Here is a 144,179-nt window from a genome sequence, read left to right as displayed (position 1 = left end):
AAGCTTATTATACTTAGATGGAACATCCCTCCCCCCCTGTTTTCATCAGACAGGGTCAATAATTCCTTCACCATTTAGCATGAATATATCTAAATTAGTTTGGTTATAAGGAGTACTTTTTGGTTTGAGATGTGCAGAGCTGTATGGACAACAAGCAAGTTTAACTCTTTGAATTCTGTATCAGAACACGTATCTATTACCTTTAAAAACTGATTTCTTAATGGTTTCCTTATCACTGCTGATAAGGAGTGAAGAAAGGACCTTCTCTTTTATGGAGCCCAAACTCATTGTGAATGCCATTTGATTTGTTCTCCTCCCCTCCACCTCCCACCATGCCCCCAGCTCTTTGGTGCTTTTTGCTTCCTTTCTCCAAATATTCTTCATTTCTTGCTCTCTACAAACCTAGTGTCTCCAATGAACCTCCTTCTCCATCCCACATTCTCTAATGATACTCTTTATACCACACATATTCTAAATGAGGATTTTGAGCCAATGCTGGTTGTACTTCTACTATTAACAGGGCTCCCACCATGGCCTCATGCCACTCTCTGCATTCGGTGTCCTGTTTACTCCTATGGAACCGTCTTTCAGTCCTGCTACAGTAAGGCTCATAATAGAGCAGAAAGTGAGAAGGGTTCAAACACACCAAGGATAGAAAGGAATGACTGAGGGATGAACAGAGGGTGAGTGTGAAGGGTGGGGTGGAATTGGGAGAACTAGTCATTTAGACTGGTATAGGGAAAAGCTTCCAGACTGAGTTAGGTCTGCTAAGTGGGGAAGGGAGAGGGAGAGACTAGATAACCTTACCTGGGATTTATGAAAAGGGTACATCACCCTCCCACCTTATAAACCATGTTAAAATCACAAGGCAGCACACTTACAGTCTCCCAAAGAGTATCCTGGAATGTTAGCCAGCCCAAGCCTGTTCATGGCTGCAGCCAGCTCGCACCTTTCATAGATCTTCCCATGAGCGGCCAGGGGCAGGAAAAAAAACTCCAGAAAAATCAGAGCCTTCATGTTAACAGTGTCATACACCCAAGCTCCAAGTGGTAAGACTGTCAGCTCACCAGCATCTGTCTCTTCTTTTAATATCTTCTGCCCTTCTCCAATCTGGAGCTACGTAGATATTGACCACCAAAATATTCTGGGTATTTCCCAAAACACGTGGGAAGTCTTGCCAGTCTGCAGCCCCTCATTTCCCCACCCCGCTTCAAACCCCTCCCCACTCTTTGCTTTCAAACAGCTTTCAACCCTCACCCAAATCATCATTAGAAGCAAACTCCCCACTGAACAACAAAAAACGAAAGAGGAACCCTGCCTAAACAGCAAGTGCTGTGGGTGAGGATGAAATGGATAATTTGTGCAATATGTTGTGATCTGATTTTGCAACATATCTCTACTCTGACTACTGTATACACCACAATCAGAATCCATGGATATTATATGCGATGACTACAGAATGAGATATATCTCATCCAATGCACTAAATGCCTTCATGGAAACTATGTGGGTAAAACTAAACAGCCACTACACTCCAGAATGAACTCTCAGAGAATAATGATAAAGGACAAAAACTAGCACAATAACCAGTAGGAGAGCAACAGAGGGGGAGTTTGTTTGCTTGGCCGGTCATGGCAGGAGGGAGCCAAGGATTAGGAGGCTCTGTATATGTTTGCATGTGGGTGCACAGGTGTGTCCGTTTGTGTGTGTCAGGGTGAACTGGAAGGGGGGCAGGAGAAGAGGGGTCTCCCTCTTTTCTTCTTTTTCTTTCTTCAGTTTTTAACAGCCTAGGCATTGTCCAGGGATTAAAGAAGGCATAAAAGGACACTGAGTCAGCAGGTCTAACCTGTGCGAGAAGTCCCATGTTCATGTTCCAACCAGAGGCTCAAGACTATTTCATCTGTATTAAGTATAAATTGGCATCTATCTTGGAGGAACAGAATGAAGGGTTGGAAGTGCAGGTATCAATGCCACAGGCTACCAAGGACAATGAAGGCTTCTTGAATAGGTGTCATGAGACATTACCACTGGAGTGGCCAAAGGGAAAAGGAGACATGTGGCAACATGTGACTGCTAGAAGAAGAATTCCCAGAATTCAAAAAGAGCAGGTTCAAGTCAGCAAGTGCTATTAAGCACTCTGGTATGGAACAGATAAGGAAAGCACAGAGCTGAGGACATCAGCAGCAAGATGCAGAGGACTAAGCAGTCTAGAGAGCAGACAGTACAGGACCCCAGGCATGGGGATCTAAGAACACTGCACCAAGAAGAAACAGAAAAGTGGTGGTGATTGAAAAAGGGGGCACAGGGCAAGACCAAAAGCATGAGGTTTTTTTCTGGATGTGGGGTCTTGGGACATGTACCTGAAACCTGTATTGAGGAAGTTACAGAAGGACTGCCAGAGCTCCTCCATCCCTCTGATCACTACCCCTTCCTGCTTGTCCATGTAGGCACCAATGATACTGCCAGGAACAGCAGTGAACAGATCAGAGGAGGCTGGATGTGAGGTCATGGACTAAAAAATCATGGACGAAATATAGACATTGGATTTTTGACACATTACAATGAGAGTAGGACAGAAGCAGAGTCCTGCAGTTAGGATAGACCAGTCCATGCACAAATACAGACTGAGAATGACTGGCTAGTCTGCCAAGGTTCTTTGGGTGAATCTGATATCTTTCATTAGACCAACTAAATAGTTGGAAAACATTTTCTTAGCAAGCTTTCAGATTTAAAAACCCTCTGTCAGGCTGAGGAAGCATCTGCAGTTGATGTGTGCTCTTCCTGGATAGAATGAATAGTAAAGAAGCCAGAGGCTCTCCCCTACCCTGGGAGTCTTCAAGAGGAGGTTAGATAGGCATCTAGCTGGGGTCATCTAAACCCAGCACTCTTTCCTGCCTATGCAGGGGGTCGGACTCGATGATCTATTGAGGTCCCTTCCAACCCTAACATCTATGAATCTATGAATCTGTTGGGCCCCTCCTGTGGCCCTCACCAGGGTAGTGGCCAGCCAATTACCCGACTGGGTCTAAGCACACTCGGGCCCCTTGCAAGGTAACACTCAGGGTCTGTATGTGTACTGCGCTCTCAGCCCTCTAGTTCTTTTCCCCCTCTATTTGGGGCTCCACAGCGCCCCCTCTACTCGGGGTCTCAGGGCTTCCCTCATCAGGTGGGCTCAGGCAGCCATACCCATGCCTGGCCCCCTCTACCTCCATTGTTACCTGACCCACCCAAAGGTGGGAGCTGGGGTTAAGGCACCCTGAACCTCCTTTCACCGGGTTGGTAACTGGCCTGGCATTTCCTGGGGGTTCCCGCACCACTGAGACCCCCACCAGGCCACCCACTTCCAGCAGGGTGCAGTTTTAGGTCATGCCCAGGTCCAGGAGCCTTCTAAACCATCCCCTACAGCTCCTCCCTTACCTCCAGATGATACCAGCAGCCATCTGGCCAGGCGATGTTGTTGCCTGGACTTCTAACAGCGAAATGTCCTGTTTATATGGGTAGCCCTGAATCCAAAATGGCTGCCCTCATCAGACACCTGCCAGCTGCTGGCTTCAGGCCCTTAAAGGGGCAGGCACAAACAGTGCCCTGCAACAGTCTTCTTTCCTCTTCCTGTAGTATACCTGAAGCCAACCTCACTTCCATTGTAATGCAGTCCTCAACTGGGAGGTTTGTTTTCTTGTACATGAGTAGGTTCCTGGTCTTCCACAGGGTGTTCCTGAAGCAGGAGGTGAACTTGTTGAATCAGGCTGTTGGGGTCCCTTGCTGCTTGGTCAGGTGTCCAAACAGCACTGCCACTCTGGTCAAGGTCTTGATCCCTGTCACCATCCTGATGAATGCGACTGCTCTCCTCCACATCTCTGTGGTATCCAGCATCCCCAAAGAAGGTGGTCAATTGTATCCTCCTTCCGTGTGCTTCTTTGTCTGGGGCAAGCTGGTGATCCTCTCTGCCCCTCTCTGTGTTTCAGTGCTTGCAGGCCAAGGTCCCTGCACTTGTGGAGAGATACAAAAAATGCCGCATATCGCCAAGGAGTGTCCCCTCTACAAACTAAGAGGTGGATTAATAGCTTTGAACTCAGCTAATGAGGAATCTATTGCTTGGTTTTCTGGATTTCCATTCACTAAATAAATAAATAAGTGCCTGCAGAGTGTGTGGGGGGGGGGGGGGGGAGGGGTACCTGCTGGGCTACCTGTCAGTTCAAGTCCCTGTGTTTGTTCTGCAGGTCCTTGTGGAAAATACATTCCCACATGGTCTGGCAGCTGTCACCAGGTAGTACATCCCTGGATGACAGTCTATGCCTTGCCCTAATCACCTGCCTGCATCTTATGGTGGTTTTTCAGGGTTGCTAGGTTCTCATTATGTAACTTGTACTTGTTCCAGAAGTTCTCCAAGACTTTGTAACATGGGTGTGAGTTGGGAGGTATGTACACCCCCAGCATTACAGTAGATGCCCTGCAAAATATCGCAGAAAGCCAGCCATTTTGGATTCTGCTCTGGCTACAAGTTTGTTAATCTGGCTCATGTACATGACCCAAAACAACAGCAGGATGGGCAGCATACCTCAGCCCCTGGTATGTTCCATCTTGTACAGTATGGTCATCACAACTTTCTTCCATTTGGAGCCCCAGAAAAAGATGCACATGGTCCTCTGCACTCTATGGGTGATTTGCTCTGAGTGGGGGAAGACCAGCATGGTGTACAGAAGGATTGGCAGCAACAACACCTTCATGAGTGCTGCATATCCCCCACATTGACAGGTGGCTCATGTTCCATAGTCCCAAGTCTCTGTTTGACCTTGGTCTTCCCTTACACTTTCTGGCCTCTTAGCTCTGGGCTGAACTCTGCCCCAAGGATCTTTACCCACTTACAGGGGATGGGGACCTGCAAGGTACACAGGTCCCTGAGCTAGCCCAGTGCTAGGCAGCAGGCCTGTGCAAAGCGGCTAGTATTCGCTTTGAATTCGGCTGATTCAAGGGACAGTGATTCAATTTGGTGATTTGAATCACTGTCTTGAATAGATTCAGCTGAATCTGATTCGGAGATTTGGCTGCTACCGAACTGGCTGAATCTCTGAATTGGACAGGTCCCATCCCCTGCCCACTCTCTCAGCTTCATCAATGGCTGCCCCACCTGGCCCTAGCTCCTGGCTCTTTAAAAAAAAGCCCAGCACTCACCGGCTCCTGCCAGGAGGGGGGAAGCAGTCCCCATTTCCCTCACCTGCCCCACGCTGCATGGGGGGCTCTGTCACAAGCCCCCAGAAGCCCCAATGGCCACTGCAGCATTCAGTGAGTGCTGGGTTCTTTTTCTGTGGAGCTGTGGAGTCTTGGTGGTCTCTACCAGTGTCCACTCCTCCATCAGTTTCTGGCCCTCATATCTCCCCTGGAGGATCCAGATGAGTTCTGGCAAGCAGTCCTGTATGGTCCGTGGGTCTTCTGGGTATATTGTGTACTGTTCTCTGTAGAAAGTTGCTGCCATATCCAGTATCTCTTTATTTGACCGGTGGCTCACCCTGGCTATGACCACCAAGCTGGTCATGGCCTCCCTCCTGGTCTTCTTTACCCGGACAAAGTAAGCTGATTAGTCCTCCCCCTGATCCACTCAGGGGGCCCTGGCCCAGAAGTTATAGTACAAACTTTTTGTGTGTGTGTGTGTTTCTCAGGCCAAATCATCCAAATCAGTTCCAAATTCTATCGACTGAGCCGAGCTCAATTGTTCAAGTCTGTGTGGTGCTACCACTGGCAAATATCCTACCTCTAAGACTCTTCAGCCTGGGGCTTCAGATACTCCCAAATTCATGGCAGGTATCCTATGTGCAAGCCACCAAACTGGAGGCCTTGAAACTCAGATGCACCCTAGTCTCAGTTGCTCCTATCCAAAAAGTCAAAGGAGGAAGTCAGAGGGGAAGCCTGAGAGCTATGCATGATATTAATCCAAAGCCAAAAGGCCCTTGATTTAACATGTGGTTCATTGGGCTGGGCCCCAGCAGTCAACAGCATTTCAAGCCACAATGACCCCACAACTCAGGCCTGCTCAGTATACATAGGTGATGCGTAGGAGGGGTACACGCCCCCCCTGACAGAGTCCCAGCGGTCCCCCAGTGGCAGTTCCAGTTTCAGCAATCAGCTGCCGGGCCCCCCCAGCCCAGTGATCGGGTGCCCCACCAGACCTAGGAGGCACCAGTCACCCATATCAGTATATGTGTGTATTCCAGATACCCCTCTATAAAGGATTAATGTGCTAAATAGCCCTCGCATTCATGAATGGAACCAGGTGTTCTTGTCATGAGTTCTGGGATGCTCTAAAAATTTGTATGCAGCTGAAGCATAGGCTCAATGTGGTCCAGCTTCCCCTCATGGAGTGTGAGGCTGCACTAGCCATATGCAACAGGCTGAGAGAGAGGTTGACAGAGGGATTTTGGGTGGCTTTTTTGAACTTTTTGGTGATGCTTGCCAGATATTTCAGGCTGATGAAGAAACAGGAATCAATGGAGATAAAAAAGAAAAGTGCAGCTCAGCTGTGGGAGTGAAGAGGAAGTTGAAATTATTTCTGTGTAGTGGCGTTGAGGGGCAGTGCCGAGAGGGACTGAACTTAATGAGCACTATCTTATATCTTGTTCAGATGGATAGCAGAAATCTATTTCTTGTGGTAGGTTCCCATCAGCACATTTGTCCAATATGAACCATGTGTTTAATAGTCATGCTCACTGTTGGCAGCATTTAATCAAATCAACTTCATAGTTGGTTTCCATTCTGAGCACATGCTGCTTTTGTCTATCATTAAAATGCTGCCAATGTATTTAATGAGGTTTCCTCATATGCACATGTATGATGAGGGGCTTTTTCCTCCCATGATGACTGGGGGAAAAAAACCTAGTCTTGTAGCTGAGTATATACAGTATTAAACATAGAAAACAAATGAAGAGTAAAAGTTGGGACAGTGTTCTGAGCCACTTGGCACAGCAAAGAAGAGGAGTGGGGCATCTAATAATGCAGCCCCCCTACTTTTCTTGCCTCTTGTGTCCTTGCTCGACTAGGAAGTTAATCTGTGCCAAGTGCTAACAAACCCCAGTAGTACCATTCAGAAATTGAGTGCAATGCAGTTGTCTGCTTCCCCACTGACTTCAGTGGAACTACTCACATGATAAGTACTTTGTGAAATAAGGACTAATGCAGGGGTTTTCAGCCTTTTTGGATCAGTGTATCCCTGGCGGCCAGATGCAGGTGGTGGCATATGGCCAAACACAGAGCGGCGGCATCCACCTTCCCCCGCATCTAGCTGGGTGGGTGGTGCCTGCATGGCAGCGTGGGATGGTGCATGGTAGCGCTCCATCCCCACCTGCCTGCGTGTATCCCCTAGGGCCTTCTCAAGTACCCCCTGGACTAGTGTATACATGTCTTATGCAGGCAGTATAAGGCATATGAAGTCTGTTAATTCCCTGGCTTTTAAATATGTGGGTTTTATAAACAGTGTGAGAAATTATATTAAAATATTTACTTTATAGTCATAACTTTTAACGTCCCTCAAATTGTGCTTTTGTGATATTTATAAATGAGTGTACAATTGCCAACCAAAGCTAGATAGAAGTGTCAGATGCTCAAGAAAGACAGCATCTAGGGCTCACTAATGAAGTTTTGTTCTTGCACTCTTTTTTATGTTGTGCTATCTCGGTATCTCTTCAATCTCTTGTACATAGTTACCAGTAAGTCACAAAGCCATATGCAAATTGAGCAATTTTATTGATTAATGAATTTAGGCCTTCAAACAAGATGACATAGCATATTAGTATTGATTAGCAAAACAGAACTGAAGCAGAACTTCACTGAAATATGATGCATACAGATGATAGAGAGAATCAGAGTGTTAGTAGGGGGTTGAACACAAAATAGGTCTCTTCAGCCAGTCATGGGGAAATATCCAGAGTCTTGCCAGCAGAGAGTAAAGTACTTGTATTCTACCAATCAGTCCTTTCTTATGAGTTTGTTTATATTTTTCTTATTTATTATAGAAAGTGTAGCAAGTGAGAAGGACAGTTTATGTGAAAAGCTGGCTTTTTTAAAAGGAACTGAGCTCAGTTATGCCGCCAACTCTTTTTTACAGTTTGCAGCCCTTGAGGTACTGGGAGACATCTTTTCCTTTGCAGTGCCTTGTCCAGGCCACCCTGTGGAAGGGAAAATCATGCTAAACAATAATGGCAAACTCAACACTTAGTCAAAACCCCACAGGGGAGAAAAACTCAATACTCTTTTAATTTTTGCAAGTCCTTTATACAGAGGGTAAGCTAATAGAACAAGTCATTTGCCACCAGTCAAATCCTGGCTTTTTAGGTCTCTATGGCACACAGACTGTTTAAATCACAAGCCAGATGGACTCTGGAGCTGTGTATGTCAACTACAGGTTGAGATTGTCAACCCCTCCTAAGAGGCTGCCCCATAAAAGTCCAACGTCGCCCTGCTACCAGATCAGCAACTGATCCTACTAAAGATGATTGAGTTCTTTGTATCACTACTCTCTACTAGATGGAATAAAAACTGGTTTTTGCTTTAAGTTCTCTTCTGTTAAAAAGTAGTAATGACTGCTCACTTCTAGCTTAAGAAATCAAACTAAATGTCTATGGAACAAGTATTTTTGTTCTATTCCCAGTGCCACTGTGAAGTATGAAGGGACTCTGGCATGTAGGATCACCACAGTCTTGAAATTCTTGGTGATTATAGATTTGTTGCATTGGGATTTGGACTGCAGGTATCTCAGCTGCTCCAAAATTAGAGTTATCCAAATAGAAGTGTGTGTGCCAGATGCAGTGAACTCGTGCTGCACTGAACCTGGGCGGAAAGGAGTCAACCGACTGTCCTGGAGATAGCAGCTTAAGTTGATCCTAAAACACTTGTCTCCAATAAAAAGTCAGGAGGGAATTATAAGAGAAGATGATAGTTTCAGAGTTATCCTAATGAAGAAAGCTTGGATTAGAGGAAGAGAGCACCTAGGGGTTGGGATGATCTAGGAACTGTCAGAAGAGCTAAATTGGAAGAGCAGTCTTGGATTGGACTGAACTGGACTGGACATTGTGCTGTCTGACTCTTAATTTGTCAATGAAGTCAAAGCCAGTAAGCGCATGGCTTTTGAGCCTACACAAAGCACAGGGACTGATGTTTAAAGCTGGTGGTAAAGACTCATCACAGTATCACTACTCTGCGTGTAACAGAATTAAAACTGGACTGCATATAAAAATGTACCTGAGGCCTTATACTGGTAGTGAGTAAGAGAGATTTTTCTTCAGTTCAAGGGCAAGGGATTTGTGGAGCAGAAAGATGAGTTTTTGTCTACCCTGCTAAAGTTTCAAATGGTCTTGATGCATTTTGTAGTTATAACTGTGACCATTTACATGTCCATTAATTTATCGCAGTAAATTACTCAGTAACTCCTAGTAACTAAGTAAGTTCTGTAAGTTCTGAATTCACATATTAATATACAAGCACAATCTTTGAAATCTCCATGTTGCTTCTCTAGTAATTTACCTCTAACAGGACTGCATTCTTTTTCTTTAATTAGTAACCCCCCAGTATACAAAGACAATTACTGTAAGCAACACTTGTTCTTGCAAAAGTTGAAAAGCAATGTTTGAAAACATAGCATGCATTCATGCCCTGTGGATCTCTGACAATCCTCTTTGCACAATTAATAGCTGCCGTAATATCTGGCTTCAGGAACTCTAAGAAAATGAATAAATAAAGTAAGAAAAGTGGCAGGAGGAATATAAAATCAACGTTTCCCCCTTCATTTTTGATTCAGTAATCTTAAAAATGATCCTCAAATTAGCTCATATTTATGAATTATATTCATTTTAGTAATGTCTGAGAACAAACTGAACATTGAGCCCTGTTTGCTACATACCATCCAGGAAGAGTAGCAGACAGTTTCTGCCCTGAAGGGTGTGTACTTTAAGCAGACTAGAAAGACACTGAGTGGAGGAAAATGGCGCTTCTATGACAACCATTTTACTGCACAGTAGACTAATCTACAGTGCAGTAAAATATCATTGTCTACACGTGCACAGCATTTACTGCACAGTAAATTAGTCTGCTGCGCAGTTGGCTACTACCCATAGATACAGATAACAGATTAACCATGCAGTAGCTGCTGCACTGTAGCGTATGTGTAGACAGTTGACCGAGAACAAATTGTTCCAGGTCAGTCCAGGCAGCTGGGGACAATCAACCCAACAGGGCACAGGTCTGGGAAACTGTCCCCCCTTCCAAGCAGCTGCTTCCTAACCCCACACCCTGATTGGCTTATCTGGTACAGTTATTGGGTAACTGTCTTCTTCCCTGAACAGCTGCTTCCCAGACCTACACCCCTATCAGCCTGACTGCTGTAGGGGGCAGAGCAGGGCAAGAGTAGCCCTGCACAGAACTGCTAACATTGGGAGCAAATATGCTCCTAAAGGGCAAACGTAGATATGTTCCCGGGGAAAGCTTACTGTGCCTTTGTTTCCTGTACAGTAAGCTTACAGCAGATTAATAGCATGTGTAGATGTGCCCCCAGAGAACAAATAATGGTAGCAAAAGTCATCTTTGTTGCATGATCTAGTCCTCACTCAAAAATCATCTTCAGTTCATGGGTTGTCAGGTAGTTACTGGGGAGAGAGGTGTGTCTTCACACCTGACAGCTGTTCGCCGGTCTTTTTCCCCCTGCATAGCTGGCTCAGGATGACTCTCCCTCTCTCTCTCTCTCTCTCTCTCTCTCCCTTATTCCCGCCTGCCATGACTTTTTTTGTTTTCTGGTTCTTGACGATGTAAAGGAAAGGGGAGAGAGGGAGGACTGATGCCACTGCCCGATGCCACCGGTTACTGGTTCTCACTATGATCTCCACGCTGGCGAAAAAGAAAGGCATCAAATGAACTGAGGAACTGAAAAGAAAATTTATTGGACCAGCAGGGTCCCTTTTCAAGTTTGTCGGGGTCCACCCAACTCCTTTTATTTGGTCTATGTTCCCACAGATGGCTGAGCCTTCCCCTGTTGGGACAGATCGGGTCTCTTCTTTACTTATATTGCTGCCATGCCCGGCTTGTTTCTGGAGGCAGTCAATCAGGGCAAGGCATACCTTGAGGGGAAGCATCCGCTTCTTCCTCTTTCTTGCTAGTAAATCCTTGCCACGCTCAGTGCTGATAAGATGCTGGAGGAGAGCAACTTGATATTCCCTAAGGGAGAGAGAAAACAAAACCAGAGGGAACCGGGCTGGGACAGTAACAAACCCCACGGCTCCTGTTCTTCTATCTTGATTGCCAGCATATCTGGCTTGATTAGAAAGCACCGGTGATTAATTAATGAAACAAAATGTTAAGCCGAGGGAGAGAGTGCCTGCATTCTTCTTTTATTCTCTCCATTGCTTAGATGAGGGCTCCTCCGAGCCCTCAAGCCTGCTGGTCTTTTCCTTGTTCCTGAAGTTTCAGTCTCAGGCAGGACGTGGCTGTCTTTCATTCTGCCTGCTGGCTTCCAATTTCGCTCTCCCTGCCCGGCCCCGGATATTGCTCTGGCCGGTACGATTCCCCAATCCGCTTCACCTGGCAAGGTGTTAAAGCAGATCGGGTGTGCGCTGGAAGCTCCTGCTGTAGCATGGAGACTTTATTTTGGGAGACCTCGAGCTCGTAGCTGGGAGGATGCGTTGTGTGAGTATCCCCTGTTCTCTCACAGGTCAATTATTCCATAGCTGACTACTGCAAGATTTTTTGCATATGCCTTTGAAACATGGTACCAAACACTTACTGGTGAAAGGGTACTGGATCAATAGATTGTTCCAGTGCGATAATTTTGAAGTTCCTCTCTGTCTAGTTTTTGAGCAAAAACACAGATCTAGTATAGCAAGGCCTGCTTTTACTCTCAGTTTTGAATTTGTTTGTTGATTGTTAGATAATTATCTTATTTCAAAGCAGTTGTTATCCAGTATTATAAAAAGACAGCATTCCCTTAACTTAAAAAGGCATGCTTGTCTGAAACTTGTAGTGCTAGTTGGCTGAACCATGACATCTAAGATTCACTATAAACGAAAGAAATGAGAGGAAAAACGTTCTCTTTTTCCCCACCTTATGCTTTTGGCAGCTTTTTGGCTGGAAGAGGTATTGAATGAGTCCAAGTAAAAGGTATTAAAAGAGACCAGAAGCACAGCTGGATTAACCACTTAGTGGGCCCTAGGCAAACAAAGTTGTGGGCCCCTACTTAAAATATATATTACACACACACACACATCTCCACAAATGTACGTGTGCAGACTCAGGGAGGAGTTGGATCGAGCCAGGTGCTGACTCCAAGCTGGGGCAGCCCCTGGGTTGCTATCTGCCCGCCCGGGGGGCGCCTTTGCTGCAGAGGGAAGGACTGGGGGCCCCTGTAGCTTAGGGCCCTAGGCATATGCTTAGTTTGCCTATTCATTAATCTGTCCCTGACCCAAAGCTCTGGACTGGTCTTGTGAACAAGGGGTGACCTCCCCCTCTTGTGAACTGTTGGGGTTGGAAAGAGAGTCAGCTATTTTCCTGTGTTGCTTGCGTAAGTCTTTCACATGGAAACACAGGAAAGAAGATATAAAAAACATCACTGGAAAACTACAAGAGTAGATAGGAACACTAAGGGATGGCTGAAATACCACTAACTCCTTTCAACTGTTTTTTTAAATGAACTTGATTCCAAATGGACAGTATTGATTTATAAAAGTAACATTAGTCATCTGTAAAATGCCACAAGGTTAGGTCAGGACATTATACTACTACTGTCATCTAGAGTGGTCTTATGCACATGGGTGAATTTCATGCTCTTGAGAGCAAAGTTAACTCTGCTCAAGAGGGGGGGTATCTGGTAAGTAAACTCTGCTGCTCTAGAAGGAAGACAGAAGTGTCTAAAAAAGAAAGAAACCCTAAAAAAACCCCAACACAAATCCTGACAGAAAATGTCCTTTAGGCATGTTACTTTTTATGCCCCAGTGCATGACCATAAATTGCTACCCCTGCTTTTTGACTGAAGAATAAGGCTTTTACTTTTGTCTTTAAGGAAGGGTTGCTAATTCCCCACAACTGTCCCTCAGATATACATTTGCAATCCTGGGAGCCCACCCCAGTATAGAAGAGAGGAATAAGCCCTTCGTAGCGTCACCTGAGCACTGGATTCTGCATGCATTCTTGGCTCTTGGAGTCTTGCCATCTTTGCACCACCAGTGGCTGTTGATTTGCAAAATCCCATAATCCGTGCTTCCATCACCGGAGTTATAGTTTATGGCATTTGTGTTAAAGTTGCTCTCATATTTTGCTGTACACACCCCTGGCAAGGTTCCATTTGAAAGAAAAATGAGTACAGAGACTGCTACATTTACCTGATTAAACCTCCTCTCACTTTATAGGCTGATCCCTGGATAAAAATACCTGTCTCCCTTCTGTATATTATGCAAATAATTGATACAGAATGTGTACATGTTGTTTGTTTTCTCCTCTGAGCAAATTCATAATTTTATTAAATAGGAATGTAACAAAACACACTTTCAATGTATAATTTGGACATCCAAATATTTGGATGTCATATGAAGAGTGTGGGACCTATATCACTGAAACTATATTCAGGATCTATCTGTGTTGTCTTAATGGGCACAAAGCTTATTATAGTCAGGTGGAGCATTCCCCCCTGTTTTTACCAGACAGGGTCAATAGTGGGGAATCCCAGTGCTCCAGGGCATTCCAGCGTTCCAGGTCGAAACACCAGTGTTCAGCTTTGCTTCTAGGGATGGACTCCCATGTCTCAATACTCCCATGTCAACAAAAGCCAAGAGACCTCCTCTTATTCCTGTACCACTGCCACAGGTACGAAGGTATACTCTGAAGGAGACTGTCTACACAAATCTGTCTTTTCAATAATAAAGTATATTTTGTGTAGTTTAAAGAGTATCATTAGAGAAAGTGGGATGGACAAGAAGCCTCACTGGAGAAAACAAGGTGGCAGAGCACAAGGAGTGGACAAGATTTGGGGTAAGGAAGCAAATTGGATGAAAGTATAATTGCACATCACTGATTGAGATATATGGTGAGAAATCTTTATGGGGAACTTAGCTCCTCTTTACTGTTGGTTAACTTTCCTATTTCTTATCCATTTTGCATGAATAAATCTGAATTAGTTTGGTTATAGGAAGGGATTTATTGGGTTTGAGATGTGTGGAGCTGCATGGGCAAGCAGCAGATTTGACTTTTCTGTATAAGAACACATGTATATCACCCTTAAAAACTGGTTTCTTAATGGTTTCCTCATCACTACTGATAATCAGTGAAGAAAGGCCTTTCTCTTCCCTGGAGTACAAACACATTGCATTGTAATTTGTTCTTCTCTCCCCACCCCCTGGCTCCCAGTTCTTTCATTCTTTTTGCTTCCTTTCTCCAAGTCTTCTTCACTTGTTGCTCTCTACCACCCTAGTGTCTCCAATGATGCTCCTTTTCCATCCCATTCTCTAAGGATACTCTCTATACCACATACATCCTAAATTAGGGTTTCGAGTCACTGCTGGTTGTATTTCTACTGTTAACAGGGCTCCCACCATGGCCTCATGCCACACTCTGCATTCTGTGTCCTCATTACTCCTATGGAACCATCTATCAGTCCTGCTACAGTAAGGCTCATAATAGAACAGAAAGAGAGAAGGGTTCAGACATACCAAGCATAGAAAGGAATGACTGAGCAGAGCAGAGAGTGGGGTGGAATTGGGAGAACTAGTATTTTAGACTGGTACAAGGAAAAGCTTCCAGACTGAGTTAGGTCTGCTAAGTGGGAAAGGGAGAGGGAGAGACTAGATAACCTTACCTGGGATTTATGAAAAGGGTACATCGCCCTCCCACCCATAAACCATGTTAAAATCACAAGGCAGCACACTTACAGTCTCCTAAAGTGTATCCTCGAATGTTAGCCAACCCAAGCCTGTTCATGGCTGCAGCCAGCTCGCACCTTTCATAGATCTTCCCATGAGCAGTCAGGAGCAGGAGAAAAAGCTCCAGAAAAATCAGAGCCTTCATGTTAACAGTGTCACACACCCAAGCTCCAAGTGCTGAGACTGTCGGCTCACCAGCATCTGTCTCTTCTTTTAATATCTTCTGCCCTCCCCCAGTCTGGAGCTACTCAGACACTGCCAAGGCAAACATCTGCAAATTTGCTAAGTGTCACTTTTTAACACACCTAATTCATTATTAAAAACCTGTAATTGTGTAACAAGTAACTTCAGAAAAGGAACTAGAATCTGGGAATAAGAAACAATGAACCAGGAACCAGGAACCAGAGGTGGATTAACACAAGGGAGACTCCATCCTGAGGGGGACTGAGGGGGTAATTTACCTCCCCGACCCCTTAGCCTGGGAAATTTGCTGATTCCTGGGAGCCAGAATCTGAGACATTGCGGAGAAGATCCCTAAGCTCCTCCAGCCCACTGACCACTACCCTATGCTCCTTATCCATGTGGGCACCAATGACACAGCTTGGAGTGCTCCCAGCTGGGTCATGAAGCGCTACAGGGATTTGGGAGCAGGGCTAAAGGGTCTGGGGGTGCAGCTGGTGTTCTCATAGATCCTCCCAGTCTCGGGCCACGGGCTGAGAAGGGAGAGGAAGATCCAGGTAGTAAAGAAAAGACTGCGGTGCTGGTGTCATCGGGAAGCTTTGGCTTCCATGACCACAGTCCACTCTTTGGTGAGAGATGCAGTGAGCTGCTGGGAAGGGACGGCCTCCACCTCTCTCTGCTGGGGAGGAGGCTCTTCTCAGCTAGACTGGCTGATCTGCTCCACCAGACTTTAAATTAAGCCCGTTGGGGGACGGGGGGACTACCGCCACTGCTGGCCTGCTGAGCAACTCTTGCAAAGCCAGCTGCTTAAGAGAGCCCACCCCTGCCCCAGCCCTGGAGTGAGCTGCAGGCAAGGCAAGGGCCCCCAAAGGGACACTTGCCTGCCTGTACACAAATGCCAGGAGCTTGAGGAATAAACAGGAGAAACTTGTCCTCCTGCTCAACACAAATAATTATGATGTCATAGGGATAACGGAGACCTGGTGGGACTCCACCCATGACTGAACCACAGGTATAGATGGCTATACCCTGTACAGGAGAGATCGAGTAGACAAAAGGGGCGGTGGTGTAGCTCTCTCTGTCAAGGAAAGCTACGCATCCCTGCAAGCTGACATTGGTGTTCAGGGTAGATGACTGGAGTCCCTCTGGGTTAAAATCCATGGGGAACATGGCGCAGGGAACACAATAGTGGGAGTCTACCACAGACCTCCCACCCAGAATCAAGAGCTTGACCAGGAGTTCACCAGGGAATTGGCTGAGGCCGCACACTCCCAGCGCATGGTTGTCATGGGAGACTTCAACTACCCAGACATCTCATGGGAAGAGCGCTCGGCCAAATCCGAGTGGTCACAAAGCTCTCTCTCATGCGTGGATGACCTCTATCTGATGCAAGAAGTCTACAGACCGATGAGAGGTAAAGTGCTGCTCCACCTGGTTCTGGCAACGGGGGGACGACCTAATCAGCAACATAATGATCGAAGGGAAGCTGGGTGACAGCAACCACAAACTGATCACCTTCACCATCCACTGTAAAGCTGGCAAGTCAGTCAGCAATACGGAAGTCCTCGACTTCAGGAAAGCTGACTTTGATAAGCTCAGGAGGCTCATGAGAGAGGCCCTAAAGGGCCACAACCCAAAGGGAGGGGAGTTCACGACGAGTGGCTGCTCCTCAAAGAAGCGCTCCTGGATGCACAAGCAAAATCTATCTCATCTTGGAGAAAAGGCAGCAAAAGGGCATAGCAACCCCCTTGGCTCTCCAGGGAACTAGCAGACCTCCTGCGTCTACAAAGACAAACCTACAAAGGATGGAAGACTGGAGTATTCCAAGGAGGAATACTCTGCGCTGGTCCGGACCTGCAGGAAACAAACCAGGAAAACCAAGGCTGCGTTGGAACTCCAGCTAGCTACAAATATCAAGAACAACAAAAAGTCCTTTTTTAGATATGTGGGGAGCCAGAGGAAAAGCAAGGGCAACATTGGACCCCTGCAAAACCAGATGGGACAACTGACAACTGATGCCCAGGAAAAAGTCAACTTGCTAAATGGGTACTTTGCATCCATCTTTCATCAGTCCCATGGGACGCCCCTGCTCACTATGGGGCAGAGAGGCCTGGGTGAGGGAGACTCCTTACCCTCCATCAATGCTGACCTTGTGAAGGAACACCTTGACAGGCTGGACACCTTCAAGTCAGCCGGCCCTGACAGTTTATACCCCAGGGTACTCAAGGAGTTGGCTAGCATCATAGCCCAGCCCCTGGCACGGATCTTTGAGAACTCCTGGTGCTCTGGTGAAGTGCCCAATGATTGGAAGGCCAATGTGGTGCCTATCTTCAAGAAAGGGAGGAATGTGGATCCAGCAAACTATAGGTCCATCAACCTGACCTCTATCCCAGGGAAGGTCTTAGAAAAGATTATCAAAGAGGCCATTCTTAACAGACTGGCTGATGGCAACATCCTGAGGGATACCCAGCATGGGTTTGTTGCAGGTAGGTCTTGCTTGACCAATCTCATTTCCTTCTACGACCAGGTGACCTATCACCTGGACAAAGGAGAAGAGATTGATGTTGTATATCTTGACTTTAAAAAATCCTTTGATCTGGTATCCCATGATCACCTCTTAGTAAAACTGGCTAACTGCAGCCTCGGCCACACCACGATCTGCTGGCTGGGCAATTGGCTCCGTGGCAGGACCCAGAGGGTGGTGGTTGATGGAAGTCAATCGTCATGGTGCCCTGTGACCAGTGGGGTCCCCCAGGTCTCTGTCCTTGGCCCTATACTATTTAACATCTTCATTAATGATATGGACATTGGTATCAGAAGCGGACTGGCCAAGTTTGCTGATGACACCAAACTCTGGGGTAAAGCATCCACACCAGAAGACAGGAGGGTAATCCAGGCTGACCTGGACAGGCTCAGCAAATGGGCGGACGAGAACCTGATGGTGTTTAACACTGAAAAATGCAAGGTTTTCCACCTTGGGAAGAAAAACCTGCAACATCCTTATAGGCTCGGCAGTGCTATGCTGGCTAGCACTATGGATGAAAGGGACTTGGGGGTCATGATTGACCACAAGATGAATATGAGCCTGCAATGTGATACTGCTGCTAGTAAAGCAAGCAAATTGCTTGCTTGCATCCACAGATGCTTCTCAAGTAAATCCTAGGACGTCATCCTCCCGTCGTACTTGGCCTTCGTGAGGCCGCAGCTGGAGTACTGTGTCCAGCTTTGGGCTCCACAATTTAAAAAGGATGTAGAGAAGCTTGAGAGGGTGCAGAGGAGAGCCACGTGCATGATCAGAGGTCAGGAAAGCAGACCTTATGAAGAGAGGCTGAAAGCCATGGGACTTTTCCGTCTGGAAAAGTGCAGGATCAGGGATGATCTGGTGGCCACCTATAAGTTCATCAGGGGTGCTTACCAGGATCTGGGGGAACGTCTGTACACCAGAGTGCCCCAAGGGATGACAAGGCTGAATGGTCACAAACTCCACCATGACCATTTCAAGCTGGACACAAGAAAGATCTTCTTTACTGTCCGAGCCCCCAAGGATTAGAATAGACTGCCGCCGGAGGTGGTTCAAGCACCTACTCTGAACGCCTTCAAAAGACATCTGGATGTTTATCTTGCTGGGATCCTATGATCCCTGCTGACTTCCTGCCTCTGGGGCAGGGGGCTGGACTCAATGATCTTCCGAGGTCCCTTCCAGCCCTAATGTCTATGAAATCCAAATCTATGAAATCTATGGCTCATGGGGCATGAGCCCAGGGGCCCCTGATCAGCTCCTGACCAGGAACAAGACGCAGAAGGCACTGCATGCATGTGCACAGCTGCATGCATGCATGGGGCCAGGAAAACAGACAGGCAGCATGGAGAGCAGCTCCCTGCAGATAGGTATATGGAGGGAAAAGGGGGCGGGGGGGGGGCAGATCAAGGCCGTCATGGTGAGGGAGGGAGTGGAGCAGGGACTGGGGCTGGGAATGCTGCCCAGCCAGGGTGGTGCATGGGACCTGGGGGCAGGGAATGGGACAGAGTCATGGGCGGCCCATCCAGGGGCCTGGGGGGGGAGCAGCTCCCTGCCACTGCGCACAGGGGCTGCATGTGACCCTCCAGTTTTGTGTGCAGGGTGGATGCAGGCTTCTTGCTGTGGGCTTGGGGCTCTCCTCTTTACTGCCTTTCCCTTGGGAGCTCCGTGCCAGCTGAGCACCCCCTGCCTGCCTGGCAGCAGTGGGGGCAGCAAGTTGTACCTCGCCACTGCTGGGCTGGCAGAGGGCGCAGGGCTACCGGGGCAAAGGCAGCAGGGTAGAGAGCCCCAAGCCTACAGAAGGCAGCCCGCATCTGCCCTCTCTCTGCTCAGCTTTGCTCCAGCCATGGCAGGAGACAGGGGGAGGATGGGGGGCAGGTAGGAGAGGCAGGCATGTACCACCTCACCCCCAGCCCAGCTGGGTCCATTCAGCCTCCCCCATAAAGCAGAGAGGCCAGCCTCACCCTTGGCAGCAGTAGCACCAGGAGGGGAAGAGGTCCCTAACCCCACTGGAGTCCAGCTCCCAGACCTGGGGCCTGGCTACAGAGGAAGACTGCCAAGAACCAGGAAGAAGGAACTAACTTCAGCCTGATGCAAAGTGAGAACCATGAGGTGCCTCCCTCTCATCTGCTGTGCCTGGCTTGTTCTGGAGGGATGAATGGAGGGTGTGTGGTTTAGGGCTAACTGTCCCTAAGTTAATGGACAGCCCATAAATAACACAACTAAAAATGGAGGGGTCTGTAAAAACACTAAGCAACCTTTCTTGAAGGTCTGTGAACAAGGTTTCATGTTGAAGCAGCCAACTGGTGCTCAAGCAGGAGTGCAGCACCCTGCATAGAGCTATTCCAGGGCTTTGTTGCCCATGAGTCTTCATAGACAGCTCTTCCTCCAAGCCACATGGGGCTGCTGTTACATCTGGTCCCAGCTTGTAACTACTGAGTTCAACCTGCACAGGGGTGCACAGTCTTGGGGTGAATGGGAAGGGGGTGTTGCAGCTGTAACAGAGCTGTGGGGTGGTGATGGGTATCTATGCCAAGGCATGGCAGGAAGGCTGTGAGGTGGGGAGGGGCAGCACGGTAGGAGGATATAGGAGTGAGTTAGGGGTATCAGGGTGTAGGTGTGGGCAGGGGACCCCTGGGGTGGGGGCAACAGAGTGTCAAACTTGCAATCTCCACAGTTTCTACTGACAGCCAATTTTTTAAAATTATTATTATGGTTGGCATTGAATCCCTAATTTTGAACCCAGCACTTTTCCAGGTTCTGGCAGAGGGTTACACTCATGCTAGGTAAAACATATATTAGTTAAAAAGTTTGCAAACTATCAGTAAAACAACAAATGGGGGGGATGGCAACTCTGTTTGGGGTCCAGGTATGCTCTCCACCTCTCCCACCCCCCACCTGGAAGATGCTGTTGAAGTGCAATGGAAATGGGGCAGATACATGACAGCCCAGAAATTAGGGAAAAGAAAAGTTTACCTTTTTCACTTGGACTAAAGGAAAGATTATTTGTATATGTGCAGGTATACATAAGAACAGGTAATGAAGGAGCAGAAAATGAAAAACAAAGGAAAATGTTTGCAGGACCTTGGGGAAAAGGACATATAAAAATAAAAATTATAAGGTAGAAAGTTAAGGAACTAACATTCATTTTAGTTCACCTAATGTGAAAAAATGTCCAAATACACACTGTTAAAGCTATCTAATAAAATACCTCTAGTAAATGCTTCCTTAAATGAACTGCGTTAAAATAGCCTTGAGAGATTTATGGCAATAATGTTTGCTGTCTAATTGAAAACCAGCCTGTAACAGACAACAGATATTTATATCCCACTGAGATCACTTACACTAGGTTTAACGATTTTTGCTGGAAGTACATCCTCTTTTACACAATTCTGAAAGAGATAACTGGGAAATATTGTCTATACACTAAAAAGAAGGTGCTCAGGATAACCATCCAAACAAGCTAAAGTACTTTTGTTAGAGAAATACTCCAAAGTTTATCCTGCAAAAAATCACAGCAGGCTGGGCCTGTTCTCCTTCATCTGAAATAGCTGAGAGTGATACAAGTTCTGCACTAAATAAAGGAGTGAAAACTACTATCATCATTGCATGATTTGCAATGTTGATATCATATTCAAAAAAGTAGGAATAAAAAATACCACCTAAGCCTAATATAAAATATGTATGAAGTCAAGAAGATCTATCAATTCAAAATGAGCATCAATTTGCAATTAAGTAAGTGCTTAAATAGCTTAATATCTAAATATATTTTCTTGATTTTGCGGCAATTTAGACATTTAGATTAATTTCCCTGCATTATAACACAATTTAGTAACACAAGGTGCTTAGCAAAATGCTGCAATGTTTCAACTGTAGTTTTTCTTTATGGCTCTTGAACAATCCTGTCAAATTTTCCATAATGTTATTAAAATAAGCATAGTATTAAATGTGAATAGAGTGTTTTATTTATATATTATAATCTGAGAAATAAAAATTTAAAGATAAATAGTTGAAAGACAAGGATTTTTTAGGGTGACATCTTTATTTATTTTAAATATCTTAGTTGGATGATGCTGATATTTTCTGCTCAATTCTTAATTACTGATGCTTTATCTTTCCAGTTTTCCAGGAAAACGAACACACAGCAGACAATCCTGAATTAAAGCCATTTCTATTGCATTGTAACTATTTCACACACATTTAAGGTCAAGCTTTGTCCCACTAATGCCACTATAAAACTAGCTCAGCTGATGTCAGCAAGTCAGTGAAGTTAATTAAGATTTGTATTGTCAATAATGACTCCAAGATCCCTTTCCGCCTCTGTGCTTTCAAGAAGGGAACTCCCCAGGCTGTATGTATGCTGTGGATTCCTTCTCCCAAGATGCAGCACCCGGCATTTGTCTATGTTGAACCCCATCCTATTCTCATCTGCCCACTTTTGTAGTCTGTCTAAATCTATTTGCAGCTTCTCCCTTCAAGTGTCCCCCATTTCTTGAGGTCCCTTCCAGCCTTGCTTCTCTATGAAATGCCATATATGACAGCATCTTGTTGCACACATTTTGGTCTCACCACAAAGTCAGCTTTCATAATGTTTATAAATCAAATACATGATGCAATACTTTACCTTTGCAATTCAGCCACCTGAACAACAGTGCCAACAAGGCAATTATATTTACTCCATCTCCAGAAAAAGCCAACTGAAACTATCTTACCACTTGGTTTTTCTTGCTGCTGCTAAGAAACCTTTTTCTTGGCTTTTTGCATTAAAGTAACTTCCCTTTCTTTCACACAGTTCAATGCTACTGTTGTAAATGAGAAATGTTAGTTTGTTAAATTATTTCTCTAATAATAGAACAAGATCTGAATCAGGAAATTTCTAATATTTCACAGGCTCCTTCCTAATGATTTTTTAATATCTGTGTGGAGTGAGAAAGAGCAAACAAAAACCCGGAGGTGCCTTACATGCTGGGCAGGGGAGGTCAGGAGAAGAAAAGCAGCTGGCAGCAACAGGCGGAGAGAGTGGGGGGCCGGCAGGGCTGCAGCTGGAGACTGGAAGGGAAGAGAAACACTCACTACACTTCTGGAGCAGCATCTTTCTCAGGATTGGAGGGGGTCAGTTCCCTGCTAGCCGTAGAGAGAGGAGTGGATGAGCGTCCTGGTGGGCAAGGGTTGGGAAACTTGCGAGAGGAACACTGCAGGAGTGACCCTGAGCAGGAGGCAGGCGGAGGCCTGCACACACACGGCTGGTGATAATCTCCAGAGCAGCGTGTCAGCTGAGGATACGGAGGAGAGGCCAGAGGAAACTGCTGTTCCAGGTTAGAGCCTTGCTGCGCACGGGAAAGATCTCATTGGGACTCTGAATGTTCACAAGGAAGCCGGGCAGGCCTATGCAGAACAGCAACTGGATGAATTGATTTGTTTCACTGTTGTGATTGGGATATAAGAACCTGATCCCAGGTGAAGGAGACTGAGAACAGTCACAGGTTTTTGGGGGTTTTTTTGGTTTTTTCCCTTTTTCTATTTTGATACATGCAGGCCAAGGCCAGCCCTGGAAGGGGTGCACCTAACCAAAGCCAAAGGTCACCCTGGTGGTAGAGGGCAGAATAACAGACTAACAGGCAGTACTGAGACCTGACTGCAGAAGATTTCGAGCACCATCTGGAGAGGCTAGGCTGGAGTAAAGGGGAGGTTTGGAGCCCCAAGGAAGAAAACGGGGATTGAGACTGGGTAGGATCACCTTGGGCATTGCCTCCTAGAATATAATTTCATCAAAGTCATAGCAGGAGAGAAAACACAAAATCAACTTCCTGGCAGACCAGGTGATCTGAAGCCAAGGTCCACCCTGTCACTGCCTGTAGGAAAACAAACTCAGGGCAGTGGTAGCAAGCCCTACGAGACCTACAGCTGTCACAATCTGCCACTGAACTTTACATAGCAGAGGAGGGAAGAAACAAAGAAAATAAGATTCTGTGCATGTGGTGGGAGAAACCTCCCTAAGGTCCGTTGTCTAGCTGTAATTTGATTGACAGACAACGCGGGTAAAGAAAGACAGCTGTTTATTTGCTCGAGCAAAGACCATAAAGCCAGCAAAAGGCAAAATGGCCCCCCCTCAAGGGTGAGGCGATCTTTTATACTTTTTACAACAAAGCAAGACTCTATGGTTAACAAAAAGCAATACTTGGGGCAGTGCTCTACAAATCTTTGTAACAGCATATTTTTATTAAGCTGAACTAGCACTTTTAAAAGCTAAAAGTTAAGTAACAGTAACATTATGTTAGCAAAACCTTACACAGTAGAAGATACTTCTCAAGGACACAACCAGTAAGCTCAAACAATGGTTTCTCTGTCTTATCTTATTTTTTACTGTAGCTGATTTTTTTTTTTTAGCACACAGACACAGATTCACTTTTTAACTCAGAAAATGTTTGGTGGAGTTAAAATGATTACTTGACACAAGCAAAGGCCTAGCTATCATTCTGCCTTGTGGTCAGCTACATTGCTAGGCCACAGGTCATGCCTTGTATCCAGCTGTAAAGCTAATATTTTTTAATAATCCAAATTATTGTAAACCTAACAGTATGCTTTCAGAAAACTATTCTATTTCAGGGTAATAACAAATCTGCGCACTACAGCAGAAATGTATCAGCTAATAAGGTCAGCAGGGTTTTAATTCAGTAACATCGGGTAGGAGATAGCAACCTACAGCCTGTCAACATGGGGGGCTTCTCTTACTATGTGCCATGCCCTGGAAGTGGGGAGCTTCATCCATGCCATGGTTGGGTGCTAGTGCTTACCTACCTTGGACCCAAGCCAGATCATTCTAGCGTGCTACCACAAAACCGTTATCATCAATCACCAACATAGAACATTCATAGAGTGGAAAATCATGTGTATAATAATGAAATAAATACAACGTAAAACACAAAATGGTTTCTTGTCATCAAAGCAAGATTTTGAAAAGTGTATTAGTGACACCGTGGGTGCATCTACACATGGAACTAAGTGCAACTAAATTCACTGTATGTTAACCTAACATGCAGTAGTACTAGAAATAGTTGGCAGGTTTTGTGTTTTGAGCTGTAGGAAATTGGCTTCAGTTCTGGTGACAGGGTTAGGTGCTTGTTTGAATGCACAAACCACTTTTCAGAGCTGGGCCTATGAACTGCACTTTATCAGCCTCCTAGGTAGTAGGTACAGAAACTCACGGACTCAACATACACAGTGGAGTTCTGGCACACTGTGACTGGCCGGACATCTGACTCCCCAGGTACCTCTGCACTTTTACCTGCGCTGCTACATCCCGCTGTCCTCACCCCCACCCCAGCCTGTCCCTCACCCCCTGATGCCTCCATTTCCATTTTCACTGACTGGCTTTCTTGCCTGCATTGCATGCCAGGCCAGCCTCTGGCTTCTTTACTATTCCTTCCATCCAGGACAAGGAGACACACCAACTGCAGGTATTTCGTCAGCCTGACAAAGGGTTTTTCAGCTTGAAAGATTCCTAAGATATATTTCTCTAAATATTCTGTTTTTTTTCATAATAAATATAAAAACACAAGATAAGCCATCCCGCACCATGACAGTTCAGTTTTGCTACCTTAGATGCTACTGGTGCTGACTGCTGAGTCACCTACATTATTTTTACCTGCTGCCATTTACAATGGTGGAGTGGTCAAGGCTATAGGGGAGGAGGAGACCTCAGTGGGGCACACTGCTGTGTAGTGCAGAAGGCCCAGCACCAGGAAGGGCATACCTGAACACAAGTACACACACACATACACATAGAGTCGCACAGTGAGGGTGCATCAAACAGACTGCTGCAGTGGGTAAAGGGTGCAAGAAACTCTCAGGGCTGCTTCAAGGGTCCAGTTGGCACAAGGGGTAGTGTCCCCAGGTACCAATTGGCTGGGCCCCAGAAGCTCCTGAGAGCTAGTAGCCCTGAGCTACTTGCCAGGGTGGCTTTCTATACTGCTGGGGACAGCACAGGTGCTGGCCCTGGGCTCTAGCTTCCCCTGGCTGCAGATCTGGGAGGAGCCAGGCAGGGTTATTTTGCCCCAAGTGGCACAATTTGCTCATCAACAAAGTGCATGTCCGAGCATGTGCGCTGAGGAAAAAGTCCTGGCTCAAATTTGCACTGCTTCTATTTGAGCTGCTGCAAGCACATGTGCTTGCATATGTGGATGTGTCCAGAAGGGTCTACCATTCCTACAAGTTTAATCCAAATCAGGCCAGAAATGACAAAGTTATAGGCTGTTTTGAGCTTCCCCGTTATAGCCTATGGGCAAAACGTCAAAACAGGGTCAAAACAGCAAAACTGTTTCGACAAAACAAAACGGAACAGCGGTTTTGAGTTGAAATGAAATTGAAAACAAAACGCAGTTCGTTGAAATGGTGAAATGCAAGTCAAAGCGGAACGGTGCCATTTCGAATAGCCTTATTGAATAAGTGTCAGTGGGACAGCCAGTCAAATGCCTTCTCCACGCTGAGGTTCAGCATGGCAACGTCCACATCCCTCTCCTGTTGGTAGCACAGTACCTATCATATTTGCAACAAGGCTCTGTAGATTTGCCACCCTGGCACTATGCCAGGGTGGCAAATCAATCAATTCCACAAGGATCAATCATGGAATCAATCAATTCCATGATTGATCCTTGTGGAACACCGCCCCTACGACAGACTTAAAGTGCTTGGCCAAGACTTTGGCCATCAGTTTATAATCAAAGCTCAGAAGAGTTATGGGTCTTCAGTTCTTCAGCTCTGCCCTCCTTCCCTTCTTGTACAGAAGGGTTATGAAGCCCTAATCCATCCCAGCCCGCAGGTGGCCGTCCTGCAGCTGCACGCCCAGAAGATATAGGCCCATCTGGTCCCAGAAAGTGATGTAGAACTCCTTGAGCAGACCTACCTCCACAGGAGTCTTACTATTTCATAGAGTTCATAGATTTCATAGACATTAGGGCTGGAAGGGACCTCGGAAGATCATCGAGTCCAGCCCCCTGCCCAAAGGGCAGGAAGTCAGCTAGAGTCATAGGATCCCAGCAAGATAAGCATCCAGTTTGCTCTTGAAGGTGTTCAATGTAGGCGCTTGAACCACCTCCGGTGGCAGGCTGTTCCAGACCTTGGGGGCTTGGACAGTAAAGAAATTCTTCCTTATGTCCAGCCTGAAACGGTCTTGTAGTAGTTTATGACCATTCGACCTAGTTGTCATCCCTTGGGGCGCTCTGGTGAACAAACGTTCCCCCAGATACTGGTGGTCACCCCTGATAAACTTATAGGTGGCCATCAGATCACCCCTGAGCCTGCGCTTTTCCAGGCTAAAGAGCCCCAGGGCTCTCAGCCTGTCATCGTAGGGTCTGCTTCCCTGACTTCTGATCATGCGCGTGGCTCTTCTCTGGACTCTCTCAAGCTTCTCCACATCCTTTTTGAATTGTGGAGCCCAAAACTGGATGCAGTACTCAAGAATACTTCAAGTATTCTTGAAGCCGTGTAGAGTCTTGGCAGATATAATTTAGTTTGCAATGTTGCAAATTGCAATGATGCAGCTGTCTGCTTGCCCCTTGGCTGCAGGAGAGGCACGCAGGCTCTGCAGAAAAAAATAATTGGGTCTCTCACCACTTCTGCCTTCAGCAGACTCCTGTGACTGGCAGGACACCTGGGGCTGGCCAGAAATGGACTGTCTTGCCCCTGGGGCAGCACAGGAAGGTGGCAGGAGGGTGGCTGGGTTTGCTGACAGCTGAAGAAGGCAGCGGGAACAGTGCACAGAGCTCTGGAAGCCTGGGAAGGCTGCTAGCTGCCTGGGTGCTGCCCCAGCTTGGAGGCACCCAATTCAATGCTTCCCCAAGCCCACCCAGGCTTCCAGTGCCCTGTGGACTGTCCCTAACATGTTCTCCGGCCACCAACAAACCCTGCTGCCCTCCTACACTGCTCCAGGGGCAAGCCAGCCCATTCCTGAGCAGCCCCAGCTGTTCTGCCAGCTGCAGGAGCCTGCTTTTAAGCAGAAGCAGCAAGGGACCCAAACTTTGCTGTTGCAGTTCCTCCCCATCCCCTTCACAGCTGGAGGGTGAGCTGCTGGCAGGCCAAGTAGCCCTTGAGCTGCAGGGGGCTCCAGTCTTTCCTTCCACAGTGGTGGCACCCCTTGGGGCTACTTGGGCAGAATTCCAGTGGGCCAGATGCTGCCCCACTTTAGAGGCAGCACCCAGCTCAATCCAACTGTTCCCTGAGCCCACCAGCTGGAAGCCTCCTGGGGGTGCTGCTACCCAGGCAGGCTCAGGGAAGAGTTGGAGTCAGTCCAGTGCTGCCTGTGAGCTGGGGCAGCACCCAGCCAGCTAGCAGTCCACTCGGGTGGTGCCAGGGGGTGCCACCACCGCAGAGGGAAGGACCAGAGCACCCTGCAGCTCAGGAGTTGCTCAGCCCACCAGCAGCTCACCCCCCAGCTGTGGGGGGGGGAAGGGCCGGGGCGGGGGCGGGCAGGCTCCACCAGAAGCAGGGTTGGGCCCCTCACCGTTTGTGCTTCAAGAAGCTTACTGCAGCCAGCAGGATGCCTGACACCACCTAGGAACAGTGGCTGGGGGCGCTGGTGGTAGCAGAAGGTGGTGAGAGTGGCGTGCAAGGCACTGGGAGCCTGGGTGGGTTCATGGGGAAGTTGGATTGTGCCCCTGTGAGCTGGGGCACCACCCACCCAGCTAGCAGCCCTTTCGGCTGGCCCCGGGGAGTACAGCCACTGAGGAGGGAAGGACTGGGCTCCTCTGCAGCTCAGGTGCTGCCTGGCTCACCAGCAGCTCGCTCCCCAGCAACAGGCAGGATCCAGCTATGACAAAAAAAAACAACAGATCAGTCCCCTCACCATAACGTGATGGAAAAATTCAAATGGTTTAGTCCTCAGGGTTTTATTCTATGCCCCATCATTTCAATTTAGGGGGCACAAAATAAAACGGTAGGGCGCTTGTCCATGTTACACCTCTGCTGTTACCATGTTATACTTTTCCTGTGTCCATGTGATAAAAATTGCCATTAAGCTAGCTAAATTGCATCTGTGTATCCACATTATCAGCTGATTTTATCATTTTAGATTTTTTTCTTTGGGGTAATTTAAAATGCCGCTGACATGTTTTATTTTTTTTTATGCTGTTATTTCATAGAGAAGCAAGGCTCCTAAATTTCTTCCATGGGGGTTATTTTTATCATTTTAAATTTGTAATGTGGATCTGACTTATGCCTGAAAACGTGATTTTCCCTGCTTTGCAACTATTGCACCCCCAGATGCTGCTTGGGTTCACTTGTAAATCCACCAAAATCCATGGAAGTTCATCTAATTTCTCCTGCACTGACTCAACTGGATGCCAGGTAGAAATCTTGCAAATTTCTACTGATTATTTTATTGCTTATATTCAACTAATGAAAAATGAGATTTCCAAAAAAAATGTTCTGCCTTTTCGCACACACCTTGCTTCTGGTTGTTCTTATCAGCCTTAGCCACATTCCACTCAGACCCCAAACTTTTTTTCCCTTGCTCCTTCCCGGAGTTGTGGGAGGCACCCCTGCCCCCATGTTCCCCCCAACAGTGCTGCTATCCCTATCCACCCACCCCTGCTGTGCTGCCTGCCACTTATCACAGCGAGCCAGATGGGCAAGCCAGCCTCAGCCTCTTTCCAGCCCAAACTTTTTTTCCTCTACTCCTGCCCAGAGCGGGGGGGCACCCCCGCACTGTGTTCCCCTATTTTCTTGCTCCTCTTCCACCCCCTTTGCATTTCCCTCAGTTCCAGCAAGCACACAGAAGGCTGTATAGTATTAAAAAATTAATAACCTAAGTTAACTTAAATATTAACAAACAAATACTTTAATTTAATCACATAATTTAACTTTTACAAAGAAGGAAAGAAAGAAAGAAAAATTTTCTTCTTCCTTTGTCATCATGCTCTTCTGCCAGGTTTCACTCCTACCAAAAAATATTTGACATTTATATTGTACAATGTGTAGTGTCTCCAGTTGCTAAACATGAGAATCCAAGTACTTGGACTTACTTATCACAGGACATAACTGTATTTAACAATTCTTGCCATTATCTAAGTGTCACAGGGAGGAACAGAAGGGAGGACCCCAAGAGGCCAGGGGGGAACCCCGGGGTCAGGAAACCTTAGAGGGAAATGAAGGAAAAAGAAAAGAAAAAGAGAAATATTAACCTACAGCGGGACCTGCAGCAAAGCCAGAGATGGAGGAGGAACCCACGTGGCTTGTTAGCCACGCCTTTATACAGTTGTGGCCGGCAGATGACGTCAGCCGCAATTGCCAGCTGGCGGAAATAAAGCAGGCTGCCGGCATGGAGAAAGAGAGGAGACTGACGCTGATGAAAGCACCGGTACGAGATGCCTTCCCAGAGCTCCTGTGGAGGCAAAAGGAGCTGGAAGCTGCTTCTCCCAGTGGGGGAGGATGCTACAGAGCCCGCAGCGGGACAGATGCTGCTGGCTGCAGAGAAGGGAGCCACAAGTCGGAGGCGGCTCCTTGAGGCCGGGAACCCGAACAGAAGACCAGAGGGGATCCAGAAGATCCCAGCACCAACAGCCACAACAGAAGAGCAGGAGAGACCAGCACATCTCCAGACACCCGACCAGGTGGGACCGTTGAGGGCCCTGGGAGAGCTGACGAGGCACACCAGGAAGGAGCTGGGAGTAAAGAGCAGCAAGAGGGGCTGTAAAGCATGGCCCTCTGGGGCATCAAGCCATCCCCATGGGTAGTGCTGGGAAAAACGCCAGCCGGAGGATCACAGATGATCCAGTGAAACCAAAGGCTGGGTGACGAGGGAGAAGGAGAGGGGAATAGCCCACATGCTACTATGGCCACATATACTGCCAATCATAGACCACTAGTATACAAAGGCGGGCACTAGTGATAAGGCTCAGGGAGCCAGGAAAGAGAGGTGGCTGGGCTCCTTTAGAGTGTTTCAGTGATTTTTGTTTATATTTTACATTTCCAACTGTTGGAGGGGTTGAAGGATAAGGCTTGGGGAGTCCGATTGGTGTTTAAGTCTCAAGGTGGTTGGTAGCCTTAGGGAAAAGAAGGTGGCCTCGGGGCATGGACAGGATATGGCGGGCTGGTAATATGTAGGCTGAGAGGCCCGTCCTGACAAACATAGCCAGGGGCTCAATGGTCAGGGATCTGGCCAGGAAGATATATGTGACCCGTCAAGGCTGGGTGTAAGGGCAAGGTAGAGGGGAGGAGGAGCCTCACAGAAGACCACCAGACAGATGTCCTGCCGTCAAGGGATCCCCCAGTGGTCAGACCCTCCACTAAATCAAGATTCAAAGTCGTGGCAGGCGAGATTGGGGAAGACTACACAGGAGGATAATACCGACTTGCCAGAACATCAGGGACGGACGGATGAACACCACTGAACATCTGGGCCAGAGCGGCACAAGACTGGATGTTCGAGGCCAGACGGACACACTAAGTAATGAATCTGTATCCCATTGATACCAGTCCTCCTCTGTCTGTGTTGCTGTATCTCTGCTGTCAGACCTTTGAAGAGCTGTCAGGGGATATGACATTGAGCAGTTACCCCATTCCAAAAATTCAACTCCAAATCACTGTCCTTTTGCATGCTACCCCACCATCCACCAACTTACCACTGTCCTGGACTCTCCTTTGTCCCCAAAGCACAGGTGTCCGCAGCATTCCCACTGGCATTCCCACTGATCCCATGCTGGGAAGGTGGTTGTACCGCAGCATGTACACAGTAGTGTGCACTACAATTTGGAGGGGTACGGGGGGGATTATCCATATTACACGTGGAGTGGGTAGGGATGTACCGCAAGTGGCTGCCCATACCTGATGAAAAGGTTGGCACACTGGGCAGCACACAGGCATCTTTCAGCTGTCTGTCATCCTGCTGTGCCCCGTAACTAATTTATGCTACATTATGTAGGGGGTTTCCCCTAGTGCCTTTGTAAAGGCCTAATGGCTGGTGATCTACTTGATAAGTGCCCTCAACCACAAGACACTAACCTTGGTCATGCTAGCCCCAAGCTGGCTGTCACCAACTTTGGGTTTCATATTATCAGGTGCCTCCCTGTATCACCCCACCCAGCGTGACAAAAGATTTTCACCCAGCCTCTTGTATGGAAAATAAAAATACAGGACACTTTTCAAAGTCCTTTTGTGGTACTTTATTTCTATGAGAGATTTTGAAAAAATTCCTAAAGTAGGTAGAGAGAAAAGAGTCACAGAGACCCCACGCAGCCCCTGGTACATTGAGGTGCAATCTGCTTTGCAAATACTGGGTTGAGAGCACATGAGGGAGGGAGAAGCACACCAATCCCAGGGGGTCATAGAAAACTCTAGTCATGAGAACCTGCTTCTCCATGAGATTCCCCTCTCCTGCACCTTCTCCAGGTTATGTCAGCATCCTCTTCCTCCTCATCAACATCCCTGAAGAGCCTTGGGGTTCTCCTCTTACAGCTACAAGAGCCACAGCTCTCCTTTGCAAAAGATTGGAGAGTTTTTTTGGGTGGGTTACTCTCTCAGTACACCGGCGTTCATGAAACTGTTACAAACTGCTATCTGAACCTTTGATTCTCCCTCAAAATGAGATCAACCTTCTGATTTAATTCCTTAAAACATTGTACCATGTCATTACTAGTGCATTTCATAACCTTCAAATTGGTTTGCTCACTATGCTTTAACACATCCAACACATCTTTCAATTTGGATGTCATTTCTGCACTGGGCGTAGCCATGCTTTCAGACACATCTGTCAGTAGAAGAATACTTTTCTTAGCTTCTTGTTGATTTTTTCAATAATTATGTTGATGTTGAGAGTTAACAACTGCTCTTGAAGATGAAGATGAAGGAGTGCCTGTCCACGACAAAAAGAAAGCTCTCATCAGTTCTTGAACACTTGTAAAGAACAGTGAGTCATTTTTAAATTATTTTAACAGGACTGACACTTCAAGAGTTACTTACCAGTGACAGCCCACTATCTCTCACCCAACCATCTTCTTAAGGCTGTACTCCAAAAATATTTATCCCAGCACCGCAGCATACACCCTGCTTCCCAGGCTGCACGTTGAACCAAGATCCCCACACCAAAAATCAGCTACCTCTGCAGGTGGCTAGGGCAGCCAGCCCCTACTGCAGCAGCTACATCAGGGGTGAGAGCCTGGAGCTCCACTTCCTCTGGAAGTGGCTACAGCCCCGTGGGCACATGCAGAGTGCCCAGGTGCAGCATCCACCACAGGGAGTGCCACTGTGTTCTCCCTCTGCTCCCCAATCCCAAATTTATATGAGTGTAAATCTGTAAAAATGAAAATTCAGAATACTACTAATACCAGTATTGTTACTTACAAATCACCCTTCACGAGGATAGCAGAGTCTCCGACTCAGGACTCTGTTGTTGCCTCCCTGACACAGTACTCCCTTTGGAATCTGACAAGTCCTGAGACACAGCGACAGTTGAGTCAGAGTCCTCTTCCTCATCACGGACAGGAGTTATTTCTTTCAAGCATCTGTTGAGTCTCCTGGGTGTCTGGTACCAACATGTGTGGGTTCACTAGAGTAGAGGGAGAGCACATTTCTGGCTGTGTGCTGAAGAGCAGTCCCAAATGAGGTTGTTGCTCTATGACTGATTCTGTTCTTGAGGAAGAGGCTGATTGCATAGAACTTGCAAAGTAGCTGTGGTTGGAGAAGTACTTTGGCATTGGGGAGTTTCTGGTTTCTCATGATGCATACCTCTTGTCCCAAACTCGGTCATGCAAGCCTCTGAAGGATCTCTTTTAAGGATGATAGAGAGCTTGTCATAAAATGGAATCATTCTACATGAGGCACCAGACGGAGAATTATTGTCCTTTATGTGATGGAGGTCACACTTTACGACCTTTATCTTACTGTGACACTGTTCCCAGTCACGTTTGATGCCAAGTTGCTCTAATTAATCAGAAATAGAGATGTAAACAGGTTTATTCCTGCAGTTTCCCAGTTGTAGCATGATGTTCCCTTCACTCCAAATGTCAATCAGTGCCTCAACTTCTGCATAAGTCCAGTTTGGTCCCCATCCTTGCAAAGGATCCATCAAGTCTTCCAAAATTTGACTTTTTTTGATCCTGTCCATGTTCAATAAAATGTAAAGCAGAGCAGATGATACACATTACATCCTGTGCCTGCTATTAGGACCTGTTCTGGAACCTGTTCTGGGACATGTGAAACTTTTATGAAGAGAGGCATAAAAGAAGTGTGATTTGTCCAGTCTCCAGACATTTGAAGCAATTCTTCACTTTTGATAGTCTAGCCCATGGCATTCAGAAGCCTACTCACACTACTATTGTGCTGGAAATTCTTGAAAATGTTGGGTGATCACTAGGGGTGTATGAAGGGGGCCCTATTTGTTTTGGATTCAAATTCGACCTGAATCAGGGACATCCGCTGGGGCGCATGGAGCATCCCACAGGAGTGCAGGGAAGCCTCTGCGTGCTTAGCAGCAAACCCAGAAGTGGACTGGAAGTACTTCCAGTCCACTTCCGGCTCCACTGGGGAGCATGCTGGGGCCCCCTCCCATGGGGCCCCAGCAATCAGCCACAGGGGGACCCCAGGTGTCCCTCCCAGACCCAGGAGGCACCAGTAGCTGAGCTTCTGGTCCACTTCCAGGTCTGCTGCTGAGCGCGCTGGGGAGCCCCCCACGCTTCTGTGGGACACTCCATGTGCTCCAGCATAGCAGCATTCATGAACCACCTGCTACCTAGAGGTATGTAAAAAAACATTTAAAGCTGTGTCCACGTCTGAATCTTTCCAAATCTCTCCGAATCAATTCAGAGGATATTGATTTGATTCAGAGAGATTAAAGGGTTCTCTGATTCGATTTGGATATTCAGCCACCGAATTTGGCCGAATCTCTGCCAAATCGAATCAGGGACCGAAGCTTTGCACAGCCCTAGTGATCACTTCAGGCGAGAAACCGTGAAACTGTTCAAATGGCTCAATGACACTCACTTTCTTTAAATGTGCAAACCAAAACAAATCCTTTCGGTAACAGGGTCCCTGACTGGAGCCCTGTTACTTGGGGAAAATCCCAGCAGCTGTCCATCACGATGCCCAGGCAGGGGTGGTGGGAGGGAGACTCCCAGCGCCACCGGTAAGCCAATGGGACCCGGCTTCTAGGAATAAAGGAAGGACAAGGCCCTGGACAAGATGCCTTTGGGCATCGGGAGAGAGAAGAGAGGGGTTGCCCGAGGCCCCGGAGAAAGATGGCCATGAGACGCGGAGCTGAGACCCAGAGAGACACGGAGAAGGGACCATACAGCCGCCAGATCAGTAGAGACACCTGGTACCTGTGACAGAACTCCAGCCGCCGTGGTGAGTTAGAGGCGAAAGAAGCCAGAGGCTTGGGCAGCGACGGGGCAAGGTGTCCCAGAATAGAGAGGTGGTCCCTGATTGGGACCCGAAAGGGGAAGCTGACAACGATCCTGGAGCAAAGGGGGAGACCATCCCAGATCCTAGGCGCTGACTCTGGCAGCGAGGGAGCTCCCAGAGCCGAGCCAGCACAAACCGCGGGGAGGCAGTGAGAGACATGGTGAGCCTCCACCACTAATGAGGCAATTAGCAGGCAATAAGCTGAGCTACCAGCAGGAGTGGCTTGCATCCAGAGGGACTGGGTCAAGACTGCAAGTTACCATTACCCACAGAGAGGGAATGGCCGGGACTGCTCCTTAGCAGTAATTGGTGAAGAAGAAAAGGCACAGTTCACGCAAGCTGCTAATGAGGTAATTAGCACTGCGGGACACTGGCCGGTACTTACCTTTAGGACTGTGAAGCCGGTGATCCTCTCCAGAACACGAGGGTGACTGAGGGGGCAAGTGGGACGGGCTGCCTCTTGTGGTCCAGGCCACTGTAAAAGAAAGACAAGAGAATAAAGCACCTGGAATCACGTGACAGGTCAAGCGTCATTACTCCGCGAGTACCTATTAACACTCCATCTCTTACCTCCCTTAATAAGATCAAAGTCATGGCAGGCAAGAACTAGAGGAATGGGCGGTATCCCACAGACCCAATAACACTTTCTGAGCATTTTCCACAAGGGTGATCAGGGCTCGCTCTTACAGTGTGTGTATGTGCGTGTGGGAGGGGGATGGGAGTGGTAGTCCTGAAGAGCTCTTTCATGTATGGGATACGTATGGTTTGTTCAAGAGCTTTCAAGCAAATAGGCTACCATTTTTGGTATGTGGTAACATCTCAGCTCTTTTCAAGAAATAGAGGCAACCTTCACTTACAGGGAGCACATGGTTTCAGTAGCTATTGACATGTAAATGACAGGGGTGGTTTCATGCTAATCTAGGAGAGTGACTTTTTGCAGACATTTGAGACAGAGGTCACTCCACAGGCCAAAATCTTGCTAAAGATAATGTCTTCTTTGAATCCTGAGGACTAAGGAGAAAGTAGAGGTTAATCTTGAAGGTGGTCAACCATTCACATCTCAGACATATAGTTCTACTGGTGTGATTCAGCAACTTGATGTACCTCTGGTCTGGTATTTTACAACTCATGAAGAGTCAACTTCAGAGGTTTGCCATGAGGAGGATGCTGTTATTTGAAGTGGGGAAGCTGCTTTCACGTTGCAACAAACAGAAAGTGTGGTTGCCAAAGACTATAGCTGCTTCCTGGCCATACATCCAAGGCAAGCCTTATGAGATATGGGCACACAAAAGTAGCTTGGACTGGTGGGAAAGAATAGTCGTGTCAATGTGGAATGATGACCAGTGGCTGGAAACATTCAGAATGAGCAAAGAGATGTTCTTCCACATCGTTAGCTTGCTGAACCTGTACATCCAGCATCAGAGGACTGTCATATGGAAGCCCATTAGCCCAGAGAAGCATGTTGCCATGGCCATCATGAAACTGGCCACTCCAACAAGCCTGCACCACATTGTGAATCAGTTCAGTGTGGCTCCCTGCACTGCTAGGAGGGCCATCAGTGAAGTTTGCCAACTGCTACAGGACCTGGCAGCAAACAAATTCATATGTCTAAGTAATTCCCATGAAGTGGTGGAGGGATACCACAAGATGGGCTTCCCTAACTGCATGGGAGCACTTGACAGCACACACATTCCCATCCTAAACCAGTTCCAGGACAAGTGTTTATTCATAAACAGAAAGGGGTTTCCTTCTGTGATTCTGCAAGTTGTCTTGGACCACAGAGGCAGATTTACAAACATTTACATGGGTTGGGCAAGAAGCACACACAATGCTCATGTGTTTCAAAACTTGCCACTGCCTGAGGTGATGGACAAGGCCAATATACCCCAGGACTGGAGGAGGTTGTCATCCAGGGTGTTTAAGTGCCCTCCTGATACTAGTTGATGCGGCCTACCCACTCCCTCCCTCGCTCATGAAGCCATATGCAAGGCAAGTGAGTGACCCACAGAAATTGCTGTTCAACAAGCAGCTAAGCAAGTGCCACATGACCATAGACTGTGCATTTGGGTGCTTGAAAGCCCACTGGAGATCACTAAACTACAGGCTGGAAGTCGATGCTGATAACATTACTCCTTACATAGTGGCAGCAAGCGTCCTGCATAATATCTGTGAAACCCGGGGCGAGGTCTTCAGTGACGCTTGGAGAGATCAGTTAAGAGAACTTACACAAGCCACGACCTTCACTAGCAGAGAAACAGTTGAACGTGGGGGGCTAGAGATACAGGCAAATAGTGGGAGGGGTGCTGTGATCAGAAATTGTCTGGTGGCACACATAGGTGCTGCTCTGCAGGGCAAATGTGCTCTGTAATTGTGTGAATTGATGCCTTTTTATCATTAATGTTCCATTTCATATTAATTTCTCATTGAATAAAGTCCATCTTATAAAAAAGTTGTCTTGTATAATGGGTTCATAACAGGGTCTCATGGAGGTCTGTGTGGAGTGCAGGATGGAGGGGAGGGGGTGTGTTGAGTGGGTGGCAGTGGGGATGGGTTTGTGGTGGCAGGAAACTTGAGAAGAGAAGCAGATCTAAAACTGGTTTGGGGACATGACTGCAAACTGTAATAGGAGTCACATGCAAATAGACTAATTGATTCGACAATAGCCTGGTAACCACTATGCCCTTTTCCCGCAGTGCAGCCTCTCAATTCTGGCCATGGTATATGGTGATTGGCAGGGGAGGGGAGGAAATTAATTGCGCCTGGGCAGTTTTTTCTTTCTTTGCCTCAGTGTTAGGTCATGCTGGCCATTTGTGTTGATCACAGGGGAGAGGGGGAGTTGGGGTAGGCTGATCACGGCCCCCCAACACTGCTTGGGGACAGCTGTCGTGGGCAAGGGGATCTCCAGTAACCAAGGAATCTTGATGATCCTCGATAACAACCACTGCAAAAATTCCTTACAGTTTGACATAATACAAATGAGAAGACACAGGATTCTTTCTGTTTTACATACAAATGTATGTAGTACTGTTTCCATTGAGGCTTTAGATAAACCATGAGTTACATTTTTGCATTACATTTTTATAAGTCCAAGCATTAACAATTATGTTTTTTACATACATGGGGGAAGCAGCAGGGGGAAGAGGCTAGGAGGGCTAGTCCAGGGAGGGGAGGGCATGTAGGCCAGCACCAACCAGGGATGCTGAGAGAGAGTCCCCCAGCCATGGGGGAAGCAGCTGTTGGTATTCAAGTGGTGAAGCTAGCTGAAAACCTTTTTTATTTGCAAAGAGAATAATATTATATCACAAAGCTGTTATATTATATTATATCACAAAAAACCCCAGAGGAGGGATTTTTTCCCCAGGCAGAGCCAGGAGGCAAGAGACAGGGAGAGAGCTTGCCAACTGCCGACTGCTCCCAGGAATGTTAATGCACTATAATCCGGAGAAGTTGAGTCAGAACAAGCTGCCCAGCTTGAACTCCTACATCAACAGGACTGGCTGAGTGTGGGTGGGTGGGTGTGTGGGTGCTTGGTTGTATGAGAAGGCCCACCATGGAATAAGGAAGCTGGGATGCCCTTGGTTGTGAAAGACTGGCTGAAGATTTTTTTTTTTTTGGTGATTTTTCAGGAGGAAGACATAAGTAATATTTTGATTACAGCAGAAAGTATGCTAGACACAATGAAAAATGAAATCATAAATGTTGTAATGCTAAAGCCTAAAGCCCCTAGTCATGGGGCAGGGAAGGTGAGGGAAAGACTATTTTGCTCCAGAAACCCCCCAGCCATGAGGGAAGGTGTATGGAAGGACTATTTTGCCCCAGAACCCCCCCCCAGACATAGGGGAAGGTAGGGGAAAGACTATTTTCCCCAAGAAGCCCCCCAGCCATGGGAGAAGGTATGTGGAAAGACTAGTTTGCCTCAGAACCCCCCCAGATATTGGGGAAGGTGTGTGGAAAGAGTATTTTCCCCAAGAAGTCGCAGCTGTGGGGCAGTGAAGGTGTGTGGAAACACTGTTTTGCCTGAAAAGCCCCAGCAGGGCAGAATTTTACCACAGTCAATAAGCTGCCCAGCTTGAACTCCTACATCAATGCGACTGGCTGGTTTTATCAAGACTTGTGCAAAAAACTGTGGGTTCTATCTAAAAAGCCACCATGCCACAGGAAAGACTCAGGGAGAGAGAGGGGGTGGGCGGGAGTGTATGTGGATGGAGAGTACACAAGTAAGGTAAAAAAAAATTGGGGCAACATGAACAAAGACAAAGGGTAGTGTGTGCGTGTGTGTGTGTGTGCATGTGCACAAGCTGGGATGCCATTGGTCTACAAATAGTGAAGCATAGGCAAGAGGGAGGGAGGCTATTAAACATTAGGCATCTATTCTATTCCCACCCACCACACTGGCAGGCAGCAGACACCTTTTCATCCTGGACATTGACACTGACTCCAGGACTATAGTTCAGTTCAGCGTGCATGCGTGCGGGCGCACGGATGCAATGCCCTTGGTAGTGAAAAGCTGGCTGGCAAACTTTTTTTTGTGTGAAAAAAATAATGTTATATCACAAAGTTTACTTTCAACCAACACTGTTCAAACCTGCACATAGTCTTGGCCTTAATTTTTAGAGAAACCCCTTTTTTTCATGTTACCCAAGAAAACAAAAAGAAAGCTGCTCTCTGCGGTGAAAGAACTGAGCATTTTCTAGCACCCATTTTTTGCCAGCACGAAGCAGGGTACTCTGTGTGTGTGTGTGTGTGTGTCTGTGTGTGTGTGTGTTTGTGTGTGTGTGTGTGTGTGTGTGTGTGTGTGTGTGTGCGCATACAGCTGGAGGAAGAGGGAGTGAGAAGTGAGGTCCTTTCCTGGCAGAGATTTACCAGGTTTCAGACCTGAGGAAAGCATTTCTTGCAGTGCAAGAAAGTGTGTGTGTGTGTGTAAGCTGGGATGCCGTTGGTCTAAGTGGCAAAGCATAGGCAAGAGGGAGGGAGGGAGGGAGGGAGGGAGGGAGGGAGTTGTTGGAAAAACTGCACTGTAGCAGTAGTGAGAGAAGAGGGCACGCTGGCCAGCACCAACCAGGAGTGCTGAGAGGGAGTCACCAGCCATGGGGAAGCATAATTACTCGGGATAATTACCTGGGCTACATGAAAAGACAAACAAAGAAAAAGGAACATTACATACATGATCCTTGAAATGAGCTAATGAAGCATATTTCAGTAAGTAGCTTCTTGAAATAGCTTGACCATTTGTAAGTTTTAGCATTTTTAAATCTTGCACATTGCACTGCAGACTGGGACACATAGACTCAGCAGGAGGAAGGAGGGAAGGCTGGAAGCAGGGCAAAAAAAAGGACAAAAAAGATATTCATTGGTAAATACTGGTATATTCATATATGAAACAAATATGTTAATTTTTAATATATGAAGGGATTATTTAAAATGCAAGCTTGGTTGCTCATGTCTGCACGAGGACTTGTCTACAGCAAGGCAGAGAGGCTAATGGTGAATTCCCATAGGCTTTTTTTGGAGTCTAAAAGAATATTAAGAGTATCGAATAGGCACCTGGCAGTGACATTGCCATCCTTTTTTCTGGAGACAGAAGTGGTATCAGGCGACTTTCCCAGGCTTGTGTTCCTCTCTTCTGCCTGCTGTGCCCGACATTAGTAGCATAATATAAAGCATAGCATTCGGGAACTCGAAATAGGAGGGAGGGAGAAGTTAAGAGCATAAAAATTTGTACTGTAAAACCACCATGCAGTCATTCCAGCCCTGAAATGGGGGTAGCCCTCCTGTAGCAAGTGGGGGGGGGGGGCAGGGAGAGGTAGAGAAAGGCAGCTGAGGGGCGAGGAAGGGTAGTGAGGAGGTTACCCCCCCCCACCCCTCGAAAATTGTCCTGCAATTGCGGATACCTAGCAACTTCATTCACGGCAATTAAACCCTATTTACATGAAAGAAAAAGTAAACAATGCAAGCTGCCCTCCCTCCCCCAGGGCACAGCCAAGTGTTTGTTCTCACTTACCTATGTGTAAATGTCCCATTTGGTTGTGAAATAGATCGGGGTGTCCTCTTTCAAGTGTTGCAAAAAGCTGCCTCATCCTGCACTGAAAGGTAATACTGCACCTGACATGAGCAGCAAGCAGCAGGCTGCACTCTTATGGAAAAAGTGCTGTGCTACCCAAGAGCAAGCGTCCCGCAGGGCTGAGTCCTTGTGCCCCTGGTGAGCTGCCATCTCTCATCTACCTCAAAAGACTACAGTGTACGCACCCCAGTCAGTCACTGCTCCACAAATTTATAGGCACTCAAGGGGTCAGACACCCCCCCACCCCCTGACACTCCTCGTTCTGGTGTAAAAAAAACCCAGACAGTCTGGCACTGGCCTGGTAAGCACACAAAAATTTTGTGCCAAAACATGCAGGGTTTTGCATGGAAAAGGTTTGGGTCCCCAAAAAATGGCCAAGTGCCCCATTCAACTTGTACCCAGGGAAAGCAAGGGGCACTGGGTTAGGGCAGGGGGTGATGCCCTTTGGGACCCCAAAGCCAGGGGAGAGGCAATGCTTTGAGCACACTTGCGGGTAGCCCAAAAGGTACCCCACACCCAGTGCCCTGTGAAAACAGTGTGCCACCTGAAGGGTGCCCCCCCCTTCACCCAGCCTTGGGAGATGCTTGTGTACATTTGGGGAGCCCTGCAGGGCTTTGCATGGAAAGGTTTGGTGCCAAAAGAAAAGCGCCTGAGTGCCCCGTGCTTGGGGGTTAGCTTAACACGGAAAGATCTCGCACCTCAGCCCCAGGAGTGCCCCATGCAACTTCCACTCAGGAAAAGAGAGTGGCAGAAGTGCTATGACTGGGCATTTCTTGTCCTAAAGTGCCACCTGGCAGTAAGGTAGGACAGAAGGGGCATGAGGGTAAAATTATTCTGACATGCCTTCTAGCGCTTTTTAGTAGTCATAACATAATAAGCCCTTTATGGTAAATCATGTCCACGTTACTTATTTAGCTGTTTTAAACGAAGAAAGAAAAATTAAACCGGGAACATTTTTAGCAACTAAATGCTGAGTATGTGTACAAGGGCCCTTAGGGATTAAACCCCCATCACATATATAAGTGCCTCAAAAGTGCAATGAAGTCTAGTTTGCTCCCTCATTGACTTCAGTGAAACTACTCACATGATAAGTATTTTGTGAAATAAGGACTAATGCATACATGTATTATGTAGGCAGGATAAAACATATGAAGTCTGTTCATTCTCTAGCTTTTAAATGAATGGGTTTCATAAATGGCGAGAGAAATAATATTAATGTATTTACTTCATGGTCATAACTTGTAACTCCCCTCAAATTGTGTTTTTCTGATATTTCTAACTGAGTGTACAACTGTCTACCAAAGTTAGATAAAACTGCCAGATGCTCCGGAAAGACGGCATCTAAGACTCACTAATGAAGTGCTGTTCTTGAGCTCTTTATTATATTGTGCTGTCTCAGAATCTCTTCAATCTCTTGTGCGTATTTACCAATAAGTCACAAAGCCATATGCAAATTAAGCAATTTTATTGATTAATGAATTTATACAATTGTGGCAAAAATGTCTCATGATCCCTTATTCTCACTATACAGGGCCTCACAGCTGAACTGTGAGCTGTTTCTTTTTTTTCTTCCTGCAGTAGATAAGCAGTGTCATAATAAAAAACAGTCCAGGCAACGCTTGCTTTGTGATAAAACTCAAGGCTTCTTGTTAGAACACATAGATTAATACTCTGCACATAAATTTTATAACCATCATACTTGCTCATTGCCCTAGATTTATACCAAGAGACAAGGTTACTAAGGGGCCCACAGTTCAGAACTGCACATGCGGCAGGCCTTTTGCCGCAGTTCCGTTTTAGGACTACCCATGTACTAAACTTTGCAGAAAAATATAACCAATCACACATTGCCACGTTGGAATCTATTTTTCATGTTAGCTATAAAAATGAAACCTTGGGCACGGCTCGGGGTCGACTTTGCTTTGAGCATTGAGCTCCACTGTCGATCTGTTTGCACAAACAATAAACTCGAGTTGGACCCAGCCTGGGTGTGTGACTCTCTCCTTGAGATAAATTGGACAAGCCTCCAGGGACACAAAACTAGCAGTTTATACAACACTATCAAACCAGATGACATATCATACTGGTAGTGATTAGCAAAACAGAATTGCAGCAGAACTTCACTGCCAAAATGATGCACGCAAATAGCAGAGGAAATCAGTGTTCAAAGGGGGTTGAACACAAAATAGGTCTGTTCAGTCGGTCATGTGGAAATATCCAGTCTTACCAGCAGAGAGTAAAGTACTTGCATTCTGCCAATTAGTCCATAAGCCTTTCTTATGAATTTATTTTTATTTTACTTATTTATTTTATTATTTTGTTATAGAAAGGGAAACAAGTGAGAGGGAGCATTTTGCTTTATGTGAAAAACTGCTTTTTGAAAAGGAGCTGAGCTCAGTTATGCCCCCAACTCTTTTTTTACAGTTTGCAGCCTTTGATCCACTTGGAGACATCTTTTCCTTTGCAGTATTTCTTCCAGGCCACCCTGTGGAAGGGAAAATCATGCTAAATGATAATGGCAAACTCAACACTTAGTCAAAAGACCCAATAACCTTAATTTATGTAGGTGCTTTTCTGCAAAGGGCTAAACATATAGAACAAGTCATTTGCCACCACTCAATTCCTGGCTTTTTAGGTCTTTATGGCACACAGCCTGCTTAAATCACCACAAGCCAGCTGGACTTTGTAGCTGTGTATGTCAAATACAGGTTGAGATTATCAACACCTCCAAAAAGGCTGCCACACAGTTCCAAGGTTGCCCTGCTCATTGACCAGCAGCTGTTGCTACTAAAGAAGTTTGGGTTCTTCGCCTGATGTTTAAAGCAGGTGGTAAAAACTCATCACAGTATCACAACCCTATTTGCAACAGAATTAAAATTGGACTGCATATAAAAATGTGCCTGAGGCTGTATGCTGCTATGGCACTTTTAAACATGCTCTGGGGTGTGGGAGAGGCGGCACTTTAACTACAGTGCCTCTGAGAGCCATTCTAATTAAGGTGCCGCAGCGTCTTGTGTATCAGCATCCTCGCACTTCAAAATGGTGGCAGGGGGAGCTTGAACTAAAGCTTGTTTAGTAAAGCATCCCTGCTGCCATTTTCAAATGCAGGGATGCCAATACATGAGACTCGGGACACTGCTGGAGCGCAGTAATTACCATGTTCCAGTAGACTTGATTAATTGAGCCTGCTCCAATGCACTGTAATTACAACATGTCAGAGCAGGCTGTGCACTTGTGTACAGGCACCCCTAGTGACAAATAGAGATTTTTCTTCAGTGCAAGAGTTAAGAGATTTTTGGAGCAGAAAATTAGTTTTTCTCTATCCTGCTAAAGTTTCAAGTGGTCTTGATGTATTTTATAGTTACAACTGTGACTGCTTACACATCCATTAATTTATAGCTATATTGACTCAAATATAGAGCACTTGGGTGCACTGCTCCTAAGAAGGGAGAAAACTGCTAGGGAAAGAGCCCTAGCAGTGAGTGACGAGTCCAGCTGCTGGTTGCCAGGGCAACCAGAGGAGGTCAGCTGACCAGAAGGGGCAGGGCCTGGCTCCCATATAAAGTCCAGGGGCTGAGGCCAGGCTAGGAGTTCCCTGCCAGCAGTCAAGGGGGAAGGAGCTCTCTCTCAGGGAAGAGAGGAGAAGCCTGAATGCAGGAGCAGCATCTGACACTGCTGTGGGATGAAGTATCCCCGGTAGGCTTGAACAGGGATATAGCTGGGCAGTGTCCATTTATGTTATAGCCAAGGGGCTTGCGTTTTGTTTGCTATTTGTTACCGGTGGTTTGGGTGAGGCTATAAAGGGTTAGAGGAAGCCTCATTGGGGACCCCAGCGCCAGCAAGGGCACAGCATTCAGGGTGCACTGACCCCAGCCCCAGCAAGGAGGCAGTTGAGAGGCCCCAAAGAGAGGGGCATGGATGAGAAGCCCCAGTGTGGGTGTGGAGAGCCCCAGAGAAGGGAGCAGCGCTTTGGAGAAGCCCCAGAGAAGGGGGCAAAGGGTGAGACTGAACAACGTCAATTCCATCTGCGAGGCTTGGGGCATGGTAAAGGGGTGGTTGGAGCCACGCAGAGTCCATAAGGCTGGGGTGCCCCTGAAGCACCCATTGCACAGCGGGACCCACAAGGGGTCCGGGAGTCCATGGGGTCAGATATTGCAACAGACGGTGTCGAAGAGGACATAAGGCAGCCTCCCATATATTTATACTCCATCAAAGACGTGGCGGGTGAGAAGTGAGGGTGCCCTTTGGGCCAACTTGGCATGGGAAGGGGGCCTTAGGGAGATCACGGCCATTCCGCAGGACCCTGCGCCGTGACAGTAGCTAAGAATTTAAGTTCTGAATTCAAATGTTAACATATAAGCACTGAGATCTTTAAAATCTGTATGTTGCTTCTCTACCAACTTACCCCTAACCAGTTCTTATTCTTTTTCCTTTAATTAGCACCCCCCTGCATTGTACAAAGACTATTACTGTAAGCAACTGTTGTTCTTGCAACAATTGAAACCATACCATGCGTTCATGCCCTGTGGATCTTTGACAATCCTCTTCGCACATTTAACAGTTGCAGTAATGTCTGGTTTCATTAACTCTAAAAAATGGATAAATAAGAAGAGCAGTAGGAAGAAAAAAAAATATCAACATTTTCCCCTTCATTTTCAATTCAGTAATCTTTAGACTATCCTCAAATTAGCTAAGATTTATTAATTATGTTTGTTATAGTAGTGAGGGAAGACAAACTGAACATTGAGCCCTGTTATACCTTAGAGTGTACAGTGATTAGCAGACAGTTTCTTCCCTGAAGGGTTTGTAATTTAAACAGACCAGATAGACACTGAGGATAGGGTATAACACACACTGGGTGTGTCTACATGTTAATTAATGTGCTATAGTTACTGCACATTTCATTTACTACTTGCTTAATGAAGTACTAACTAAATGCGCAGTAACTAGAGTTACTACACAGTAGCACAGACACATGGCTATTTTGTGATGTTTACTTCACAATAGCCTAATAATGCTACACAGTAGGTGTCGCAGAGCACTAAGGTGCCCTGCTCCTTGAAGGGCTCAAACTGCTAGGGAGACAGCCCTAGCAGTCAGTTGGGAGCCCCAGCTGCTGGTTACCAGGGCAGCCAGAATGAGAGGATTGGCCCACACCTGCCAACGATCAGCTGACCAGAAGGGGCAGGGCCTGGCACAAATATAAAGCCCAGGGCTGGGGCCAGGAAGGCAGTTCTCTGCCAGTGGTCAAGGGCGAAGGAGCCCTCCTAGAGCAAGCAAAGGGGAAAAAGCCTGACTGTAAGTTCTGCTCCTGGTAATTTTAAGGGATGCAGCACACACTGTGCGGCTTGAGTTATGGTGTAGCCTAGGGGCTTGCATTTTTTAATTTTTGCTTATAACACTGGTGGTTTGGGCTGAGGCTACTGGGGAAGAAGGAGGCCTCATTGGGGGCCCACTACAGCATGGGGACCCCAGTGCCAGAGAGGGTGCAGTGTTTGGGGGGGGTGAACAGGCCCCGGTGCCAGCCCAGTGCCAGTGCAGGTGCAGAGAGAGACAGGGCCGCGGCGAGCCCTGTGATGACCCGAGGGCTGAGTGAAACCAAGGCCTCAGAGGGATGCTATGTCAATACCATCTGCGAGGCTTGGGGCATGGTAAAGGGACGGTTTGGAGCCACGCATAGCCCATAAGGCTGGGGGTGTTTCCGAAACATCCATTTTGAAACAGGACCCATAAGGGGTCCAGGAACCCATGGGGTTCAGTGGGGTCTATAGGGATTGTGTCCAACTAGACTTGAAGGCAGCCTCCCTATTTTATTATAAATACATCAAGACATGGCGGGCAAGAAAAGAGGGTGCCCATCATGCCAAATTAACATGGACGAGGGGCCCTAGGGTATCACGGCCATTCTTGGGGACCCCATCCCGTGACAGTAGGTTTTTAGCATGGATTTTGACCGCCACGCTACTGTACAGTGTTATTAGGCTAATGTGCAGTAAACAACTAATGTAGACGTGCCCACAGAGAACAAATAATGGCAGATGTCATTTTTGTTGCACAATCTAGTCTTAATTCCAAAATCCTCTTCAGCTCATGGGTCAATTATTCCATAACTAACTCCTTCAATTTCTTCTTTTTTTGCTTATGCCTTTGAAACATGTGGTACCAGGCACACTTACTGCTAGAAGGATATTAGATTAGACGGACCAATAGATTGATCTAGTGCAATAATTTTGAAGTTCCTTTCTTTCTAGCTTCTGAGAAAAAATACAAATCTAGCATAGGAAAACCTGCTCTTACTGTCATTTTAAAAATGTGTGTGTTGATTGCTAGACAGTTATTATAAAGCAGTTGTTATCCAGTATTATAAAAGAATGGCATGCCATTAACTAATCTGACATGCTTGTCTGACACTTGTAGGGCTAGTTGGCAGAACACTAACTTCTGAAATCCAGTATAAACAAACAAAAAAAAAAGAATCTATTTTCTATTTTTTGGCAGCAGTTTGGGTAGAAAAGGTACTGAATGAGTCCAAGTAAAAGCTATTAAGAGACCAGAAGCTCTGGGCTGGCTTTGTGAGTGAGGGGTGACCTCCCTCTTATAAACTGTTGGTGATGGGAAGTCACTGTCAGCCATTTTCCTGTGTTGCTTGCGTAAGTCTTTCACAGAAACACAGGAAAGAAGACATAAAAATATTGATAAACTACAGCAAAAATAGACAGGATCTACAAATGGATGACTGAAATACCTCTAAATCTTTCTTTAAATGAACTAAATTTCAAGTGCACAGTGGCCGTGTGGCAGAAACCATGATGTGATGATACTGTGTTGCAAGGAAGCCATTCATCAGCACGACTGTGCAGTAACTCAGGTTAGCGTTCAGTCATTTAGTGCTTATATAAAAACACAAGTAATAACTGACTGCACTGTAATGACATGGCCAATATCTCCTTAAAGCAGAAACATTATTTGTAAAATTTCACAAGATTGGGTCAGAAACTGCCGTTTGAATTGGTCTTATGCCCGGGGTGAATTTCACCCTCTTGAGAGCAGTTAAATCTGCTCAAGTCTGGGCTACCTGGTAAGTAAAACCCTACTCCTCTGGAAGAGAAGCAGAAGTGTTTTTTACTAAAGAAACCTAAAAAAATAACGAACACAAATCCTTGTGTTGTTTAAGAGAAAATGATAGAAAATGTCCTTTAGGAGTGTTTCCATTTATGTCACAGGACATGGCCATAAGTTGCTATCCCCCGCTTTTGAATGAAGAATAAGGGTTTTAGTTTTGTCTTTAAAGTACAGCTGTGAGGTCCCCAACTGTCTAGCCCTCAGTTATGCATTTGCAACCCTGAGAGCCCACCCCAGTATAAAAGAGAGGAATATGCCCTTCATAGTGTCACCTGTGCACTGGATTCTGCATGCATTCTTGGCTCCTGGAGTCTTTCCATCATTGCACCACCAGCGGCTGTTGATTTGCAAAATCCCATAATCCGTGCTTCCATCAGAGTTATGGTTTATGGCATTTGTGTTAAAGTTGCTCTCATATCTTGCTGTACACACCCCTGGCAAGGTTCCATTTGAAAGAAAAATGAGTACAGAGGCTGCCACATTTACTTGATTATAGCTCCTCCCACTTTAAAGGCTGACTATTGGATAAAAATATGTCTCATCTTTCCATATTGTGCAAATAATTGATACAGAATATATACATGTCTTGTTTGCTCTCTACTCAGATCAAATGTATAATCTTATTAAATAGGAATGCAAAAAAATGCTTTCAACATATAGGGCCCACACTCCTCATATGGCATCCAAATATTTTGTGTGTCTAAAACTACATTTGAGACCTATATTTTTGTCTTAATGAGCACAAAAGTCATAACAGTCAGACGGAGCATTCCCCTCTGTTTTCACCAGACGGGGTCAATAGTAGGGAATTCTAATGCATTCCAAGTTTAAACACCAATGTTCAGCTTTTCTTCCAGGGATGGATGTGCAATGATAGGAAACTGCTAAATACTCCCATGTCAACAAAGCCAAAGAGACCTCCTCTTACTAGTGCACCATGACCACAGGCAAGAAGGTGCACTCTGAAGGAGATGGTTTCACATACCTGTCTCTTGAATCATAAAATACAGTTTGTGTAGTTTAGAGAGTATAATTAGGGAAAGTGGGTTGGACAAGAAGGCTCACTGGAGACACTCAGGTAGTAGAGAGCTAAGGAGTGGAGAAGATTTGGAGAAAGCAAAAAGGGCGAAAGTATGCCTGCACATCATTGATTAAAATATTTGGTGAGAAACCTTTATGGAGAACTTAGTTCTTATTTATGCTTAACTTTCCTATTCCTTCTCCATTTAACATGAATATATCTAAATTACTTTGGTTAGAGGAAGGGATTTCTGGTTTGAGATTGCAGAGCTGCATGGACAGCAAGCAGGTTAAACTTTTTAGATTCTGTATCAGAACACATGTCCATCACCCTTTAAAACTGGTTTATTAACGGTTTCCTTATTACTACTGATAATCAGTGAAGAAAGGCCTTTTTCTTTTACGGAGTCCAAACTCATTAGAAATGCCCTTTGATTTTGTTCTCCTCTTCCGCACCCCACCCCTTTCCCCTGCCACCCTCCACTCCCTGTTCTTTGGTCTTTTTTTGCTTGCTTTCTTCATATCTTCCCCACTTGTTGCTCTCTGCCACTCTAGTGTCTCCAGTGGACCTCTTTCTCCATCTCACATTCTTTAATGATTACTCTCTAAACCACACACAACCTAAATGAGGGTTTCGAGCCACTGCTGGTTGTACTTCTACTGTTAACAGGGCTCCCACCACGGCCTCATGCCACACTCTACATTTGGTGTCCTGTTTACATCTATGGAAGCATCTTTCAGTCCTCCTACAGTAAGACTCACAGAGCAGAAAGCGAGAAGGGTGCAGACACCAAGCATAGACAGAAATAACTGAGGGTTGAACAGAGCGTCAGAGTGTGAACAGTGGGGTAGAATTGGGAGAACTAATAATTTAGACTGGTACAAGGAAAAGCTTCCAGACTGAGTTAGGCCAGTTAAGTGGGGAAGGGAGAGGGACAGACTAGATAACCTTACCTGGGATTTACGAAAAGGGAACAAAGAGTATCCTGGAATGTTAGCCAGCCCAAGCTTTTTCATGGCTGCAGCCAGCTCACACCTTTCATAGACCTTCTCATGAGCAGCCAGAGGCAGGAGGAAAAAACCCAGAAAAATCAGAGCTTTCATTTTTAGCAGCATCACACACCCAAGCTCCAAGCACTGAGACTGTCAGCTCACCAGCATGTGTCTCTCCTTTTAATATTCTCTGACCTCCCCCATCCTGAAGTTACATAGACACAGACAACACAAACATCCTGGGCATTTCCCAATACAAATGGGGTCAATGCCTACACATTAAAATGATTTTGCTATGGAAGGAATTTGCTGGTTCAGCCATATGACAACTGGACATTTTATTCCTGGATCCTTCAAATCTGATTCAGAACCTACAGCCCAGAAGTCATGACTATCTCAGGGCTTTGATTGTGTTCATATCTGCACAAACCCCACCACAAACAGTAGTCTAGTTCCTTTGCATCCCCAATATAAGACATGCACCTTGTTTTTAGAAGGCAGAAAAGTAGAAAAAAAGGTTTTTGGAGTCGTGACTGAGTAAGTAACATGGATTAAGTCCTCCTGCAAATGCAGAGTGCTCAGGAAGTGTGGCATCTCAGAAGACAACCTGTGTGAAGCAGCAGGAACTTCCAGGGGTGGCAAGACAGCAACAAGGCTAGGCCCCATATTTTTGCAAAGACAGTAGCAAGATTATTGCTTCTTTACTATAAATAGTTCATATGAGTTCCTGTGAATAATGCATTGTTGTTTCCATACTACAAGCTTCATCACAATACTCCAGGCTGCATGCAGCAGCTCACTTGCCCTGTGCCAGCTCATCTGGTGCTTCAGGCACAAACTATAGTGTTCAGTCAAAGGCTACCGCAAATTCTTTAATGCTGGACCTCACCCCTGCTGCTTGCTGAGCCAGAAAGCAGTGGCAGCCATTTTGGCAGCTAGAGCACAGCATCTCCCTGCTCCTAATCCAGCAAAGAAAAATCAGTTTCCCCACTTAGGATATACTGCTCCAATTTTGGAGGTTTGATTCTTGGTGGAAAGGTATGTTTGGTTTGTGAGAAAATACAGTACCCTGTACAAAATAAAAAAAATAACTCTCACTGACCTCATACCTCAGTGCTCCCACCACTTCCAATACAGAGGAAAAGTTAGAGGAAAGATCACTAGAATCACAACTCCTAAGATCTTTTCGGAGGTCTTTCTCCCCTTACTGAACCAAAGGTCTTAGACCAAGGTGGAGCCGTAGCCAGCCAGGGCTGTTATTTAGAGTGATGTTTCTGTTGTTTTGTTCTGCATATAATTTTGGTGCCCCTCAAATTTTGGTACCCTAGGCAACTGCCTAGTTTGCCTAATGGTTGGATTGGCCCTAATTACAAAATGAGATACAGCTCACCCAATGCATCAAATGCCATTATGGAAGCTATGCGGGTCAAATTAAACAGCACCACACTCCATAATGAACTCTCAGGCCATGTGTAGACTAAACCAGGGGCATGTGTACATGACACTTTAAAGTGGGCTAAATGTTTTTGCACTGCTTTAATGGTGTCAGTGTTTGCAAGCGTCAGCAGCATATTGTGCATTAATTACAGCTACTGTAGCAAATTCGGTGGCATAATGTGCCTTAAATGACTTGGGTCGCAGCAAACTAAAATTCTTTGGAGGAGTTTTAGTTTGCTGCCCCTACAGCTGCAGAGCAAAGCACTGGGCTCCATGCAGCTCAGGGGCTCTGCAGGAAGCCCTGCAAGCAGCCTGACAGCAACTCAGGAAAGTAGGCTCCACCCAAGAAAAGCAGCAACTCTGATCTTTTTTTCCTCCTAGGTGTTCTCTTGGGAGTACATGAGGCATAAAGGGAGACTAAATAGGCTAGGGGAGCAGCATGGTGCATAGTGCAGTTGGGGATATCCAGGTGTGAGTGAGTGGGTGACCAGTGGGGTGGGAGCAACAGGGTGTCAAACTTGCATTCTGTAGACTTCTTACTGAGTGATAACCAATTTTTCTTTACATTATGGTTGGTATTGAATCCATAAATTGGAAACCAGCCCGTCTCTAGGTCCTGGCAGAAGGGTTCCATTTATCTTAGACAAAACATATCCTAGTAAAAAAGCTTGCACACTATCAATAAAAAGGAAAAAAATTGTGTTTGGCAACTCTGTTTGGGGTCTGTCTATACTCTTCACTTCTCACAACCCCCATCTGGAAGATGCTATTGAAATGCAATGAAACCTGAGTAGATACACAATAGCCCATAACTTGGGGCAAGGAAAAGTTTAGCATCTTCACTTGGACTAAAAGAAAATGTGTTGATGTGCATGTGTGTGTATGCAGGGGAAGTAGGAATGAAGGAGCAGATTTTAAAAAATGAAGATAGTTGTTTGCGTGATCAGAAAAGGTCATATACCTTTACTTTATATGTTTGCTTTTATAAAGTGAGCTGAAGGGAGTATTAGCTCCCTAACTAAAAAAAAAAAAAAAAAAAGGAAAGCAGGCTGGGCCTGGTCTCCATCATCTGAAATAGCTGAGAGTGATACCAGCTGTGCTCTAAATGAAGAAGTGAAACCTATTATCATCACTGCATGATTTGCAATTTTGATATTATAACTGAAAAAGTAGGAATCAAACATACCACCTAAACCACATATGAAATATGTATCATGTACTGTCTGCCTGGAACCTGTATTCAGAATGGTACAGAAAGACTGTCAGAACTCATCCATCCCTTTGACCACTACCCCTTCCTGCCTGTCCAGGTGGGTACCAATAATACTACCAGGAACAACACTGAACAGATCAGATGAGTCTATGAGACTCTCAGAACCAGGATTAAGTTGCCTGCAGCACAAATTGCATTATCAATCCTGTCACTGAAAGGCAAAGGTAGAGGCAGGCACATCATATCATAGAAGTAAAAGAACGGCTGAGAGTGGTGTCGATGTGAAGGCTTTTGATTCCTTGATATCTGATGGATGTTCTGGGAAGGAGTGCTGCTATCAACAGATGGAGTCTGTCTAACCAGAACTGGGAACAGCAACTTTGGGCCTCATCTGGCCAATCTAGGAAGGAGGGCTTTCAACTATGTTCCACGGGGGATGGTGAACAAAGCCCTCCAGCAACAGAGCAAACAACACAGAAGGGAAAGGACTGGAAGCAGGGAAAGGGCCAGGGAGCCACAGGACAGCAAAAAATGATGCAAAAGAGAAACAAGTAGGTGGGAATGCAAAATACGTCCAATGTGAGAAGGGTGGGGAAGACATGGTGAGCTAGAAGTCGCAGCCTGTGAAAAGCATTGTGAATGGATTGGTATCATAGAGACCTGGTGGGACAACTCTGCTGGCTGGAATGTCAATATTGAGGGCTCCACTGAGTTTCAGAAGCACAGAGTTGGGGGAAAAGGTGGTGGTTTTGCCAATTATTACAACGCAATGTGCTTTTGGCTTTTTTGGAACAAGAGCGTACTGTTGGCTTCTATTCAGCTTATAACCCACTTACCCCCAGTTTCTTATCTGAAGTACTGCAGACTAGCCAGTCATTCCTGGTCTGCATTTGTGCATGGATTGGTCTACCCTAATTGCAGGACCCTGAATCTGTCCTTCCTTCCACTCAGTTGATTTTGGACCATGTCCCCACCTTATCCAGGTCATTCTGAAACCAGGCCAGAGCATTTACAGAGCATCTCCCGAGCATTTACAACATCACTCAGCTATATTTCAACTTGAAATCTGCCAAGTCTGATGAAATTCTCACCCTTCACCACGCCTAATTAATTACTAGCAACCTTTAATTATGTGAAGAACATTAAAAAGGAACTCAAATCCAAGAACAAAAAACCAGGAATGAGGAACTTATTTCAGCCTCATGAGGTGCCTCCCTCTCAGCTGCTGAGCCTGGCTTGTTCTGCTCAGACCTGATGAAGCAATGTTTGGCATTCAAAGGCTTGTCTAACTCTATCCAACTCTATCTAACAGGTCCAATAAAATCTATCATCCAAAGAATCCCTGCTTCCTTCTCTCATCTAGCATTTTTCCTAAAGACACACAACAAATACACATCTTGTACCCTGAACAGAAAGACTGCAAGCAGGGAAGGGACAACCGCACTTCTGGTCATACAGCTGACTGAGGAGTGAGGTGAACTATTGCTACGGTCAACCTGCAGGATATTTTCTTTTTAGATCTGTAGGGATGAATGGAGAGTATGTGGTTTACAACTGTCCCTAAGTTTACAGACTGTCCATAAATAATAAGGCTGTTTGAAGCTTTGGTCCCTGATTCAATTTGGTGGAGATTCACCCCGATTCGGTGGCTGAATCTCCAAATCAAATCAGAGGACCATTTAATCTCTTTGAATCTATTCGGAAGCCTCCATATAGATTCGGAGAGATTCAGAAAGATTCGGAGATTCAGACATAGAGACAGCTTTAAATGTTTTTTCTACATACCTCCAGGTAGCAGGCGCTCATGAGTGCTGAGATGCTGGGGCTCATGGCATGTCCCACAAAAGCATGGGGAGCTCCCCAGCATGCTCAGCAGCAGACCCAGCAGTGGACCAGAAGTACTTCCAGTCCACTTCTGGGCTTGCTCCTGTGCAGGTGGAGGGCTCCCACATTCCTGTGGGATGGTCCATGTGCCCCAGCATCACAGCGATCTTGAGCCGCGCCTGGTACCTCAAGGTACGTAGAAAAAACTTTTAAAGCTGTGTCTATGTCCGAATTGCTGATTCTCCGAATCAGCATTGAATCTTCAGATTTAGATTTAGCCAAATTGAATTGGGAACAGTGATCCAAATCAACAAATCAAATCATTGTCCCTGATTTGGAATTGAATCTGAATCAAATTCAATATGCTTCGCACACCCCTAATAAATAATAAGCCTAAGGATGGCTGTCCATAAAGTCTGTTAAAAATTAGAGCTGTATGGTAAAACACTAAGCAATCTTGCTTGAAGGCTTGTGAACAAGGCTCGAGGTTGAAGCAGCCAACTGGTGTTCAAATGGGACTGCAGCACCTTGCGTGGAGCTTTTTCAGGGCTTTGTTGCCCATGTGTGCTTGTACACATGACGGGTTTAGTCATCAGGGTTGCATTCTATGCCCCCTAAATAGAAATGGTGAGTTTTTAATTGAAACAGTGGGTTTTATTTTTCCATCACTGTATATACGTCATTGTCCTGGTGGCTCCAGGCTCCTCTGAAGGCAGAAGTGGCAAGGGCCAGATTTTTTTTTTTCCAGTGGAGCCTGCCCATCTCTCCCACAGCCAGGGAGCCATTAATCTGTGCTCTTAATTTGTCAGTGTGCTCCAGGCCATGGGAGAGGTGGTCAGGGTCTGCTGAAAAAAAGGATTGGGCCCCTCAACCCTTGTGCCATCAGCAGGAGCCTGTGACCAGCAGGATGCATGGGGCCACTTGGGAATGGATTGGCTTGCTCCTGAGGCAGTGTGGGGTGGAGGGGAGGGTGGCAGGAGGGTGCTCTGGGGGTGAGAGAAGGTGGATGGTCTAGGGAGGAGTACAGCAATCAAGAGATAGGATCCATCTAACCAGAACTGGGAACAGCAACTTTGGGCCTCATCTGGCCAATCTAGGAAGGAGGGCTTTCAACTATGTTCCACAGGGGATGGTGAACAAAGTCCTCCAGCAACAGAGCAAACAATGCAGAGGGGAAAGGACTGGAAGCAGCAGGTCAACTCTGAGAAAGGGCCAAGAAGCCACAGGACAAGTGGCAAGTGATACGAAAGGGAAAGTAGTAGATGGGAATGCAAAATATGTCCAATGTATTTATACAAATGTGAGAAGGATTGGGAAGACACAGGGTGAGCTGGAAGTCACAGCCTGTGAAAAGCACTGTGAATCACAGAGACCTGGTGGAACGCCTGCTGGCTGGAATGTCAATATTGAGGGCTCTACTCAGTTTTGGAAGCACAGGGTTAGGAAAAAAATGGTGGTTTTGCCTATTAATATAACACAATGTGACATTGGCATTTTTTTGGAACAAGAGCTGGCTTATATTCAGCTTGTAGTCCACTTATCCCCAGTTCATCTTCTGACGTACTGCAGCCTAGCCAGTCATTCCTGGTCTGCATTTGTGCACAGATTGGTCTGCCCTAAGCGCAGGACTCTGCATCTGTCCTTCTTCCATTCAATTGATTTTGGACCATGTCCCCACCTTATCCATGTCATTCTGAATCCAAGCTCTACCTTCCAGAGCATCCGCAACTTTACCCAGCTAGATTTTATCTCCAAATTTGCTGAGTGTGATGAAACTCTCACTTTATCACGCCTGATTCATTACTAGCAACCTTTAATTATGTGAAGAACAACATTAAAAAAGGAACTGGGATCCCTGAACAAAGAACCAGGAACAAGGAACCTATTTCAGCAAAGCAGCAACCATGAGGTGCCTCCCTTTCACCATTGGGCCACAGGCACCTTTGGGCTTTGCTCTCTTATTTAGCATTTTTCCAAGAGACATACAGCAAATGCACATCTTGTACCCTGAACATGAACAGGAAGACTGCAAGCAGGAAAGGGACAGCCACACTTGCTGTCATACAGCTGACTGAGGAGTGAGGTGAGCTATCACTATGGTCAATCTCCAGGATATTTTATGTTTAGATCTGTAGGGATGAATAGAGAGTGCGTGGTTATGGTAGGGTTGCCAACTGTCCCTAAGTTTATAGACACTCCATAAATAATTAGCCTAAGGATGGCTGTCCATAAAGTCTGTTAAAAGTTGGAGCCATATGAAAAACACTAAGCAAACTTGCTTGAAGGTCTGTGAAAAAGACTTGAGGTTGAAACAGCCAACTGGTGTTCCAAGTGGGACTGCAGCATCCTGCATGGAGCTCTTTCAGGGCTTTGTTGCCCATAAGTCTCCAAAGATATCTCTTTCTCCAAGCCACTCATGGCTGCTATTACATCCAGTCCACAGCTAGTAACATTACTGGGTCACAGCTCCACAGGGTCATGCAGGCCAGGGCTGAATGGGAAGCAGGTGGTATGGCTGGGACAGAGCTGCAGGGTGGGTGTCTGGGCTACAGCAGGAAGAGTGGGGCTGGCAGAGGAAGGCTAGGGGATAGGCCGGTGGAGCAGCATGGTACAGAGTGCAGTTATGGGTATCTGGGTGTGGGAGTGAATAGGGGACCCCTGGGATGGGAGCAAAAGGGTGTCAAACTTCCAGTCTGCAAACTTTTTACTGACAACCAGACTTTTTTTTTTAAACTATGATTGGCATTAAATCCCTACATTTAAACCCAGCCCTTCTCCAGGTCTTGGCGGAAGGGATACATTCACATTAGATAATAGCTTGCAAACTATCATTAAAAATTTAAAAAATGCAGGGGGCATGGCCACTCTTTTGGGACTGTGAGTATACTCTCTACCTCTCCTACCACCCATCGAGAGATGCTGTTGGAGTGCAATGAACACTGGGCAGATACATGACAGCCCAGAATATGGATGTGCATGTGCGTGTATGCAGAGGAACTGGTAATGAAGGAGCAGAAATTGAAAAAGAAAGACAATTGTTTGTATGACCTTAAGGAAAAGATCATATTAAAGTGAAAATGATAAGGTAGAAAGTGAATTGAACCACTTACTTTTTCATGGTTAGTTAAGGAGCTAATACGTATGTATACACACTGTTAAAGTTGCTCTAAAAACACACCTCCAATAAATGCTTCTTTAGACCAACTGCATTAAAATATCCTCAAGATTTCTGAGACAATAATGTCTGCTCTCTAATTAATACTAACCTGTAAGAGGGTCCTTTTTTAAAAGAAATACTCCAAAGTATTTCTAAAAGAAAATCACAGCATACTGGGTCTGTTCCCCTTCAACTAATATAGCTGTGTGACATGGGCCACGTTCATGTTCCACTCAGAGGCTCAAGGCAAGCTCATCTGGATTAAGTATAAACTGGCATCTATCTTGGAGGAAAAGATGGAAGGGTTGGAAGTGCAGGTGTCCACGCTGCAGGCTACCAAGCAAAATGAAGACTTCTTGGACAGTAGTCATGAGAGGTTACCACTGGAGCAGCCAAAGGGAAAAAGGAAAGAAGTGGAAAGATATGACTGCAATAAGGAGAGTCCCCAGAATTCAAGAACAGACTGAAGTCAACAAGTGGAACAGATGAGGAAAATACAGAGGTGAGGACTCCAGCAAGCAAGATGGAGAGACTAAGTAATCTAGAGAGCAGGAAGCATAGTGCCCGAGGCACAGGAGCTGTATGACCACTGTATCAAGAAGGAAATAGAGTGGTTGTGACTGGAAGGGGGTGCAGGGCAGGAGTAAAAACACCAATTTTGTCTGGATGTGGTATCCTAGGACATGCGATGCTGGCTTGGAATTTGTACGCAGGATGGTACAGAAAGACTGCCAGAGCTGATCCATCCCTCTGACCGCTACCACTTTCTGCTCTTCCATGTAGGCACCAACAATGCTGCCAAGAACAATGCTGAGCAGATCAGAGGAGACTCTCAGTACCAGGATTAAGGAGCCTAAAGCACAAATTGTGTTCTCAGCAATCCTGCCAGTGGAAGGCAAAGGCCCAAAGGTGGGAATGCAAAATACATCCAGTATATTTATACAAATGTGAGAAGGATGGTGACACACAGGGTGAGCTGGAAGACAGCCTCTGAAAAGAACTGTGAATGGACTGGTATCACAGAGGCCTAGTGGTACGACTCTCCTGGCTGGAATGTCAGTGTTGAGGGCTCCACTCAGTTTTGGAAGCACGGGGTTGAAAAAAGGTGGTGGTTTTGCCTATCAACACAACACAGTTCTTTGCAAAGAGAGCAGGAAGACTGTTACCTTTTTACTGTAAATTCTTCTTATGAGTTCCTGTGAATAATAACATTTTTGTTCCCATACCACAGATTTCATCAAGATACTATAGACTGCATGCAGCAACTCAGTTGTTCTGTGCCAGCTCATCTGCCGCTTCAGGCATAAGCTACAGTGCTCAGCCAAACCCTACAGCAGATTCTTTAATGCTGGACCTCATCTCTGCTGCTTGCTGTGCCAGGTGTAGCAGCCATTCTGGCAGCTATTCGAGCACAATATCTCCACCAAAGAAAAATCAATTTCCCCACCTAGGACATGCCCCTCTAATTTTGGAGGTTTGAATTGCAGTACTCCCAATGGGAATTTTAAGTATGCAGCAGTTACATTATACTCCATACATGTCATGTAAAGTATAATTATGTCTGTGGTGGCTGGGAAACATGAGGGGAACTACACTAAAAGGAAAATAAGGTAAACAAAGAGATACAGCAATAGATTAAGAAATATAAAAGGATAGAACATTGGACAGTAAGGGAGGGAAAGTATGTTATACTGGGTGGACAAGTCACCAGGTGTTAGATAGGACAATCTCCACCCCAGAATTTTTAAAGCTCTGGCATATGGCATTGCAAGTTGTAGTAGAAGTATTTTTAACATATCTGGCTAATTGGGGTGCAATGATATGATTGAAGAATTACAAGTGCAGTTAGGAGTGGGACAAAGGTATCAAGGTAATTTTAGGTTGACTACTCTGACTTCAATAGTACAAAAGGCTTTGTAACAAAATTTGAAGGAAGACTAACTATGGACATGGTGATTAATTGAAAGGCTTTATGAGCTTATTTAAGACTTCATGCTCAACCTACTGATAACTTATTTTTCTAGTCAAAGAAAATGGGGTAGAGTTTATCTACCTGAACTACTGTAAAATATTGGAGAAGACAGCAATTGCTGGATGAGGAACCGGCTAAAGAGAAGTTGATAACAAGCAGCACTGAAAAGGTAAATGTGAATAGTGGAAAGCTACTAGCAATGCTTTCTAAGACTATCTTGCTTAATACAGCTGAAATATTGTTGTAGCCAGGATGGTCTAGGAAAAATACAAGGAAAATGATCTGTTTGATGATATCTTTAATTGGACCAACTTTATAGATGGTAGAAATTAGACAAACTTTTGGGTACAAATTGAAAGGGTTTTTTTGTGCCCAAAGGTTTGGCTAACTTCTCTCCCAACCATGAAGCTGGTACAGTAAAAGACATTAAAAAAATCATGCTTCCTGTTTAATACTTTCCTTAGTGACCCTGGCAAAAAAGTGGGGGTCTATTTACAAAAATCTGTGGATGACCTTAACTTAGGGGGCATCAAATAATTGGATTACCTTGAGGACTATAATATATAAATGGAATGCATTTCAATAGTACAAATTTAAGGATGCAAGGCAGAGGACAAATAACAATAATTCTTACCAGTTCAGACCAAGGGAAGTGACTCGAGTAGGAGAAAAGGCTAGGTGCACTAGCTAAACAAAGGATGACTGCAGGCTTCTTATGTGATGCAGCTGTGCAAAAGGCAAATGCAATTCTAGGATGTATCAGGTAAAGTATTTCCAATACAGTACATCATTGCACCAGGCACTGGTGAAACTTCATCTGGCACACTGCATGCATACAACATGGGTTAGCCATGTTTTATATAGACTGTTCGTACAGATTAATCATTCTGGAATTGGTACAGGAAAGGGCTTCTAGGATGATCAGTGGAACAGAATTATTTTATCAGAACAAACTAAGAGTTTAGATTATTCATGTCAGCAAAACAAAAGTTGCAAGGGAATATTACCTACCAAATGTGTCAGGAAAACATACTTCAGCAAAGGAGAAAAAAATAAACAAGTGAAGTATTGACACAAGAACCAATGGCCACCCACTGGACATGAGTAAATTTGTGCTGGAGACTAGGAGGTTTCTAATTATTAGATCAATGAGTTTCTGCAACAGGCTTCCAATAGGAGTAGAAGGCATAACACCAAACTGGTTTTAAGATAAAGTTTAAAAGGACATTTAAAAGTTTAAATAAAACATGTCTGCCTGCAACAGCTGGGGCTAGGATTCAGTGACCCAGGAGGTCCCTTCTATATCTTTGTTCGTATTTGAGGATTTTTCAGAGAACTGATGGAGGCTGGACATTCAAAGGACATGGTTGTCTTGGGTGACCTCAATTACCCTAACATCTGTTGGGAGGAACACTTGGCCAGATCTGGCCAGTCACATAGGTTTTTGACCTGCGTGGAAGAATGTTATTTAGTACAGGAGGTGAATGGGCTGACCGGGGGAAGGCTTTGCTGGATTTGGATCTAGCCAAAGGGAACAACCTGGTGGGAGACCTGAGGATTGAGGGTAATCTGGGAGATAGTGATCATGAGATGACAGAATTCACTATCCGTTGTAGGGCAAGTCAGTCAGCCAGTAGGGCAAAGGTGCTTGACTTCAGGATGACTGACTTCAACGAGCTTAGGAAAATAGTGGGAGAGACCCTATGGGAAGAAGGACTGGAGGGGAAGGGAGTTCAGGAAGGGTGGTCATTCCTCAAAGGAAAGATTTTCAGAGAACAGAAAAGGTCCATTTCTGTATGCAAGAAAGGTGGTAAAGGGGACAGGAAGCCCCCTTGTCTTAGCAGAGGAATCAAGGAGTACTTAAAAAGGAGGTTTACAGACAGTGGAAACAAGGGATAATCATCAAGGAGGAATACACAAATAAAGCCTGTATTTACAGGGTGAGGATAAGGAAAGCAGAGGCGGTGACTGAGATCAGGTTGGCAACCGAAATGAAGGAAAATAAGTCGTCCTTCTTTAGGTATATGGTGAGCAGGAGGAAAACCAAGGGAAGTGTGGGGCCCTTAGACAATGGAACAGGACAGCTGATAACAGATAGGAGAAAGCTGAACTCTTTAGTGAATACTTTGTGTTGGTGTTCCTGTCTGCAAATGGAGGTCACCCACCTGGACAGATGTGGGGGTGGGGACTGGGCGATTGCCAGTCAATGGTCAGTGTCAAACTGGTGAGGGAGCACTTAGAGCAGCTGAATGTCTTCAGGTTGGCAGGACTGAATGGACTACACCCAAGAGTGCTGAGGGAATTAGCCTGAGTCATTGCAGGAACATTGGCGAAGGTACTTGAAGACTCATGGTGCTCAGGATAGGTCCCAGAAGACTGGAAAAGAGACAATGTGGTGCCAATCTTTAAGAATGGGAGGAGGGAGAATTCAGAACATTATAGGTTGGTCAGTTTGACCTTGATACCAGGTAAAAATTTGGAAAAAAATATCAAGAAGTCCATTTGTGAGAGACTGGCAGAAGGCATGATGCTAAAGGATGGCCAATATGGCTTCATTGCAGGCAGGCTGTCTGACCAACCTCATCTCCTTCTACGATCAAGTAACCTGCTTAAATGTGGGAGACGCAGTTGATGCCATATACTTGGGTTTTAAAAAGGTCTTTGATATGGTCTCCCATGACACCATTATAAAAAAAAAAGTGGGGGGGTGGGATTGTGGGCCGACAAAGTCCACAGTTAGATGGGTTGGGAACTGGCTAGGGGGTCGAGCCCAAAGACTGTTAGTGGATGGGTCTGTACAGTCTTGGTGGGAGGTGGCCAGCAGTGTCCCACGGGGTTTGGTTCTTGGCCCCATACTGTTCAACATCATTATTAATGATTTATATGAGGATGCGGAAAGCATGCTAACCAAGTTTGTGGATGATGTTAAATTCTGGGGGAAAATGGTCATGCTAGGGCAGGGGTTGTCAACTGGGGGTATGCGTATTAATAATGCATTTAATGTTAATTAGTGTAGCCTGCCTTATCACATAATTGGCAACATTAAAAACGAGAAAAAATACAAAGGGGTACATGAGCTGAAACTTTGAGACAGAAGGGGTACACATGTTAAAAAAGGTTGAAAACCCCTGTGCTAGGGGATAGGATGCAGATCCAAGCAAACCTGGACAAGCTGGAAAGGGGGGCAGAGCTGAACCGGATGCAGTTCAATAAGGATAAATTCAGAGTGCTTCATTTGGGGAGAAGTAACCAGCGACATGAATATAGGTTAGGAGATGTCCTCACCAGCACGATGGCTGAAAGAGACTTCGGGGTTATGGTTGATCACAGGATGAACATAAGCCTCCACTGCAATGCTGTAGTGAACAGAACTAATAGCATACTGGGATGTATTAGCTGATGTATCATGAGCAGGGCTAAGGAAGTGATACTTCCTCTCTGCTCAGTGTTGGTGAGACCCTAGCTGGAGTACTGTGTCCAGTTCTGGGTGCTGCACTTCAAAAAAGATGAAGAGAATCTAGAAAGGGTCCAGAAAAAGACTACAAGAATGATTAAGGGCCTTGAGGACAAACCTTATGAGGAAAGACTAAGGGATCTGGGCCTGTTCAGTCTGGGGAAGAGAAGACTGAGAGGGGACTTGGTGGCCATCTGTAAGTATGTAAGGGGTGAACATCAGGAGCTGGGAGAAACTGTTCATGAGGGCACCCCAGGGGAGGACAAGAACCAACGGCCATAAACTGTTAGAGGATAGTTTCAGGTTGGATGTAAGGAAGAATTTCTTTATGGTAACGGTGACCAGAATCTGGAATAAACTTCGCAAGGAGGTGATGCAATCCCCAACCTTGGAAGTCTTCAAGAGGAGACTGGACAGATACCTTGCTGAAATCATTTGAACTCAGCTGTATTCCTGCCCAGAGCAGGAGGGTTGGACTTGATTTTTCAAGGTCCCTTCCAGCCCTTAATTTCTATGGTTCCATAGAATTGTGCTTGCTTTAAAGACATTGCTATGAATACAGGCTGCTTGAAGATCATAGAAAATTAGATTTGGAAGGGCCCTCAGGAGGTCATCTAGTCCAGCGATCCTCAATCTTTTCCACCTTGCGTCCCACCAACCATTGGTTCCCCAAACCCTGGTCCCACCCTGAAAAACAATAAGCAGGGGAGGGGAGGGAGGTCCCACATAGGCTGGTTGATGAGCAAACCTGGAAGCATCCGTGGCATACGGTGGCGGACGTGCCGGTAGCAAACCCGCTGCTAGACAGCCTTTGCATCCCACTGGTTGAGAAACTCGGATCTAGTCCAACACCCTGCTCAAAGCAGAACCATCCCCAACTAGATCATTCCAGCCAGGGCTTTGTTGAGCTAGGCCTTAAAAACCTCCAAAGATGGAAGTTCCACCATCTCTCTAGATAACCCATTTCAGTGCTTCATCATCCTCCTAGTGAGAAAGCTTTTCCTAATATCCAACCTAAACTTCCTTTGCTGCAATTTGAGGCTGCTGCTCCTTGTACTGGCATCTGGCACTCGTGAGAACCCTAGATCCATCCTCTTTCAAACCCCCCTTCAGGTACTTGAAGGCTGCTATTAAATCCCCTCTCAGTCTTCTCTTCTCCAGGCTAAATAAGCCCAGTTCTCTCAGACTCTCCTCAGAAGTCATGTCCCCCAACCCTCTCACCATTTTTGTTGCCCTCCACTGGACTCTCCAATTTGTCCACATCCTTTCTGTAGTGGGTGACCCAAAACTGGAAACAGTACTCCAGATGTGGCCTCACCAGTGCTGAATAGAGTGGAATAATTACATCCCTCAATCTGCTGGCAATACTCCTACCACTGCAGCCCAGTAAGCTGTTAGCCTTCTTGGCAACAAGGGCACACCATTGGCTAATATTCAGCTTATTGTCCACTGTAACCCCCAGGTCCTTTTCTGCAAAGCTGCTACCGATGGTCAGCCCCCAACCTGTACGGGTGCATGGGACTGTTCTATCCTAAGCGCAGAATTTTGCACTTGTTCTTGTTGAACCTCATGGGCACATCCACGCATGCAAGCATATGCACTTGCAGCAGCTCAAATAGAAGTGGTGCAAATTTGAGTCAGGGCTTTTTGCCTCAGCGCATGTGCCTGGACATGCACTTTGTTGTGGAGCAAACAGTGCCACTTGGGGCAAAATAACCCTGTCCAGCCAGGGGGAGCTAGAGCCGGGGGCCAGCACCTGTGCTGGGCCCAGCAGTATAAAAACCTGCCCTGGCCAGCAGCTCAGGGCTACTTGCCCTAAGGAGCTTCTGAGGCCTAGCCACTTGGTATCTGGGAACACTAGCCCCTTGTGTCAGCTAGACTGCTGAAGCGGCATCCCAAATTCATTTTTTAAAATACCCCAAAATCCACATTCTTTCACATTTAGAACAAAAGAGAGAGAGAGAGAGAAAGAGAGGGATTGATCAGATGGGCAACTTTTTATTGCTATATTTAGAAAGTTAAAGAAATTTGGATGCCTACCAGTGTCTCCAGCATCATAATAAAATAAATCCTAAATATATGTTTTAATGTTTGCTTTTGGTTTCCTTATCACATGGTGGGTGTGTGATGGGGGGATGTGGGGTTTGCAGGAAGGGGTGGGAAAGGGAGTCTGGGGATGTGGGTGGGTGTGGAGGAATGTGACAGTGTGTAGGTAGGTGTGAGGGGACCTGTGGGTGTGGGGGCTGCTTAGGAGGGGTGGGTTCCCTGCATGAATGCTGTGTGCACTCAGAGGCTGGGGGGCGCACAGTGGCGCTGGTGGCAGCGGTAAGCAAGGAGCTCCCTCAGATGCCACCGGCAGCGTAAGCAGCGGCCAGTGGCGATCACTGACTGCCTGTTTGTTTCCCTGCGCCCCCCCCCCATTCATTCCCCCAGCTCCCCATTTGCTCTCCCAGGCCCCCAACACTCACCGGCAGTAGCAGAGAATGAGCAGGAGACTGGAGACAGCCCCTGGAAATGAACTGGAGACTTCCTTTGCTCTCTCCAGCCTCCTACTCCTTCTCTGTTACTGCCGGTGAGTGGGGGGCAGGAGGGCTGGGACAGTGGGCAGGGAGCGGTGGGAACCAACCGGGGGCAGGGGAGATGAATAGGGGATGGGGGAACCCAACAGGGTTGTTGGGGAAAGGAATGGGGGATGGGGCCAGGCAAGGCCTCTGCCAAGGTGTCCCCCCCCCCGCCCCACCCTGCCCCCTACTTACCTGGTATGAAGCCGGTCCAGGTCCCTGCAGCTTGCACCACTGCCTGCCCCACATGGGCAGGCAGTGTGCTTCAGCACTGGGGAAACAGCCAACCAGAGAGAAGTTCTGGCAGGCTACCAGAGTGTCTCTGTGGATGACCAAGCCTCTTGTTTCCTCAGGGCAAGGTCTGGGACCATGTCCTGACCTGTTTTTTTCCTTCAGTGTATTGGGTTTTTTTTGTTCCCACACATGCCTCTTGCAGCATCTCAAAGGGGTTTGAGAGGCATGTGTGTGCTCATCTGGACATGCCCCATAAGATTTCTTTTAGCACAATCCTTCAATTTGTTTAAGTCACTCTGAATCCTAGCCCTACCCTCCAGCATACCTACTACACCGCCTCAGCTTGGTGTCATCTGCAAACTTGCTGAGGGCGCACTGTGCCATCTTCCAAGTTGCTGATAAAGATATTGAACAAAACTGGCCCCAGAACCAACCCTTCACTTGATACTGGCTGCCAAGTAGACATGGAGCCATTGATTACTATTCTTTGAGCTTGAAGCTCCAACCAGTTTTCTACCCACTTTACAGTCCATTTGTGCAACCGTTACTTCCTTAGCTTGCCTGCAAGTGTTGTGGGAGACGGTATCAAACCCTCACTAAAAATCAAGGTATATGATATCCATTTGTCTTCCCACATCCACAAAGTTAGTCAACTCATCATAGAAGGCAATCAGATTGGTCAGGCATGACTTGCCCTGGGTGAATCCATGCTGACTGTTCCTAATAATCTTCTACTCATCCAAGTGCTTCCTTGAGAACCTGCTCCATGATTTTTCAAGGGACTGAGGGGGGGCGGGGGGGGGGGGCAGACCAGTCTGTAATTCCTGGATCCTCCTTCTTTCTGTTCTTAAATATGGGCACTATGTTTGCCCTTTTTCAATCAGCTGGGACCTCTCTCCATCACCATGAGTTTTCAATGATGGCCAGTAACTCTGCAATCATATCAGCCAACTCCCTCAGCATCCTTGGGTACATACCATCTGGCCCCATGGACCTGTATATGTCCAGCTTTCCTAAATAGTTCCTAACCTGTTCTTTCACTGCCGTTGGCTTATCACCTCCTCCCTGCTGCTGCTGCCACCAGCTGTTGGGGCTGTGCAAAGGGAACAGCACACGTGGTAAAGGCGGGTAGCATATGTGGGAGGAGGCCCACACCCACCCACCCACACCTTCTCCACAAACCCCTACCTTCATAACCCCTCACACTTCCAAAGCCCCCGTATCCCCAATCACACCCCCCCACACAATATACAAGAGTAACTCTTTATTTTTAGCTCTATTTGAGACTTTATTTTCACCTCTATATACACAACACAAGCATGTAAATCAAGACAAAAATATGCTTAAAATAAAATTAAAATATGTATAGTAGATTTGGATTTTTAATACACAATTTGGCTGTTCAATAAATGCAGTAACAAACACAGCTGGTGCAGAGTGCAGTAACTCACTGTACAGCCTTGTACTCTCCAATTGCAGATGTCCCCTTTTGGAAGACAGATGAAAGAACTGGTCTTCCTTTATTTCAACTTTGGAACTTAGTCTTTTTAAGTTAACTAATATATTTTTGTTTTAATATCATTGATGATTTATTTTATTATTATCATTTTATTTATTTGACTTATTTTGTTGGTATTTTGACATGTATTGTACTGTGTGAACCACCTGCTATTACTGCACAACAATTTTGTTACATTGCACACAAGGACTATTAGTACTCCTCTGTTTAATTGATTTTGCTTTGAACTTGGACTTTGAAAAGAAATGAGTGTCTAATTTACTGAAAAAGAAAAAAAAAAAGTGATTTTGCTGAAAATTAGAAAATCTAATCTCAGTATAACAAGTCCTAACAGTTTTACTCAGTTTTAAAAATCACACCTGCTGGGCCATTTTTGTTTTTTGTTCATAGAATGGTAAAACACTAAATATTCTGTGATAAAATGTGTTATATAGTTGTATAAAGTACCTGCATATATTTCTAAAGATGGTTTAAACAGTGTTCAAATAAAAGTAATTAATTTTGCATTACTTTTTAATTGTTCTGCACATAATTCCCTGGAGTTTAATCCTAGCTGTCTAGAGTCTTGCTATGGCCAAAAGACTTAGATGCTAGGCATAGAAGCAAACAAACAGCTCTTTTGCTGGCTAACCAACTTCTGTATGCTGTTTTATCCTGAGTCAGAGATTACATTGGGGAAGAGGGCTATTCTGCAGTCTCAAATAGACTGTGAAGTAAAGAGAGCTTATTTCTGGCAAAAAGTGAGAGAGAGGCTGATGATTCATTACAATGCACAATCTTGCAAGGATTACGTTTCCTTTGTGTTGCAGACTGTACACATGTAAAATGTTTGCGTCAGAGCAGGACCTTTCAGAGCTGGGAAGGGTCTGTCAATCCTCCTCGTCTGGGGAGCTTCCTCTAGTGGGAAGTTATAACCAGAGTAGCAATAGCATCACTGACCTAGACTTGTGGGGTTGTGGTCACCCTATTGCTGCAGTGAGAACACTCAAATGCCCTGGAAGTTATATGAGTTTGTTGCAGGCACCTTTTGTTATAGTGGATAAATCAAGGATTGGGGGCTTCCAAATTATTTCTGCATTCAAGAACTTGATTACAGAGAGGTATTTACAATTTTATTTATTTTTTTTAGAGGAATATTTTTAAAGGACATGCCAGGTGCCTGTCTTGTATGTACCTTGAATTCCAATTTGGCAGACTCCTCTACAGCAGGATCAGTGCCTTAAAAAGAGGGAACAAACTGAACAGGGGCAGAAATCTCAGAAAAGTAGGCGGGCTTGGCTCCAAGAGTGAACTACAAGCTGCCTCCTTTCCTGCTAGCCTGCAATGATTTTAGCAGGCTATAAATGTCATTAAGTGGTATGTGGCAATTTGGTGTTTGTCATTTGCCAATTTTCTTTATAAAACGGAGACGATTTTATGCAAACCTTGGCTTCTTCAACAATGCAATCTGACACTCCTTCACATGAAGAATACTCCATCATTATAATAAAAAGATGCCACATTAAATGACAGCCTGGAAGCAACTCAGTTTCATTCATTTGGAATAAAAAAGATGAGAGTTTTTCAAACAACAACTTCACTGAACGGGGAAGTTCACAGCTAATGGGCAGCTGCAAAAGTTAAATACTCACATAAGAGAGTTAACTTAAATAATTTTTGCTTCTTCCCAACTACAGCATCCTTTTTGCCACTCTGAAAGAACAGCTTCCCACTCCTGCAGGAGGATGGCATTAGACTCTAAGATGAACAAGCTAGCAGATAGTTTCACACTGATCTGCATGGACAATTTTTTTGGGGTGGAGAATACTGGATATTAAACACAAAGCTGAGTGGGGGAAAATGGAGTAGGTGAGAAGTTTGATTTATTTTTTTTATATCTGGTAGTAAAGCTGCACACTTTTTTTTCTGTCATCCAAGGATTTCAAAGAATTTTTAAAAACATGAGCAAAAACGTATTCAAGCATTTGATTCTACAACACTTGGTTGACTGTTTTGACTTAATCACATTCTTCTTACCCCTATGGTATGTACTTTAAAGATGAATAGGTATCTATGGACCACTGTGTTGTAAAGATTCCACACAGTATGATTTAGGAATATGAGAATGTGGTTTCAATCAGGTATAGGCACCAATTAGCTTCTGAGGCTGGAGTCAGAGTTGACCTGTGAATAAAGGTTTTGTTTGGAATGAATAGTCCTTGTGTGGTCCCCTTTCAACAGAATGAAGACCTGTAACACATCCAGAGCACCACATGCAAGTGAGCACAATCTGCAGTTTGAGAGTGCCTAATTCTGTCTGGTATCCAGTGTATAGCCATATTTATTTAGAGGCAAAAGAATCAGAACTCATGGCAGAGGTGATATCTTTTATTAGATCAACTAGATATGTGCAAAAAAAATTATTTGCAAGCTTTCAGGCAGAGACACCCTTTCTTCGGGCATAGGAGAGTGCAAAGATTGTAAAAGTTCTCTTAGGTAGAAATGAAAAGCTGAAGGTATGGTCAAAATTTGGAATATAATTGCACAGCCCATTTGCCACCAGGCAACTTTGAGGTAAAAGCAAAATTTACCACCTGAAAGCTGACACCCTGCTTCTGCCTTTGTTTGAGCCAATTTGCATTTTCACAGAAAAGAGACTTCACCACAAAGAAATTCCTGCCCAGAAGAGCATTCCATCTTCCCACTCTTCTGTGAAATATGAAACATCAGAACCAGAAGGAATTATCATTCTACATCCTATTTGCCACCAGACAACTTCAAGGTAAAAAGACTGTTCCAATGTTTCTATGAGCCTAACTTGCACAAAATGAACTATTCCAACCAGGAGATTTTACCACACCTTCAGCTCTTCTGTGAAATATGAATTTTTATTTCTACTTGAAGAACTTTTACAATCTTTGCACTCTCCTATGCCTGAAGAAGGGTGCCCGAAACCTTGCAAATAAAGAATTCCTCCCCCCCGATCTAGTGGGTCTAATAAAAGATATCACCTCTGCCACAAGTTGATTCCTTTTAATTCTGTGTCTGTTACCAGTTAACAAATAATTCAAGAAAGGAGACATATTAGCAACCTCAGTATCAGTTTTGAAATATACTGACTCCATGGAACCAAAAGTATGCATCCTTAAAGGGTCCATTAATCTCTTTCAAACAAAAGTACTGTTAGTCTTGCATGGATATTAACCAAGCCTATGCCATTATCCATAAATATCACTGTTTGTCCCAGCAGTCAGCCATAGATGCTCCCTGTATCTATGCCACTCTCTGCATAGGAAGTAAAAGTATTTCAATTGCAAAGTGATGCTTATATGTCTACCATATTTGTAAAGCAATCAGTTTTGCAGACTACTCTTATACATTCAAACGTGTCAGTCAAAAAAAACCCCCATGAGCTCTCAAAAGTTCACATGTCTAGTTTTTAGAAACTAGGTTAAGAAATAAAGGAATTCTTATGATGTCTAAAGCCATGAAAAAATTTAAGTCTAATTTTTTTAAGGAACAGAATGACAAGGATGTGACAGTTTGCAGCTTTAAAGGCATCTATCACCTTAAGCAAGGAGGCAAGATGTTAAATATGTCATGTACCCAAAACACTGAGTAAAATGAGTGTTACAAAGTCCAATTAAAAATCCCTCTTGATTGCTCAATATTCAGTCTCTTCAAATACCATTTTCACTGGTTTTCCAGTGAATATGAATATTAAAATGCAGGTTAGAAAAGCCAGCCTCAGGATCCTTTCCCACTCTCCCCGCAAAGAAAAGTACATTAAAGGAAAGGAGCAACAAGCTCACTTTTCTGCATTTGCAACTTGAAAGTGTCCCTTGGTGCATGTAGCTTTTACTGTAACTATGTTTTTAGTCACCAGATGGCAGGAGACAAGAGTTTTTTTAAACAGTCTGAAAAAAACAGGAGCCACTGCTTGCATTTTCCTTTACCCGGAAGAACATCAACTTACCTCCTGTGACCAGATAACAATGCTGACAGCCAAACCAACAATCAGACGCAAGAAAATTTTGGAACATGTGCTCCAACTGTTTTCTTCTTTCCACTTGGGGCTAAAATGCCTCTTGTCTCTGATGTTAATGTGTTTTTTTGCAATGGGGTCACTCATATAAGGTGTGTAAGCCCTATTTATGGTGACCTATTCTTTTGAAAAAGTTCTCCAAGCCCTATTTGAATCTATTTGTGCAGATACAGAACAGAAACTCAAGGTATGTGCATTAACACAGACTGGAAGGAAGCAGTAGTAATGCTACTGGGGGGGGGGGGGGGGGGTTGTCCTTCAGAATAATTCAGGCAAGCCTCTATTTATAAGTGAAGGAAAGAGCTAAGGTACAAAATCATTCATCTATATAATGCTCTTTTATTTTTTTCCCTACAACATCTCTAAAAAAAGAAAAATTTCAGTTAATGTATAGTGCCACCCTACCCTGCTTTCTGTCTGATTTCAGACTGATGCAGCTGACTACCTGTCACCTATACTTGCAAGTGATTTTCATATTGTCAGTCAAAAACACACCCAAATAGTCAAGTGAATTCAAAGAAAACTTATTGTAAATGAGATAGTGGGATGGGCAAAGGGGCTAAACTTCCTTCTATCAAACTATGCTTCATCACAGTAGGTGGGCATACTGAGCCAAACTGTAGAGAAATAGGCTTGTCCAAACTTTGAAAATACACTTTTCCCTCTTGTGCAACATTACAGACCACTGGGAGGATTCCACTAGTTGCCAACATGAAGCAGATGTTACAGTCTCAAGTAACATATTTGTGTAGCTTATTATGATTTGTATCACTTAAGAATTCATTGGGTGGAGAAGCATTATACACATGCACTCCATCCAGTTAGCCTATAGTAGAGTTTTCAAGGAAGTCCTCTCCCAATTTCAGAAGGTGCTCTTGTGTTCCAGATACTTGTTTTTAACCTGTCCCACACCCTCTTCAACTATCCTTTGGATCATTTGCTCAGGTCACCTCCTCCCACCCCACCCTCCCTCCCACCTGCAACCATGCTTTGGTGTTTATAGGAATCAGCAAGTGTGAAGGGGTAACTCTTCCCCAAAGCGGAAGTTTTTGGAACAGCAAAGTAACTGCTCTCAAGCCTGTTTCTGTGTGGTGAGAAGGAAGAAGGACCAGGAACAGAGACTGGCAAAAAGCCTCCTATTTAAACCCAGGTTCTGGGACTCTGGTGGGTAACTCTAGTGGGTTTCATTAGTACATTTCCAACTAGCCCTATTTGCAAGTCTTAACATTTCTGTACACACACAGCTTAGGTGGGGAAAAAAACTTCTTCCTTCAACTGCTTGCCTTCCAAGGGATTATCTTTCTTAGAGAGACAGGGAAGCCCATGTCTAACACCATACAAACAGCTCAAGTGATTGGCATCCTGGTGACCTTGCCTAGGTTTGGCCATTTCAATAGCCAAGCCACATTCACGTTAGTGTCCTCATTGTTGCTGCAAAAAACACATAGGTCTGAGGAAATATCCCATGGTTCTTGTACAAAGACACTTAATTTAAGGAATTTTGTCAAGCGAGAAGCAGTTTACATTTCAGAAGCCATCATAGCAAGACACTGGACTACTACCAGCATTTGAATGACTTTTGCCCGCCCTTCCCTGCAAAGTAGGCCAGTTCCACCCTGAATTCAAGCACAATTTGGGGTTTTAAAGCACAGTCCCACGGAGTACACTACTCTATACTACTGAACCTCTAAATGTACATCCCGGGTTGTTTGTTTGCTTACTTGCTTTAATGTGGATGGCTTGGGAATTGAGGATAGAATCTGGGCAAGACACTGGTCAAAACTGTGCAGTGCAGACATGCCTAAAGCAGCACAGGATTGCTTTGAATGTGTTGTTTGTGGCTACAAGCCATCTCCCCTCATACACTTCAGAGGCAGCAAGTATTATGTTTACTGATTTCGGCATTACATATGCAAATGCTGTAAGCATAGCTAGGTTCAGTCAGTCACATAATTCGGATGAAGTCTGTTTTCGGCATGTGAAGCTATCCTATTAAAAAACTATGAATCAAAAGAAACTGGGATGTAAGCTACGGTGTTACATTGCCACATGCATCGCACTTAAAAGTTACTCATTGCAAGCAGCAGACGCAAAATATCACTTAGGACAACTGTCTTAACAAATGGTAATGCTAAGCAGTTCTTGGCCTTGCACATTTTGGTTTCCTGAGTTGTCAACCTGAACAGACTTAATAATACAAAAGAAAGCTTATTTTGCCTAGTTTGCATCAGAGCTGAGGTATTTTTGCTATGAAGTACAGTACTAGAGCATACACTGGTATTTTTGCTTTGAAAAATGAGAAAATTAACAACTTTGAAAACACAGCACATTATGCAAATTCTCAAAGTTATAGTTTATTCAGTATGTGCAGTTCACTGGAGTTCTAATAGTAAGAACATGAGTTTTCTATTATTGGAGATTACGAGTAACAAAACACAAAATAGGTTACTTATTAAAACTGATCTCATTCTGCTCCCTCAAAATTGAGCAAAAAGTTTGCTATTTTAAAGACTAAATTAGAAGGACAATTGCCAACAAATGATTCTAGAATATAATGTAGTAACAAAAGGTCCTAGCTGCCTGAACACTTGTTGTATAGTTTGGCATGCTACATGCTGAATGCTATAAAACTGGGAGAAACTGAAAACAAAACACAGACAATATATTTACTTATAAAAATAACTTTATTTCTTCAATACAACGTAAATGGCTACTGCAGTTTAAGACCAACAAAAAGTTGGATAGCAAAATTCATACAGTCACCTAAAGGCTAGAAGAAAGATAATTAGGAAAGCAAGTCAACAATAAATAAACATCATTGCAAATTCCAAGGATAACATCCACAAAATAGTAAAATAAACTTTAACTGAAGTTAATTTAGAAGCTGAGGTGCCTCAACTGAATACACGAGTATTCGATGTGATACCGTCTTACCTTGCTGAAAAAAAATCTAGATCTTCAGACTCATCACCTTAAAAACCGTTCTGCTGGTATTAGAATGCTGCTGTTTATAAAAAATGTTTTGAGTCAGGCAATTAGATAGCCATTTGTTTACAATGTGTTGTAATAATTCTGTATTTCAACTTATATAAAAGTCATTTTCATACTTCAAAATCATCTTGGAAATAGTTTGATGACATACCTTTGCATGGAATGGGAATTAGGAAACAGTACAAGATAATCATATGAATGCTAATTACCCCTTTATAAAAATGTTAAATTTTGCCAATAAGATATTTGTCCTCTTTTAACCTTTGTAAACCTGATGTTTACCTTTACAAAAGAAAGAGATCTATAGTTGCAAGCAAGCTGAGTGTTTAGAAAAGTATATCCCTGTTTCTTTAATAAATTACACAGAAATGTATATTTAATGCAATGCAATAGTGTGGCAACAACATGAACAGTTGCTCAGTCTTTTGTATTACACAATACATTACATTACAGCAAGGGACATGGTGCCAATGTGGTTATTAAATCAGATATATTAAAAAAAAAATCTCAAATCTTGAACAATGTATCTTATCATCAGATTGAAATTTAAATCTGAAAATTCCAATGAGATAGCATGTAAAAAACATTTACTACCTCCCAATTTAAAGCCCCAGACTGAAGCCTAGTTTTGATTCTGCTACTAACCACAGCCCAGAACTGATGTGTTTTTAGGCAATGCTTTCAGACTATCTGTACGTAAGAAAAAAAAGAGAAAAAACTAACACTAGTTCCTAAGTTAATTGATACCACCAACATAGTGTGTTTTTAATGTGCCTTTGTATCATATGTTGTCCCAGTGGGGAGCCAATCTCCTTGGCAGGAATGCCACAAATTAGCCCACACCCTTCCTAAGTGCCACTCTGATTCCTTTCTTCAGCCCTATTCGCTGTTTTGCTTTCTGCTCCTTGCCCTATCTGCTGCTGTGCTGCCTCCTCCCTGATCTGCTGTGCACCACACAGAGGCAGGCTACCCATGCTGCAGTTTGACCACCAAAGTATTATCCCATTGTGGGGTGGGGAGGTAAATCTCATTTGTAGGAGGTTATCAGAAGTTCTGTATACAAACTGAGACTAACTTGTATGCTAAAACCATTTTTTCTAGACTAACAGTATCATACAACCAAATTAATGAATAATTTAGCTCCTCATAAAAGAGGTCACGTTACTTCTTCCCAAACAGTCAAAATACATTTTGGAAGGAATTCTGCCACATTATATATATAATTTATACAGAACCTATTTGTAACCTCTTTATGAGGACCTAAATTATTCATACATTTGGTTACATGATATTATTGCTGGTTTAGAAAAAATGGTCTTAGCATACAAGTTAGTTTCAGTATGTATGCATTTTGACCAGTGCAAATTATGCATTTTGACCAGTACTTTTCTGAAGAGAACATAAAGTTGTTTCTGAATGTCAACCAATAAGAATACAGGGTCTGAAGTCTTTCAAGTACAAAAGAAATCTTACTAATATATTTTCACATTTGAATCAGCGTAAAAAGCTACCTTCATAATCATATCCAGGAGGATTTTAAGGCTATATCCCAGTTATACGACATGTTTTCAGGGTATTTTCTGTAAGTAGCTTGTCTTAATGTTGGTTAAATAAAATTAGTAAGAAAAGTCAATATGCTTAAACTCTACATTGACAGAAGCACATCAGTAAGAAAAGGAAATCAGAAATTAGTACTTTGTAAGAAAGGATGCCATGTATTTTTTACTAGAAACAAACAGATATGTACAACATTTAAATCTGCAGTATTCCACATACAACTAGGGAAAACATTTACAAGGACTTGGGTAGGCTACTAATCATAATAATCAGATTTTAGTTGGGTTTTTTTAAAAACACACACTGAAACCTCAGTACTCTCAGAGACAGAAATCCAAACGTCCACTCATAAAGCTAAACCCTAAATTTAATAACAGGCATCTTTTGCCTTACACTTGCACGGAGTGCAACAACTACTCAAGTTTGAGTCAAAATTTAGGTAAAATCTTTCTTAAAAAGCCTGACAAATGCCTATCTTGCAATATACTATCTGAAATCAGGTTACTGGCACATTTGAAAACAGAAAGGGAATGAAACCAAAAAAAGTTACATTTTCCAATACATTCCACTTATACTTTGAAGATTTTTTTTTTTTTTTTTTACCTGTCAGAACAGCTTTTCTAAAAGGAGACCAGTGTTCTTGGCTAACCTTACTGTAAAACTACTTTATTTCTGCTGCTTCTATCATGCACTATATTAAGCCATACTTTAATTCCTTTATTAAAGTGAAGGACAAGAGCCTTACAATGCTACTTGACTGTTACTTATGAAAGCCCACATACAAGACATCAAACACTTCTGAACAGACTATCTGTCCTTTCACCAACAGCAGATGAATTACAATTGAATACCAAAAGAACACTTCAGCAGCAATTGAAGCATCATCAGAAATTAGTAAGTTAACAAGATGATAGTTCCTGAGAGGGCCCAGAAAATTGCCAGTAATATGAATAATCTGAAGCTAGGTAGGTAGGAATTCCACTTCAGATCCAGTTACAGCATGAAATGTATACTGGGACATACTTCTTTTTGGTGCAAATACAGTCTTTGGAACATTCTCTGCCCTCCCCTTACCCCCCCCACCTGCATTTTTTTCCTCTTTAAACCAAAGCAGATCTGACGGAAAAAAAACCCAAAATACTGAAGAATCATTTAAATTACAAAGTATTAAACCACTCCAATGAAGAAAGAAATCAGGTAGAAATTACTGCCTTCATACTGGAACCTCAGCTAATTATCTACATAGACATCCATCAGAAGTTTATATTTAACTCTTTTATTCAAAATGTTACCTCCATTGTCAGCAATGGAATCTGTATAAGAAGGATGAAGGAAGGGAAATGACACCCAACAGAAAGCAGTATTCCTTGAAAGAGTTCAGATTTCAAATGATTTAGACTAAAAAAATATCAGTTCCTGCATAAAATTACTTTAATTTTAGTTATGGAATTAAAAAGTTTCTTTTTACAGGTTTAAGATTTCTATCCATGTAGACACATTACTTACCTGCTGCCCCTTCCGTATTAGCTACCTGCCATTTAATAGGCATATTGCAGGTTATTTCTTCCCCTAAACTTATTACACACAATAGTAAACAAAGCTAAAAATTACATCAGAAACTAACACCTATTCACAAAAACAAGAAAACCAGTCATATGATGTCTGATACAACTTTCAGGATACAAAATTTTTGAAGGCAGTTATCACTTTTAAACAGGGTTAAACATACATCTGAAATATTTTTTTTCAATAGCAAATAGTTTGACAAACACCAATGATCCCATGCATGAGAACCTGAGGTATACAATTTAAGAAATAAAAATGGACAAAAGCCTGTGGCTAAGTCCAATGGCATCAGCCTTTGTCAGAAAAATCTAGCTTTGTGGTAGGTAACAAAAACATTAAATTTGAATTCTTATTGTAATGCAAAGGTTTTACAATGGCACAGAATATAAACCCCAATTCAGTAAAAGGACACAGCCATGAGCTTATGCAAACAACACATAAGCACATATTTAAATTTCATGGAGTCAATTGGACTTGTGTGTTTTAAGTGCTTCTGTACAACAGACATGCTTTCCTAACAGTCTCTGAGAACTTAGCCTCCTAAGGGGATTTTACTCACTGAATTAAAATTCAGTAACAAGCAAATCAGAGTTGTTTGAGAGAGAACCTTTTAAAGTCAATGAGGTCTTGAAACTTAACTTTAAACAATAAGCCCCATTCTGCAAGCTAACTGTTCCAAGTGAAAACTTCTGAGAATAATCTGTTAAAGCTACCCACTTTTAGGAAAGAACATCTACCTGTACAAGCCTGCCAAAAGCAAATTGTAAATTTGCTAAGAGTGCTTATACCCATCGCCTATTATTGTCTTTAATTTTCATACCTCACAACATTTAGAAATAAATTAGGTATTTGAAGTCTGCTTGTCTCCTTTGTTTTTTGTTCTAAATTTCAGAAAGTTTGAATTCCAACCTACAATGTTTTTAGGTAAGTTTGCAAAACCTCATGACTGATTTAATTAGCTTAATTTTTTTTTGTTAAGACGATTCAATATTGTCCATCAGTGAACAAGGGACGCACATGTTGTATACCTTTCCCTATATACAGATGTGTGAGTTAACCTATGAAACCCCAGAGGGTCAAGAAAAATGTCACACCCATTGGAATAGATCTCTAGAAAAAATGGAAACAATTGGTTTCTTCAATCACATTTATCTAATATACAGCTACGTACAGACTGTCTCTGGCCTCGGGGAAAATGGAACACACAAAAGCCTATTAATATAAAACCATAAATAACTGCAGCTGTATTTTCAAAGGGACATTTCCCCAATATTAATAGTTTAAATAAAAATAACGTTAATATCAGTCAGAGTATAAACTGTAGATTTCAATTTAAGTAAAATCAACCTGGGTCCTCCTCCCAAAAAAGGATGACAGACTGTGTATAACAGAATGACAGTCAAACTGCAGTTTTTACAGCTTTATATGCCTTTTAGCAAATTCACAAGCCATCTATGTAAAAATTGCTAGAAAAGCAAAATAGAATTAAAGACTTTGTCTCATCACCTGTTTTAATATAAAAAAATCAAGTGTGCGAGTGACATTAGTATGCTTAACTCACTGAATGCAAGATTAGGTTGATGCTTATGCAAAAGTTATTGCAATGCTTTTTGAAGACAGTATAAATGTTTTCATAGTAACATTATCTTTAAATATTGCTGAACACAAGACTTTCCCTGAGGTGTAAACATCAAATAACTTGAACAGCTTTACACATCAGCCCCATTAAACAGTTTATTACAACACTACATCTATTGTAATCAAAGTGGTGCCGTGTACAGACATTATCATATGAACATTTTTAACAAGAACAAACTACTATAAAAACAAGCATTTACTTGACTTTTTTTCCAATTGCTTGCACATTATAATTGCCAAATGTATATAACCAGTAATAAAGTTGCAAAAGCTATAAGTTTTAAATCACACAGGTTTCCCTCAAATAAAACAATTAAGCAACATAAAAAAGTAAAAGAGCTACTGGTTACCATGTATGCAGATTTGCTTTATTCAGATCTATTCCTGTTCATTTTATCCATGAATCCTTACAGGCTCAGTTCAATCACAAGAAGCAAACTGCTGGACAAGCATCTTTCCTTGAAGAATGTTTCTTGTCTTGCAAGGTGTTCCTCTTCCTTCAGCTGTAATGTGTCAAAATTTGTGATGTAGATTTTGCTAGTCCCCATAATACACAGAAAAATGTTGGCTTAACTATACATATACAAGTCGTGCATCTACCATAATGTAAATCTAACACAAAGAGAAGGTATGGAAGCAGTAGCTACTTGTTTGAAAAATTCTCAGAGAATAATACAGTATTTTTAATATGTTAAATGTACCAGAAAGTTGAAATATAATTTAACAAACAGTTAAACACTGAACCATGAGAGAAAAAATAGCTGTTTCTGTGAGTGATGGAATCTATATAGAACGTTTCCTAGAATATGCATACTGCAATAAATGAAAAGTTGCTTAGATGATATCACCACAAGCAGATTTGTTATTTACATTTTACCTACCTATTTACAGTAATTCTAAACTAATTAATTTAACAAATTAATGATGAATGTATAATGAAAAGGGCATTTCACAATTTAGTTGCATTTAACAGTGCAGTGTCTTGTGCAACTGAGCCTGAGGCTTGTGTTACAAAATTTGCCAAGTGATAAACCAACACAGGGCTCAAATTAAGAAAGAAACCTCTTTCAAAATTTCAATATAAAAATCCACGTTGTACCATTTAAACAATAAAGAAGTCAGGTTTCTTCCATTAAAAGGAAAAAAAACAAGAAACCTACTTTCTAATTTGCCTAATTCTTTAAATGAATTAATCTAATAGCTACTGTAGCAGCTCACATAGTACTTGGATGGTATAATTCCATACATAGACGTTTTATTTGAATGCCATTATGAAACACAATTAGTTAGCTTCATGTCAGCAGTACGTCACAATTTCAACAATCAGCAACTTCATATGAATGTAAATGAAAGTAGCATATTAAATTGGTCATTTCAAAACCAGACATTTAGAGATGTAATTTCATGAACACATACCAGTACACAGCTGTCAAGAATTCTTTCACTACTAAGAAGCCTTGAGGCAGTTAGGAACCAATGTAAGTGTTTACCAAAACTATAATTAACAAGATCTCCTATCCTCCCAAAAAATGACTAGCACTGACTTATTTTTAAAAATATATAAAATCAAAAGTTTATACTCTAAGAAAGGGTCTGTCCCAGAACCGTTCAAATTTGAACTAGTAACTGGAACTCTTCAAATTCAAACTGAACTGTGCTATCAAGTGGCAAATATATTGACTGCCAGCTATATCTGGGGATTCTCTCCTCCAAAACAGACCAAATTCTCTACAGTTGCTTTTAAGGCTTAACTTGCAAAAACAGTGATCACAACGTATTCCCTGCAGGCAAACATGGGAGTCGGTATTTCAGAGGAGCATAAAAAAAATAATCATGGATCATTAGCACATTTAATGTGACAATTAACAGATCCAAGAGCACTATAAATCTGATTTACAGTATGAGCATCAAAACATGCAAGGTCTGTGGGATAATCTGTTAGGGTATCTGAGAAAATGCAGAGGCTTCTTTCTGTAGAACCTGTGGTACACTGGGTACACGATCAACATTTTTAAATTTAGGGCACTACAATATATTAAGACAAGCAATATTGTACTGAATCTTTGATGGAAAAACAAAACAAAGCAAAACAAAAAACTAATATACCCCAAAACTGACACAAATTTTGTTTAAAGAAAATCTTAACATCATCCTAGCAGAGTTTATGGTTCCTAACAGAGAGAATAAGTCTGCGAGAGCATATATTAACATTTCAGTATGGTTCCATCAAGCACAAAATGGTTCCATCAAGAATAAATAACAAAAGTTTGCATAGTAAAATATTCTCGGTCAATGATTTTTGGTAATACCACTTTTCTGTTGGTTTAAGAATCATCAACAGCTGTCGGTCCCCAGTATGCATTATAGCTGTGTAAGCTTGTTACCATAAAGCAAACCATTTCTCAACGTTCCCATTAATAAAACCCAAATTTTCAGATTTTAAAATGTCAGCTGAAGAATAGCCTGCTTATGGTTTAAACCTCTGATCTTGGTCTATGACCCCAACATTCTACAGAAGAATCTCAACACCTTATAAAGAAAGGAGGCTCATCTCTTTATTCTTCTGTAGCTTTGGATATTTTGTTTTTCAAACACAGAAAATAACTACAAATTTTATAATTTGGATCAACAGGTCCTTTGGATATTTTTCAAAGTAGCTTGCAGTAGCAGCTTTGCTATTTTTTAAATATTCTACGTATCTGTATCAGTATTTTAACAGCTAGGATATAAGAGTCTGACAACTCTCAGAGCACCATAAATGTTCCATAGGCATACACCTGTTAAATGATAACAGTACTCTAAACAAATTTAAGGTAATTTCAAGGATCAGGTACAGACTCATAATACGCTCACATTTGAAAAAAAAAATGCAAAAAATACAGATGTTTTTAATCAGATACTAATGGTTCCTTCACATGTATTTCAATAAAATTATTTTTTAAATCTTATTCTAGATACAAAGAAAAAAATTTACAGACAAAGGTAAAAGTCTTACAAAAATTCAGTTTCAAGGCTGAAACTCATTCCTCAATTCAACCCAGGATTCAAAATGTAATAGCTGGGATTATAGTTTTTGACAAAACTGAGACAAAATAGGTTGAGAACAAAAGAGCTTCAATCTTGATTCTAAACTGCTTTGCTCAGAGCACATACATGTAGTTGTTTAATATACATGTACACAATCATTTTTTTTGCCTTTTTTAACATTTTGGCTGACTTCTAGTACTACTGTACTTACCTTACACCTTTGCTTAATTTTAGTCATATTTTGAAACCAAAACCACACCCACCCCACATAAAAAAAATTAAAGGGAAGAAAATAAAAGTATATTCCCAAATCCTAGATTCATTCATCAGAAGCATTTTGTATTAACCCAGCTTGTCTAATCACTGAAAATGTACACCTGGTCATATAGCATGTTCAGTAGAGATTTGCATTTTCCAATGTGCCTAACAAATTAGACTTTTAACTCTTTAATGTTTTATCCATAAATCAAATAGATTTCTTTTACAGAGCATACAACATTTTTTATTAGAATTCATTAAAAATCAAAGATTCAATACCTCTGAAAAACTAATTTTAGTTTACAAATGATAAAGCTGGGAACCAAATATCTACCATATCAAGATAAAGGAAACACCAAAAGGCAGATCAAGTTGACATAGAGGATAAAAAAAAAGATTTTTTTCTGAAAAGACAGCTTAGTTTTCAAACCACAGTGAGCAAAAAGGGATACTGTAGGCTCAATTAATTTCCTCTCTGAATACCATTTCCAACCATCCTTCTGACTGCAGTTTCCCAAGTTTCCAAATGTAAAGTAGCCTGAAAGACTGATTTCTTATGGAACTGCTCTACAACCTAAGCTTCACTCTCAGCTGCTGTCTTAAGAATTGAAGGGAAAGTGTTCAGGGTATGGAAAAATAATGAAATCTCAAGCCCATGAGCAAAGTTACAGAAAGAGATACAATATACCTACAGTATTAACAAATATTGTACAATTATACAATTGAAGAGGAGTTAATAGGGCTAAATTTTAGTTTATTTTAGGAAATTATCAAGATACCAATAGCACCAAGATACCAAATAGCACCAAGTCGCTGTATACTTTACAGCAGAAGCTATTCATTACCATAAAGCATTAAGGCAATAACAATTAATACACTTAGACTATTTTACATAACAAAAAGTAAAGGCACAAAACAGTGGCACTTTTGGGGGGGGTTGTGGAAGGGTTTTTTTGTTTTGCTTTTTTTACACTCTTCATTCCATGATGCACTTCAGGCATTCAATCAATGCACAAAAAGTATTGATATCCTTTTATGAGGAACATTAGGATTTACCAAAAAGGCCAAATTATTTAACAATAACAAACAATTTTCAGGAATCCAAGGAAAGGAGGAACCAAGTAAGAGTGAACAGTCCATCACCATCACTGTCTTTTTCAGTACCCAGATTCTCATTACTTTTCCTCAAATACAGCATTTTTTACCATAAGATGCAATATATGCTGCTGAAAAAAAATGGTAGTACTATCCCAGTGTTAACTAGCTCTGCAACAATGTCAAGAAACTGAGTACAGTTAGGCACTGAATAATGCTACCATATAGGTCCACTCAAGGTAAATTGATAGCTATTGGCTTTAATAATAAAATTTTAATTTGTAAAATAGGCGTTCTTCACTAACTGCAAGTTTAAAAACAAAGTCTTAATAAGCATTCAACACCCACCCTGTTGCCCAAAGAAAACAAGAACTGACCTGGTAAAGCTATCTTTATTTTAAACAGTCAAAAGCCTGCACTTGTGCTTTAACCACACTAATACTGAAAAATCTTTTATTAAATAAGGCCACGAGTACCTTTTGTGGAGAGTATTTAAGAAAGTACAGCAGAAGGTTTAAGGATTTTGCTTACAGTGGTTTGAGAACACAAAATCAGAGAGCTCAGTTTGCTCTGAAAACTGAGCAAAAACTACATACATATTGAAAACTACAATATTAGTGAACTCTCTCTTTGTAAGCCAGTCCAATTCCAGTTTAATTAGAAAATAATCAGCACCCCAACAACAAAAACAGAAAATAAAAAAAACATAACATTCAATAGTTATAAAAATTCAGACAATAGGATTAAGATTAAGACAGTTTAACAGTTGAAATACATCGCTGAAGTACCAAGTAAACTAAAAAACGTCTTTAAAAAAAACCAAACCCGAGGTGTGTGTGGGGGAATCAGGTTGATGAAGTTACTGTTCTGTTTGTACATGTTCATTTTTCTGCTACTCTCCCTCTGCATAAGAGATTCTGATTAACAAAACAGACTTGTTTTCTTAAAGGTTACTTAAAAGGTCAGAAAGTTGTACTTTTCTCCCCTTCCTCTGAAACAGATTCACCATGTTTTTGGACTTTTACACTGATAATTTTACTATTACTCTTAGGATACCAAGAGACAGACGTCAAGAAAAACTCAGAATCTGTCCAAGTAAAAACGCATAAGAGTCTCATGACAATTCAGTTTTGGAACATTAAATGTACAAACAGAAGTGTAAAAAATCTGAAATGGTACATCTGATTTTTTCCAGAAAACCTTACAGAACACTAAATTACTCAAATTTAATCCATCTACATATGAATGTAATTAGATACAAATGACAAATGATTAATCAAACAACTGATTAATGTTTCACTATATACAAAAATTTACAATGGACCTTTAAAACCGTTCTAAAGTAAGTATGTAACATTTTCGTTAAATATGCTCGTAGGGCATTCTGGCACTACTAAACGTACACAGAAAGAGAGAGGAAAATAGATGCCATTCATGCAGGCACACAGATAAGCTCTTTATGTGGTAAAAGACTGTAGGCAAAAGGGAGAAAAATTCCTCTTGGAATTATTGTTATTTTTAGTAAGCAATTGGGAAACTTTAGATTTTTATTTTTTTTTAAAGAAAGTCATGTAAAAAAAACCCCAAAACAAAAAAAATGTATGAAGACATACATCTTGGTGAAAATGCACACACACACAAGCCAAATTACTGAAGTACTTTACAGAAAACCATAAAAGTTAGGCCCTTTTTTCATAAGACAGTAACAAGACAATGTTTACAATATAGCTGTTAAATACAAACCTCTCATTTACATTCAGGCCACTATAAATTCCCTTTAAATCATATGTTTATTCGTCTCTTGCTGCAAAGACACTTATCTATACAACTTCTCCGAATCCAAAAGAAAGTCTCAGGACACAAAACACTGACTTGAGGAAGTTGTATATGCAAATTCCACACATACCGAGAGTCGAATAAACCATACACTTGAGCACCAGATTTAAAATTTTGTTAAAGATTTTTTGGTAATCAAATGTAACAGCTGTTCCCCTCAGACACTTTGTTGGGGGTAACGGAGAGAGTGGGAGAAATTATCTATACTTAGCATAGAAGATCCAAAAACAGACACAGGGTCTGAATACATGAAAAATTAAATTGGTTAATTAAAGCACATAGAAGCATTTAGTCCAAATTATTAACAACTGCTGATGCAATTTGCTTGTATACAACAGAGGTAATAAGAAATCTTGGAAATATAAAACTGTCATTCAGCCCAAACAGGTTACTTCTTACACAGTACTGGCTACATATAATACAAATATGTCTGAAAAACCTGTGATAGCTAGGGAGAATCCATTTTAAAAGAAAGAAACTACATTCAGTGTTGAAAGTTTGAAACTTCTGTTTTGACATTTTATATACAGAAACCAAAATGGCCTTTTCCTGCTTCCCTCCCCGACATTCCAAGAATATTTCTAAATTTTTGGTAAGCATCACAGACATTTTAAAGGATATATTACGATCAACGGAATGTCAATCACATCATACCAATTTTCATTTAACCCACTGATTCTCCTTTGTTGGGGCCACCTTGGATTAGCCACCAAGTATGAACCAAGAACAGTTCATTTTAATACTAATTAATTAGTGTGGCCATTTTGCTCCTTTAGGGTTATGTTTTGCTTCTAGCAGATCTAGGAATTAAATATTTTTCTCTTTAACTCCACCCTGCTTAGAAAGATAATAAAGCGTATCACTACTTTTAACTTAAATGTATAATTTATAAGGCATGCCCTGCTTTTTCAACACATTTATTTTTTTGTATTAAGACAATATGTATTCTAAGTGAGGTACAGTTGTTGTAAGATTAGGATCTGGGTTTCTCCTGAAATGCCGAGTGTTCAAGGCCTACCAGGAGAAGCTGACATTACACAATTCCTTTCACTTAAGGTATACTAAATTTGTATGAATACTAACAGTTTTGTTCTGGTTTTATTAATCCATTTGAATGAATCTTTATGAATAAATGCCACATACAACTATGAAAGCAAAAATTTTAAGGAAAACAAATGAAGTTTCAACAGACATGTTTTCACAGCTTGAGTTTTAATGTAGGTAATATGGAACTGCTCTAAATCAAGGTAAAGATGAGGGATTTCTGAATGACACCGAGAGAGACCAATTTCTGTTCTATATCATATAAGGAACAAACAACTTCAATTCAAAATCCTCAGAGTGGTGCACATATATAAAACTGCTTACATATGGACTGAACATTAACATCCATTTTTCCAGTTAGCAATTGAGGGTTTAGGCAGCTACTCAAAGTACTACTACATAGCTGCTTTCATGTTTAACGTAGAAAGGGACCACAGATGTATACAGAAACACAATTTTCAGTGTATATAAAAACAGCAGAAAAGGAACCCATTTATACATTAATTCATCAGTCTTTACATGATGAGCTGAACCTCTAACCAATTATGAAGGACACAAAAAGCCATACAACTAGCATGGGACAGCATCTGGATTTAGTTCAAGGACCAGAGAATACAGGTTGAAATATTAAGAGGTAACATTTTACAAACTAGAACCAAATCTTGCTAGAGCCCTTACTCAAGTAAAACTCCCAATGAAACCAAGAGAAAACCAGATGTGCAAGAACCCTAACAAGGACCACAGATTTGGCCATAGTCTGGTCACAGTGAAGGGTGAAGGATAAGCTTTAGATGTATGCAAGTGCTCCCCTACATTAAAACAATCACAATTTACTGTTTAAATCTTGAAATATGTGATCAAGAGTAGTGGGTATCTAAGCTTCAGCATTTCATTATACCAATAAAAGACTTTTTTCCATTAAGCTGACTTAAGGGCTTTTCAAGAATTTATTTAATCCCCACCCAAAAAGTTGCTAAGATCAATACCACACCACAGAAATTAAACATACATGCAATCAGAAGAAAACACACATACACACGCACACACCAAGACAAGATAGTTACCTCTCATTACTTACCGAAGTTTGCCTCAGATGCTACAAGAAGAAAGGATTCAGTACATACTGCTGGAGCATTTAAAATATAGACATTTACCATATAAATAATCCACTGCCAAAACTTACTGCTATTAATTAAAGAAACCATATACTTATAAAGCATGAAACTAACATGCCCACCTTCTTTAACGATGACGATACTCCCGTTCTCTGTCACGTTCTCTGTCGCGATCTCTGTCGCGATCACGATGTCTCTCTCGCTCACGGCTTCTTTCCCGGTAATAGTCATCATGACGATCTCTGCTACGGGACTTGTGACGTCTGCTTTTCTCTCTCGACCTACTGTGGTCCCTCTCCCTTGATCGTTCACGTCTTCTAAAAGAAATTACTTCATTAATTTTTACTCAAATTACAGAGTCGACACCGATAAGCCCAAAGAAAGAAGCTTGAGTTTTGTCCATTTAATAAAATGGAAGTGACTAAAAAAGAAGGTGGTGGGAAGGAATAGATATCTGTTCATTTTCAGATTTCTGTTCAACATCTTTATCAGTGACTTGGAGGTAGGCACGGAAAGCATGCTGTCCAAATTCACTGATGACACAGATGTGGGGAGAAGTGGGCACACTGGAGGGGAGGGACAGAATCCAACTACAGCTAGACAGGTTACAGAGGTGGGCAGATGAGAACAGAATGGAAGTTAATGCAGACAAGTGCAAGGTGCTGCATCTAGGGAGAAGGAATCTGCAACATACCTATAAGCTGGGGAACACCCTTCTCAACAACACAGTGGCTGAAAAGGATCTTGGAGTCATTGTTGACTCCAGGATGGACATGAGCCGCCAATGCGAGGAAACGGTCAGTAAGGCTCACTATACCTTGTCGTGCATCTACAGATGCATCACAAGCAGGTCCAGGGAGGTGATCTTTCCCTTCTATGCAGCACTGCTCAGGCCGCAGTTGGAGTACTGCATCCAGTTCTGAGCACCGCACTTCAAGAGGGATGTGGCTAACCTTGAGAGGGTCTAGAGCAGGGCCACTCGTATGGTTAGGGGCCAGCAGGCCAGGCCCTACAAAGATAGACTAAAGGGCCTGAATCTATTCAGCCTCCACAAGAAAAGACTGAGGGGATCTGGTGGCCATCTATAAACTCACTGGGGGGGGACCAGCGGAAAATAAGTGAGGCTCTGTTCCCCCAGGCGCCACCTGGGATAACAAGGAATAATGGCCACAAATTGATTGAGAGTAGGTTCAGGTTTGATATCAGGAGGCATTACTTTATGGTTAGTGCTGCCAGGCTCTGGAATGGGCTCCCAAGGGAGGTGGTACTTTCCCCTACCTTGGGGGTCTTCAAGAGGAGGTTGGATAGATATCTGGCTGGGGTATTATGATCCCAGCACTCGTTCCTACCCAGGGCAGGGGGTCAGACGTGATGATCTGTTCAGGTCCCTTCCAACCCTAGAAACTATGAAACTATTTTGTAAGATATGCTGGTACACCAAGCATAGAGATGGTATTGGCTGCTTTTTATCTATTGTACACCACAAAAGCATTACTCCATCTTACCACAGGGGTGGCCAACCTGTGGCCACCTGTGGCACAGGCAGCGTCTGTGTGGCCCACTGCAGGGAGCAGAAAACAAAGGTAGGGATCACTAGCACTTGGGGAGGGCACAGGATTAATTTGTGGCACACCTGCCAAAAAGCTGCCCCCACTGTTCTAACATTTGGGAAGAGCCGTTAGCACTGGGGACTGAAAGGAAGAGAGAAAGAAAAAGACAGAGAGAATCAAATAGACAAAAAGAAAGCTGCCAGTGAGAATGGAAGTGCTCCATAATCAAGAGTGGCTGCTGCAACAGTGTGATGGCCTTTTTAGGTATATTCTAGGTATCAAAAGTTTGTAGGGACACACTGTTATTAAAATTGAAATAAATAAATAATCAGCAGCAATATTACAGTACCCAAGCTAAATGAAAGTCAAAATTTTTTTTTTTTAAGAACTCTGTATATCTGAATGCAAGGCAGTGATTATTAGTCAGGGTTCTGCGGCACCCTGAAATGCTATGAGTTTCTTCTAAGGATGCTGTGCAATATTATTACTGTCAGGTGTGCAAATGCCTACATTATTCACAAGATAAACCCAGAGATTTCAAATAGCAGCCCACAGCATCATAATTATTCTGAGCTGTTAGAGTTTTTCTGAGTTCTTTTCAACAGAACTGCTCTATGTTTTTTGACTGGAAAACGTAAGTGAAAGGTAAAAGCTGGCATTTCCCAAGGGGTGCCTTGAGTCTAAAAAGATTGAGAACTCCAGTCTTAAATATAATATATCCTTGATTTGTAACACAGAAGAGCACTGCTAACCAATTTGCTTCACATTTCAGTGTAAGAGTCACCTGCTGGCTAGCCCTGCACTGGTGCACCCTCATGCCTCAACCAGCACCTCTGCAACACATTGGGTATTTATACACATGATGATTTTCACCATTTAAAGCAGACTTAAAGTCCCTAATTAATGCACATGACTGCCTTTAATGAGCTTTTAAAGTGGCAAAAATAGCCTTAATTAAAGCTAGTTGGTTGGATGCATTTTAAATGCAAGGTGAAATGGGGTAGTACATGTCAAAATACCTCATTCGCTTTAATTACAGGTGTATTTAAGGGGGGCTTGCTAAGTGGTAACTCCTAATTGCTACCACCAGGTACAGCCAGCAGCCTAGTATCAGTTCAAAACATTCTCCTCTATGTAACTGAAAAAATAAAAAAACCCTCAAAAATAAAAATAAGCATCTTTGTCTGGTTTTATTTTTTATTTATTCAAAATATACCACTAGGTGGGGAAAAGGGTGCAAAAAGGGGAAACTGGGAACTGATCTCCCCACTGCCAAAAGTGCATTATAGCCAGTGATGCAAGTTTTGTTCTGCAGAGCCTGCAAGGGAAGACTTCTACTAGGGGAAGGCACCCTCCCCCATGAGACCCCAAAAAGCTCCCCCAGGGTCCTGTGCAAGCTCTGGGAAGTGGGTAAAAACCTAAGTGCAACTGGAATTCACCCAACCCCCCCAGCACTGAAGGGCAAGTTGACACTCCAGGTATGGGGAAGGGTCACAACTCTCCCCCCCTGCCCCAAGAGACCCCCCCCCCCCCAAACCCCCCCTCCAGGGTCCCATGCACACTGTAGGGCGTGGGTAAGACACCTCCTCCCCATCGCAGCACGCACAGGAGTGACGCTGTTCAGTTTTGGTTTGGGCATTATTTTTCCCCCTCTCACTCTGTAGAAAGTCAGAGAGGAGGAATCTCTGAAGCAGTGTCATCTCATGTTCTGCTGAGCCCAAGCAAGAGGCTATTGTCAATGCTGAGGAAAGCTCACATCTATCTACATAGGATCTCCCAGGCAGGGTTGTTTGTATTACAAGAGGCATGCAAACATCAATCATTCTGGAACAGGGTGGGTTTGGTTTCAAGCTCATGCTGCTAACTGATGGAAGCCCACGCCACTCTTGTTTTGCTGTCAAATGTGTGTCTGTGTGTTTAAAGGACACTCCAGAGGCTGTACTCTTGTGTTTGGGGACAAGGCAGCTGCAAAAGCCCTAAGCCAGAAATGTCTGCCTCCTCTAGTCCACTGCAGCTTGCCTTAAAATACGAGACATTTGGTGCATGTGCTGTGCTTAACCCAGCTGCTGTTTGGAGCTGGCTTCATCCGAGTCACTCCTGATTCAAGCTGGTATAACTGGTAGGCAGAATGTAGCCCATTGCGCATAGACCAGCAATGGATATACACAACTCAGCAGAATAACCCATATATAGGCAGTACCTTACATTGCACAGTGTCCTGAAATACAGCTGTCCTTGTACAAGCTGTCTCTGGGGTGGGACACTGCAGCAATTATTTCCCAGCAAAGCTTCTCTAGTTCAAAAAAGCTGCAAGGTGCTCTAGCACTGGTAGACTATGAACCATTAACTTTATCTTAACTAGGTGTGAATGAGCAGTAGCTGGCCAGTCTACCAGGACTGCCTCATTCAATCAACCCCATAAAGAGTCACCTATGGAGGCTGCTGGGGGCAGTCTCACAGGCTGGTAGGGGTGCAGAGTAGAGCCCCAGCCCCGCACCACAGCTCAAGACACAGCTCCATGCCTCTGCAAGCCCTCAAGATCCCCACAGACAGCCCCCATAGGTGGCTCTTTGGTAGGGTTACCATATTTCCAGGTCCAACAAAAAGTACACCTGTCATGTGGGGGAGGGGCAGGGCAGGGGGACAGTAACATGCTGGTGCCCTGCACCTGCCTATTCTGTTGCCCCTCACTGCCAAGCCAATGACACATGTCCATGAAGGGCCAGCAGGGGAGGTTATGCTCAGGGGCAACCAGCATGGGTTCATTAAGGGCAGGTCTTGTCAAACCAACCTGGTGGCCTTCTATGATCAGGTCACCAAGTCCTTGGATGCAGGTGTCGCAGTGGATATAGTCTTTCTGGACTTCAGGAAGGCCTTCAACATGGTCTCTCACCCCATTCTCAGTAAGAAACTAGGAGACAGTGGTGTTGATGCCTACACAGTCAGATGGGTCACTAACTGGCTGGAGGGCTGCACCATGAGGGTGGTGGACGGGTCTTATTCGACCTGAAGGGATGTGGGCAGTGGGGTTCCCCAGGGCTCGGTCCTCGGGCCCGCACTATTCAACATCTTCATCAGTGACTTGGGTGAGGGGGTAGAAAGCACCCTGTTCAAATTCGCAGATGACACTAAGATGTGGGGTGAAGTGGGTACGCTAGTAGGAAGGAACAGGCTGCAAGTGGATCTAGATAGGTTACAGGGGTGGGCCGATGAGAACAGGATGAGTTCAACACTGACAAGTGCAGGATAATGCACCTGGGGAGGAAGAATCAGCGGCTGGGGAACTCCCTTCTGCCAGTGTCGAGACAGAAAAGGATCTTGGAGTCATCACTGATGCCACAATGAACATGAGCCGATAAAGTGAGGACGCGGTCAGGAAGGCCAACCATACCTTGCCGTGCATCCACAGATGCATCTCAAGCAGCTCCAAGGAGGTGATCCTCTCCCTTTATGTGACACTGGTCAGGTCGCAGCTGGAGTACTGCGTCCAGTTCTGAGCACCACACTTCAGGAGGGATGTGGCCAATACGGAGAGGGTCCAAAGGAGGGCCACCTTCATGATCAGGGGTCAGCAGGGCAGGCCCTACGAGGAGAGGCCAAGGGATCTGAACTTGTTCAGCCTCCAAAAGAGAAGGCTGAGAGGGGATCTAGTGGCCATCCACAAACTAGTCAAGGGGGACCAGCAGGCATTGGGAGAGTCCCTGTTCCACCGAGCAATCCCGGGAGTTACAAGAAACAACGGATACAAGCTAGCAGAGGGTAGTTTCAGGCTAGACATTAGGAGGCGCTATTTCACTGTCAGGGTGGCTAGGACCTGGAACCAACTTCCAAAAGAAGTGGTGCTGGCTTCTACCCTGGGGATCTTTATAAAAAGGCTGGACGAACATCTGGCCGGGGTCATTTGACCCCAGTACTCTTTCCTGCCACAGCAGGGGGTCAGACAAGATGATCTCCTCAGGTCCCTTCTGACCCTACCAACTATGAAACTATGAAAGGTATTCCACCTATGGAGGAGGAACCTCCAGCACACCTATAGGGTGGGGAATGACCTCCCCAGCAGCTCAGCAGCTGAGAAGGATCTTGGAGTCATAGCCAACTCCAAGATGAATATGAGCCAGCAGTGTAATGAAGCCATCAACAAGGCCAATTGCACCTCGTCATGCATTAGCAGATGCATGACCAACAGATTGAGGGAGGTGATGCTCCCCCTCTCTGCGTCATTGGTCAGGCCACATTTGGAGTACTGTGTCCAGTTTTGGGCGCCACACTTCAAGAGGGAAACGGAAAATGTGGAGAGGGTTCAGAGGAGGGCCACTCGCATGATTAGTGGCCTCCGTGAAAGACCCTACGAGGGGAGGTTGAGGGATCTGGATCTCTTCAGCCTTAATAAGAGACATGTGAGGGGAGACCTTGTAGCCACCTATAAGCTTATCAAGGGAGGACAACAGGGAATTGGAGATGCGCTATTTACCAGAGCACTCCTAGAAGTAACTAGGAATAATGGGTGCAAACTAGTGGAGAGTAGATTCAAATTAGACATTAGGAAGAAATTTTTTACAGTAAGGGTGGCCAGAATCTGGAATGGGCTTCCAAGACAGGTGGTACTATCACCCAACTTGGAGGTCTTCAAGAGAAGGCTTGATAGGTCATCTGGCTGGGGTCATCTGACCTTGGTTCTCTTTCCTGCCAGGACACGATGATCCTTTGTGGTCCCTTCCGACTCTACAATCTATGAATCTATGAAACCCAACCCTGCCCCACCGCCCTGACTAAATGTCTGGGATTTTGCTTTGCTCCCCTGGTGCAAGGGGAGGGCGATCAGAGACAGCAGGGAACACCACATAGGTCTGTGTGTGCCTCTGCAGCTGCAGGAAGTTATGTCTGTGCTCCCTGCTGCCCGATCGCCCTCCCCCTGCTCCCACCAATCAAGCAAAGCAAAATCCCAGACATTTGGTCAGACTTAAAAACCCTGCCCGGACAGAGATAAGAGGGCTCAAAAAGGACATGTCTGGGAAAACTCTACTCTTTGGAGTCAGAACTTTCAGTCTATGGGGTAGACTGAATGAAGCGGTCCTGGTAGACTGGCTAGCTACTGCTCATTAGCACCTAGTTAATGCAAAGTAATTAGAAGACAAGAGGGGGCTCTCCCTAGTTTCAGTTACACCCCTGCCCCAGCCTGAATTCACCTGCCTCCCCCCCAACCCCCAGTTCAGGGCCAACTAACACACTGGGAGGAGTCACCATACCCCCAAAGACCACCTAAAGCCTCCCCCCCACCAGGTTCCATGCACACTTGGGGGAAAGTAGGTTAAACACCCACATTTCCTATCACAGAAAGGGGAGGAACCCCCACCACAACATCCCCCAAGAACCCAAGCAGCATGTGGACTGTAGGGGGGAGACCTGCCCTCCCAAATCTGCTTTAGTGCTGCAGTCCATACCACCACCCCTGCTCCTCCAGGTGGCAGAGCTTGGGCTGGGGCTTCTGCTTTGGCTCCACTCCACTCCACACCCCTACCAGCACCAAAGACCCCCAAAGACCCTCCTGCCCCACAGGGTCCTGTGCACAGGACTGTCCCTGGCCTGGGGGGGGGGTGCAACTGGGGTGACTACCCCAGGCCCCATGCTTTGGGGGGCCCTGCAGAGCTGGGAAGAGCGGCTATGGCAACTCCGCGCCACTGCCAGTTCTGCATCCGGTCAGTTGCTCCCCACCCCTGATGCTGACGGTGGTAGCAGCTTCTTTGGGTCCAGGGTGCACAGGATAGGGATGGGGCCCCGCACAGGCTAATCTGCCCCAGGCCCCGCAGCCTGTTTGGGTCGACTCTGCCCACGTACACTTGGAGTAAGCAGGTTAAATGCCTGCACTCCCCATAACAACAAGGGGGGAAACCTCCTGTGACATCTCCCAGAAACCTGCCCAGACCCTGAGCAACAGCAAGGCCAGTGGCATGCTCCATGCTGCTGCCGTTACAGCTATGTCGGTGGTCTCAATCATTTGCTCAGGGTCACCCACAAAAGGTCATTTTCTCCATGTTGTTCAGGAGAAGGGAAGCTTCTGCACCAGCCAGCCAGCATAAGTAGTTCTTACTTTATTTTAAAAATACAGTTTTAAAACTTTAAAATTTGACAAATTAACCGTGTCAGATAACTTTTAAAAAACAGCCCTTGTTGAGTCACTCAGCAGCCAAGGGCACCAGCACACACAGCACTATGGTCCTACTTCCCCCACTCACTTTGCAAGGTAGCTAGGAGGTGGTTGGCCAGGTCACTGCAAATGCAGAAAGCCTGCCACTGTGCATTCCCATCATTGTGTCAGGTATCGCACAGTCCACTCTCCCTTCCTCGCACGATTCTCCAGTGAGAGTTTCTCTTGGTCCACCTTGTTTCCTCAGCTGTAGGTAGTCTAATAGGGGATTTCCTCCCGTCACTGTGAAGGGGAGCACAAGTGTTTAACACGCTTCCCCCAAATGTGCAAAGGACCCTGGGGGGCTTTTTGGGGACTCTGGTAAGGAGAGTATTGTTCACTGGCCCCCACTGTGCATGGGAACCTGATATGGTCTGATGAGCAGGGCTTGGGGGATTGCAGGGGTCTTGGGGAGGTGGTGTACGGTTCCCCCCTTTGGGGGGTGTGCAGTGGCCATCTAGTGACAGTGGGGTGTGGGTGTATTCCCCACTGTCTCCCCTCCTGAGTGCAGGGGAACTGGCAGGGGAGCCTGCCAGTGTTATGGTAAGTGGGCTGGCTGCAGAGGGTCTCAGGTGGCCAGCCCCTTTTTGGGGGTGATCAGCAGGGGTGGAGTGCACGGTAGGAAAGGGGCTTGTCTGTGGGGCTTGCCCACGCACACATTATGGGGTGGTGTGCCAGCTGGTCCTCACTGTGTGAACACCCTGCTCCTTGCCTTGGATCTGGGAAGTAGACTGGAGACCAGAGAAGCCCTCTTATATCCCTGGGTGCAGAAGTCCCTAGGGGTTCTGGACTATGGGGTGGGGGTCTCTTGACCCCACATCTCCTACATGCCCTCCCCTTTCAGCACAGCTGCAGATAGGCTCACTAAGATGGCAGAGTGGAGAGCATGCCATGTGCACCCCCTGCCCACATCAATCACTCCCTCCTCTCCCTCCATGGAGGGTGCTGTGAAAATGATAAAGATTGACCAAATTGATTTTTATTCTGTTACTTTACTTTTTCTTTATAACAAAGGAGATGGCACACACCCTGTCACTCACAACAGTGCAATTAAATCATGGTGCCCTTGCCGCTTACTCCACAGAACTGAACTTTACGTGAAGCCATGGCACACATTTTTTTTTAAAGCACATTAACCTAAAGCACTTTAAATAAAGCACCTTTGTTGCATGTGTATAGACGCCCATTGAGCTGGATCAGATCTGCCCCAGATTGGCAGGCTGACCCCTGGGCTCCCTGCTGGCCAGGGCTACTCTGGCTCAGCTCCAAGTGCTGCGATCTCAGGCACACACATAAACGCAGCACTTTGGAGCAAAGATGAGCCCCACTGTTCCTCAGTTCCTCATCTGTAGAATGATATTAGTAAAAACATTTCCCGCCCCCTCTTTGCCTTTTATCTTGCTGGCTTGGACTGCAGCTAATAGATGAAATAGGATAGTTTTACCTTGATCCAGATCCATAAGACTTGGACTCAATCCCATGAAGGCAATCCTGAAGAGAGCTAATAAGTACTTTACAACGATCATCAGCGGATACTTTGGATTGTTTAATTAAGGAAATTGCAGTTACTAAGGTTTCTATAGCACTTCCATAGTCCCCTGCAAAGAAGAAAACAGATGGTTATTAGTGAATTAAAATATTTCAAATTGTAATTAAGCCTCCTTATGTAAAATTATTTCCCTTTTGAACAACTGTTCTTTTCTGCAAGAACCAACCAAGCTACTGCTATGGACCAGCTATTAGAACATGGTCTATAACTATTATCCAGAAGACAAATCACACAAATTTGAGTGCAGTGCAAATTTAGATACGCACCCAAGCCATCAGATGTGCCTACTGCAAGGCCAGCACTCATTTAAAAAAAAAATAATAATAAGGGGGGGGGAGAGGAGGCTCAAGGTGGCCTCAAATCTCTAGGGTCCCAAACGGGAAAATTAGAAATTGCTTACAGGGGGTAAAATGGGAGGGACACTAAATAAGATTTACTGACCAGCACTGGCATCTGACACAGCTCTTGAAATGGCACTGCTTGAGATAGCCCTATTTCTATTCATGATTTCTTCAAACTCTGCTTCACTTAAGGGTGTTCTTGCAGCATCCATTTCTCTGCAAGTAATAAAACTAAAGTTTAAAACAGTTAGCTAAAGCTTCTGAAGATAGCATTGCAGTGTTCAACAATTCAAATCTGCAACTTTAAGCAAAGTGACAAACAGGACAGAAAGCAGGCTTGTTTTGTTCATTGGTTTTGAAAGACTGTTTTACAGTATAAAATCTGTAGTCTAAAAATATGCAATGCTAAGGGTGAGAACCATTTATTTACATTGAATATTTAGAAACACTTGAATACTTTGGGTATCCAAAATGATTTATAAATATTAGTTAATACACACAACACCCTTAGGACTTAAGTATAAGTTTAATTTTCTGAATGGGAAAATTGAGGCAAGGGGGTCAAGCGACTTGCCCAAAGTTACAGATGGAGTTTATATCAAAACTGGAATTAGAACTCATGAGTTCCTGACTCCCAGTCTCCTGCTCTGTTTGACCAGGACTTTCACACTGTGAAACAGATAAAGAGCAAATACTGTCTAGCACTATTAATGCTCCATTTTCTGATCAACATTTCAAGCCTTTACTCCTACTTTTAGTTTTTCTGGTCAAACTCCAGAGCACTCTAACTTACTGTTTTAACATGGTATCTATGCTATTAGGAAAGGATCAAGCTTACACTTAAAAAAAATACCCCTCTATAGTACTAAATGCTGTTAAAATTTTAACAATGACCCACATCTGGTTTCCACAAAAATGGAAACTAACTGAAACTAAATGAAGATAAGCAAGTTTTCCCTCCAATTTTGTAGTTTCCTATTAGCCAGTTTCTGCATTATACAGAAAACCTGGAGGATGGTGTTAATGAGACTGAAAAAATGACACTTTTAAACTGGCTCACTGCTGGATAATATTTCTAAAACAGCGTTAGTTCTTCTGGTAGAAAGAAAATGCAGAACGATAAGCAATGCTATCCTCTTAAGTGCAAGAAGTGGAATAAGATCCTATAGCCAGTTTAGCATAAGAGGAAATGTCTAAAAATTCATACCTCCCTGAGTTTTGAGTATTATTTTTCGTGTGCCTCCCATAGAATGGAATATGTAATTTTTCTCTTATGGACATGTTATTTCCAGTGAAACGCCTATGATATATAATTAATGACAATTTAAATAGTTATGGATTGTAGTTTTGACATGATTAATGAAAATACTGGACAGTAAGTGCAGTGGTTCTGCCTTGTTTTCCCCTTCTCCCCCACCACCCAGCAACTGGAGGACAATCTAGCTACTGACTATCAAAAGAGACTGTGTTTTATTAACATTATATTTTAGTCAATTATGTCAAACGCTCTAGTTTTTATACAGTTATTGTAAGAACATTAAATTTATAAATAATATATTTTACTTTATAATTTGATCAATAAGCTGAAAAACCAGAACCATATAATCAACAAAGAGAAAAACAAAATTAATATTAAAAGGACAGGATGTCTTCCTCATACTGGAAGCATCATAACTCATATGATCCATATGGATAAATATATATTATTTTGTGTACTACCTTTCTTAGGTACTATCCCAAAATATTTCACAGAACATAAACACAAAAATAGCAGAAAATAAGAAAACAGCAAGAGGAGGGAGAAACAAAAAGGGTACATAAAAAGAAGAGACGTTTCAAATAAGATCTGAAAGATATGAAAGTTGAGACAAAGAGAATCAAGGGAGCTGTTCCAGATGGGATGAGTTGAAGAAAAGACTCTTCTCCCAACTATATAGCAAGGTCAGTACTAGATGAACAGATGGAGCTGGGAAAAAGGTAAAGTCTCAGAAGCTGAAGCAAGTCCATGGAGGTTTTTGATGCAAGGAGACTTTCAATTGAATCTTGAAGTGTGGGGAACAGTGGGGTTGCTTGAGGAATTCCATATTCTTTTTATTGTCTGTACTTCACATAACAGTGCTGTATTTGTAAGAAACATTATTTTTTCTCAGGTTAGTGTGTGAAGAACTTGGACACAGGAGGCCATAAGATGACAGCTGTCAAACAGTCAAAAGAAGCAAAGATGAAGATACAGATTTCCTAGCAGTGCAGCTGGGACAGAAGTATGTACTTCAATCTCTTGCACAGGAAATGATAGGCATATTTGCAGACAAAACATGAGGGAGCGAACGGTCAGTGGCAAAAGCAAGATTATGAATACTGAAGACAAAAAAAAAAGTAGGAGTCAAAGAGGGAAGAATGGGGAAACTGATACTGCATTTGAAAATACTCCTAAGTCCTAGCAAAACCCTCTGACAGATATTTTGCTGAAGAAAGCAAAAAAGCTGATGCATAAAAGGTAAAAGAATTTGGTGCTTCCTATAAGCAATGTGTGTGCTATAAAGCACATGAAACAAAAAGCACTCACCTTCCAGGTGGCCCATAGTCACCTCTGTCATATGGTGGAGGTCGACCATATGGATCTGTTGGTGGTGGACCACGGCTGTCTGAAGTAGGTATACCACTATTGGCAGGTGGGGGGAAGAAAGCTGGATTCACATGTGGTGCAGGTGGGGGACCACTTGGAGGTGGCCCAGTAAGATGTGGAGGAGGAGCAAGTGTCAGGGGTGGCCCGAGAGGACCAGGGGGCCGAGGGGGAAAAGGGCCTGGTGGAGGAGGTGGACCCTGTTGTGGTGGCGGTGGACCTGGAGGTGGGCCATAGCCTGGAACTGGAGGTGGAGGTCCAGGAGGAAGTGGCCCCAGTGGAGGTTGACCAAAGGGTTGTCCAGGAAACAGAACTGGAGGAGGAGGACGGTCACCGCGATTAGGAGGCCCAGCTAATGGAGGAGGAAGAACCTGACCAGGAGGAGGGGGACCTGGAGGGCCTGGTGGACCAGGAGGACCTAGGGGTGGACGTGGTGGATTCTGTCCAGCTGAAAAAAAAGGGGGGAATACAACGTTATTTCTGTAATTAGAGCCATTTAACCAAGACTTCCCCCAATCACCAAAGAGTGTACGCAAGCATCATATATTCTCACCTTCAAAAAGGCAAATAAACATCTGGCAAATTTCAGTTACTTGACTACTGACTAATATCTGAAAGTACACCATCAATGTTAAAAAAAGTTACATTATCATGTGTAAATCTGTCACCTGGTGTTAGCTATAACAGCAACAAAGTCTGAAATCTTTTCCAGCTCCTGTAAATCAGTGCAGATCTTTCACAGAGAGAAAACACAAAAGTCCTTGAAAAATATGGAAGAGTAATCATAAAACCACAAATACTGGTAGGAAAAATTACTGCTATCTGTAGCCAAATTAACTAATTATGTTCTTAAGTTAGCAATATTTCATTTTGACAGTCCCATTTAATTCAGTGGTCACAGACTACTACTTCTCCTACAGAATAATGTTTAAAGAGCTTTACATTTGCCCCACAACACACACACAGAGCTTGTTTTCACTGCAGTGTTAGCTTAAGATATATCTCCATGCATTACCCTGACCTGATTCCTGTCCACCCACAAAAGTCTCTAGCTCAAGTTAAGTGGTGCTTTAAACCTGACCTAGCTAATGAATAAGTCAATTAGCTCAAGTTTAAGGGGTACAAGTTAAAGCTGTAGGACTCTCGACATTTGAGCTATTACTGTGGTGCTGCTCCCATGTTGTTCTATAGTATGCACACTGTCACTAGTTAGTCACCATCGAAACAACTTAAGTTACGCTTCAGAGAAGTCAAGCCCGTACGAAGGTAAAAGGCATCTACCTTAAAACTAGTGCAAATACCTCCTGGCATACTAAATAAATTTTCCAAAAATGTAAAAAACTAATCCTTAGTAAATCACAATTATTTATACCTGTCCCAGTGCCTTTGATACAAGCATTTCAAGTCAAGTGATGTATGCTCACCACCAGTGAAGAGGTATAGCATGTTTTTCACTAAAATTCACCATTCAATATAAAAAGTATCTTGAATCAAATCCCTGGATCTCAATAAAAGTACAGCGCTCTTTCTGAGACCAGCACTGTCACAATGCAAGAAAGAAAAGAAAGCAGTAACCCAGAAATTAAGCAAGTGTTCTGGCATTTTACCTGGAAAAGGAGGCGGTGGTCCTCCTGGCCCTGCAGGTCCAGGAAATCTGTCCGCACCTGGAATGGCACCTGGAAAACGGCCTCGCCCTCTGTTAGTTGGTGGAAATGCTGCACGTGAACTACCTCCTGGAGGACCAGCTTTACCTTCTCCAGACATCTGACCTGACTGTGTAGCTGCAGCGATGAAGCAAAAATATATTTTTATTATATAACATGAAGCAAGATACACATTTTTCAATTCCTAGTGCTGCTGAGTGCTCTTGGACAGGTTCTACAACAACGAGCATTAATTCCTTAAGTTAGGTGCACAGATTTCAAGATGTTTTAAAATGCTTACTCCTGTTTTATTGCTAGGAAAAAAGTTACATAGGGTAAAGTGATTAGTTCTAATTCAATCGGGAAATTAATGAAATAGTTAATAACCACACTCAAATCTCTTAACCCTCTGTACCACATTCAGTTCACTTAAAGATTCTCAAATGAAGCCTGTAGAGAAATAAGTGTCTAATAATGTAAGGTGGTCGTTTCTAGCTGCTTCTATAACAGATCTTTGGGCCTCCTTTAAGGAAAAAGGAAGCACAGAAGCATACCAAAAGGGCAGGAAATGAGGATCTGGCTCAGACTCATCTAGGGTTTCTACTGCTAAATAATGAAGAAGAGTAAGACACCAAAGAACTTTCACTTGTGCTGACAGTTTGAGGCATATGTAGAGGACTAGGCATTTTCATTTAAACTTTATGCTTGGGGGTTTTTTTCTTGCATGCAGAATAAGGGAACCAGGTCTGATATAGGAATAAAAGGCGAGATTAAAAAACTCATTAAATATACCTACTCATGTCAAAAGTTCCATTTATAAAGTCACATAACAAGCTTACACTTCATATTACAGAGTTTTATTAATCTAAAATGGTTTCCTTCCTTTCAGAGGGAAGGGAGGTAGATTTCATAAGCCACCAAGGATAACTCACTACTTGAGGATATCCACAGTGTTACCAGGACTAACAGAACTAGATGTACAGCCCCCTTCTTGCTCTCCATTTCTCAGTATAGAGTTGTGGTGAGGAAAGGGGTTTTGACAGAATGCTGCCCTGTGTCAGCACCCCTTTATTCACAGAATGGCACCTGGAACCCATTGAGACAAACAAATTGCAATAGCTCTAAAGGCTGCTCAAACTCATGCCATGGCCCAAGCCACATCTCTCCCACCCAGATCAGATGCTAAAGGGGTAATACAGCAGATCATACTTCCCCCCACCTTGCAATGAACACAACCCAGGCAAATCTCAGAATCTACTTCCATTTAACTGCAAATGTCCAAATGAATGATATATTCACATTGATCAGTCTAGACTGACCGCTATCCCAGGGAAGGTCTTAGAAAAGTTTATTAAAGAGGCCATCCTTAACGGACTGACCGACGCCAAAATCCTGAGGGAAAGCCAGCATGGGTTTGTTGCGGGTAGATCTTGATTAACCTATCTCATTTCCTTTTACGACCAGGTGACCTATAACTTGGACAAGGGAGAAGAGATTGATGTCATATACATCTGACTTCAAAAAAGCCTTTGATCTGGTATCCCATGATCACGTTTTGGCAAAACTAGCCAATTGTGGCCTTGAATCCACCACGATCTGCTGGCTGGGGAATTGGCTCTGTGGTCGGACCCAGAGGGTGGTAACTGACGTAAGTCAATCGTCATGGTGCCCTGTGACCAGTGGCATCAAGACTCTGTCCTTGGACCCATACTGTTCAACATCTTCATTAATGATGTGGACATTGGAGTCAGAAGCAGACTAGCCAAGTTCGCCGATGACACCAAATTTTGGGGCAAAACATCCACACCTGAAGACAGAAGGGCAATCCAGGCTGACCTGGACAGGCTCAGCAAATGGGCAGATGAAAACCTGATGGTGTTTAACATTGAAAAATGCAAGGTTTTTCACCTTGGGAGGAAAAATCTGCAGCATCCTTATAGGCTCGGCAGTAGTACGCTGGCTAGCGCTACAGATGAAAGAGACTTGGGGGTCATCATTAACCCCAAGATAAACATGAGACTGCAATGCGATGCTGAGGCTAGTAAAGCAACCAAAATGCTGGCTTGCATCCATAGATGCTTCTCAAGCAAATCCCGGGACGTCATTCTCCCCTTGTACTCGGCCTTGGTGAGGCCACAGCTGGAGTACCGCGTCCAGTTTTGGACCCCACAATTCAAAAAGGATGTGGAGAACCTTGAAAGAGTCCAGAAAAGAGCCACACGCGTGATCAGAGGTCAGGAAAACAGACCTTACGATGACAGGCTGAGAGCTATGGGGCTCTTTAGCCTGGAAAAGCGCAGGCTCAGGGGTGATCTGATGGCCACCTATAAGTTTATCAGGGGTGACCACCAGTATCTGGGGGAACGATTGTTCACCAGAGCGCCCCAAGGGATGACGAGGTTGAACGGTTATAAACTACTGCAAGACCATTTCAGGCTGAAAATAAGGAAAAATTTCTTTACTGTCCGAGCCCCCAAGGTCTGGAATAGCCTGCCATTGGAGGTGGTTCAAGCACCTACATCCAACACCTTCAAGAGAAATTTGGATGCTTATCTTGCTGGGATCCTATGACCCCAGCTGACTTCCTGCCCTTTGGGCAGGGGGCTGGACTCGATGATCTTCCGAGGTCCCTTCCAGCCCTAATGTCTATGAAATCTATGAATGTTTTCATGTGTTACTGTTTTTTAAACAACGTGCAGTTTTGAGTGGCATTACAAGACAACAACAGATGTAAAAAATTCCATGACCACAAACGCTAAATATCTACATCAACATTCAAATAGGATGGAATTTGGGTAGTTCTTTAATAATAATTCCAGTTCTACAAAATTAAAAACATCCGAAATATTTAGAAAGCTTTTCAAAAGTATCTGGGAATAGAATATTTTGTCCTCTTCTTTGAAGAGGAAATTAAAGTTCTTTTCAACCCACTATCCCATCTGCACTCAAATAAATCCACCCAGCTCTAAACTGAAAAGAATTTATGTTGGGAACAACAATCAACTTTACTCGGTCGACCATAAAACATGTCACACAACTACACTGAGACTTGTGCATATCATTTTAAGTTAAGTATAAACTGCAACTATTTCCCTAAACTAAACCTTTGGTTCCCCTCACCCTCGAGTGAGAAAGCAAGTAAGAGCAAGCTTACTTTTCCTTGACTGCATTTCAAATTGACTCAGGAACTGTTTATTACATGGAGTTACAACAGGATTCTGCCCATGCAATTCTCTTTTAGGCAACAGATCCATCAACTTTTTTGAGGATGCTTCAGACCCAACACCTACAAGAGCAAACCTAAAAAGAAAGGAAAAAATTATATCATTGCTTTCTACATCAGAAAGGTCTGTTTCCTAAGCAAAGGATAAAACCCATAAAGTAAAAGAACACTTAAAAGCTATCAGACAAAACCTCACCACACACTATCAGCTTGGTAGAAAGATCCTTAAAATATCATAACACAGATTCCAGGATGCAGAACCTCCCCCCCCCCCCCCACCAAAACACCTGTAAATGTAAATTTAGACTCAGTATTACAAAGTTCCCATAATTCAATCTGAAAGACTCATGAAGAGTGCAAAAATGGGAAAAGACTTTATTTCTACTAAATCATAGCACTAACAGATGCATACTGCATGTCCAACAAATGTTTGTTATATAATGAAAAATCTTTTTTTTTTTTTTTTTTTTTTAAATCAGGGGAAAAAACATCGTAAACAAAACATAACAAAAATGTTCAGGAAAAAGTCCATCTTTCAGTGACTATCAGAGTAACTCAGAAGTGGGGTACAGTAGAGAATGAGTAATTTCTTCTCTACGTTTTTTTCCTTTTTTATTTATTTATTTATTTTTTACAGAAAATTACGTTGCATTGAATAATTATGTTAATAGACTAAGAAAAGCTTAATCAACTTCAAAAGGACTTTGTAGTCATCTTTTACGTAAGGACATATTGCTCACATCTTTCAGCTTTTATCGTAAAGCTGACAAAAACCAACTGACTTCTTTTCCATTCTATATTAAGCCTAACTGCATTTTGAAAGCTGGCTTAAGGAACGTTAGGTTCTCACAAGAAAAAAGAAGTAATAAGATACACTTCCAGTTACACAATAAAAAATATATTTCTGATGAAGTAATGGATGGACTGATCACTTGAAGAGCACAAGCTTTTAGTTACAAAAGTCAAGTTTTCAAAAACAGGCTACATTAAACAATAAACTGGCACTCACAGTGGAGAAGGCTTAAAAGAATTAGTAGGAAAAAAGGCTCCCTGAAATATAGGAAAAAAGGCTCCTTGGGGAATACTGGTACAGGTACTCCTCACTTAACGACCTACCTGTTTAACGACTGCGCGGACTTACGACCAGCTCTCCGAGCAGTCGATACTCCGAGCAGGTAGGTCGTTAAGTGAGGAGTACCTGTATTGTGGAAATGGCGCGCCGCAGGTTCAGCACGGCGGGGCGGACAGCTCCCGTGCTCGCGGCCCAGGCAGGGCGGGGCGCACAGAGCAGGCTTTCTTCGCCGGGGCCGGGGCAGCTCCGCCGGCTCCCACCTGCCTGCAGGCGCAATGCCCCCGGCCCCACGCGACAACAGCCGGCAGGGTGCAGAGCAGCCCCGCACGCAGGTCTGGAGGATGGGTTTAAGGGTGGTGGTTAGTTCTGCCTGCCGGGGCCAAGCTTCCCTCCTGCTCCCTGGTGCCAGCTCTTTCCCTCTCTCAGCATCCTCTTCCCACCAGCCCTGGCTTCAGGGCCAAATGCAGCCCTGGTGCTGGCAAGAGGGGGGGAGGGAGCAGCTTGGCCCCCTGCCCCAGGGACGCGGCTGCCAGCACATGGTCCTGCAGGGAGCACTTTGCTGCTCAGAGCGGCTCCTCGCTTATCGACCAATTCGCTTAACGACCGAGTCACAGGAATGGAACTCGGTCGTTAAGTGGGGAGTACCTGTATTACAATCCCATCCACAAAGCAGTGAAACATGCTATTGTTTTTAGAATTTATGCTTGTACACTCTGGTCTCTATGCAAATTCATTTTGTGCGAATTTGCTTATATGCAATGACCTTATTTATACCAAAAATTCGCTTTGTGCGAGAAAAATCCGATCTTATTCAAAGTCTGCTGGCAATGAGCTCCCTGCAGGCTGGCAGAGTTCTAGCTTACAGGGAGCTGGGAAGAAGTGGAAGGAAGGCAGTGAGACAGGGGGCGCCACGTGCACGTACAGTACATGCACATGGCCCCAAGTAGACTCAAGGGCAGCTCCATCAGGTAAGTGGGGGGAAGAGGGGGACTGAGGCCCCTGTAGGGAGGGAGCTGGGCAGGGCTGGGGCTACTGCTCAGCCAGTGGGGGCTTGAAGCCTGGGGCCACACTGTGCAGCTGCAGGGCCCCACCGGGGACTGGAATGGAGCCTCCGCTGACTTGTCATGGGAGGGCTGGCTCCCCACTGCTGTGGACACTTACAAGGGCAAGGGGCAGATGCACAGGTGCAGTGGGCCCTGGCCCCGACTCGGCTTCACTCCCTACCTGGTTCCAGCACCCCACACCCTGCTGTCCACGTCACCTGCCTCCTGTGGTGCAGGGCTGCACTCCTCAAAGAGCGGCAGCCACAGGAGGTGCATTCCTAGGGCAGCACAGGATGAACAGCCACCATTCCCTACCACCCTGCTTCCCTGCCCCAGGTGCCTCTCTGCGACCTGGTGCGGCTGGGATCAGCAGGGGTGCATGGAGAGGCTACGAGGCTCCCTGCTGCACCTGAGTCATGCCCACTGGGCTGTGGAGATACCCAGGGCCGGGAAGCAGGGAACAGTGGTACCGTGCAGAAAAGGTGCTTACCCCACGCTGCCTTGGCGACATGCCTGCTGCACGTGCTGCTGCTTGCAGCATGGGGCGAATATCTTCTCTGTGTGGCCCTACTGTTCCCTGCTCTGGGTGCCTCCGCAGCCTGGCGGGAATGATCTGGTGCAGCAGGCAGCTCATAGCCTCTCCATGCAGCCCCACTGTTCCCAGCTGCGCTGGGTTGCACCCAACAGGCTGGAGAGGCACCTGGAGAAGGGAAGAAGGGTGGAGCCAGGAGCAGCCAGTGTTCCCTGCTGTCCTGCTTCCTCCCCCTGGGTGCCTTTCCAGCCCGCCTCGCACTGCCCTTGCAACGCACCCCCTGTGCTTTTCGTTGATTGCAGCACAGTTTGCAGCCATTCCATACAGCAGTTATTGAATCATGTGATTATTGTTTGAATTTGTCATAGTTGGTGGGGGGGGGGGGGCATAGGTGATCATATATTGTTACCTGTAAGAAACAGTGACAAGCCACCCTTCACAGTAGCAGAACAGTGACCAATAATGGAAAACACTAAATTAAATTCTTACCCTTTTGACTGGCCATTAGCACGGTTTTCAAAAAATTTTATCTCCAAAATATCATTAACTCCCAGAGAATGGACTGCTTCAGTTAAGTCTTCATCTGTTGTCCACTGCAAGATATTTTTTTAAAATATTCAACTATCAAAATGCATCCAATACACACCAATCTCCTCTATGAGAGCAGCCTCATTTTGTTAATGCTATTATTAATTCTTTATTGTGAAAATGATTACATAATAACATAACTCACTATCAAGTTTCCACAACTACCTGTTGAAAAGGACTAAAAACATTAAGTGACATTTTAAAATTCATTCTCAGAAAAGATTATTGTTAAAAATATGTGATCATTTTTCAAAATAATCATTTTACTATGCAAGCAGTTTCTATTAGCCAAAGATTCCACAAGGAGTTTCTAGAGACCAGACAAATATAGTGTTTCACTTTTACAAAGGATAGAACATTTGCATTTCTTATAAAATGTTATTGCCAAAAAGGGCAGTGAAGGGATGGGAGAAAGGAAACAAAGGGGTTAGGGCTAACTTCAGCAGCCTATACAAATCCACCAATTAAATCATTTTGTTTGGCTCGTGTATTGAACATAATCCATCACTGTTGTATAGTTGGGTATACAACAGGAGTTAGAGTAACAGAAAAAACCTTTATTTTAACTCTAAAATCCCCTATATTTCCACCCTGGAAGGAAAGTGCTGGATTGTAAAGTTCCATATTTCCCATGTAAGACACAGATCCACAAGTTGCAATTTCCAACATTGGGTATGGAGCTTATACCCTTCAATCTCACAGCAAGCAAATTAAATTGATAAACCTCAATGAACTAAAAATATATACCTACTCATAGTGCATCAGAAGATAAACATTTTTAGAAATAGTTTTGTTTAAGGTAAAGTCAGTACCAGGTACAGAGACTTAAATGTTACAGACAGGGTTTTAAAACACTGGCCTAACTCTGCTCTTATTGAAGTGAAATGAAGTCAAGCCAACAGGTTATAACATTTTTATCTATACAATTATATTTTCAAATGAGTTTGACAAATGAATTCTGTCCTTTACTTATCTGTCAGGTCCTGAAATGGGGATATTACAACAGTTAATGACAACAAACTCCTACAACAAAGTACGGAGCATTTTCTTGTACATGTAACACTAGCAAAGACTTTAGGAACTCAGTATTTTGTATACAGAGATGGGCAAATCTGTCTTCAGATTAACTGTAAAGTCTGATTAGTTCAGCTAGTGACTTAGCATCTTCAAACAACATACACTGCATTAAGACCAGCTCAGAGTAAACAAGACACTGCCTCTGAGAACACAAGTGTGGCTCAATGTTCCCAGATCTGCAGCAGTTTAAAATACTGCAGAAGCAAATATAAAGGCAGATGCTTGAAACGGTTTCACTGGGAAGGTCACTGCAGTTTTTGAGGATGAGGAAGATTTCTCTACACATTACTCTACAGTTCACTTTTAAGTGAAAGCTTTAAAAAGGATTACTGAAAGTAATAAATCTGCAGGCATAAGGTATAGCTGAGTGTTAATTTGTTCTATTTTTTTCATCCACTCATCTATCCTTTCAGGGATTTCCCTAAAATCCTAAAAGTGTTGCAGAAGTAACTTTCCTTCATAGTGTGTTTGTTTTTCTTGCAAACCTCTTCCACTTGTACAGCTCTGAGCTACGCCTTAACATCTTTCCCACAACCTTTTAACAATAATTATAGAAAAACCCTGTCTCCCCATACTTCTAAGACATTAGTGCCCTTTTAATTTAATTTTGAAGTATAAGTCAAACAAAATTGTAGTTATTTTCACAAAATTCTGTCTAATACAAGGCATAGAACTGACCAGTTTATGATTACTGCCTATATTAAAGTAGTAAACCAACAAGCAGTGGTATTCCAACACTTACCCAGGTAAGATTCCCAATGTATAATGCAATTCTCTTTCCAGTATAGGTATAGACCACATTTGGTGCTGCTCCTTTACCTACATCATCTCCCACAGATGGTGGGAGAGAGTCCATATAATCACGGTCCTCTGGGGCATCTCCATTATTTGCAGATGGAGAAATGACATCATCATACAAATCAATCTGATCATGTCCACCATATTCAGCTTCCTAAAACACAGATTACATATAATCCAGATGAACAAATCTTAGTCAAAACAAAGCCAAAATAAGGATTACATATGGTAGTTAAAACGAGAGTGAGCCCTAAAGTGCAACTAATGAGTCTTGAGGGAGCTTAAGCACCACTTTTATGTACATTTTGAATGTAGAATCTTCTGGCTGCACCTTAACTAAAAAAAGAGAGAGACAGACAGACAGACAGACAGACACACACACACACACACACACACGCGCGCGCGCCAAACTGACAGAAAGTTAACAGAGAGCCTATAACCACTGCTTATTTGTCCTACTAATCCAGACAGCCAAACAAGAGAATACAAAGCATCCCTGAATTATGCTGACAGTGAAACAAATCACGGGCATATTAATGTCAACTCTCAAAGAAACAAAGACAACAGAAAATACTTTTCATTATTAAAACGTACAGTTGAGAAAGCTGTTTGAACTCTCAGGAGTCCTACTGAGGAACAAGTTGCCACATATATTTTAACAACTGTGTTCTAACATTAACCCTTTGTTGACAGATAAGAGGAGTTAGGAAGGAAGTACTTCAAACTGTAACAACCTCCCTTTAGTCCAGGAAGGGCACTCACGTGTTCCAGATGGAGCATTAGCTGGTGTAACAGTATCACCACAATGCACAGTTTGAAAGGGAAACAATTGTTAAAAAAGGGCAAAGCCAATCAATTTTAACTATGTTACCAGACCATAGGCTTATTAAATGTAGACAGCTTACTATTTAATGTGCAACACATTCTTCCCTGCAAGCAGTGGGGATCCCCAAGAACTGCAAGCAGTGCAAAGGTACAATGCAAAGACTCCGAACTGAAGACACCTCTTGATGCAGAACTTCACCACTTTTATATCTCCACTTAAAGCTGTATGGGCAGCATAACAAATTAAGATAACATTGTACTGACTGCACTGGTTATATTTCACTTTTTTTTTAAGCTATGAGACCACTGCCTTAAGAGTACAGGGTGGCAACATATAGTCCTTGAGCTGAATCTGGCCTGCAGCAGCATGGGGGATTGGCAACACGCAGTTTGGCCCTGCCATCTTCCCCATCCCATGGTGCTGCTTCTAACCCCACCCTCAGCGGTTGCCTTAAAGCCTTGTCACAAGTTTGCTTTGGATTCTTCCTAAGCATGTAATCTCCCTGAAAACTTTTTCTACAACATTTTCACCACTTCAGGATCACAGACCACAACACAGGTGAAACTGATTTCATGCCTCATTAAAATGGAATGGTTTCCAGCTGCTTGTAACAATATTATTTTTAAATGCTGCAACTGACTTCAGGTTGTAATACTGATACTGTCCCAGGGACTTGCACAAGTGAAAATCACTTAAATCATGCGCACAGCTGCAGCGCAGCACATAGGCAGCAAGGGGCACAGCCCAGCAGCTTGGAGAACTGTGTATAGCTGGTAAGTCTGTTGTGGTACAAGGGGAGGGGGGCATGGGACAGGCAGGTTAAGGCCCCCTGAGGTGAGGGAAGGAGTGGTGCTGGGGCTGAAGCAGAGGCAGGCACTGCTCAGTCAGGGCAGGACACAGGATGGAGCCACAGCTTGGGGGAAGGCAGATTCCACCACCACCACACACCCTGGGAGGGCATGGGATGGGGGCATGTACCCCTTATCTGCACAGGGAAGGCTGGGACCAGGGCCCCACCAGGCTCTTCCTGGTGTGTGGGGGAGGGGTGGGAGGGAAAGGATGTTGGGCCAGGCTATGCTTGGGGTGGGCAGTGGCAGCGCTAGGAGGGAGGAGTGGGAGGAGCTACAGCAAATTTTGGGGTGGCTGTAGCTACCCTCCCAGCACCACCACCGCCTGCCACAAATGCAGCCCCGGATCAACTCCCCTCCCCCTTCCCCACTGCAAGAAGAGCCCAGGACCACCCTGGCCCCAGCCCACAGCTGCTCCCCCCCTCCTAGGGTGCATGCAGCAGTGGGAGCTGCCCCCCCCCCCCCACCTCGGATGAGCCACAGCTCCATCCTGTGACCCACCCCAGTTGGGCAGCCCCTGACCCAGCTTCATTCCTCCCTCACAAGGGCACTGATCTGTCGTCCTCCCACGCCTCTTCCCCATCCCCTTCCACCACACCACTTACCAGGTCCACGCAGCTCTCCAAGCTGCCAGGCTGCATACCAGAAATCAGATCAGTATCAGCTGAAATGTCTCCTTAAAAATTGGCTACTGGTATTGGCTCCCAAATCTCTATTGGTGCACCCCCAGCCATGGAACTTCATGACTGGTGAAAGATCAAGTCTCCAAACCAAAGCCCACCCACTGGAGTTACCCAAGTTGGTTATCTAAAATACCATCTATCCCAACATCTACTTGTACAGGATGGTGATCTAAAGTTACAATTCAACATGAGATAGTTACCATCTAATACTTTTATTATACAACTGCCACCTATAAATGGCACCTATATAAAAATTTATCTTCATTAATAATTACTTTTAAAAGACTGTGGAGTTGCAAGTACAAGGGTGCTTCAAAAACTAACGGCAAAATGGCTGCCCACATTGCATGCCTGTGACAGTGAGAAACTACAATGCAGCAGGGAATGCCACTGGCAGCGCTGTTGAACGCACCCATCGTTTTGCACAAAGCATATGTATGATGCTAGCAAGCACGTAAACAGTGTGGCCACGCAGTTGTCAGTGTGCCCAAAAGAAGTATTCCATCATTCCTTTTTTGTGGGCTGAAGGTGCACTGCCTAGTGAAATTCACCACAGAATTGTGGCACAACAGTGTTAAAACCATGTGGCTCAAAAGCAGGTTTTGAATGGGTGGAGAGGTTCAAAAAAAGCTGCATATCTGTAGGTGGTGAACCCTGGGCAAGAAGCAGAGCTGTGATTTGCAGTGCAGGAGTGGTTGTCACAGCAACCAAAATGCTGCTTTGAGGACAGTATCAAGAAACCTGTGACTTGCTGGAATACCTCCAGTGCAAAGCAGGGTGACTTGAGAAGAGATTTTATTTTAGAATTGCCCTTAAGTTTCTGAAACACCAACACAGATGTACAGACACAAACTGCAAGCATATCCACAATATAAGTAGACTAGTATATATAGCCAGACTCTGACAAAGAACAATAATACTGAATTGCTGCCTCCTTCTAAATTAAAAACTGCAAAATCAAGGACAGAAAAGGAAGACTCAGACAACCAATTTCCTTCCAGTCCACAGAATATATATTCTGAAGTTTCATGGTATGCCTTAGTGCCTCACAGTGCCTCATATTGGTGGAGGTATATAAGCCCAGAAAATACCAACTAAGAAATAGTTTCATAATTGGTAGGGTCAGAAGGGACCTGAGCAGATCAAGTCCGACCCCCTGCCACGGCAGGAAAAAGTACTGGGGTCAAACATGGAGGAAAAATGTCCAGCATACCTACAGCCTAGGAAATGACCTGCTGGGTGGCACAGAGGTGGAAAGGGATCTTGGAGTCCTAGTGGACTCCAAGATGAACATGAGTCGGCAGTGTGACGAAGCCATCAAAAAAGCCAATGGCACTTTATCGTGCATCAGCAGATGCATGACGAATAGGTCCAAGGAGGTGATACTTCCCCTCTATCGGGCGCTGGTCAGACCGCAGTTGGAGTACTGCGTGCAATTCTGGGCGCCACACTTCAAGAAGGATGCGGATAACCTGGAGAGGGTCCAGAGAAGGGCACTCATATGGTTAAGGGCCTGCAGACCAAGCCCTACGAGGAGAGACTAGAGAAACTGGACCTTTTCAGCCTCTGCAAGAGAAGGTTGAGAGGCAACCTTGTGGCTGCCTATAAGTTCATCATGGGGGCCCAGAAGGGAACTGGTAAGTATTTATTCACCAAGGCGCCCCCGGGGGTTACGAGAAACAATGGCCACAAGCTAGCAGAGAGCAGATTTAGACTGGACATTAGGAAGAACTTCTTCACAGTTCGAGTGGCCAAGGTCTGGAACGGGCTCCCAAGGGAGGTGGTGCTCTCCCCTACCCTGGGGGTCTTCAAGAGGAGGTTAGATGAGTATCTAGCTGGGGTCATCTAGACCCAGCACTCCTTCCTGCTTATGCAGGGGGTTGGACTCGATGATCTATTGAGGTCCCTTCCGACCCTAACATCTATGAATCTATGAATCAAACGACCCCAGCAAGGTGTTCGTCTAACCTCCTCTTAAAGACCCCCAGGGTAGGAGCCAGCACCACTTCACTTGGAAGTTGGTTCCAGATCCTAGCCGCCCTGACTGTGAAGTAGCGCCTCCTGATGTCTAGTCTGAATCTACCCTCTGCCAGCTTGTGACTGTTATTCCTTGTCACTCCTGGTAGTGCTCGAGGGAACAGGGATTCCCTCAATGCCTGCTGGTCCCCTCTGACTAGTTTGTAACAGGCCACTAGATCCCCCCTCAGCCTCCTCTTATGGAGGCTGAACAGGTTCAGGTCCCTTAGCCTGTCCTCGCAGGGCCTGCCCTGCTGGCCCCTGATCATGTGAGTGGCCCTCCTCTGGACCCGCTCCAAGTTGTCCACATCCCTCCTGAAGCGCGGCGCCCAGAACTGGACGCAGTACTCCAACTGCGGCCTGACCAGTGCCAAATAGAGGGGGAAGATCACCTCCTTGGACCTGCTCGAGATGCATCTGTGGATGCATGACAAGGCGTGGTTGGCTTTCCTACCGCGTCCCCACACTGCCGGCCCATGTTCATTTTGGCATCAATAATGATTCCAAGATCCTTTTCTGTCTCTGCCCTAAGGAGAAGGGCGTTCCCCAGCCTGTAGGTATGCTGCAGGTTCTTCCTTCCCAGGTGCAGCACCCTGTACTTGTCAGTGTTGAAACCCATCCTGTTCTCATCGACCCACCCCTCTAACCTATCTAGGTCCAATTGCAGCCTATTCCTCTCTTCTAGCATGCCCACAACCCCCCACATCTTAGTGTCACCAGCAACATTTGAACAGGGTGCTCTTTACCCCCTTATCCAAGTCACTGATGAACATGCTGAACTGTGCAGGTCTGAGGACCGAGCCCTGGGGGACCCCACTGCCCACATCCCTCCAGGTCAAAAATGACCCATCCACTACCACTCTTTGGGTGCAGCCCTCCAGCCAATTAGTGACCCACTTGACTGTGCAGGTGTCGATGACACAGTCCCCTAGTTTTTTAATGAGAATGAGGTGGGAGACGGTGTCGAAGGCCTTCCTAAAGTCTAGAAAGACTACATCCATTGCTACCCCTGCGTCCAACGATTTTGTGACCTGGTCATAAAAGGTCACCAAGTTGGTCTGACAGGACCTGCCTCTAATGAACCCATGTTGGTTACCCCTAAGGATAACTTCCCCTGCTGGCCCCTTGTGGACATGCACCAAGGTAATTCTCTCAAAAAGCTTACCCAGGATCGAGGTAAGACTAACTGACCTATAGTTTCCTGGGTCCTCCTTCCTCCCTTTTTTGAAAATGGGAACCACACTGGCCCTTTTCCAGTCATCTGGCACCACACCAGAGCACCACGAATGCTCATAACGCCATACCAGGGGTCCTGCAATGACCTCTGCTAATTCCCTCAGCACTCTGGGGTGGAGATCATCAGGACCAGCTGATTTAAATACATCCAGTCCCTCCAGAAGTACCAGTCCCTCCAGAATATCAGCAATTAAATGTTTTAAAACAAGCCATTCTCTTGAACAGGTAGAAGATTAAGAAAACAGAAAGGGAAGCTTGGCATTAGTATAAATAACTGTGGTCAAGATCACTGCAGCTTCTCCCTTACAGAGCAGGATAAGATATCAAGTTAACAGTGACACTAAGCACAGCAAAAACAGGGCAGAGAGGTAACTAAATACTGGTTAATGCTAAAACAGCACTACAGTATCATTGTGCAAACAGCAAAACAAAAGTTATAGTTTACCAATCCCTGTACTGTAGACTGAACACATCAAGCAGTATTAAAGAATGTTCTCAGCAGCTGTAGTGGTTCACACTGCAAAACATTTAGCAAATACAAAGTTCTGATTAGGTTCTCAGTGATAGGCATACATTGGTGTCTCAACCCCAACAATTTCTTTTCTACAAAAAAGATTCCTCCCATAAATCCCAAATCTTTACAATGCAAAATTCTCCAGAAGACTGGTCTAGCGATGTAAAAGAAGCTCTGAAAAGGGAACAGCACCAACAGAAACAAGGTAAAGTAAAGGCATTCAGTGAAAAATGTTGCAGCATAAAGGAGTAGGTTCCTGTTCTTGGCTAGCATTAGTGAAGAGCAAACTGGCTTGCCTGAAGACAAAGCAGCAGCAAAGCAGTGCCATTCTGAAAGGGTTTCCTGAAGTGTAATGGAGAAATTCTTATCTAAAGGGGTTTCTGACAGTAACATTGCCCAAATATCCCTAGCATCACAAGAAAGACATCATCCTTCTCTACCGCCAAGGGCACACCTGGTCCTTATCTAAATTACAAAATTCTGCTGATTGAGCTATGTTGGCTAGAGGAAAAAAAATAAAGATCACACAGCAGTGTCACTGTAACTGCTGGCAGAGCTACTGTTGTGTTCAAGAAACCAAATGTAGTTTTGGCAGGAGAAAAGCTGCTGGTAGTGCAGCATCTGCACCACAGGATGCAGTTGCCATAGCATCAACAGAGTTAAAGTAGCTACAGCTTCCTTAGTGTAGATCAGTGGCACTCAACATTTTCATTGAATGGGCTGTGCCTGGCCATTCCACACATGCAGCAGGGCTCCATCCAGCAATGCAGGGGGGCAGTGGAGGAGACAGCCCAGCCCCAATCTAGCCACGTGGGAGAAAGGGGCATGGACAGGCCCCAATTTCAGCCCCAAGTTGGGAGTTGGCACCACCCAGCCCCAACCTGGCAAGGCAAGAGAAAACAGGGTGTGGACCAGCCCCAAACCAGCTCCTACTTAGCCAGGCAGGAGGGAGATGGGTATGGATCAGACCTGTGGAGGGAGGGAGGGTATGGGCTGTCTCTAAAGCAGCTGCACCAAGGAATGGGACCATGGATGTCATCAATCTGGCCATGCAGGGGGAAGAGACATGGCCCAGCTGTGACCCAGTGTGTGGGGCTTGATATTTTGGTAGAAAGGAGGGGTGGTGGTATTAGCTGCCACAACATTATGACTTCTTGTGGTCTTCCCGAGTTCTTTACAACAGAACAAATGATCATGGGCCGAACAGGCCACAAGTGTATGAACACGGGCTGACAGTGTGGGGACGCGGTCAGGAAGGCCAACTGTACCTTGTCATGCATCCACAGATGCATCTCAAGCAGGTCCAAGGAGGTGATCCTCCCCCTCTATGCAACATTGGTCAGGCTGCAGTTGGAGTACTGCATCCAGTTCTGGGCGCTGCACTTCAGGAGGGATGTGGACAACATGGAGAGGGTCCAGAGGGCCACTCACATGATCGGGGTCAGAAGGGCAGGCCCTACGAGGAGAGGCTAAGGGTCCTGAGCCTGTTCAGTCTCCACAAGAGAAGGCTGAGGGGATCTGGTGGCCGTTTACAAACTAGTCAGGGGGGACCAGCAGGCGTTGGGGGAATCCCTGTTCCCCCGAGCACTACCAGGAGTGACAAGAAATAACAGTCACAAGCTGGCAAAGGATAGATTCAGGCTAGATATCAGGAGGTGCCACTTCACTGTCAGGGTGGCTAGGATCTGGAACCAGCTTCTAAGAGAAGTGGTGCTGGCTCCTACTCTGGGGGGTCTTTAAGAGGAGGTTAGACGAACACCTTGCTGGGGTCATTTGACCCCAGTACTCTTTCCTGCCACAGCAGGGGGTCGACTTGATGATCTGCTCAGGTCCCTTCCGACCCTACCAACTATGAAACTATGAAATGCTCTATCATTTTTTTGTAGTCAAAGAACTAATTTACATTAAACGCTTTCCAAGAGATGCCTTGTCTATAAAGGTTGAGACCACTGGTGTAGATATAGCTCGGGTCCTTGACAGAAAGTGCTAGTACAAGTCTCACAGGTATGAACAATATGAAACAGTTAAATAAGAAAGAGGAAGACCAGGTTTAAAAAAAGGGTGACTATAAAGAGTCTTGATCATCACCATTTTCTAATACGGAGGGAAGACCAATGTTCAGGTACCTATTTGAAGGCTTCTATTTTAAAGAAAAATGTGAAAAAACCTGGCATAGAGGATGACAATGAACTGCAGAGAAGAAACTCAGCAAGCACCTTTGGCCAAAGAACGGGAAAGTTAAAGGCAAAAAAGAAAGCAGAAAGATGGAGTGGACCTAATTTGGAAAAGCTTTCTATGAGGGCACAGCACAGGCAAGGCAATCTTGCAAAGGCAAGCCAGTGAAAGTATCTGAGAGGTACTGGAGCTAATTAGCAGGTGGAACGGATGACTCCAGGTATACTAAATGGAAAGCAACAAGGTGCAACTCTAGGGCTTTGCCTTCAGTAGGACAAACTATGTACTTACTTTGTGTTGGCTAACAGATGAAATCTTACACCAGATAAAATCTGAAGGTAAATCTCATGTAAACTAAAAGATTAAATTAAGTCTTTACTTAATAGTACGCGGTTTTGCCAGAAGAAATTCAAGTCTTGAAACATCCATTCTGAAACATCACTGATGCAAATGAAAGCTTTGTCACAACATAAGCTAAGTGTATGCAGGACTGTCCTCTATTTACTTGAATATCAAACCCATTCAAAGATTTTTTCAGTTCCTGCCTCAACTAAGATAATGGAGATGAATTCCATGGTTCAACTTTGCTACTGGTTCATGGGCTAAACAAGCTCTGGGGTCATCCAATCCAAAAGTAACAACATCACTTCTAATACATCACACTATTCCTATTACAGCTGGCTCTCCTATAAAATGCTTGTGATGGAGGTAAACAAACTAGTTACCAAACACCATCCTGACTACTCCATATGTGAACCATACACACTTCCTCCACTCTTGGCTTCATTCTTTGGGTATCCAAAGCCCCTACTACAATGAAGTCCTAATTCCAATTAGGGCTAGTGGACACTTCTGTATTAAACAGTAATAACCAGAGGTACTTCACACTTGGAAGGACTGAAATTTGAAACTACTGGACAATGAACAACACTCCTCTTTCATAGCTTACTATTTAAAATATGGTCTCAGAATTTGAGCAAATGGTAACAGAATAAGCAGCATGAATGGAAAAAAGTACAAGAAAGTGAACATGAATAAGGAGTAGCATCAAAAGGTGTAAAAGGTAAAAAGATAGGGACCACAGACAAATCACAGAAGATAAAAGCTAAGCATGGTATATGCTGATGGATCTATGAGACACAAGAATACATCCCATTTCAGGAGAACTTGTATTTCAGAAAGTCTCCTCCTCACCAGATTTTCAACCTTAGCAGGAATAACTGTTGGCTTTGTAAGTTTACTGTACTGAAGGACAATCTTTTGAAAGCTTGAGTTTGTAGGTAGGACCATGAGCAAATGCAATTGTGCTGAAACAGCTTGGGTGAATTTCTTAAGCACAGAAAAATAAGAAGTAATGTCCCACAAGCCTGTATGCTGCTTCTAATTAGTCTGTTGGAATCTTCTATTACAACAAACCATGCACTGTCACCACAAAAAATGTAGAGAAGAGGTTTACAATATTTTGATTAACTAGAATTTCTTTTAGCTCTATTAATCCATAGCTGTCAGTACCAAATTAGATCATAACATTAGTAAAAACCGAGAATGCAACTAGACTAAATAATTATGCAGAAAGTACATATACTAACCATAGAAAAGCAGAGTCCAGTCAAAAAGCTTCCTGGACATTTGCCATTTTACTGGGATCACATGCTCACAACAGAAATAGCTTCCCAAGTTTTATGACTGTTTTGAGTGGAATTATCCCCTAAAATTTTACTTACAAGATATCAGAAACTTTTCAGAAGATATTTTGAAACGTTATCACTAAAAGGAAAAATTATATGGAAAATAGCATTTACTATTTGCAAGCAAAAATAAATCTGCTGCAGAAAGGAAGACATGCAAGGCGAGACTAAACCAAACAATACAGGAAAGGTGCATCTTAAGTAGGAGCCCTGAATGAAGTACAATCAGAATGTATTCATTGATGCCATTGCTCTGACTGGCAGACTTATTGCAAAGAACACCCAACATATACCCACCACCTCTGTAAAACTGAATCACACAGATATACTGCAAGAAACTGGATAAAATCAAGGTCTCTTCTGCAACCATACAAGTAGCAAGAACGTCAAATATTTGCACCATTTTTCCAAGCAATCAATTACCTACTTTAATGGCTTGAATACAAACAAATTTGCACCAGTTTACATTACACTAGTTTAGTCAAATAGTGCAACATTGCTCTTGGACATACTTCTTTTAGCATAAGAGAGGCTTTAATTTGGTTTAATGGGAACCCATTCTAAACTAAACTAAACAAGAACAAAACCATTCCCATTGGGGCTTGCACCACTTAAAATCCACAATCTCCAGTAAGGTAAGGCAAGGGGGTTTCAACCAGGACATGCTGATGTTTTTGATGGCACTGAGAAAACAATTTCCCAGCTAGAAGGTCCTGCACTGCCACTCAAGATCATACCAGTAACAAAATTCAAACCCAGCAAAAACTTTTTGTCTGGGCCAGATTAGGAGATCATTGGGGTTACTGCTTTTCTCAACAGCATGGGCATGATCCTTCTCCTAGGATCTTCTGTATATATTAACCAACTGCTTCCAGGTTAACTTAGTAGCAGGGATAAAGGTTGTAGCCATGTTGGTCTAAAAGTACAAGCAGCCAGTGTGGTAGAAGTGGTATTTTTTATTAGACCAACTAAACAGTTACAATTTTTTTTTTTAATTTGCAAGCTTTAAGGCAAAGATTGTAACATTTCTCCCAGGTAGAGTGTCATTGTCGTCCCTGCTTCTACCTATAGCATATCACACAGCGTTCTTGGTATTGTTGGTATGATGCCTTGTAGCAGAGTGTAAGGGGCTGAGGATGACAATGGGGATTTCTCGGGATAACAAACGCAGGCAACTTGACTCTATGGCCCAGGGTGTCCCTTCCACATTATACCAGTATATCCTTCCCATTTAAACAACCCAAAAGTCTTAAATGAACAAACCAGTCTTCTCTATTGCCTGCTTGCCTCACAGTTTGCTACTCTTCCGTAATATCAAATTTTAAAAATGACCTTATTTTCTGAAAAATATCCCAAGCCTCTAGATATTGATTTAAATTTTGGGACACAATTTCTTCTCCAACCACCACTCCAATACAATCCCACAGTCACCTCCCTCCTCCTTATCGCCTGAGTCTCTATGAACCTCCCTCTGCTTATACACCCACTGCCACACATCAGCTGGTCAGTGAGTCTGGTCGATCTGCTGAGGGCAGATTCTTTACTTGATCCCTTGTTTTGCAGAAAGGAACAACGCAGTGGGGGACACCACCACACATGAAACCACCACTATGTTTCTTGAGGTAACTGCAGCTGTTAGTGGGGTTGGGGGAGGCCCGCTCATGCATTTCAGTAGGGACGCGCAGGGCAGTTTGCACTTTGTTTTCAGAGGGGGAGAAAAGACTGACACATTTCAAAGAAAATCCAAGTGTCTGTCAGTTGAGGTGCAAGTGAAAAGTGCAATAACAGCATCCCCATCGCCAGGGGGCCAAAGGCACCACGGGGCTATTTAAAAGAGATGCGGGGAGTCTCTCAGGGCTGCCCCACTCCTGAGAAGACCTGGGGCAGGTCTGCCTTTCTGGGATTGTTTTGTTTCAGTGTTTGTGCAGGGTGGACCAGCACAAGGCCAATCCCTGCCCCTCGAGCCTCTGGCCTTTTAGTAGCTCAGCAATTGAGCACCTCAGGCCTCCTCTGCCATCCCCCGGAGGCGGCTCCTCTAGCCGGGGCGGCCACTGGTCTGCCTGAGCGGGCGGCGGGCGGCGGCCGGGAGGCAGCCGTGCTGCTCCCGCCTCCCCGAGCACCGCGCACCTTCCCGCCGGCCCGGACGCGGATGAGCCGCGGGAGGTGGAGCCATTCCCCACCTCCCTCCTCCGCCGCCACCAAGACCCCGGCACGGGCAGGGCCAGGGCCAGGCGGAGAGGAAGCAGGCAGGCCGCTGCTGGTGGCTCCCGCTGCCTTCGCTGCGCATGCGGCCTGCGCCGGCGGCCTCCCACCGCGGGAAAGCAGCGGCCGCGAACAATGGCGGCCGGGCCGGGCCGGGCCGGGCCGAGCTGGGCCTCCCCGCCGCGGGCCCGGCAGGCGACGCAGCCCCTCGGCCGGGCTGGGGAGGCCCGAGGGGGAGAGGCGGAGGGGAGCCGCGCGCACCTGGTTGAACTCCTCGCCCACGTCGGCGTAAATGTCTATGTGGTCCACGCCGTCCGCCATGATCCCGCCCGCACCTCGGGCCCCGCCGCCAGCCGCGCCCGGCTCTAGCGCTGCCGCCTCCGCGGGGAGAGAGGGGGGCGTGACGTCACTTCCGGAAGGCGACAGGCCGCTTCCGGCTGCTGAAGTAACCACTGCTGCCCCGCTGCTCCGCCTGAGCCCGCCCTCGGCCGAGGGGGCTTGTGGGAGGGCGGGGGCGGGGCAGGCCTGCGCGCACCGCCGCCCCCCACCACCGCGCGGGGGGCACGTCACCCTGAGAGCGCCGTCTCCAATCCGGACAGGCCCCGCCCCCTCCCGAGCTCTCCACGCCCCGCCCCCTCGTCCGTCAGCCCAAGTATTGTCCAGGGCTGGGGGGGTTGTCGCGTGTGTGGGGATTAATTCCATCCTTGTGCTGTTAATATTAAATAGTAAAAGCGTTGAAGCCCAGGGGAGCCCCGCTGGCCTCTAACTGCCCTGCACAACATGGAGTTTCTTTTCTACTTGCATCAGGTATCCAGGTTGTAGCGGTATTGCTCTAGAAGAAAAAACAATCAGGACTCGGAGTAGAGAAGGTAGGTATCTTTTATTAGACCAGCAAGATTTTTGCAAAAAAATTTCTTTAATTGCAAGCTTTCGGGCACAAACACCCTTCATCAGGCATCAAAGAAAAGATTGTAAAAGTTCTCCTGGGTAGAAATGAAAGTTCGTATTTCGTAGGATTTCACAGAGGAGTCAATAGATGGAAAACTCCTCTGGGCAGTCGGTTCATAGCTGGTATGGAGCCTCTCGCCTCCTGTGAGATCTGTGATGAGGATGCAAATCACCTTGAAACAAAGGATCTCAGGTTTCTGGTGGTCACAGTTGCTAGCTGCTTGGGAAAATATGAAGATTTAATTTAAAAAAATCTGGATACCTGATACATGGAAGATATCAAATTTTAGCTGATTTTTTTTCATATATGCAGCAAGAAATCATGAGGTTAAATGTTGCGGTCAAATTCATTAAATAAATCTTCTTCCAAAGAAGAGCTGTAATGCCTTATTTCTTGAGTTGCTGTCCAGTGTATGAATTGTTACCTAATGTTAAGCTTAGCCCTCTTACCTGGTTCCCAGAGTTAACATTTCTAGAACCCAGAAATTAAGTGTAATGGCTAAAATAAATTGAGTCCATTCTAAACAATACTGAAATTTCCTATTTAAGAGAACTATCAGATCTACAACCTGTTCCAAAAACTTGGTATTTCACTTAGAAAAAAAAAAGTCAGATAAGGTGATCTCGGTCTTCACATTTACCTTGGTCTTTACAGCCAAGGTCAGCTCCCAAACTACTACACCAGGCAGCACCGTTTGGGGAGGTCAGCATCCCCCAGTGGTGAAAGAACTGGTTAGGGACTATTTATTAATATTGGACGTGTACAAGTCCACAGGGCTGGATGCAATGCATCTGAGGATGCTGAGGGAGTTGGCTGAAGTGATTGCAGAGCCACTGACCATTATCTCTGAAAACTTGTGGCAATTACAGGGGGGAGGGGGTGGTCCCAGATAATTGGAAAAGGGCAAATATAGTGCCCATTGTTGGGGGATAACCCTATATGGCTCACATGTGCCATTTGGAAAGGGACCTGGGAATATCACTGCCACCTACCTCAGGTGTTCTATCCTTGCCTGCCACATCTTGATGGAACTTCTTATCAAAAGGTGGATGTAGTATGAAGGCAAGATTCCACTGAGTCCTCCAAGGGTTTTCTTCACAGGACTCCTCTTCCCCTTACACCCCGTCCTTGCTATCCCACATCAGATGGCAAACGTCATGGTCTGGATCCTGCGTGGAACAGCTGTACCTCCGGCAGCTATTCATTGGCTTAATAAATGGTTGTGTTTGTATACTCAAATCACTTGATTCAGGCACCACAAGGCCTCCAACTTTAGTCAGTTCCCAAGAGACCAAGGATCAACTTCACTATATCAATTCATTGAATAGTCCATCAAGCAAATAACTTAAATCAATTTTCCTCCAATTCATGGGACAATCACTCCCAGTCAAGTAATTTAAGGCTCACGAGACAATCAAATTAAATTCCCTGCACATACACAAGACAGACAATGAAAATTGGTTTGCCAGGAACCTTTAACTTGATCAGTCTTAAATTAACACCTGTCCTCCATGCCTGGTTTTCTTACTGGTACCATGGCTCTTAATCAAACTACCTCCCCTCTGGCTTGGCTTTCCTGGGGTGGGACAACCAAGGTTTCTGCAGGGTAGGGGCTCTTCTCTTTCTCCCTGTACCCCAGTGCAGTGAGGAGATGAAACAACAAAAAAACAACCAACAGGGAAAAAAAAAGGGTGGGGAGGCTGTACCTTCAACAGCTTCCGGGCTCATCCAGTGATGACTTTCCCTAGTCTCTCTGTCTTTGCTGGCTCCTTGCTGTGGTCCTCACTGCCACAGCCCTCTGCTCACCAGCTCCTCACCATTCCCTCATGTTCTGCTCTTGGGCACAGATGGCTTTAGGACTCTGTGAGCTGGGTAGGTCTCCAGCATCCCCTTGCCTAATCCATCAGTGTCCTCTCCCAGCTGCCCCTCTCTGGGACTGGAAATATTCTTCCTCAGGCTCCCTCCACCAATCCAGAGGGAGCAGGAACTATGGAAGCACATCTGCATCAGTCTTGCTCTGGTCAGGGCCACTCCCACACCTGCAGTGACTATTTCCCTCCCCCCCTGCAGTAACTCAGGCCCTCTTTTCTTTTACTTTCTCACACCCATCTTTAAGAAAGAGAAGAAGGAGGATCCAGGGAACTACAGACCAGTCAGGCTCACCTCAGTCCCTGGAAAAATCATGGAGCAGATCCTCAAAGACAGGACTGGTCCGTCCTATGCTGCAAAACCTGCGGCCACAGGGGACCCCACAGCTAAGGGCCCTCCTGAGTCCAGCTGCTTGCCACCCCTCCCTCCTGCCACCAATGACACTGCCACCACCGGCTTCATGTCTGGCCATTCACCACCCCCCGCCACCACTGGCTTCTTTGGCTGCTCATCGCCCCCCCTCCCCCCCCCCCAGCCGCCACAGGGGGCCCCAAAACTATTTCTTGCAGGGGGCTCCCAAAAATTGTGGGCTGTCCCTGCTCAAAGAATCCCTTCCTAAGCAATTGGAGAAGAAGTTGATTAGGAACAGTCAGCATGGATTCACCAAGGGCAATTTATGCCTGACCAACCTGATTGCCTTCTATGATGATCTATGGCTCTGTTGATGCAGGGAAAGCAGTAGACAAAATATACCTTGACTTTAGTATGGCTTTTGATACAGTCTCCCACAGACAGCATTATTTTAAGCAACTGAGGAAGTATGGGTTGGATGAATGGACTGTAAAGTGGATAGAAAGCTGCCTGGATTGTTGGACTCAACAGGTAGTAATCAATGGCTCGATGTCTATCTGGAAGCCAGTATCAAGTGCAGTGCCCCAGTGGTTGGTCCTGGGGCCAGTTTTGTTTAATGTCTTCATTAATGATCTGGAAGATGGGATGGATTGCACCCTCAGCAAGTTTGCAGATGACACCAAGCTGTGGGGAGTAGTAGATACACTAGAGGGTACGGCTAGGATTCAGAGTGACCTAGACAAATTGGAGGATAGGGCCAAAAAAATTCTCATGAGGTTCAGCAAAGACAAGTGCAACGTTGTGCACTTAGGACAGAAGAATCCCATGTACTGCTACAGGCTTGGAACCAACTGGATAAGCAGCAGCTCTGAGAAAAAGACCTGGGAGTTACAGTGGACAAGAAGATGGATATAAGTCAGCAGTGTGCCCTTGTTGCCAAGAAGGCTAACAGCATACTGGGCTGCATTAGTGGGACCATTGCCGGCAGATAGAGAGAAGGTATTCTTCTATAATATTCCACTCCATTCTGCACTGGTGAGGCCACATCTGGAGTACTGTGTCCAGTTTTTGGCCCCCTACTATAGAAAGGGTGTGGACAAGTTGGAGAGAGGTCAGCAGAGAGGGACAAAAATGGTTAGAGGGCTGGGGTACATGACTTATGAGGAGAGACTGAGGGAACTCGGCTTATTTAGTCTGCAGAAGAGAAGACAGAGGAGGGGATTTGATAGCAGCCTTTAACTGTGTGAAGTGGGGTTCGGAAGAGAATGGAACTGGACTGTTCTCAGTGATGACAGATGAGAGAACAAGGAGCAACAATCTCAAGTTGCAGCAAAGGAGGTTTAGGTTTGAGATTAGGAAAACTTTCTCACTAGGAGGATGGTGAAGCACTGGAATGGGTTACCTAGAGAGGTTGTGGAATCTCTATCCTTGGAGGTTTTTAAGGCTGGCTTGACAAAGTTCTGCCTGGATTGATCTAGCTGGGGATGGTCCTGCGTTAAGGAGGGGGTTGGACTAGACTAGATGACCTCCTGAGGTCCCTTCCAACCCTAACTTTCTATGATTCTAAGGCTTTGCTGAGAGATAGACACTGAGATATTAACTGGACTGTTGAGTAAATGAGTAAATTTTGAGACTAACAGTGTTATTTCTCACCACAGATAAAAAATACAGATTGAGCTCTGCATAAGCCATGTTTGAATAAAACAACAGCACTTCAGAGAAGATCTCTCATATAAAAGTGTTAGATATCCATATTGGGAAAAAGGTGAAAGTTTTGCCATTATATGAAGAAGCCTTATAAAGAAGGCTTATATAAAGAAGCCTACTGAGATCCAAAGTAGGTGCAGTCATTTATTTTTATTCTATGATCAATTGGTCCTTTACATAATAAAATAGGTTCAATGCTATGAACTTTAGTGTTTTTACATACATGGAGAAAAGGATTTCCTAGAATGATATTTTGCATTGTAGTTTGGATAAAGTTAGACAACCTTTTGAATGTAGGATGTTGTTTTTCCTCACGTTTGATCACAAGGAGAAAGGTAGGTAGCCAGATGATTTATTCTATAAAGATGCATATCTACCCTGTCTTCTGACTGATCACCAGGGATCCTGGTTTTCCCAGACAAAAAATTGCAAATTATCTGATAAAAAAAATAGCAAATTCTTGGATAAACCCCCCAAAATCTGTTATTAAAATGAAAGCCCCCCCAGCCCACCTAGCCCTGCTGGTATCCCTTGCCCCCCACCACAGCCCCTGCCCCCCCCCCGCCCCCAGCCATGCCAGAGGGGGCCCCCAGCTGCCAGGACTATGGGGCCAGGGACCTGAGTCCACAGCCCCCTGCTCCCCTCAGGAGGCAGTGGCTGTTGCCCATCTGCTGTGGGCTTGCAGGGTGGGGCAGCTCCCCACCCCTGTGCACACTCTCAGGGAGGCAGGGGGACCCAAGCCCCCCAGATCTGTGCATGGGGTGGGGGCAGGTGCGAGCTGCCCACTGAGGTCTCAGGCTCCCACCCCGCTGCCCTCTCCTGGGGCCTCCGCAGGCCAGTGGGTGTGACCCAGCGCTGCAGGACACAGCAGGGCCATGCAGGAAAGCTCCTTGCTGCTGAGACCATCCCCTGCTGTGGATGCTGCCACTGTGCCCTGCTGAGGCATCCCCTGCACATGCAGCAGTCGTGGGGGTGGTGGCGCAGGGTTGTGCCCCTCACTGCTGCTGCATGCACAGAGGATGCCTCACCAGGGCAGCATGGAGCTTGCAGAAGCAGGGGGATCCCCACACAGCCCTGCTGTTCCCTGCAGCACTAGATTGCATCTGCTGGGCTGTGGAGGCCCTGGGGGAGGGCAGCTGAGGGGGAGCCTGAACCCACAGCAGGCTGCCTGCCCTTGCACCCACCCCCACATTGTGCAGAGATCTGGGGGGCACGGTTCCCCCCTGCCCCCCTGGTTGTCTACACAGCAGGGGGAGCCATACCCCTACTCCCCATGCCCCCTGTAAGAGCTGTCCATGGCCCCATCCTGCTCCCTGATGGGTCCTGCAGCCATGTATTACAGCCCTGGGACCCCATCACTGCGCGGCTGGGCAGCAGCCCCAGCCCTACCCAACTGCCTCCCTGCCTACCTATGGGAGCCTCAATTCCTCCTCCCCCCACACACACTTATCTAAGGGAGCTGCTGTCTAGGCTGCCTGGCAGTCACGTGCATATACATGCCCATGGCATCCCTTGTCTAACCGCCCTCCTCCCGCTTCCTTCCCGGAACTCTGCCAGCCTGAAGAGGGCTTGTTACAAAACTGCAAAATCTTAAAGTTTGTCCACTAAAATGAGAAATGCACATTTTCCTCCAATAAAAGCGGGGAATCTGCATTTTACTCATTTTTACCATGGGAAACAGAAAACCTGAATCTCTGCTGATGACAAGGAGCCAGGCACAACATAGTGAAAAACAGCAGTGGGGAAGGGGTGAGAGAAATTTCCAGGGAAAGCAGAGGGACAATTAGCAAAAGAAAAGAAGCTGATTGCTGAGAGATCAAAGCCCATCGAAGGGGAGGAGGGTCATGGACAAATTGAACAGGTAGAGAAAATGGACCACTTGCAACCCTACTGATGGAAAGATTCATAAGGGACATTGTGATTCTCTATAGTGAAGACTTTTAGGGTTTGCTATTTTAAGATTTGAACATAGAAGGGCAGGAAAATAAATATAACCAGGAATGGCAATCTACTGCCTTCAGAAATCTTCTGCCTGACAACAACCACAGAACCAACTGAAAAGCTCTCTCAGGGGTCTTTAAAAACAAACAGGAAGAGGGATCTCCTTTCCTTTGGTTTGTGAGCTAATCTGCTTAATAAAGTTCTAAGAATCTCTGATGCCTGTATTTTCATATTCAACAGGATTTCCACCTCCATGTAACCTTGTAAATTGTTTCACTGCATAGAGAAGATATACAGTATGTACTGTTATTCTTTTGATTCTTATGTAAATAATATTAAATGAAAGTTAATATTGCAAAATTATTTAAGGTAAGAGAGTACAAGCACCACTATTTGCTTCTTGTTGGATTCTCAGATTTTTCATTAGTGGACATCGTAAGTACCTCTTCAGCATTTTTGTTCTCAGCAATAGTTTTGTAATTAACATTTTTATTCCATCAACATTTTCTGATGTTATCATTTTAATTTATTAGCTCTAAATGGAGCAACTACATAGTTGATCCATTCTAATTAAATTTTCATGCTTTGTGATTTATATAGCTCTAAACTATTTAAACCATATGGTCTCCATTCACAGAATATGATACAAAAGGGTGAAGAAGAGGGCCAGCTGCAACTGAAACTAACAGTGGATAGAAAAGGAAACTTGGGCTGCAATATACCTGGAGACAGGAATTTTTTAAACCAGTTTTCTGCCAGCAAAAAATATGGAGTAGAAAAGATACCTACATCCTCTAAAGGCAGTGGTGTTCAGCCTCTGGCCTATGAGGCTCCCTCTGGGTCCAGAAATTTTGTGCCCGGGGGAGCGATACCAGTGTTACTTGCTGATTCCCTGCTGCCAAATCTCTGGACCAGAAGGGAACAGCTGGAAAACAGATGGCATGGTCCTGCACTTTAGGTCTGTCATGGGGTGGCCAGGTCTAGCACACAGGATCTGGCCAGCACATGACCAGATCCTGTGTGTGGGATCAGGCTGGTGCACGGGATCACACCTGTGCACCGATACTGTGCCCAGGATCTGGCTCACAGACTTGCCTCATGTTACTCTTCCAGAAGGTTGAATACCACAGGATAGAGCAAACAAGAGCAAAGGACTCCAGTATCTTGCCTGAGCTTCTCTTTCACACTATAGAACAGTGGCTCTCAACCTTTTTTATACCAGGATCCACTGGTAAATATCGATGGCCAGTCCCGACCTAGTAAATAGTTTAAGTAGAAAACAGTCCCCTGGCCCTGCTGGATTCCCTCACTCCCAAACCACAGCCCCCCATCTCCCAGCCCTGCTGGTGCTCTTCATTCCTGACCCACTGCCCCCAGGCCTCAGCCCCCCAGTGTCTGGGGCTGCGGGTGAGTGTGTGGGGTGAGGGGGTATGGGAGGGCACATTCCCCCGCTTATTTGTGCACCCACAGCAGGCATGGGGCTGCAGCCTGGCCAGACCAGCACAGGCAGGAAGCGTTTCCATGACCCAGCAGGAGGGACCCAGCATGGGAGGGCAGAGAGAGGTTGCGAGACTTCTTGCTGCCACCACCACTGGCAGGACCCACATGCTAGCTGTGCTGCCAACAGCATAAGGAGTAATGGACAAGTGGGGAGGGGCAAAACTGCCCTCACTTGCTCCCATCGCCAGCCACTTATGCACTGGGCCACGGCTCTGCCTCGCCGTCATGGCCCGGCCACCACTACTCCTGCTCTCAGTCCATGGCTCTACCCGAGGGGGGAAGTAGGATGGCAGGAAGTTCAGGAGGCTTGAGGGGTGCAGCAGCAGTGGCTGGCCATGGCAGCAGGGTAGAGCCATGAGCCAGTGCATGAGTGACTGGGGGTGGGAGAAGATGAGGAAAGTGTGGCCCCTTCCCCCCCATCCATTACTCCTCACTCTGCTGGCAGCATGGCTAACATGTGGGTCCTGCCTGTGGCAGTGGTGACAGCAGCAAGTCTCAAAACCCCTATCCACCCTCCTGTGCTGGGTCCCTCCTGCTGGGCCACAGAGACAGCTTTTGCCCATGCCAGTCCAGCCAGGCTGCAGCCCTATGCCCACTGTGGGCACACAAATCTGAGCAGGCATATCTCCCCTATGCCCTCTTGATGTGTCACCTGTACCCCCCCTGCCCCTCCAACATGCCATCTACATCCCCCACCCCCACCAATAGACTTACCTGCGGGGAGGTACAGGAGCTGCTCTCCACACTGCCTGGCTGCCACGCACATGTGTGTGTGTGTGCACACACATGTGGTACCCCCGCCTGAGTGATCACCCTCCTCTCACTCCCCCCAACCCCAAGCAGCCCCTTGCAGGCTGGAACTCTGCCAGGTTGACAAACACTGCTATAGAACATCCTTTCAATCAGCTTCAAGATCAGCAATAGTCTGATACCCCGACTAGGTACAACTCCTTGGTGAAGCAGGAAGACTAGGCAATAGCACATAAGAAAAGGGCCTTTGTGGAAGATTCTTGCATCTCTCCTATCTATGGGGTTCTGTGCATTTGTAGGTTAAACCACTCCTCTTTTCAGCAAGGAGTAGCACAGACCTGAATCTAATCCTCTTTTGAAATAAACAAACACAGCACCAGGAGTCCTAAGAGCCCTGTTAACCACCTCTCATTATCCTCAGGCCAAAGGAAAGTCCATTCATCTCCTTACTTCTTAAAAACCCACTTTGGGGGCCCTCCATCTGCTGTTAGCTGCCAGAAGGCTCATAAGAGGATGAGAATACCTTTTGTTCAAGCTTATTTATTCATCCATTCTTCTACACACTTTTAAATATATTACCTGATGTAAGGAAGGGAAGCAGAATCAGGCCCTATATGTTTAATAACAACTGATTTTTATAAATATTCACTCTCACAGTAAGTTTACATTTTTCTTAATCTTCTACTAACATGAAAACAGCAGGAGGAATTATTGTGTTGTCTTATTTTGTTACATTTAAAATGAATTGTAGAGATTTTCTCTGCTGAAAGAAGATGGAGAGTGACACAGACATTCAAATTAAGCAGGCCAAAATGTTTGCATTTCCAAAAAAGAAATCAATAATTAAAATAAAGTCTGGCAAACTCATTTTTACACTTTAGCTGCTTTTTTAGCTGCTTTGCTTTTTCACTGACCCTCAACTAGGAAGCATTTCAGGGCTCCTTCTCACTCTCAAGTTGATAGACTTTTTCCATTGTGGAAGTAAGTCCTACTCATTTCTATGATACCAAAAATATTATTTTTAAAATTATTATACCAGTCTAAAAACATCCTCTATATTTATATTTGTCACATTAACATTTACACAATTATCCAGAATATAAACTTTTATTCCTTTGTCCCATATGAAAACAACTTCCTCTAGTGTTTCCCATATTCATTCAATATTAAGTCCTCTGCCTTGAAAAGAGGAGCCTTTTCTCTCTGCTGCTGGTAGCTCTGTATCTGCCAACCTTCTCTCTGCCAAATCTGGAGTTGTTATTGTTCTGTTCAAACACACCTACAATCTTGCCTACAGCTTTGTAGGAATAATGACATGCATTTTAATTATGTAATAGGCTTTGGGATGTTTTTGTTTTATTATATTGGATGAAAGAATGACAATTCCAGGAATCTATGATTTGAGAGAAACACACACACACACACACACACACACACACTTACTTGCACCAGCTGCACATATGCACACAGACAGTCAAAATGCTAATGATGGCAGAATGAAGTGTGATAAGCCATAGATGTGCTAATGTAGGCAATAAAAGTGGGTGAACAATAGGAAGGGGATTGGTAGGCTAGGGTGTCAAGAAGGTTGGCTCCAAGAAGTCTAGGGAGACACACCAAGAATGAATAAAGAAAGTAACAAGGAAAAGTGGCAGAGAAGATGGATTTTTTGCTAGTGTGAGCTAATATGGCACAGCTAGAAACTCCCTTGCTAGCCCAGTTGTATGTATCTATGTTGATCAAATGCTTGTAACTGTAATAACTGTGTGAGTGTTGTCATTAAGTATTGTACACTGCTATCTAATGTGTAGTTAGTATTTTGTTATAGCATTTTAGAAAGTGTTAAAGTAACTGTAAAACTGCTATTGGCCTGTGGATTTATTAAAGGCATTTTAGCTGAATTACTGACTGGGTCATTTGAATTCCAACAGACTTCATCATAATGAGGTCATAAAGGGAATAGATTCTTCATTTGCACACTGCATTGTTTTTATGATGCGGTGGCAGTTACCACTATCCCGTCATATTGTATTATTGTTTATCTTTATCTTTATACTTATCTCTCTTTATACTTCTGCAAATCCCCAGTTTCTATCATTGCAGGCACACCAGTTCTCAGTTTATGCTTAAAATTTATGTTTTTAGATAAGGTAAGGCAGGGGGACAACTAGAATACATAGATATTCCTGATAGCACTTAAATCACCACATTTAGATTGAGAAAATCCTTTTTCCAGGTCAGACTAGTTTGCAATTTGGTCTGGAAGTGACCAACCATCTTTCTTTTGCACTGTCTTTAGTTGTGCTGAATATGGATTAGAGTCTGACCCCACAGTCTTTTTCAGTAGCTGCTCTATTATGGTAACACAGTTTTTACCAATCTGTTGCATCAGGGATAATGGGGATTAGCAGTTGCATCTGTAAAAATAAGCTTCATTTCAAACTACTGAACTCATATCCACTAAACTGTAACTCATTGTTACTGAGTCAGGTACACCATGTCTGATGAAACAGATTTCACTTGCATAAGCAGCTCTTTAGCTTTGGCATCTTCTAGTAAGACTATCTGAAAGAAGTGAGAATAATAGTCTAGAATGAGTAGACAAGAGGTTTTATTCTTCCCATGGCCATGGGAAAAAACATGCTTACATTGCTCCATGGAGCCAATTTTTCATGTGCCATCACTGCAGGCTCTTTCATTTGAGCTGGCTTATATTTTTGATTTATCTGATAAGCCTTAACTTTTTCTGATTTGAAATCAGTATAAAATATCTCTAGGCCTTTTCTTAGATTTTTCAGTCCCTACATTTCCTTCATGCATCCTTTTAAACCTATTTTTCTGTAATGCTGTAAGGATCATTATCCCAGTGCCTTTAAACAAAATTGTACCACCACTCTCTACCTTAAAATCATAATAGAGGATGGTAATATGCTGTTCCAGCCACCTTAATTATTTTCTGCTGGGTCTTCTCCCAAGTAGCAGCAGTATATGTGTTGTCTGAGACCTGACAGGTTATTTTTGTCATATACGTGAGATCACAATTAGCTCTTCACTCTGCTCCTCTGCATTTACGTTATGCTTTAGAGTGTGTCTGCAGTCACGCAATCTCTTAAGTTTATATTCAGTTTGAAAATGATCCATGTTCCCAGGAGAAGGGACAATCTTTGGCAATAGCAATAAGTGGTTTCTGGTAAGGTTTTGCTAAAGTTGGCATGCCACAACTAAAACATGAACCTTTACATTCACCTACAAAAGCCAAAGCCACTTCCTATTGTTTTCAACACTGTTTCTGTAAACTTCATGACAGTAAGCCACAGGTCCCCACATTTGAACACACTGCTATGAAAGGATTACACCAGTTCCCTCCTTGGTCTTGTCCATAAATATTTTAATGTTGTACTGACTGTTAAGTATTTCAAAACCCACCAGGGATATTTTAATGAATGACTTCAGTTTCTCAAGCTCTTAATTAAGATTTGTATCCCATGTCTATTGGACAAGTTGCTGCTCTGGGAAGCTACACAAAGCAAAACTCACCCTTCAAGGAATCCAAGCAATTCCCAGGTATCCTGGAGGTAGCCCCAGCCTGGATGTGATTGGCCTGTACCCACTTGGTATTAACTTGTCTCTCAGGTGTGTGTCTCTAGTGGGTTATGGAATAGAGAAAATCCCACACAATTTACTGATTTGTTTTGATGCTCTGGCTGGGGGAGTAGTTAGCTGATTGCACGATTTCACAATGATTACACACTTAATTCATACAACGCAATTTTATTTTAAAATTCTTTGCTACGTATATAACACTGCTTAGCTTTAAGAAACACCACAAACATTAAGAACACAATAATTACATATATCAGAAACAATGCTTCAAATGCACTTCCTTCCCAAACAATGCTATAAGAATTAGTATTACAAAAAAAACTACAGTTACAACTAAAAGTTAAATTTGAATCAATACTATTATTTTCATAATATACTTACAATCCTAGAATTCCGAGAAGCCAAATACCAAAATATGGTTTCATTCCTCAGTAGTACAATTTAATGGGCTGGCCTCAGAAGTATGGTTCAATGGGCTCGCCTCAGCAATACAATTCAATAGGCTGGCCTCAGCAGTGATAGGACTAAGTCCCCTTCCTTCAGTCCCTTTCGGGCGCTCTGCAGCTTCAGCGTGAACTAAGAGATTCGTGTTCACGGAGAGGGTGGTTCAGGTGATCAATCTGATCCGGCCTACACTTGCGATTCTTCCTTCGTTGTTCTGCAAGTGAAGTCACCTCCAAATTGGGACAGTAAGTTACAGTTTTTATTGAGCGAGCTGCCATCTTGGGCCACTCCTACTCAAGCCTGTCACTACTCCCAAATATGGGCTCGGATCTTACTCAACAGATTCTTTTGCCTTTGTTGAGCATTTTAAATTACCTTTGGGAAACTTCCATATCACTGCAAATGCCCTTTTCTTACCAATCTGGTCAAAAGGCCTTAGGGTTTGATCTCTCAGAACTCAGGATATTTGCTCTCTTTGTAAAAGACTTATAAAGATAAAATTTAAATTAAGACTTTAAACAAAGTCAGGACCTTTTGCACGTAGTCCAAAAACAATGACTTAGATAAGGAGATAAATCTTATCTTCTTCCTGAAACTGGCTAATGGGCAACCATTACAAACATTCAAACTATTTCATTCAATATGACAGTGTGTTATTTTTGTTTCATTATGGAATTTATATTTTCATTTGTTTAGTTGTAGCCAGAAGATCTAGTTCTTTCCAGTGTATCCCAGAGCCTCTGGACAGACTCTTTTATTCTTTTTCTCCATATAAAAGCACCATCTATGTAAACTAGAGTATTCCCTAAACTACCATAAGACACTAGTTAGATACTTTGGGTATTGAATACTGCCCAAACAGCAGCGTGTGGAAACAATGTTTTCCAAAATAGATGTTGAATGTACACAAATATGTGAGAGGAAAGACACCTGATGCCCAAAAACTTATCCTAGAACTCTCTATCTTTTATTGGATCAATTGTATATCACAAAAAATCCTTGCTTCTTAGACATTTCCTGGATCATCATAGCTACACCACTCCAACTCTGTACAAACATGTGTTCAGTTTTGTTAAGGGCACTTAATAAGAACTCTGATGGCATATTTAGTGTAAAAAATATTTGGCACTATCTACATTTCCCAAAATGTCTCCTTTTGTAAGTAGTGGGAAATGTTTCCTTTTTACACACTTATGTAATTCTTTGGGCCCAGGCATAATCAGAAGAGATTCCACAGGGACACATGCAAAGTTCCTCACTTGGGGTGGAATAATGGCACACCCAAATACTGACTGGGGAATGACTGGCTAGGCTGCAGTATTGCAGAGAAGGACTTGGGGGTTACAATAAACCATAAGCTAAATATGAGCCAACAATGTGCTCTTCTTGCAAACAAAAGTCAAAAACATACTCCGTTGTTTTAACAGGAGTATTACTTGCAAATCAAGGGAAGTGATTCTTTTGCTCTATTCAGCACTGGTGTGGCCTCACTTAGAGCACTGTGTCCAGTTTTGGGCCCTGCATTTCAAAGGGATGAGGACAGTTTGGAATGAGTCCAGCAGACAGCAATAAAAATATTGCGGGGCCTGGGAGGCAAGACTTATGAAGAAAGGCTGAAAGAATGAGGGTTATTTCATCAGGATAAGAGAAGACTGAGGGGGATTTGACAACAATCTTCAAATACCTTAAGGGCAATTACAGAGAAGATGGAGATGGGCTTTTCTCTGTGGCTTTAGGGTACAGGACTAGAATCAATGGCCTCAAGCTTGAGCAGAGGAAATTTAGGTTAGAGATTAGGAAGAACTTTCTGACTATGAGGATGGTCAAGCATTGAAACAGGCTGCCTAGAGAAAGAGTGGAATCTCCACCCTTTGAAGTTTTCAAGAGCAGGTTAGACAGACACTTGGCTGGAATGGTTTAGTTACAGATGTTCCTGCCTTAAGCAGAAGGATAGACTGGATGACCTTGTGAGGTCCCTGCCAGCCCTACTTTCCTATGATCATATAAGCAAAAGGATTAATCTCTTTTTGACAATGACTGGCAAATGTATCTGCTCTATTGGTTCTTATGCTTGCTCTCTGATTCCGAGAGCAGTGAGCCTACCTAAATCCTCTTTTAATCTCTGCTTTAGGATGATCTTTCATAGAGGCATGAATTATATGATGTTAGGGGCCCTTCAATTCTATTCTGCATTCTGTGGAAAACTACCCTATCCCCTCCAAAATGTGCTTAAATTCTGTCATTTGTTTTTGTCTCTTTCCTGTTTCATGTCTACTTGATACAATCAAAGGCTTGGCACACTTTTCACCCTGAAAGTTGTGCTTTTTTGACATTAATACAAATTCTACCCTTTTCACATTGTCATTTAGTTCACATATTTCTTAATCGGGGTAAGGCCACTTCTGTAAGACCTATTTTGCTTCATTACCTTTTTGCTACTTGTGGCTTTTTTGTTACAGTTAATAATGATGTTTTCTGGCAAACACTGACCTATTCACCACAGTCTAACTCAAGAGTAACAAATTTTCCATTTGCTTGCAGACTGACATTCCCTTCATCCCATGGTGCAACACTATCTACTATTGATATGAGAAAAATCATCTGAGTTAGTGAAGCTGTTATTCTCTGTCCTTTCTGGTATTTGCTGATTCTTATGAAGGGGTGTAATGCCTTTCATTTTTTGCATCTTTTCCTTAGGCTGAATAGTGTTCTGGCTTGTGCTATTTGCCACTGCATGTACAACTCTATATGCTGTTCTTGCTTGATTCTGCTTCAGGTGCTTTACCTTGTGGCATTTTAGATAGGCATGCCTACAATGTCAGACAACTATCCACTCTCCTTAAACTACAGTCTGGACTGGGTGACTTCTATAGTTAACAAATCCAAATGACTTGTTAAGGGTTAATTCTGGATCTCCTAGTAATCTTAGTTTTTGTTTCAGATCCTAATAACAGCCTGGTTTCTTTTCAAGGTCTCAGCTTCTAAACTGGCAAAATCATCTGTTTAGTCTGAGATGAGTCACAATTTTTTCTATAGTTTCACTTTCTTTTAATAGTTTCTGGGTAAAAATGTATGTTATGTTTCATTTTTAATCTTGTGGGCAACATTGCATATTTTTTTATAACAGCGTTTCATAGTTGACTGCCTTTGCTTGAATTAGCTGAAAACTGACAAATCAAGGGTACGTACAGATGTTACACTTAGATTGATCTAACTAGAATCAGATCGACCTAAGTGCTTAACTGTACACAAGCTTGAGAGGTTAGATCAGGCAAAAAATGCCCACTTGATCTAACTTAGTTCACTTATGTGTGGATCTTACATGTAGTTTGACCTAACTAGGTGTTAGGTCAATCTAAAAGCTGAACAATACAGACGTTTGGGAAGGTTAGTTTGGGCAAAAAATGGCTGGCCTGATCTAACTTTAGTTCACCTAGGTGGTGAGCTATGTAGATCAGTCTAACCTGTGCCTGATCTAACCACAAAAGGTAGCTAGCACAACAACCTCCCTCTCTCCTCCCCCCCCCCCCCCAAATTTTGCCCACCATTCCTCTACCCCAACTTATCTAGATCTGGCTCCCAGCACTGGTGAATGTCTGGACAGATGGCATGAGTGTAGATTGAATCCTGGGAATATCTGTACATTGCCCAAGTATCAGAACCTGTCATTGTGAGAAATAAAGCTACCTTCTGATTGTTGTCCTTTATACCGGTACCCTTTACACTGGTACCCACTGCTTGCAGGTATCAAATGATTCCCTATTTCCAGAGAGTTTGAGCTCTGACAGCTTCAGCGGCTTCATTTTTTCACTTGGGTTATCTTTGTTAATTTCAGTTTAGCCCTGATACCATGTGATGTTCAGGAATCACTCTGGGCTCCCCAGGCTTGAAAAAAAAATCTCTAATAATCTCTAATTATAACTGCTTCTTTAACACACCCTGGCTCCTGTGGTACCCCTCCCCAGACTTTCTGTCTTCAAAACTAATCCACTTAAAGGTATGATTTCTTATATCACAAAACCTAGCTATAACATTCATATCTCACATTTAAAACTTCAGGTGTCAGGAAAGATAAAAATAGGATTTTAATGAGAAGTAACTCTAATTATTATGTGACAACAAAGTAAGTAGAATTAAGACCTGAAAGTGGGAAGGAATAACTCAGATTGTCTGCAATAAGCAATTGGAATTTGGAGACTCAGTTTGATTGCTGGTTCCTGAATGCTCCTGTTAGGACAGGGGTTCGCTACCTATGACCTGCAGACCAGATCAGGTCCATGGCGCCATTTTATCTGGCCACAAAGCCCAGTACCAAGGTACATGTGTCAGTGGAGGACTTTTGCACACATGGAATCAGTCAGGCAGTGGGGAGAAGCCAGGGTAATGGCTGGGTCAGAAGTGCCAATCCATAAGAACAAGCAGTGTTATTTCAGTTCACAACTCCTATAGCAGTGGTCACCAACCAGTGGATCTTAATCCATCGGTAGAACTTGGAGCCTCTTGCGGTAGATCTCTGAGCCTCTTGGAACTGATCCGAGGCTGGGGTAGGGAGTTGAGTGCCCACGTGCATGCACATGTGCGCGCCCCAAGCCACCAGGTCAGTCTATGGGGGAGGGAAGGAGAGGAGGCTAGATCGAGGACCCCATGGTGAGGGACAGTATCACAGAGGCAGGAGCAGGGGTAAAGTGAGTGGGGCCCAGGCCAGGTGGGACTTACCTGCTGGGGAGGCATACCCCCAAATAATGTTTTCTCCCTCTGCTTCAATCTGCCCCCTGCTTCCCTCCCCACAGACTTACCTGCTAGGCAGGGGTGGGAGGGGATCTGGCAGTGGCACATGGTAGATCTTTTAAATGCCAAAGGTGATCTCTTAAAAAGGTTAGAGACCACTGTCCTATAGGTTTCTGAGACTAAGAGGTTAATTACTTCAGCCCTTTCACTGTTACACCTGAGCTTTCTGGTATATTGGCAAACATAAAATCAGGGCTCTGACTGCTCTCTTTCCTGTTTGCCCACTCACCTGCTTCCATCATTATAATTGTATTATGGTAGCACCTCAAGGCCCCAAACACCACTGCTAACCCTTGTACACACAAAAGAGACTGTCCCTACTACAATCAGTTGATCTAAATAGACCAGACAGATAAAGTTAGGTGAAAAACTATAGCTATACACTTAAATGAAGTGACTTTACCAAGGTCTCACAATAAATCAGTGGCAGAGCCAGGAATTGAAGCAAGAGCTCACATGTCTAAGTACAGACAGTCAAAGCACCTGAGGTTGAATTGATTCAAGCTTTGCAGGTTAGTTAAAGCTACATAGATTGAACTGATAAGGAAGTGAACAGACATTCACCTTTGATTCTGGAAATAGACCCACGTGCCTGCAGTGGCTCAGAAATTGGGGGTCACTTAGAGCATGCCTAGCTGCTCAGCTGAAGCAGACAGCTTGCGGGCCAAGGCTAGCCTGTCCACCCTGCAAGGCAGGTTTGCAGGGGAGATGCAAAGCATTCTGGGATCCTGGGGGACTATGAGTTAACTTGAATCTGGAGGGGATCTGGGACAGAAGTTTAATAAACCAATTTAACCAAATCAGTTAAGTCTGATACTACAGACATCCAGGTTTATATTAAACCAGTTTTGGCCATTCTGAAAGCAGTTTATGTGCACTGAGCTTCTGTTGTGTTATTGATTTGAACTGACTTATGATCACTTACAATGGTTTATGTGTAATTTCTGTCCCTACCCTGTGAGTTCTGGTCTAATGGCTAGCTGCCTTGTGCTGTGGTGTGCATTGGTGATGTGTAGGGGGTGCAAATGAGTGCATGTGCACCCCCTGAGATTGGCAGTGCACCCCTTGTAAAAGCACTGCTGACACTGCCAGTGGTGCCTGCGGGTGGTCGCTGCTCGCCACCCCCCCCCCCCCACCGCCAACACCGTCCCCGATCTTTGCTGGCCACCGCTGATGCTGCTGGTGGCATCTGTAGGTGGTCACCGACCTCTGGTTGGCGCTCTCCACCCCCCGCCCCCCTCCCACCGACACTGCTGCAGCTGCCTGTAGGAGCTCCCCCCTGCCACCCCTTGCCACCACCGCTGCCACCTGTGGGCAGTTGCCGTGCTCCCTCAGCCTCCGGGGGCATGTAGCATTCATGATGGTGTGAGTCACAATACTGGTAGACTGCCCAGCTTCAAGAACTGCCCAGCTGTACCCTTGCTCCATTGCCTGGGCCTGTATCATCACAATTGGACATTCACTTATTGGTTGGTGAAATGTGAAGGTTTTACTTTCATAGACTGTTAGAGGCTAGAAGGGACTTTGTAGATCATCGGGTCCAGTCCTCCTGCACTAGGCAGGAAAAGACAACTGGTGTCAAGTGACCCCAGCAAGGTGACTGTCCAGTCTCCTTTTGAAGATTTTGAGGATAGGTGACTGCACCACTACTGGAGGGAGTTTATTCCACACTCTGGACATCCTGACTGCGAAGGAGTTTTTCCTGGAATTGAGTCTGAAGCGGCCTTCCAGGAGTTTGTATCCATTGCTCCTGGTCTTCCCCAGGGATGCCCTGGTGAACAGCTGTTCACCAAGTTCTTGATGTACTCCCTTGATGTAGCAGTAAGTCGCTACCGAGTCCCCTCTCAGCCTTCTCTTCTGTAGTCTGAAGAGGCCCAAGTCCCTCAGCCTCTCCTCATATGGCTTGTCTTGCAAGTCCCTGATCATACAGGTGGGTCTTCTCTGGACCCTCTCAAATTTTTCCACGTCCTTGTTGTAGTGTGGCACCCAGAACTGGATGCACTACTTCAGCTGTGGTCTCACCAGTGCAGAGTACAGTAAGAGTATCACTTCCTTAGTTTTGCATGAGATGCAATGGTTAATGTATGCCAGTGTGTTGTTTGCCCTGTTGGCCACAGCATCACACTGCCAGCTCATGTTCATGTGATGGTCCATTACTACCCCAGGTCCCTTTCAGCTGTGGTGCAAGTCAAATTGTCACCACCGAGCCTGTAGGTATGTTGGGGATTTTTTGCCCCCAGGTGGAGCACCTTACACTTCTGAGTGTTGCACTTCATCTCGTTCTGGTCCACCCAACTCTTCAGCCTGTCCAGGTCCACCTGTATCTGTAACCTATCTTCTGACATGACCACACTCCCCCATAACTTGGCGTCATCCGCAAACTTGGACAGCGAGCTTTTCACCGCCATGTCCAAATCTTTGAAGAAGATGTTGAAAAGCACTGGTCCAAGCACAGACCCCTGAGGGACACCACTGGCCACTTCTCGCCAGGATGATCCATTCATGAGAACTCTCTGAGTCCTACCATGCAATCAGTTTTCCACCCACTGAACTGTTGAGCAGTTAAGCCCACAATCTTCCAGTTTTTTCCACAAGGACATCATGGGATATTAGCTCAAAAGCCTTTTTGAAAAACTTTAAAACAGGGGTGTCAAATTCATCTGTCCCTGTGGGTGCCACAGCCTGACACCCAAGCAAGCACCAGGGTGGCACACTTCCCAGGCATTACACATGGGGATGATTCAGTGCAACAAAATGGGCAGTACCAGGGGCCAGATTATGACGGTCTGCAGGCCAGATCTAGCCTGCAGGCTTTATGTTTGACACCTCTGCTTTAAAACAGCAGCAAAAGATAAAGTAGGGGTAGGATTATAGATGTACCTTGTAGTCTGTGCAGTGACCTTTGCTTGTACAATGCTATTTATCATTACAACACATGCAGCATAATGAATTCTTAGTGTTTAAGGTCATTCCATTGGAGTACTTCTGTGCTGTTTTCATTTGTCTGAAGGAAGCATACTCATGTTCTTCCAGTCATGAATTGGAAGACAAGTTGTTCATGTTCTCACTGGAAATAGGAAGTTATTTTAGGAATTATTAGCTTTGAGACCTACTGTCTAATTTTTTGTCTATACAGTATAGTTCTGAGGCAAATTCAGTCCTACTGACAATACAAAAAATTAAATAATAATTGCAATAGAAATGCAAAATAGTACTTTTAATCTGAGGTTATGACATGCTTTACAAACCTACATTAATCAATCCTCATAACAAGATAAGTAGATAGCATTATTTTCATTTTAACCAATAGCAAATCTCTAGGCAAAACTTTTCAGGAATGTATACTAACTGTGGGTGCCCAAACTGAGACATCAAGGTCCTGATCTGCAGAGGTGTTGACCATCCACCACACTAACTGAAGTCAGTAGGTGCTGCTGGAACTTAGCACTTTTGAAGATTAGGGCCAAAATGCTCACCCAAACATGTAGTCACTCAAAAATAGTAAACACTTCTGAAAATGTTGATTTCCTGTTGTTAATTATGGTCTAGTGATAGGCTCTAGAGATAGCTATGACCAGCTCTCTTTGGCTTGAAGAATGGTCCTTATGGTGTGAAGCTATGAGCAGACAGACTTAAGACAGAAACTTCTTGGGAGATATTGGAAGGAAGGATAAAAACAGTGAACAGCCTATTTGTTATAAATATATACAGATGTAAACATGAACAGCTCATTCTATATAAATATAAAACATATAGAGCACATGTTAATCCCATGTCAAACATAGTAATTATACTGTAGAAGGAGCAGAAATAGAAAGAAAGAATGGAAATGACCAGCGAGAACAGATTTATATTCTTATGATAGTAAAATATAGTCCTAACATTGATTTGATACTTACATTTATTATAGTCAGAAGGCAAAGGAAATGTAATTTATTACACAGGACTAAATGGCTTTATGAAGTATTGAGGTGGCCACTCTCATGCAGATCAAAACAAATGTATTCTATGAGCAATAACTAGATTTTTGGTAGAAAAACAGTAGTTGTTTTTTAGGTAGGTCATTTATGTAAGTTTATCATCTTATTTCTTTGGCATGGAAAATTGACTAACAAACTACATGTCATAGAACAGGGGTGGTCAGAGTTACTCACCCTGGGAGCCACATCTGATCCTC

At 44.3% G+C, this 144,179-nt stretch overlaps 3 protein-coding genes and 1 long non-coding RNA gene across 9 annotated transcripts in view; all 4 read right to left on the bottom strand.

The window, feature by feature from the left end:
* Nucleotides 1–41,063, bottom strand: part of LOC102560694 (lysozyme C) — a 45,053-nt gene extending 3,990 nt beyond the window's left edge. The window contains exons 1-2 of the mRNA XM_059726079.1: nucleotides 40,973–41,063; nucleotides 35,357–35,446 (exon numbers count right to left, since the gene is read on the bottom strand). Of these exons, the coding sequence (XP_059582062.1) occupies nucleotides 35,357–35,446; nucleotides 40,973–41,048 (166 nt within the window). The 5' untranslated portion in view covers nucleotides 41,049–41,063. The remainder of the gene's footprint in view (nucleotides 1–35,356; nucleotides 35,447–40,972) is intronic.
* Nucleotides 31,722–35,349, bottom strand: LOC132250027 (uncharacterized). Its single transcript, XR_009461609.1, has 2 exons — nucleotides 32,914–35,349; nucleotides 31,722–32,425 (listed from the first exon to the last, which is right to left on the bottom strand). It is a non-coding gene; the product is annotated as an uncharacterized LOC132250027 (long non-coding RNA).
* A 1,395-nt stretch (nucleotides 41,064–42,458) lies between the features above and the next one.
* Nucleotides 42,459–54,607, bottom strand: LOC102560471 (lysozyme C-like). The gene is made up of 5 exons (XM_006267062.4): nucleotides 50,151–54,607; nucleotides 48,923–48,930; nucleotides 48,427–48,588; nucleotides 45,542–45,620; nucleotides 42,459–43,517 (listed from the first exon to the last, which is right to left on the bottom strand). Exons 1-5 carry the CDS (start codon nucleotides 50,288–50,290, stop codon nucleotides 43,451–43,453), a joined length of 456 nt encoding a protein of 151 aa, XP_006267124.1. The 5' UTR covers nucleotides 50,291–54,607; the 3' UTR covers nucleotides 42,459–43,450.
* Nucleotides 54,608–77,523: 22,916 nt separating this feature from the next.
* Nucleotides 77,524–122,517, bottom strand: CPSF6 (cleavage and polyadenylation specific factor 6). 6 transcript variants are annotated; one of them, XM_014595881.3, is made up of 11 exons: nucleotides 122,362–122,516; nucleotides 109,857–110,066; nucleotides 107,939–108,042; nucleotides 104,734–104,879; nucleotides 101,544–101,717; nucleotides 99,880–100,384; nucleotides 98,521–98,613; nucleotides 97,414–97,529; nucleotides 96,868–97,021; nucleotides 87,812–88,006; nucleotides 77,524–79,817 (listed from the first exon to the last, which is right to left on the bottom strand). In XM_014595881.3, exons 1-10 carry the CDS (start codon nucleotides 122,419–122,421, stop codon nucleotides 87,817–87,819), a joined length of 1,752 nt encoding a protein of 583 aa, XP_014451367.1. In that variant the 5' UTR covers nucleotides 122,422–122,516; the 3' UTR covers nucleotides 77,524–79,817; nucleotides 87,812–87,816. The 6 variants fall into 6 exon arrangements, with proteins under 6 accessions (XP_014451367.1, XP_014451369.1, XP_019348964.1 ...); XM_014595883.3 differs by having other exon boundaries at nucleotides 87,812–88,003; nucleotides 122,362–122,515; XM_019493408.2 differs by lacking the exon at nucleotides 77,524–79,817 and adding an exon at nucleotides 82,773–87,700 and having other exon boundaries at nucleotides 122,362–122,517.
* Between the last annotated feature and the right edge of the window lie 21,662 nt (nucleotides 122,518–144,179).

The sequence above is a fragment of the Alligator mississippiensis genome, chromosome 4, assembly GCF_030867095.1.
Source record: "Alligator mississippiensis isolate rAllMis1 chromosome 4, rAllMis1, whole genome shotgun sequence".
Classification (NCBI taxonomy): Eukaryota; Metazoa; Chordata; order Crocodylia; family Alligatoridae; genus Alligator; species Alligator mississippiensis.
The sequence above is the reverse complement of the archived record's forward strand: the minus strand, read 5'-3'. Positions and strand labels throughout refer to the sequence as shown.

Excerpts from the sequence above, each read along its gene's own strand:
- LOC102560471 (XM_006267062.4), bottom strand. The coding sequence starts at position 50,290 with ATGCTGCTAAAAATGAAAGCTCTGATTTTTCTGGGTTTTTTCCTCCTG. Across the intron at positions 45,621-48,426 it reads ATGCAGAATCCAGTGCACAG|AGTTAATGAAACCAGACATT; the intron begins GTGACACTATGA and ends TCCATTTTTTAG. Across the intron at positions 43,518-45,541 it reads CCACAGGGCATGAACGCATG|GGTGGCCTGGAAGAAATACT; the intron begins GTATGGTTTCAA and ends TCCCTTCCACAG.
- CPSF6 (XM_019493408.2), bottom strand. The coding sequence starts at position 122,421 with ATGGCGGACGGCGTGGACCACATAGACATTTACGCCGACGTGGGCGAG. Across the intron at positions 108,043-109,856 it reads ACATTGGGAATCTTACCTGG|TGGACAACAGATGAAGACTT; the intron begins GTAAGTGTTGGA and ends AATATCTTGCAG. Across the intron at positions 101,718-104,733 it reads TGAAATGCAGTCAAGGAAAA|CTACACAGTCAGGTCAGATG; the intron begins GTAAGCTTGCTC and ends TCATCGCTGCAG.